This window comes from Acanthopagrus latus, chromosome 22, assembly GCF_904848185.1.
Source record: "Acanthopagrus latus isolate v.2019 chromosome 22, fAcaLat1.1, whole genome shotgun sequence".
NCBI classification, from domain to species: Eukaryota; Metazoa; Chordata; class Actinopteri; order Spariformes; family Sparidae; genus Acanthopagrus; species Acanthopagrus latus.
The window spans coordinates 2,617,742-2,761,920 of NC_051060.1; the positions used below are offsets into that span (position 1 = coordinate 2,617,742).

The 144,179-nt window shown below is 41.0% G+C and overlaps 5 protein-coding genes across 7 annotated transcripts; 4 read left to right on the forward strand and 1 right to left on the reverse strand.

The window, feature by feature from the left end:
* The first annotated feature begins 352 nt into the window (after window positions 1–352).
* On the forward strand, window positions 353–41,214 carry lama4 (laminin, alpha 4). The gene is made up of 40 exons (XM_037087091.1): window positions 353–760; window positions 7,730–7,831; window positions 7,957–8,084; window positions 8,176–8,256; window positions 9,519–9,733; window positions 13,012–13,112; window positions 13,846–14,026; window positions 14,411–14,494; window positions 14,608–14,759; window positions 15,483–15,593; window positions 15,957–16,068; window positions 16,332–16,496; window positions 17,680–17,873; window positions 21,872–21,988; window positions 22,407–22,555; window positions 24,509–24,650; window positions 24,731–24,824; window positions 24,910–25,026; window positions 25,846–26,031; window positions 26,216–26,355; window positions 27,484–27,648; window positions 28,385–28,530; window positions 29,225–29,387; window positions 29,488–29,621; window positions 30,279–30,450; window positions 32,683–32,814; window positions 32,916–33,058; window positions 34,208–34,337; window positions 35,284–35,421; window positions 35,649–35,782; window positions 36,359–36,523; window positions 36,780–36,924; window positions 37,048–37,241; window positions 37,371–37,560; window positions 37,636–37,791; window positions 38,800–38,959; window positions 39,426–39,553; window positions 39,669–39,762; window positions 40,428–40,547; window positions 40,634–41,214. The coding sequence occupies exons 1-40, from the start codon at window positions 653–655 to the stop codon at window positions 40,777–40,779; spliced, it is 5,634 nt and encodes a 1,877-aa protein (XP_036942986.1). The 5' UTR covers window positions 353–652; the 3' UTR covers window positions 40,780–41,214.
* Window positions 41,215–53,817: 12,603 nt separating this feature from the next.
* LOC119012133 lies at window positions 53,818–81,346 on the forward strand. Of its 2 annotated transcripts, none has more exons than XM_037085639.1 (23): window positions 53,818–54,150; window positions 55,562–55,648; window positions 57,639–57,762; window positions 57,856–57,958; window positions 61,105–61,218; window positions 61,300–61,416; window positions 65,061–65,221; window positions 65,385–65,531; window positions 66,876–66,978; window positions 67,255–67,383; window positions 67,602–67,784; window positions 69,166–69,419; window positions 69,736–70,653; window positions 71,205–71,295; window positions 71,432–71,539; window positions 73,288–74,721; window positions 75,663–75,785; window positions 75,867–75,995; window positions 77,464–77,656; window positions 77,879–78,003; window positions 78,443–78,633; window positions 79,168–79,301; window positions 79,405–81,346. In XM_037085639.1, exons 1-23 carry the CDS (start codon window positions 54,132–54,134, stop codon window positions 79,635–79,637), a joined length of 5,220 nt encoding a protein of 1,739 aa, XP_036941534.1. In that variant the 5' UTR covers window positions 53,818–54,131; the 3' UTR covers window positions 79,638–81,346. The 2 variants fall into 2 exon arrangements, with proteins under 2 accessions (XP_036941534.1, XP_036941533.1); XM_037085638.1 differs by having other exon boundaries at window positions 53,819–54,150; window positions 71,199–71,295.
* Window positions 81,347–84,421: 3,075 nt separating this feature from the next.
* cfap206 (cilia and flagella associated protein 206) lies at window positions 84,422–93,250 on the forward strand. The gene is made up of 12 exons (XM_037087546.1): window positions 84,422–84,529; window positions 84,752–84,835; window positions 85,291–85,381; window positions 85,813–86,001; window positions 86,384–86,551; window positions 87,530–87,744; window positions 87,910–88,029; window positions 90,553–90,751; window positions 90,837–90,977; window positions 92,159–92,352; window positions 92,677–92,817; window positions 92,960–93,250. The coding sequence occupies exons 1-12, from the start codon at window positions 84,422–84,424 to the stop codon at window positions 93,179–93,181; spliced, it is 1,872 nt and encodes a 623-aa protein (XP_036943441.1). The 3' UTR covers window positions 93,182–93,250.
* Window positions 93,251–93,802: 552 nt separating this feature from the next.
* On the forward strand, window positions 93,803–97,860 carry LOC119012978 (peptidase M20 domain-containing protein 2-like). The gene is made up of 3 exons (XM_037087260.1): window positions 93,803–94,449; window positions 95,800–95,948; window positions 97,761–97,860. The coding sequence occupies exons 1-3, from the start codon at window positions 93,958–93,960 to the stop codon at window positions 97,858–97,860; spliced, it is 741 nt and encodes a 246-aa protein (XP_036943155.1). The 5' UTR covers window positions 93,803–93,957.
* Window positions 97,861–124,455: 26,595 nt separating this feature from the next.
* LOC119012650 (G-protein coupled receptor family C group 6 member A) lies at window positions 124,456–139,060 on the reverse strand. Of its 2 annotated transcripts, XM_037086654.1 has the most exons (6): window positions 138,723–139,060; window positions 134,223–134,514; window positions 129,223–130,062; window positions 128,816–129,031; window positions 126,318–126,435; window positions 124,456–126,194 (listed from the first exon to the last, which is right to left on the reverse strand). In XM_037086654.1, the coding sequence occupies exons 1-6, from the start codon at window positions 138,929–138,931 to the stop codon at window positions 125,035–125,037; spliced, it is 2,835 nt and encodes a 944-aa protein (XP_036942549.1). In that variant the 5' UTR covers window positions 138,932–139,060; the 3' UTR covers window positions 124,456–125,034. The 2 variants fall into 2 exon arrangements, with proteins under 2 accessions (XP_036942549.1, XP_036942548.1); XM_037086653.1 differs by lacking the exons at window positions 134,223–134,514; window positions 138,723–139,060 and adding an exon at window positions 130,325–130,401.
* Window positions 139,061–144,179: the final 5,119 nt, after the last annotated feature.

The window sequence follows — 144,179 nt, forward strand, 5'->3', positions numbered from 1 at the left end:
GGAGCTCATGTATGGGACTGAGAGTTGCAGCTGTTTCTTTTCTGCCTGTGAGTTGCAGAGTGAGTGTTGAAGCTTAGACCCTCTACCCAGCCCGGCCAAAAAGATAGGGGAGGGGAGCGGGGACAGTAGCGTGAGGACTGAGCTCAAAGTGAAAGGGGGTCCTGGTCGTGCAAATTGAGATGGGGAGTTAACACTCAAGATGTGCAGTTTGGATGGTTGCGCTGTCGGCTACCAGCCTGCCTTCTGCTCAAGAGACAGAAGCCCTCTGTTGGTCATTTGCCTCTCTGCCTGTTGTTCTTTCTCTCTTTCTCTCCTTCTCTCTCCCACTCTCCCTCTTTTCATTCAGTTTCCAGCCTTCCCATCTGTATGTGATTTAGGCAGAGGCTCGGGGGAGAGGCAAGTCCGCTAGGGGAGTGGAATCAGAGCAGGGAGGGAGGGAGAGAAAGGGAGGAAGTCTGTTTGTTTTACAGGACTCAGCCTGGGCCGAGACGAGGTGTAGTGCCGCATCTGGAGGTCAAAGTAGTGGAACGGGGAAGCCAACGAGAGTGGCAGAGCAAGAGGAGTTGCCCAGATAGTTTCCTACAGCCAGGAGACACTGACGGAGACACTGACGGAGACACCGATCAGTGCTCCACAGTGCAAACACACAAACATGGCTGTTATATCTTTGTCCTGCCTCTGCCTTTTCTGCATCCTCTCAGGGATTGTCTATCCAGCTTCTGCCGCCAGACTTGGGGAACAGCAACAGTCAGTGCTGAAAGTAAGTATGATTTGCTTTAATCTCTTTATGGCTGGTAAACCGCAAGCCCTAGCAAAGCTAAGTTTACTTTATGACTTTTTCTGAGGCTGATTATCACGTATGCACGTTAAGGTGAAGGATTAGGCAGGTTTGTGAATATCTTGGGAGGGATTAGTTCTGGCTGTCTGGCTGGACTTCACGTTGGTCCTGATTTACATTCACATGTGTGTTTGTGTCATGAGAGGTACCCCAAGGCAAAAGCTCACATGGTCTCTGAGTTAGAGTCTACAGCACTGTCATGCCCCTCCTGCCCCTCCCTGACAGTTCCATAATGGAAACCAGCTGCCAAATGTTGAACAACAGTTGAGAAAAGGAGGAGAGACGGAGAGAGCACAATAAACAGTAGGGCATTAGAAGCCATGTAAGACCACTGGCAAATGTTCCCATGGCTCACTTAACCTCCGAAAGATCTAGGCTCAGAGGCAAAGTGTTCAACTGTGCACCAAGTTTTCAGCTAAAATGGTAATTATACCTCATCAGATTAGACCTACTGACGCTAAACTGTTAGTTTTTTTAAATATTTGCACCCCTTTTAAATTCTACTTAAGGTTGCAATTAACATCCATTTTATTTGGATTCTGTAATGATGCCTCCTAATATAGTAGTTGAATAGTTACTGGTAAATCCATCTTTTGCACATGATTAAAATTGAGCACTCACACAAAAGGATTCACAGGGATATTGATATCAGTATCACTGTGTCTTTTTTTCCTCTCAGCTCACTGTTGGTTAGTTTGCACTGTAAACAGATTGCCCAGCTGCTTTTTTTTGGTTGTATTTCAGAGCACAGCTTCTCAAGGCAAGTTTGTTGTGGTCAATGCAATTGTCATTTTGAAGGAATTCAAGATGAATTCAATTGCATTGTGCAATACAATATCAGTTTTCAGAAGAAGTAAGTTGTTTTCTCTTTCTTTTTTTTCACCATAGTTGCAATGCAATGTATTGCTACCATCAGTATCCACTGATATAGCAAAATCAACCAATACTCACATAGTGAAGGATGTAACTCTGGAGAGCCCCATTTCTGAGTCATCTACTATCCACCCTACTATTTTTATAATTTTTGTATTATGTATTATGTAATATGTAGATTGTGGATGATTCTTCACTTTTTGTTATTGTAAAATGAAGTGTGTCCTCAATGTAGCAATGGCAAAGTAAGGGTTACAGTGCTGCATAGGCATGTAGGATCTCATTCATGCAGGAGACTTGAGTTCATATTGTGTCAAAAAACTGCACTTGACATTTGATCTTTACATAGACTTAACCCCATAGGCATATTAGTCCCTAACCTTAGTCATTTTTTAACCGCTGACATTGGATGTGAAAAAAAATCTCATTGACTGTGATGTTGGGTTTTCCAGTCGACCAATATTGGTATTATTGTCTAGCAGTGTCAGTCTGAGCAAAACCATTCTAAATGCTCAAATTCAGACCATTTTGTTCTCCAGATGTTGCAATCTTGTAACGCTTGTATACAATGAATCTACCCAAAAATGTGTCCTGATTTCTTGCTTCAAAATAAAATATATCAGTTGACAACCTTTTCGTACATTTTTGATGTCATGTTAGTCATCAATACATGTGCTAGCTGTCTGGAGCTTCAAATAAGTGGAACACGATGTCAGGCCATAGTTAAACTACAACTTTACCCTTTTACATAAGTGTTTCAACATATTATTTGTGGACTGATGTGGAAAGCTATGACTTTTGGCAACAGAGATCTAAGTAACTATGCATTGCTTAGAGTCAATTCAGATGAAGAAACATCCTGGGAAAATGGGATAAATGGGATAGATGTCATAGAGAATGTGGAGGTTACCGATCCCCCAAACTGGCAATGCTAAATTTGTGCATTTCAAAGATCACTTCCTCATTTATTTTTTGTTACAGTTCTCAGTCTGAGTTCTTCTCTAGGGGTGTCCCTAGAGAAGAGGCCTCGCCACTGCGTCCAGACAGTCTGTTTTACAGTAATTGACTTACGATGAGATTCTCATGACCTAGGGTCTGTCGTGTCCTGAGGATGTTTGGAGGAGTTACTATGAGTACATCCAGTGTCTTAAGCTCTCTTCAAGGGCAGTATACACAGCAACCAGCTCCAGTTGGGAGGCAAACGGAAATGAGATTCAACCTTCAAGCTTTAACATTTAATCCACTTAAATTCTGGGAATCCTGTCAGCTAGCAGATGCGCTATATATACGAACACACAAGTACACAAGTGAAGGAGCAATCACATTTAAAAGTTATCTTTATAAAACTATATACCAGGGTTTTAACTCTCTGTCACAGAGCATTCTCACCCTGCCTGGAGAGGGCATGGCCACAGTTTTGGCACTGCATGATTAGAGAATGTGTTGACTTTAGACAGCACTCATCTAGAGAGCCCAATCCTGTTTTTGTGCTCAATACCAGCTCCATTTGTTTGCCTCTGTATTGTTGTAAGTGAACCTTATGGTCTGTCCTTTTAGCCAACAGTATATGCAGGATATACACTGATAAAAACTAACCAGCCGGAGCAGCATTAGAGGAGGGTGCTTTACAAGAAAACACAGAGAGAAGCTATATAACGTGATGAATGTAATCGTTCTCCACTGTATTGGGCGTAGCGTGAGAGCTGCAGAAAAAATTCTTACTAAGTATGCTCACAGATAGCAGAAAGCTTCAAATGTCAGTCGTTTTAATTCACATTAACATTTCTGATTTGTTTGCATCAACATCATGTCTAAAGAAAGAAAAATGTCTCGAACAATGATTAAAGAAGAAATTCACAGGGGTTCTTTTTCTTTAGCAGTGTAGAGTTTCAACAGTTATTCCAGTTTTTTCATTGTAACCTGGGGATTGTGAACCCAGGAAAAACAATGCCTCTTCCTGTTTTGCTTCCTTAGTGCTATAATTTGACCTTCATTTTTCAAGCCCATTGGCAGACTGAGAAGCATAGTAAAAGCAGTTGTATATAGGGAATCAACCAAATGCAGATGGTGTTGTTTTTCCACAGCCATTACACTGTGCAATTAGCATTCACTTCAGAATTAAAAGTGATGATAAGTTGATGATAAGTTAAAGCATGTTCAAAATACATTTATTTGCTGCGTTTCTGAAAATAAGATGAGAAGATTGATATCACCCATGAATCCATGGAAGTGCTGAGTCAGAGTAAACCTAGCTTAACAACTAAGGAGGAAACGAGTAACCTGGCTTTGTGCATAATAAAAGTAGACTATGACTACCATCGACTCCAAAGTTATTTACTGGTATTTGGTATCTTCTGAAACTGAAGTACCCAACAGGGTAAACTAATAGGCAGTGTTTACTAGTGTTAATAACATTTATATTAACAGAAAAAACTATGTTTAGCCTACATTTTTGACAGGGAGAAAACTTAAAATTATGTCTGTTGACATTTAAGCAATCAAGTTTGTAGTCAAGGTCAACTTTGTGTCTTTTTTGTGCAAAAGTCTGGTAATTTGAAAATGGTTTAATGCATTACATGCATTTTCATTTCACAAACTCATGTCATGCATAAGCATGCATAACATGTTCTGGACGTTGTCATGTATAAACAAACAACTTGACTCGCTTTCAGGTTATATTCTACATTGTAACAACACATTAAGACCTTATAAAGTTTGTATGGCATATTTGTTAACAAGAAGGTAGAGTGGCTATTCATTATTTCATATCCTTTAAGCTCTGCTTTTTAGTCTCTCTTATCAGCTTTTTTCAGCAATGTACTATAGCTGAAAAATAGTGGATGGATAAACCGCAATCTATCAAAAAGTTGTTTTAGCATCCCTAAAACCATAAGTTGTTCTTTTTACATTTAATTTTAAGCCCTGGTTGAACAAATTAGATACTTTTTGTTGAAATTAATCTGATGTGTTTTTAAAGATCATTTTTTCACTCACATAGATTATTTACTAACTTCGGGCCATGTCCTGAGTCTGTTTCCCTAAATGTTTAAGTGTCATCCAAACATGGGCTGAAAAAATGTTATTCCACAAGCCGTGGTTGTAAACTTGAGATACATTCCTTTGACTTAGAGGAGTATGAAGAGTCTATGTCCTTCCTCAACACCATATGCTACAGTTCCCTCTAACCCTCAACCCACTGTCCTGGACTCCCCTGTGTATACACACTGCAGCTGTTTGAACCATCACACCAGCTAAGGGGCCTGAGCCATGGCTTCACAAATGGTTACTAGCACAGAATCTAAGTGGTTTCCCATACATTTGTGGTTTAATAATCCTAATGGCTTGGACAATTTTGACCAAAACTCTTTTTATTTCTCTATGAGGACCAAACCAGCTTGATTTGCATTATTTTCAGGATTTGTTTACATGAAGGTGTGATACATTGACTGTTTATATGGTCGTGATGGATGGATCTGGTGTTGTGTGTGTATGTGCTCTGTTGGTCAGGGAAGCCACAAGAAAAGGGCTTGCAGGAAGAATGCTGCTGTTCACAGGATGTTTCACATTAGTAAGCTATGGCAGCATATCTTTGTCTCACAGCCCATCTGTGAATAAATCAAAGGAACATGTGAGTCATATTGTAAGTAAGCATAAAGTGCTGGGAGTCGATGGAATGTTCCATCTTCTGCCTGTTCTGGATGAACAGCATCAATGTTGTTGAGTTAACTGGGTGGAACAAGAAGGTCAAACTATTTGAGTTCGACTGCTACAATCAAAGCACCATTGTACGCCTCATTGAATGGTGCTGCTTCAGATGTTCAAGATGTTCAAAGGGCTGTTTGTGTGTGTGTGTGTGTGTGTGTGTGTGTGTGTGTGTGTGTGTGTGTGTGTGTGTGTGTGTGCGTGCATGTGCGCGTGGTGGGGGGAGTGTTTTCACCCAGACAGGATGCAGGTTTCTGTTAATGGGAGGGAACTGCTCCATGATGAATTTCCTCACAACTCAGTTGGTGCAGTTTAAAGTATACAGCTTATACTATCTTTTTCATACAAGAGTTACAGCAATCTAAAGTCAAATTTCAAACACTGAGTGGACATTTCTTCAAGGAAAGGTCCAAATCATCATAACGCCTAACTTGTGTTCTGATTTAGTGCTGATATATTTTTTTTCCTGTGCCCTCAGTTCAGATTTGAGCAGATATGTTTGCTAAAAACATCAAGTGACATCTGAGCTGTCGAGTGAAGCCTCACATTGCCACTTTAAATAAACACAATGGATTCAGATATGAGTTAGACTGATTTTCAACTGCCTGTGTTGTTTGTTTAGACTTCCGAACATATGAAGTACATTTTTGATTTAACAGATGATAGGTCAACAAGGTGGATGAGTTTTGGTCATTTTGTTAACAAGTGGGATGGCATCCCGCCTTGCATCTCCTAAAATCACATACTGTGTATAGCCTTGATAATATATTCACTTTGATAATGACCATAATTTCCTCTGGAAAATTTGATATTGTAGGTCTGTAAGACTGCTGGGACACTGTCTGTCAAGTTCAACAATACAAATAAACATGTAATTAACTAGATTTTTGTCTATATATATATATATATATATATATATATATATATAGTCTGCAGTCTAAATACACTGTTATGTCCAAGACCATTTTGCTAATTAAACGTTGGATAATCTGGACGCAAAGTGTGACTCTGAATTAGTCATGGGTGTGTTTTGGGCGGAACATAAATCCAACCAATGTCAGTTTTGTCTCCCATTCCCTTTAAGAGCCAGGTGTGGCCAGGGCCTGGCACTTATTAACCAAAGGCACTCGTCTTCAGTGAGGGACAGGGATGTGATCCTCAGCTGCTGGACCCTGAGCCTCCTATGCCCCGCCATTAGACAATCATCTGTCCCATAAACAACTCTGTTTGACTTCATATGAAAAGGATAAACTGAGGAGGGGGAGGAGTGCTGCTGCACTCCCTCTGTGTGTGTGTGGATCTCAGTCTATGGATCAGACAGGACAGCTGATCAAAAGTCATCCTTATCAGTAAGGGTGGGATGAGAGGGTGAAATACATCCTTAATGAAGTAAATATTACCTGACATTACCTGTATCAATCGTCAGCAACAGAAACAATATGGGTACTTCTATTTTTACATGTGCATTTGCACACAAGGAACAGCAGATCAACTTTATTAATTATTTAAAACTCCTGACTTGTTTCCATTGGAGAATTTCTAACTACAGCTTTTAATTCTGTTGATTAAGTGTGCCACAATATTTGTTATAGTGACATATTTAAGATAACTGAAAGCAGCCTCTGAAATCATAAAATCTGAGTTTATGAATAGTGTGAACCTGCCCATGTATTGCATCCTTTAAATAGCAGGAAACAGGCCAACTCTTTTGACTTTAGATCAGCTTTTTGTCTATGGTGCAGTTGCTTTCTGCAGCCTCAAGATAGCAATCAACCAGCAGTGTGCCTGACCACACCTCATTTAAAGACCAACACAGCTAGGGGCACACTGGTGGGCACAAGTACATTTGCTATTTACACAGAGGGGGCACTGGGTGTGAAAATGACAACTGTGTCATTCTGAAGCAATGACACTTGCGCTGTGTACTGCATTGCACCAAGTGTAAGACTTTGTTTTTTTAGCAAAACTGAAAACAGTTAATGCAAAATTGCTTTACAAAGAGGTACATGTAACCTGTATCTGCAACAAGATGAGATAAACCTCTAGGATATTGATAACCTGGAGATAAGAGTGAACCCAAGCCAGAAGATCTAGCTTTCATTGCAGTATTTTTGCTGGATGCCGGTCGTATCTAATGGTGATGATTAGTCAGTGGGGACTGCCATCGGGGAATGCCGCGCCATGGATGAGTCATGTGCCTTACATGGGTTCCCTGCAGAGCTTTGCATTGTGACAAGATGATCAATGTTAATCACACCACCTGTCAGTGGTTATAATGTTGTGGCTGATCGGTGTTTATTTCTTCATCCCCTGCAGGTGTGTCTGAAGGGATTTTTCCTGAGTGAGCAAAATATATGCTTACCCTGTAACTGCAAAGGCCATGCAGATTACTGTGATGACATCACTGGTGTCTGTAAAGTAAGTTTCCCAACATTAATTGCCATTTAGCGAAGTATTACATCAAGCAGGAAAATGTCATTTGCAATGGCAGATTTTTCAATTTTATCAAGTAAGCCACTCATTTGTGATATATCTCCTTCCAGAACTGCAGGGACCACAGTGCAGGGGATTTCTGTGAAATGTGTGAAGATGGTTATACGCTGACTTCCAGTCTGGACGGACGCCACACGTGCCGACCCTGTGCCTGCCCCCTCTCTGTCCCCACCAATAAGTAAGCCAGTACATTCCTGTTTCTGCAGCCACAAGACTGTTGGCAAGCAGTGGGTAATGTCTGAAATACTTTCCCCTGTGTGTCTGGACAGTTTTGCAGTGCACTGTGACAGAGGAGGTGCCATTCTGCGGTGCAAGTGCCAAGAGGGCTACGCTGGACATTTCTGTGAGAGGTTAGTGCTAAGACGGCTTTGAACAACCAGTCAAGAAGCTAAATAGTTCAGTGTAAGCTATGATCCTCTCTTGACACAGTCTATAAAAAGTCAAGATTACTGACTGATGTTGGGCAGAATTTCATGATGATACAACAAGCAGTTCAAAGTATCTTACAGTAGATCACAGCGCAAGCCACCATAGATTGCCTGCAACATGAATCTTTGCAGCAATTACTGTATCTTTCATTAGTGATTAAACTCAATTTTTCGAGAGGTTTTACAGAACTAAAACAGTAACAGGTGAATTGTAGCAACGACACTACCCAGGGATTAATATTACTTCTAACAGTAGCCTACCAACAACAGGGATTCAGGGTCATTTTATACAAAAAAGCAGGGGACTTGGTTCAGCTTAAAATGCATTAGTTTATTAATGAATAGCAAAAAGATTGAAAAGAACACCATTCACACACAGAATTATCAAGGCCTCTGTTAAATGCACCATCCTATAAAAACAGGTACAGTTATATTTACTGTTGTGGCTGTCTGCTTTGTGTTACTGAGTTAGCTGCTGAACAACAGTCTGTCCCCGCTGCTGTCACCCACTCTTTCTTTGGCAGTAGGGCTTTGCTGTGCGCTACTCTTAGCTAGCTGCTAAACACCTGGCTTAGGGCCTCTGCGCACTCTGTAGCACAGTTATTGCATTTTATGGTTGCAGCATTACCGAAGGCAGCCTTCACATATTCTCCCCTATACCTTAGTGTTTTTTGGGTGTTCTAGTCTTGAGATCTAGTTGAATGTCTCAGGTTGTTGGTTGAACAAAAAAAATCATCTCCATGGGAAGTTTACCAATTAGTACTTTATAGATAAAGAGTTGACTCTGTTGCTTTGTCCACTGACCCAAAGAGGGACAACTAACGGTTCTATACAGAGCACAGTTGTGTGTATGATAGATAGTATCCAGTGGCTTCAAGACTGAGACTGATGCATGAGAAAGTGTCTCCTTAGTCCAAAAATGGCAATATTATTGCCTGCAAAATCCTCTTTCTTTTGAGCGCAGTTTGTCAGAATATATTCCTATAAAGAAAATCAATTTTAGGTTAAAGTATGCTCATAATTTGAAATATGTGACCTAAAAGACAAATTTTGATTTAGCCAAGCACACCAAGTATGTGTACTGTTGAACATGTTAAATGTTAACATTGTTTACAGTAAACAGGTATACATTGAAGAGTTCAAAGTAATTTCATAGTAATTCATAGTAATTTTGTCCCATCCAGGTGTGCTCCAGGTTACTATGGCAACCCAATGGCTATTGGTAATTCCTGTAAGAGATGCGACTGCAACAGCAACTCTGACCCTAACCTGATCTTTAATGAATGCCACAACGTGACGGGCCATTGCCAGCACTGCTGGGGAAACACTGCCGGTGCCAAGTGTGAGAGGTGTGCCCCAGGTTTCTACGGTGATGCCATCAGTGCTAAGAACTGCAGAGGTGGGAGTTACTCTGGCATTCATTTAAGAAATGTTTGATCAATAATTCTCAGACTTCATTAAGAAGAACATCCATGTTCAAAGGTTATGTTTGAGTACAGATAGTATTACTTAATCTTCTGTGAAACCTGAACAATTCCACTTGTCCATCCTTAAGACAACAATCAAGTCAGAAAAAAACACCTTTTCATGGTGGAGTGTATGGGATGGATTCAGGAGTTTCAGCTATCTTTGCCAGACGTCGGGAGGGAGAACAAACTTTGGCTGTGGTGGGTGTTGTCTTTAAATATATGCAGCAAGAAATGCAGAGTTCATTAGGGGGCCGAGCCCGAGGGGCTGAGGGAACATGTATGCAAGCAGATGTGTTTCCTATGACCAGTAGTGCTAGAACCCTATTGTAATTGTAAAGTTTTTTTTCCTCCTGCTGAAAGTGGTGCTGCAGGCTAAACCGTGCGAGGGAGGGCAGTGCAATTTGGAGGGTTGGTCCAGACTCCTGCACGTACCTCAGACACAAAAAACTACATATATCCACCTGCAGGGGCACTACAACCTAAGCCAACGCATTTTTGCCTGTACCTCCCACACCGTCTGTTGCACATTCAAAGACATTGTATCCCCAGATTCCCCGAATGGAGCTGAATCAGTGTGGTATGCCCACGCCCACTTCCGCCCATAAGTTTTTTCGCAAATTGCAAAAACTGGAAAACCTACTTTTTCAAACTCCTCCTTGGGATTTTGTCCCATCTTGGCACATACTTGAAACTTGGCACGTACACTCTTCAACTGGACCTGATCTAAAGTTGTCAAAAGAATTTTGCTTGGTCAAAAAATTTGCAAATTATTAACAAACAAATTTCTGTAGCTAGCTATTAAAATGTAAACTGTTTGATATCTCGGTCAAACTAAATGCTATTAACACCAAATTTGAGATCCTTGGTTGCCATGACACTGGGAAGGGATGAGCTGAATTTGGCAAATTTTGGCCATTAGGGGGCACTAAAAATATGGGAAGTTTATATCTCTTGAACGGCTGCATAGATTTTTATGAAATTTGGTCGGTATGGTGTAGGGTCAATACTGACGCCATATCTTGAAGGTGGTCATGACTGGTAAATGTAGGCATGGCTTATTACAAAATAGGACACAGTTCTTCTATACCAAAAAATGCACATGTACTCCACTAGGCAGCGCTATAATGGATGTGTCTGATGAAAAGTTATCAAATAAATTTTGGCACTCCAAAAAATCTGCAAGTTACAACTAGGGATTTATACCAAGGACTAGTGCTTTTTGGTACCGGCTCCCAATTGGGTCGGTACCAGGGTACCGTTAAGATTGTGGACAAACGGTGTTATCGGTACTTCCCTGCCGCAGTGTAGCAGTCTTTAGCGTTAGCCGGGCTGCTAAATTTACTCGCTTTGTTAAAGCAATCAAACACACTGCACTCCTTTAGCTTCATACTATGTGTACGCTCCAAGTGTTTGGTGATGCTGCTTACCCAAAATTTCCACTGGCTACTGTCCGCTGCATTACACCTCCGATCCAGTTTTGTTCCACCGTCCGCCATCCGGTTACCCCCACCGGTTGTTTTTTGAGTCAGCCATGGTGTCGCGAGGCTGAGGAGTTTCCGCGATAATCACATAATCACTCACGACTGCAGTTATAGGTCTGTGTTATAAAAACAACAACACGAAGCGTTCCCGACCGAAGGATGAGCAGAAGAGCTCGTGTTTGTCTCTTTTTTGAGATTCGCTGGTGTCAACACGGGTGTTATGTTATTATTTCGGTGCTTGACTTCCTGCCTGCTCGGTGCTAAATTCAGCTGAATTGCTGTGTCGTGCTGCGGCATCTGCCAGATACAGAAGTAATGGTCATCTGTTCCGGAGTATTTGTAATTGCATAGCTTCTGTTCTGTTGAAGCTTTATTATTTTGGTATTACTTTTGGTAATTAGTCCCAGCACATATTTCAAGGCATCAAACATTTGATATCGGTGCCGTTTTTGTCGGATAAGATAAACAAAACTCACCTCTTCAGCTGCAGGCTCGTTGTGGGGAAGCCCTGTGAGTCGATTACCGAGTGCAGTAGAGTTCCGCAGCTCAGTGAATATCATTACTGCGGGACTCACAGGGCTTTCCCACAACAAAGAGGTTTCTCGGGTAGTGAGTTTTGTTTATCTTTTCCGACAAAGCCGGCAACGATATCAAATGTTTGATGCCTTGAAATATGTGCTGGGACCCTGTTTCTAATGTTGCTGAAATTTGGTGCTGTTCTGAGCATTATTTGTGGCTTTTTGATGGCGATTTATACTTGGATCCATTTACAACAGTGTATTGTTGTTGTGCAGTCGTTTCTGAGGATGCTAAAACTACGTAAGCTAGCGGTCCACAAACTTTATCTCTCGGGGGGTCGTACTTGGTGTCAAGGTGTCCTGAAGTCATCCAGAGGCTCTGTGCCAAATTGGCCTATAGGTGGCACTATGGTGGATGTAAATGCATTTTTGCCTTTAATTTCCACATTTTAAAGAACACATTCATAAAGATTTTCTGACATAGGCCCCGCCCCCTTCTGCTGCACTTTACCTTTGTTAAGTCACCACACACTAATCAACTTAAATGCATTTTACCTTGTCACTCTCATTTTTTGTTGCAATAATAGAAATGTAATGAAACAGTACTGATATGGGGTCACTCGTGAGGACAGCCATATAGTTAAGTAACGATTGGCCAAAGTGGGCATAATCGGCAAAATCGGCACACATTCAGCCTTTTGCACTTCCAGTGCACTTCCCGTTACAGTGAATACCACGGCTCAGACGTTGGCCTGTGTCTTCACTTTTGCCCTGAGCCCATCATCCTTTGGGGCCAACTTCCGTGGACTCTGCACGGGGTCTGAGTCACACCGGGGGCTTGGCCCCCGTTTATAACTGCTTGCAGTTCTGGTTTATCACTGTTATCATTTTTGTCAATCAATTTAAAACATTCAATAAAACAACATTCAAACATCAAAATACAAAGAAAGAAAAACATAGAATAAACAATGTTTCAAAACATCAGTGAACATACAGTGTGGAACAACAATAGAGGTAGGGCAGTGTAACAGTTAGGGGTGGAGTGAATAGGCAATTTTAAACAGGTGGGTTTTGAGTCTGGTTTTGAAAATGTGGAGGGAGTTGATTACCATATGCCTTCCGAGGCTGAGCTAGTCCTTTCTACCATGCTTGAGACATCATTTGAGTGCTAATGTTCTCATCAGTGAATGTGTCCTGTGTCTGTTGCAGAGTGTGAGTGCAATAAATGTGGCACCTCCTCATGCGACGACCGAACAGGAGTGTGTCACTGCAAGCCAGGCGTCACCGGGCAACTGTGCGACCAGTGTGAGGTGCGAGGAACCGTATGGACCCTGCTCAGTCCAGTTTCTACTAGAATGTCAGGATATTCACGTGAAGCAGCAATATAAGATTTTATAATGACATTTCTGTTTGTGATTCTCTAAGCTACATACACAGACTAATTTAGAAATGGTCACATATATGAAAATGTAATCAAAAAAACAAACTTTTCATGGTGGATGTGTTGAGGATGAATTTGGAGTCTCACAGCCTGAGGAAAGAAGCTGCCCTGTAGTCTGGTGGTATGGCAGTGGATACTGCATCTTTTCTCAGATGGGGGGTATTGTCAGGTATTGTCCGTTGTGCAGACATCTCACTTCCCTGATATCACTATTTAGTACTAATTGTACTCATAATGGTTCTGGTTGGTTTTAATCGACTGCTACAGAGCCTTCCTCTCCTGGGCCATGCCCAAGACCATTTTGGGTTGTTTTGAGAGAGTCTCTTTTGAATCCTTTAGATCCTCTGAAATTCTTACATTTCCTTCAGAAAGTAGAGGCTTTTTCTGGACTTTTTACCAGGGTAGTGACGGGCAATGACAATGTAACTGGTAATTACTTTAATGTGTTTGATTTTTTTGTAGCATAAACAACGTAAAACATTCAATTATAGCCACAGCTACCATAGTAATAGTATAGTAGTAGTAGGAATATTGCACAACAATGTGTTTCATAATGAACAGGATAAAAGGTTCTAACGGTGTTCTTCATTCATGTGATCTAGGAGGGCCACTCTGGTTTCTCCAGCTGTCAGGGCTGTCAGAGGTGTGAATGCGGACCAGCCTCTATCCGTTCCACCTGCCATCCTCTTACCCACAGCTGTCCGTGCCGCCCGGGGGCTGGAGGCCGTTACTGTGAGCGATGCCTCCCAGGCTACTGGGACTACAGCCCCTCCGGTTGCCAGAGTAAGTCCTCTGTCTGTCATATGACATGTTAGATGTTCCTGTTCTCACTCTCAGACCATTTGTGGAAACATTCAATGCAGATAATACTTTCCCAGAGGAAAAGGCTGTGCTGAGTATTCACGTTCCCACGCCCACGACCACAGTAGTGCACATGATGTCAGAGAAGCATCTGCTGGGAGCTGTGGCCCTGTGGCCTGAGACTCAAAGACTTGGGTGGAGAACTGAATGTCATCACCATGCAGCTTAAATCTATAAACACACAGCTGCTAAAGCCATAAGTCCCACGATAGAGAGGCTGACCTGTTTCCAGCTGATCAAGTATTTAAGATGATATGCAGAGCTTTCTGTCTCACACTGTGTGATGAATTGCATCTGCTTTTTTAGAGTGTGACTGTGAGAGTGGCCACTGTGATATGCATACAGGAGAGTGCCTTCTGGAGGCTGCAACAGTCAACCTGTGCAACATCAGTAAGTGAAATGACTGTAGCAGAGATTCTGCTACAGCAGAGTAAACTTTTTAGACATCGATTGTTTGAATTTATAACAGATGCTGTAATTGTCTACTCTTTTTTTGCATTTAGGTTGTGATGAGTGCATTTGGCATCTGATTGGGGACTTGCAGCTGTCGAATAAAACACTGGACCAGTTGAAAGTGGGAGTGTTGAATATCTCCACGGGTGCTGCTGCCAATGACAGGCTCAAATACTATAACTACACTGCTCAACGACTGCAGGTTCTGTACATACACACTAAATGAATATGTAAATGCAAGCTCAAATAGAAATACAACATATTCAATGAATGCTCAGTAGTCTTTTTTTTAACAGTGGCTCTGAGAACAATGTGTAACCTGAACGTTTTCAATTTCACTTGAAGAGAATTGTCACCCGACTGCAGTTCCCCTCACCTGTGAATGTATTTTTAGCCTTTTTTTTAGCTCATAGTTGTCGCACATGCAAAAACAGGACCCAAATGCATACACAGGAGCAGGCAGAAAGGCAAAACGCAAACTTTAATGAACACTGATAACCAGGACAAATCAGGACAAAACAAAAGGAAACAGGGAGACATAGTAAAGCCACTGAAAGACACAGGAACACAAACAAAACAAACATATACACACACACACACACACCAGACATACGTACATACGTATACATACGTATACATACGTACATGCAGTGTTATAAGCAGACCAGATGGCATGCAGCAGACAGTAAAAAGCTCATTACAACCACAGGATACTAAAGACTTGTAACCAAAGACTTGAAGTTTGACCTTGCAAAACATGACTTATGAGCATCTCTGGCGAGACTACAGTTTTACAGCACATTATAATTCTTGAAATGCAGTGAACATTTTTCCTTTACATGTTCCTTAACTGCACTGAGCTTTTAGCCAATTCTAATCCATTATAATATGGTCTAATAAATAAATGACTTTGCTTTGATCCCAGGCTCAGTTTCTAGGCTGGAGACAGAAGTCCTCTGTGATGAAGGCCCAGACTGGGGAGCTGGAGGAGGCCACAGAGGCTGTAGTGGTGGACATCAAACAGCTGAGAAAATTGGTCAGTTAAGCCATCATCATTCATTTTAAAGCACATTAACCATTTAAGAGATGGCTTTAAAAGTGTAAGCCAATGTTTTCCCCCATGCATGCACTTTTTTTTCTTAAATCGTGTGCATCCCAGCAATCAGACAGAAACCTCAACACCCGGAACTTGAGGAAAGTTTCTTCACACAGATATTGATGCTCTCCTTTACAGTATCTCTGTCAACTAAAATGTACAAACTGCAGAGACTTGATCACAAGGTTGGACCCAATATGTTCCAGTTACTTCAGAAAAAAAAAATCTGTAAAAGTATTTAAAAACAAGAGACTTTAGTCACAGATTGAAGTGTCATTAATCAATGGTGTGGTGGTTTTCCAGGAGAGCGTGGTGAAGACTTTGGGAAACAAGATGGATAATGACACACTAAAGACCTTTGCCCTGGCAGAGCAGCTCAGCACAAACCTCACTGATCTTAACCTGCGCGTTGAAGGTACCAAGCAGGTCTACTCAAGTGCAAATGACTCTTCTGTCCTATGAAGATCTGATGTGTTTGCTGCAATCATGGCTTTTTCCTGCTGGACAGATGCTTGAGAGTTTATTTCGCCGGCTGAATGCAGTCATTTAAAAAAAAAACACATGATATATACACACAGTATCGATAATATATTCAAGAGTGTTCAGCCATGTCAAACCATTTCACCTCTACACAATGTAACCTGAGTGACTTATGTGTTTTGTTTCCCATGTGCACAGAGATGATCCATGACTGGGAGCTGTACAGTGATCACCAGGATGTGGATCCAGAGGTGGTCAGACAGAACACTGAGATGGCCCAGGGAATAGTGACCTGGATGAGGAAACTAGATCTGTCACCACGAGAGCCTATCGCCACTGATGAGTCCACTGAAGCCCATGACTGTGAGGATACCTACAGCAATTCCCAAAACACAACAGTACAAATACAACAAAGTGCAGAAAATATTGTGGATATTTATTTATTTAACAGGTGGATCTGACTTTTGTTTATTTTTAAACCTTTATATGGAGACTGAAGATAACGCATCAGTGATCATCATATGCAAGATCTCATTTGTAAGCCACCAAAAAATTCCAAAACAGCAGCAATATTTTTCAAGTTTGAATGCAATAAAAAAAAAAAAAGAACAGAAACAGGTCTGGAAAAGGTCAATTTGTACGGTCATCTGTTTGAGTGAGGGAGACAAATAGTGGTCTGGTAGTGCTGAAATTACAGCACATCTGTCCCTATAAAGGCATTAGGCTAATGGACTACTATGAACAGCAACAGCAGCTGTACTTCGGCTTAGTGGTGCATTAAGCTAGGTGCTAAACACAACATTGCTAACTTTCTTATTGTTCACGACATAAATCTGACAAATGTGATGTTTAGCAGGCAGTATTTATCATGGTCACCATCTTAATTGATGTGTTAGCATGCCAAGATTTTTAATTAGCACTAAAAGATAAAGTAGTCTGTGGGAGAGGCTGATTGGAGTGTCATCATTTTTGCAGATATTTGGTCATCAATATTATTGGACAATTGATGGTAAGATGGTGTCGCCAAAAGACAGTGAGTGTTACGGTTAAATCTATGAGCAGTGAGAATGTGTGTATATTTAACACAATAATTCCTTTGCTAAAGCCAGAACTGAAGCCCCCCCTCAAAAGAAAAATAAAAAAAATAATAATAATTTACTGCCTGTCAGTTGAACAATCATTACTCTAAGTTCATGGTCTGCAAAATTACACTTCTTCTCCAGCTGCTTCCTCATTTCTAACATTTCTACTCAACACTAAACTAAATGATTGCCCTTTATATGCATACCAGGTCATTGGGGGCATGTTGAGAGCCATTTTTAGTAAATTATATGTATGTACGAATAATACACATAGATGAAGATGCAGTACATATTTAGATTGCATTGTAGCATCTGCAGGGATCCAATTTCCAACCGATATTTGACTTTGACTCAGCAATGGAGTATCAGATAAGGTGTCTACAGCAGAATGTCAAATCACTCAAATGTGACACAAATTATGATATTATGAAGTAATGGCTTGTGTTTCTGAATTGTTTTTCCAGTACTGCGGCGTGTTCGTCAGTTGGAGAAGAAGTTGATGACCACAGACGCCCGCCTTCCACCTGTCAGGGAGGACCTGTCCAGCTTTTTCACCAAGCTGTCTGACGCTCAGGAGTTTCTCCACAGCGCAGCCAGCACCATCCAGGAGACGGACAACAGGAACAGAGCCAACATCCTCAAATTCCAGAGGAATGAGGTGATTTCCCATGACCACCCCCCCCCCCCCCCCCCCCCCCCCACACACACACACACACACACACACACACACACACACACACACACAGAGTCCTGCTAAAGATCCTTCCTGCCTGTTGTGAGGGAGTGTGCTCATCCTCAGAGTGCTGTCTGCTGTAACTGCTTTAATATAACAATGTTCAGACAGGGTTGAGTTTTGCCTCTTTGCACTGGTGTCTGGCTTTAAAAGACACAAGAGCCTACTATGAGTATGCATTGTATAATTGCAGAAGGCTGCAGTGTGAGAGACATCCGGTTGCTGAGAACAGAAACAGAAAGCCATCTGTGAGAGTTTTGGATGATTACATTCAGAGGAGGATAACACTTGGAGGGGAGCAATGATGCAATACAGTTTTTTCCCTCACGATAATATCCAAAGCCTTCACACAGAAACCTTTATTTTCCCAGCCCACTGCTCAACACAGACTTATTAATGTACAAAACATGTTCATCTTAATTTCAAGAAGGAAACCCACTGGCAAGCATTTAGACTCCTTAAATCACTATTTAGTATGTTAGATAGAGAGCCTGAGGAAAGAGGCTGCTTTGTATCCTTGTATTAAAGACGTGGCGGGGTGGGCATTGTCTTTTAGTATTCTTTGGGCTCTGTAACCACAGATGCAACAGACCACAGACCTTGTTGTGCAGCAGTTCTGTGTGGGAACTACTTTCTTTCCATGTCGCTGTGCAGAAGGAATTGTCCATGGTCAAGACAATAGCTAACCAACACTGCTTTTCCACCAAAATTAGTGGCTCTAGACAGGTTTTTTAGACACAGGTACAAAGCTCAAAATTGACTATTGACCCCATTCCCACTTTCATGGGCAAAGCAGCCCGTGTGTGATTTTTATCTGAGGTGTTTGGTGTACATCAGTGATGTCATGTTTCATGTCACGAATGCACCAGATGCTTCTGTTCACTTGAGCCATTCAGGTCAATAATATTTACACAATTATACACAATTAAATCATTCTATCCCCCTTCAAGTGAGCCGGGTGAGAAAGTTAGCCAGCTTGGTCTGCAATCCAGGTATTTCACAGCCGGGAAATAAAGTTTTTGGCTTCTAAACGCCACTGACCAGCCTTCGTGGGAAGGACGACGAGGAGCGATTTCCCCCCCAGCTGACCTTGTGCCACTACACTATATATTTCTGGGGAGAACCCTGAGTGGACTGTCTGTCCTGTGTTGAAACTTGTTAAAACAAGGTAAGAATTCAAAACTGTGCTGTTTTAGTGCAACATGCACTTTCCGTGTACATTTATGGTCGGTGGCAGAGTGATCACCTGACATTATCTTAAAGACTGGCTTTGAATTTTGTACATTACACAAATGCTAGCTAAGGTCAGAAGCGGAAACATTAGCAACTACTACAGGTTTATCTATCACTGAAGAAATACAAGTATGGAATTTAATGAAATGCCACACAATAAACACGATGTAAGTACAACAGAAATAGTACTTACTTTTCTTTATTCACCTTACACTCAGAGTGTCACAGAGCATCCTTCCAAAGGAAAATATCTAAAGTCACAGGCGCAAACTATGAGTAACTGTCCGCTACAAGTTTACTACAGCTACTACAGAGAGAAAAAGTCTTTTGGTCTTCTGCTGTATGATTAAATCCCTTCCTGCTATACAAAGGGGAGATAGACTTGTGTGTGTACATACAGAGTAGCCTTTTATACAATAAATTTCTCTTTTGTCAGGTTGGTGAGAAGGAAGGATGACGCTGAAAGAGAGCTTCAACAGTGCACAGTGGCAGTGTTTGTCATCAGAGAGGAGGAGGATCCGCAGAGTGTGCAGTCTGAGTGTCAAGCTCTAAACATGGGGTTACTCAAAGAAAGACATGTGGATACAGCATGTTGATCTTGAGCTTGTGTTCAAATACATCCCAGGATAATGTTAGAAATGAAAGCCTGTTTTGAATCAAAGCTGTTTTTTCTCTTATTTGTAATGACCCCTGATATTCTCTCTTAACAGAATTTTTTGTGCTGTGTCGTGGCGCTGATACTAACATTGAAAATGTAAATGATGCTAAATTCAGAATGATCAGCAACGACACTAATAATGGTTCCTTTTTTTCTTGAACTGCCATTGTTCATAATTGCATCCATAGCAACTGTGTGTATCCTTGGTTTATTTTATTTTTTTGTCTTCCTTGCATTTATAATGGTTCAAAATAATGATATTCATACCTTTTTGTCAAAGGATAGCAAAGATTTGATGGACTGTTAGAAAGTCTGTTTTTATACTTAATGGCTGTTCCATTGCATCTCAAGCTTTGAAGAAAAGTACAACCAGTTATACATGTTAAGATGTGCATGTAAATGGATGTGTTTCATAAGGTTTAAAAAGTAACATGTTGAAAAGACCAAATTTTATTTTATTTTACACACAAATTTTATTTTTTCTGTGTAAAACACATACTTTCCTGGCTGCTGATTGCGAGTTTGAGGTGATGCCTATATCAAAGTCATCAAAAATAAATGGTCTTTTGAAGGAGAATTGTCCTGTTTTTTAAGTCCAGTTTTGGACGTGCCAGTGCTTCCGTCGACTCGGGAGGTGGGCCGTGTGGGTTAGCGGCTAGCAGCTAGCTACATCCACAGATTCAGATTCCACTTAGTTGTCCGCGTATCTCCAGATCTCCTCAGACCGGAACAGACTTGTCCGGACTCGTTAAGTCTCATTAATCCACAACAGTCAGTTTAGATGCACAGAACAGGACCGAACCGCCGTCAAAATCCCGGTCCAGCTCGCTGCTGCAGGTGAAAAATCTGCTTGTTTTTTAAGGTATGTCGAGGGCTTGAGCTCTGCAGTGGTTGGCTCTGGTGAGCATCAGTCTGATCCTGATCTGCAGAGATATTTTAGGCACACACACCGACAGACAGAGATTCCTTGCTTTTATAGAGAGATAATACTCTAGAGATGCTTGTGCTTCCTGACAGGTCGGGAAATGGTTTATTTGTTGATTTAAAATCATGTTTTTGTTTTTTATTTGGATCCGGTAAGTCATGATCTTGTCATCATGCCCTGGCTGACATAATGGCTCCGTTGTCCACTGGAACTGAATTCTGAATTTTGAATGTCAGTATTGTGTGAAAAAATGCTGCCAGGAATAGGGATTTCCATTATCAGGGTCTCTGCTGTAAATCAGTGCCAACCAAACACAGAGCCTCTCCTAATCTGGGGCTCTTACTAGCCTCAGTAGAGATTGGTCGACACTAGCTGCAGCCACAGTGTGCAAACTGCTGGGTTACTACAGTCAAATGAAATTTCATTACTGTGCCGTCCTCAGCCATGCAGTCAAATTATCAAAGCAGAGATATTTGGATATATGTCACAAATCACTACCACAAGGCCACAAGGCTGCCCCATTATTACAGTTTACCTTTATTCAGTTCCACCATGGTGTAACACAAGCTTGAACTGTATCCTACAATTCACCATGGACAGTTAAATACACACTAAAATTTAAATCTTACTAGAAGTCTTACTAGAAATAAAAATATGGCAAAAACACGAGTGTGCTCCCTTAAACTTACAGCAAGAGTCTCAAACTCAAATTATCTTGGGGCCACAGTTGGTATTGTCATCTCATGGGAGGGCCACTAGGGTTACTTGAGTACTACAGGAAACATTGCTTTGAGGACAACAATGTAAATATCTTGGCCAGAGAAGACAGATGGTTTGAAAGAGGAGTAAAAGAATCCACCTACGTCAAACTTGAAAACAAATGTGATCTGCAAACTTAACACACAGTCATGACAGTGGTATCGATCTCCTCATCAACTCAACATGTGTTGCCTAATAACTACGCTAAACGTGTGATGATGTGTTTGAATCCAGCTGGAGATCCATTTTCTTATTTCATATCTATCTCTACTGTATCCTTTCTAATAAATACAACAAATAGTAAAGTTGAATTGTGCATAACTTTGAGCTTGTTTCTGTGTGACCCAGGCTAAAAAGCAGAGGCTGGCAGATGACCATGATACTGTCAACAAAACATTGGATACAGCCAGAGGCTTCACTTCTGAAACAAAGAGGACCGTGGTTGAGGTGGATGCTATAGTGCAGGTGAGGCCAACATAACTGTGAGGAAACGATGGCTGTCAGGAAGACCCATGGTGGTTTCATAATCTTGGGTCAACAGTTAGAGCAGAGAAATCTCCCTGCTTCCCAATGATGCTTAGGTTTTCTTAGTAGTTTACTGAATGAAGAAGTATGTATCATGATATAAAAGACTGTGATATGGTTCTGCAATATCTCTGCATCCTGGGATCTCGAGATGCAGCTTATGTCAATCATTTATCTGATTTGGAAGCAATTTGTGGATTTCTTAAGATTGAATAAGCTGTGTTCTCAAACAGCTCTCCCTTTTTAGTCCTCCACTTTAGGCACAAGGATCCTGTGAATGGGAATGAAATGATAATCAGTAAACTGTCATTGCACATAGTATGTATATGGATCTGTGTGTTTGCATGTGACTGCTCAGAACGTGACCGAGTACCATGCAGCAATTGATGGCGCCAGCCAAAAGCTGACAGAGAAGACTGAGAGACTCTCCCTGGCTGACAGAGATCTGGTGCAGAGGGCTGATGAGCACGCTGAGGAACTGGAGAAACAGGCCAACCAACTGGAGGAGTGAGTACTAGGCCTATGAGTTACCAATAACCACAGTGATGAAAAAAAAAGCAAAAGCATCAATCATTTCTCCAAACGTTTCTATCCTGGCTATGGCACTGAGACCGAAGCCCACTGGAGCCTACCAAAGATATAAACCCTGAAAAAAATTAAATATTCCATCAGGTTTAATTTTGAAAAACAGCTCAATAACATTCTGAAATGGGACTGTCATTTGGAGAAAACTTTTCTGAAAGGAACATTATTTTTTTTAACCATAAAATAACATCTTCAAAATAGTCCTGGCACAGTGTTTTGTAATAGGGGTGAATGGTGTCTCTGTCACAGCCACAGCCACTCTGTTCCCCTGTCGCTTGTTCCTGCAGTATGCAACTTCTGTGAGAGGGTGCGTTCACAGCCTTACATAAATGTTTACCTCAAGAGACAAGTTTTCAACTATATTTTTACAGATGCTGGGTATATGTCAGTGGTGTTGCACTCAGAAAGTGTAGGCAGTGCCAAATTGCACAAAATGCCAATTTCTGCATGCTTCTTTAAACAGGAGTACTGTTTATACCACCATTTTCAGTCTCTGATCAATACAAATTTGGTGCACTAGCAACACTAGAATTTATTTGATTATCTTGTCATAATTCAATGTTCTGCTGGGAAATTGTGGGTCCTAGTATTCATGTGGATGCCACTTGACACACATCACCCACCCTCACACAGCATTGCAAAGCAAGTACACCTCTTGCTGGCAACAGCATTCCATAATGGCAATGCCCCACTAGCAGGGTAATGTGCCCTTAAACAACAAACACCTGAGGATTAAAAACCCTTTAACACTAACTCTTACCCTCGGTAGTTCAAACTCTAGCCCTATTCACGCTGGCCCTTGAGTCCAGGAATCATGCGCCCATTTTCTGCATCGTCCTCTCTGTGAAAGTTTCAGATGTGGAGAAGTGGGAAAGTTTCGCTGTGGCTCTGATGTGCCTCCGTTAGTATTAGAGCAATGACTGTACAAGCAATGTTACATGACCAAACAACAGTAACGTGGTAACTTGCAGTGTCTTTGGCAAACTAAATAAGGAAAAAAATACCATAGATATATACATTGCGAAGCCTCTGTCTGCGATCCTGTCTGTCCTACTGACACTTCGCCACATGTCTGCCTGATAAAACCATATGCCCCTGGCAGAAAACTTCTTCTACCACTATTGTTTTGCTGTAGTTACTGACTTCAATGAACTTTCCCCCAGAAACCAGTATTCCTCCCTGTGAGTGAGAGAGTCAGTCTCGTGTTTACTGCTGGCAATTATGTAATTTAGAGCAGAAACGTAAGTTAGTCACTTTTCAGGATGTATGGTGGATAACGATCTCAATCGTCAACACATTATGAATGCATCCAACAGCAGCAGCAGTCAGAAGGTACATTTTTAACAGGAGGACACTGGAGAAACCACACAGACATGAACATCATGACGTGTATCATCCAGCCTCTTTAGGATCTGCAGCACCACCGTGCTGTATAAATTGACACACTGGTGTGGCTTTCAGGCTGGAGCTGCTTGGTTCTGTGTGAACAAGCAAATGCGGAGAATTAGCGAGCCTTTGCTGCAGAGAGAATGTGTGAAAAGGGTTACTATCTCACTTAAGTCTAATGGTCATCTACTGACCAGCCCCCTGGCACAATGTATACACTGACACACACTCACACACACACACACACACACACACGTGCTTGTTTGATGCCAAGGTGACCTGAATACTCATATGATAAGTCTCTGTAGGTTTGTGACTATGAACAAACCTCTTAACATTACTGTAATGTGATCAGTTGTTGATATAAAAATAAAAGTGCAGCTTGAATTCAATATTGGTTCAATGTGCACTGGGGATTCTTGATGGTAGTATGCACAATATGGCCACACTTACATTAGACTGTAACATCCATCATTCTTTCTCCTCCAGGGATCTGAGAGAGAGTGATGCCAATGGCTTTGTGCAGAGAGCCATAAGTGCTGCCAACGTCTACAACAACATTGTGAAATACATCGATGATGCCAATATCACCTCGCTCACCACCCTCAACTTATCCCAAAGAGCTGAAGATGTATGTAAAATGTCTGAAATACACAGCATGCATACACTGTATTACAGGTCTATAGCTTTGTTATGTGCTCTGTGTTTTAGGCCATCACTGGAATCAATGTACAGCTTGGACATCTGCTGACACGGAGCAACAATGTTTTTAAAGAGTCTGTTTCATTGCGCTCAGAGCAAATTGGTATGGGGATTTCACTGAAAGACATATCTGTTAAATATATTATATTAGATGTCTCTTTGATGGTTACTGTATTTCTCTGTGTCAGAGATAGAAACTGAGGTGGTCGACAAGTTGAAATACATTGAGGAGACCAAGGAGACCATGGATAAAAACACCAACAAACTTGCTGAAATAGTGGAGAGCATTAATGGAATTCATACAGGTAAGACAATATGTAGTTAATTTAAAGTAACAGTGTATTATTTGCTGCCAAACCCAAAGACAGATGTGAATATCTGAAAAGAAATAATCACATCTGTGTGTTAGTACAGAGGGAGGTCGGCACCATGTTTAGCCTAGCTTAGTACAAAAAATAGAATTAGAATGAAACAGATAGCTAGATAGAGCTTGGTAGTAATTTCCTCTGTCAACAAGTGTATCCTGTCCTTTTAATGTTTACATCGAAGGATCTCCAAATTACAAAACCAACCACTTCACCAAATCATATTTTCTCACATACTTCTTGCTATGCTAATGTATTGCTTGCAGTTTCCCATTAACAAGCATAGTTCCAGACATGTCAGACTGCTCTTTTAAAATAACTAGTAAGATACGGCCAGAATTTTAACTTAAAGCTTTAAAAAAAGAAGAAGATTATCATTGTCATGGTCAATGGTCTGAATCCCTGGCTCACCAGCTGCGTGTTGAAGTATCCTTGAGCAAGATACTGAACCCCAACTTGCCTCTGATGAACAGGTTGGCACCTTGCATGGTGGCCTCTCCATTCAGTGTATGAAAGTGTAAGTGAATAGGTGAATGTGACAAGCGATGAAAAGCGCTTTGAGCAGTCAGTAGACTTGAAAAGTGTTATAGAATTTACTATCTATCACAGGAAACAACATTGTTGCCTTTATGTTAAAGACATCGATGAACTGTGCTGCAGACATGTCTACTGAAGTTAGCATGCTAACCAGCTAAACATTGCCCATCCTGTTTACAGCATCTGAATTTTCTCTTTCTCAACCTCTGCTCACAATTTTAGACAGCACACCACAGCGACTAGAGTTCACCCTAAAGGTGGCTGAGGGAACTCTAAACCGCTCTGCAGAGGTACTTCAAAACATCACACCCATCACCACAACGGTGGAGGAGTGGGCCAACAATATGAGAAACGATGAATACTCTACAGCTGCTTATGAACAGGCCATCTTGTCCGCTGGGGAAGCAGGTATGTTAACCACTGCAGTGTGTTCTGCAACACAGATGTGCATCTTGGATATGTTAAGTAGCTACCATATAACAAACATGTATTAAGCCTGTTATAAATGTCATGGATTTTCTCACTTTCCAGTTTCCTTGTGTATGTCATCCAGCATCAATTCTTATTTCCTCCTATTCAATGTAATTTACAGTTGACAACCTGAATGTGCTTGTTCCTGAGCTGTTGGATAAGCTGAAGGTAGTTGAGGAGAAGAAGCCTGTCAACAATGTGACTACCAACATCATGAGGATCAGAGAGCTCATAGCCCAGGCCAGGAGTGTGGCCAAAAAAGTTAGTTCATCCCTTTGAACCTGCTTACAATATGGCTGATTTCAGGATGTCAAATCTGGCTCCCTTTTAGACACGTTTGCCACTTACTGAACATCAAGAATTCATGCACAGACCAAGACCAAAACATTTGTTTTTTTCATTGCATTTCTTAAAGGTGCAATATGTAAGAAATCTAAAGCAACTGGCCGTAAAATCATCGTAATATGTCACAGAGACTCAGGAATAATGTTCATATAACATACTGAACGCACCAAAAACAGTGACAGCCAAAATATTTGCATTAAAAAAAATCTTTTGCAGACCGCAAATCATGTTGATGTTTTGAAATCATGTTTTGGCATGTGGCACCACCCACTGCCATCTACAAATCATTGCAGTCAGTAGAGTCTCAGCTGCCGAGCAACCACAGGTTGCCAGATACGAATGAGCTACAGTGGCGTAGGCAACAAAATCTACCTGGCACAGCTGTCCTCCCTGCATTATCTCCCCCTCTCCCTCCTCTCCCTGGTACAGGTCTCCTCCTCTGAGCCGGTCAAGTGGAAATAAACGGGAAATTATTATAGGCTATTATGTTATTTAGCTTTAGCTTAGCGTCATTTCGGGAGCGCTACACTTATGCCACAACCACTGTGTTGTTCAGTATCGACTAGAAAGTTTCTTTAGTAGGTCTCTCTGTAATTGATTAAATAATGATTAAATAAATGATTACTTAGCAAACAAATGATGAACTTACAGCGTAGGATTTGTCGGTTGCCATAGTCACTCTTCGCTCATTGCTGACAGAGGATACGCTAACCGCTCTGGCCACCTCGAGTCTGGAGGGGAGGGGGTGTAGTAACCGTTTTTAGCCACATTCTTACTTATGGCACCTTCAAAAATTCTAGCCATCCATCGACTCTGGCTAGCTAGTATTACACTTTGAGTTTCAATGAGTAATGAGATTCAAAAATCTACATTTATCTTTGGGGTTGTTGGACGCATCCCAATGCATCAGTTTTTGACAAGCCGGGAATCCCAGAGCATTGTTATTTCACAAGTTGGAAATGACACTCTAAAATGAACTTTTCTTACAAATGGTCATTCATACAGTCTTAAATACTAATCATTCTGGTTTGCTTTCTACCCCAGGTCCAAGTATCCATGAAGTTCAACGGTCAGTCCTCAGTGGAGGTTCACCCTCACAGCAACCTGGAGGAACTGAAGACAGTGACATCCATCAGCTTGTTCATGAGAGTGGACCCTGACAAGGATCCAATAGAGGATCGTTTCATCTTATACCTGGGAGATAGAAGTGTGAGAAATCTTTGGAAAACCAAATGTGTTGCTTTGACGTTTGGGTTATTGAGTTACTGTAAAACAAATGCCTACCAGGAAGAATTCAGAGTGAATACAGATGCAAGCCATTACATCAAGTAAAAAGCTTGTGCATCTGTTGATTATGTGAGTTCTACTTAGCGAGGAAGTTTTAGGGTAGGAATCAGATCTGCCGCTGAAACTTCACCAACCTCCATCAAGATGAAATGTAGCGAGCAGCTTGTTGACATGAATAGTTCGTGTGATCATGAAGGCAGGAATGACAGGCTTTGAAATCACACAGTTGCCCATTTTAAAAGGTCTCCAAGACAGGCCTGTGACATAGTGGATGTGTGGTCCTTCAAAGTTGGAGTTAATTTACATAAATAGTGTTTTTTCCTGCTCACTGGGAAACAGAAAAAGTGCAGCTACCCAATGTGAGGTCTCTTTGGTCTCTTTATTGACACTTCACCTGATGATTTCAGTGCCATTGTAATTAATGCAGTGGCATTTGCCTTTGTTTCTTATTGTCTAATAGCCTTAGCATGTGCACAATTAGATGTCAAAAATGATGGATGTTGGTGTCCTCGATCACATGAAATAATATCATCTCCCTGTTGATAATTTCTGCAGCAGTGGTGAAGCATTGTAAAATGATAGTAAAAAGGCCATGATGGGAAAATGAACAGGGTAGGAACTCACCATGATGAGGTTTTTCTGCTTTTTTTGCTTACAGGGTAGAAAAGACTACATTGGGCTGGCAATCAAGAATGACAACCTGGTGTACGTGTACAACCTCGGCGGTGAAGATGTTGAAATCGCCCTGAGTTCAAAGCCTGTCAGCCAATGGCCCGCAGTCTTCAACTACATTAAAGTAGAGAGGTAATTCAATTTAGAACTAATTCATTTAAACTTTAAGCTTATTCCAAGAATCACTGCTACCTGTCCTTCTGTGGTGTTAAATTCTTCTTCCTACTCTTTGGTAACATTACTGAGAACAAACTGTAATGAAATACATAGCTTTGGCAGCACTGATTATGGTAATGATTGTGTGAATTATCTGATCTCACAGTAGATGCAGATTGATGCGCCGGTTGTTGTTACATTGTTGTTTTTTGGGCTTTACTGTTGAAACATGTACAGCCTATGTCAGAAATAAACTCATCAGCATTGGAGAAGAAAGCACAAGTTTTGGATTAAAAGCAGAATTTGAGACAGTTACTGTCTATGGCATCTTTTGACTATACATCCAGCTTGCCAAAGGGAGGAAGAGAGTTGGGATAAGAGTAATTCTAATCCATCTTGGATTTTAAGGCTGTTCCTGGCCTCCCCTCTGGTGGCAGGGAAAAGAAATGGACAAGTGGCACGCTGGTCAGACAACAGGAAGTTAAAAACTGCTGGGCTCATATCGTCAAAGAGACCAGTCTCCACCACAGCATTCTGGATCAAGCTGTTACACTTGACAGATGGACAGTGCTCCGAGCTGACCGTTTAATGTGAAATAGCAGACCGTAGGATCGTCAAGATCTTGTTGCCACTGTTTAAAAAAAAAACCCTTTGTGCTCTTTGCTTGCAGACTGGGCAGACATGGAAAAGTCTTCCTGACCATCCCCAGTCAGAGCTCTACAGACGAGCAGAAGTTTATTCAGAAGGGAGAGGCTCTAGGCACTGACTCACTGTTTGACATCGACCCAAAGGACGTAGTGTTCTTCGTTGGTGGTGTCCCTCCAGATGTCAGGGTAATGGCTTTTCCAACTATTCCTTGATACAAATGAATAATTATAAAATCATCCTGTTCTTCCTAAATGATGACATGTTTTTCTTTGTTTAATTACACAGCTTCCACCTCCTCTGAGTCTTGCTCCTTTTGTGGGCTGCATCGAGTTGGGTTTGCTGAACAACGATGTTATCAGTCTGTACAATTTCAAACAGACTCACAAAATCGATGTCATTACATCAACGCCGTGCCCCAGGTACAGATTTGCATGGCCGAATTAACCCGTTAAAAGGCTTTAGGGCAAATAGTTCCTGTTGGGCTCCCATCTGTCACTTTCTGTGTGCTGTTTGCTACCTTCACATTCGTATTAAATGCCATGCACACAGCAGATCAGAGAGTTAGCTTCTGGTGATAGGAAATAATAAACTTTATTCAAAATGTGCAGAATGTGAGCACAATATAAATTATGTAATTATTAATACACCTTAAAATCTAGATTTTGATACTCAAAAATAACATTTTACAACCACCATTAATAACTTTAGTTAATAGTTATTTGACTGCTCACAGAAAATGTATGAACATCAACAATAACTATCTAAATAATGTTTAAAGATGAAATGCACAGTATTAAAGTATCAACCATTTGCAAAGTATTACAAACATCGGCTGCAGGATTACAATAAACAATTGCTTAATGAGTGGTTTCTAAACAAATATTCATTGTTAAACGGTCAAATCAAATGACTAAACCAACCCACTGATACTCAGTAACCCTGGCTAATTCAGCCCTCTCATTTTACTTTTTACTTTTGTGTTATGGTATAAGAGGTGTACACAGATGTATTATTTGAAAAACAGACAATTTCAGAATGTTTTAAGTGTGAAATGATGTTTCTTCCTCTGTCCTCAGGTACAAGTTGGCCTTTTCCCAGAGTCGTGTTGCTAGCTACCTGTTTGATGGAACAGGCTACGCACTCATCACTGACATTGAGAGGAGGGGCAGGTTTGGTGTCGTAACAAGATTTGATATTGCAGTGCGAACTGTCGCAAACAGCGGTGTCCTTTTCCTCATGGTCAATGCGGTAAGTCTAAAGACTACAAGAGACCTAAAGACACATTTTGAGCTGACATTTAAGAACGAGTCTGACAGCTCAAGTTGACTTTTCATACAGAGAAGAAAAGCGAATTGGTAGATGTAGTGTCACTGTGACCCACTTATTTGACAATATTTGACCTCAGTGTACTTAATTGAGATGATCTACACAGAAATGCCTACTGTCTTTTTTTAATATAGACAATATGAAGTTAACTTTTGAAAACACAAAAGCAGTAAAATTAGGAAAATATTCCTAAAAATAAGAAAAATTATCTACCAATAGAAAAGAAAATTAGATATATTCACTTACCATTGTTGCTTGTGTCCTAGCTAATGCATCATATGGTGGTTTTCATAATAATAATGTCTATCAAACAGCCTTATATTTTGTTACAAATCAAAAGATCCCATGAATTATGAGATGGATTGCCATGAAACTTTGTAAAGATATTTTTGGCCCGCAGAGGATGACACTCATGGACTTGGACGATCAACAGACTATTGCTTAGCGCCACCAGCAGGACTTGTGGTTCACATTCATGTTTCCCTCAGGATAAATTGTATTAACTTGGTGATCCGAGTATTTTTTTATCTATATAGTGCAAATACCAGGTCAAAACTTCGATCCATCTAATACATTGTTGTTGTTTTTTTTTACTTTTAAGCTAATGACATTCCCATCAGTCTTCATTTTATATTCAGTGCTGATAGTAAATGTCAGCATGCTAAAACAGAGTTTAATAATTATACCTATCAAACACTAGCATTGTCACTGTGAGCACGTTAGCCTCATTGATCCACTGGTATGGCTTTTTAATGGACATTGAGTAAAAATGATTTTTCATGACACATTTGACCAATAATAATAATCATCATTATCATTATCATTATAATCACTTGCATTTTTATGTGCCCAGTACACCTTTTTAATACTATGGATGTCTGATGATTGACATTGTGGTCATCATCAGTGAAGGGAGTTACTGTAGGTCTAATGATTATTATATAGACAATGGTGTTTAACTGAAACGAATGGGATGTAAGCCAACTGCTGCATCACTGATTTCAGTGGAGTGTAACAGAAGACTAAAAGAGTAGGCAAAAGTGGCTGTAGCTCAGCGGGTAGAGCAGGAAACTTGCTGGATCAAATCCCGCCTCCCTTTGGGGCGGAACTGAGCTGCATGTTGAAGTATCCTCGAGCAAGATACTGAACTCCAAAATTGCTCCTGATGTGCAGTTGGCACCTTGCGTGGCGACCTCTGCCATCAGTAAGGGCCCTGTGATGAGCTGGCGACTCGTCCAGGGTGTACCCTGCATTCGCCCAGAGCGATAACTGGCTCCAGTAACCCCCACAACCCCTTGAAAAATGGTGGATAAAGCGGTTACATCCCTGTGACCCTCACAGATTAAACGGTAGATAATGAGAGAGTGAGATGAAGTGACTCCATGCAAAATTTTGCCATATAGACTGAATAGGAGGCACATAAGCATAAGGTTGGTGGTTCAACTCTCACCATTGACTACTACTACAAGTATTACTACTTAAGGGAGTGCTGGTCTTAAAAATAGGTGTGGTCAGACGCACTGATGATGGATTGCTATCTTGAGGCAGCAGAATGTGACAGCGCCATAGACAGCCCATTTCCTGATATTTAAAGAAAGCATCATTCAAACAATTAGATGTGCCTACACTGGCAGTCATATACTGTAACAAATATTGTGGCACATTTATAAACAAAACTAAAAGCTGGAGTTATAAATTCTCCAAGGGAAACGAGTCAGGGTTTTCTAATTCATTAAATAAATGTATCATCTATTCCTCATGCGCAAATGTTGACAGATACACACATCCTTTCTGCCGCTGGAGGATCGCTGCAGGTAGTGTCATTAATATTTCCCTAAGTAAGGACGTATTTCACCCATCTCATCCCACCTGTTATTGAACAGGTTGTTCAAGTTGAGTATACAACTCAGGCCTATGCACTGAACTGCAAGATTACTGGTCTGAATGCTGAATTTGGTAAGGCAGTGTGAGGGAATTTATGCAATTCCAGTAATTGCATTTCCGCATTCACACTGTAGTTTTAGCAGGAAATGCAATGCAATTTCTAGTCACAACTGATGAAGTGTAGAAAGAAGCATATATTTATCTTTCTTTGCTCAGTTTAGTTCAAGTCTCATAGACAAATCTTAATGTATTTTGACCTCTTCTTTTCAGGATAAATATTTCCTTTTAGAGTTAAGGAATGGCTTCCTGCGCTTAATGTACGACTTTGGCTTCAGCAGTGGGCCTCAACTGTTGGAGAACAACTTACCAAAGCTGCAAATAAATGATGCACGATACCATGAGGTAGATTCTTTCTTCTGATTTAGTTTGTCAGACAATTTTCAACTTCACTTGTAAATGAGTTATGTGTTACTGTAACTGTTATTGTTGGGTTGTCTGCACAGGTATCAGTGATCTACCATCAGTCAAAGAAGGTTATCCTACTGGTGGACAAGAGCCATGTTAAATCGATGGAGAATCCAAAAACCACTTTACCTTTCTCAGATATCTACATAGGTGGGGCTCCCTCAAACATTCTTAAATCCAGGTGAGTTAATCTCCCCAGAAACCAGATGTATTACACTCAACACAATAGTAATCTGTTTTCCAGGAACATGTTTCTCATGTGTAGACCAAAACACTTAAAAGGTGAATTTGGGCCTCAGTCTTTGGATACCCCAAGTGGCAGCTACAGTAAGAACACATATGAGGATGAGTTCAGGAGTCTCACAACCTGAGGAAAGAAGCTGCTCTGTGGTCTGGTTGAATGGCAGTGGATACCTTTGTATCTTTTGCTGCAGGGTGAACACACTGTGGCTGGGGTGGGTGTTGTCAAGTCTGGCTCCTCAGCAGTTACAGAAAAAATTCAGTCATTATCTCGTCATCCACATGCTGATAGAAAGTCATCATCGTCATCATCATCATCATCTTCATCTTCTTCATCATCATCAAAAACAACTATTATTCAGGAAAAAAAAATGTTTTACAATAATTCCCTTAATTCGCTTTCATATGGTCGATAAAGAACAAACAAATGAAAAAAAGAGGAGTAAAACAGCCAGCCATAAAAACAATGGAATACAGAAAAATAAAAACAATAAATAACAGTAACAAAAAGGGTAAAGACATTACCCTCCTTTAAATTCATAAGGCATTTCTAGGTGTGCTGGATATCGAGATTGATAAATTAGCTTTCATTTTTTTCACATCAAACAAATGGAACAAAGTACTAAGAGAAGACCAGCCAACAAAGTTGATCAACCAAAGTCGCTAAGGTTTCATTGTCCACAGCACAACATTTTTAAGCTTCACAGCAAAACAGTGTTGTGGCATTGTTGTAAACAACTGAAGTAGATGGGGACTTGTTTTAACTGAAAAAGATCAAAAAATATAATATGGCTATATACAGCTAGTCAGGCATTATCCAAGGCTCTGGAAAACACAGAGATCCCAATATTGATCTGAAAAGACATTATTTACACTCTTTCAGAGCTCGTGCACCGGGTGCTAACACTTTTAGCTTAGCAGCTAAAGTAACATCTTATAACACCAATTTGGGATCCTCGAGTTTCGAGAGAGGGGGAATAAGCCAAACGAGCAACTCATTTCAACTCATTAGTTCATGTTTGGCAGTCGTAGTTCCTTTACTTGACAGTGACAATTTGAGAGTAATCTGACAGTATGTTTATCACCATAGGCCTGAGCTGGCTGCTGTCACAGGCCTGAAAGGTTGTGTGAAAGGTTTCCAGTTCCAGAAAAAAGACTTCAACTTGCTGGAGGAGCCTGGCACCATTGGCATTAGCAGCGGCTGCCCTGAGGAGTCCTTTGTAAGTACTTTAACTGCATATGTCGTCTGGGATCAGTGCCAAATATGAATGAAATGCAGATTGCACACATAGGGTTCTATGTGACACCGAAGTGGCACGAAGAGCAGCACAAGTGTCATTCAGGATGACACAGGTGTCATTTTCAGCACCCAGCGTTGTGTAAAATGCAAATGTACTTGTGCCCATCTGTGCACCACTGGGCATGTTGGTCTTAAAATTACGTGTGTTCAGACACACTGACTGTGCATTGCTTTCTTTAGGTAGCAGAAAGCAACTGTGCCATAGACTAACAAAAATCTGGTGCCAAAGGCACAGTGTGTTTCCTGCTGTTTAAAGGGAGTGTTATTCCGATAGTAAGATGCACGTACATAGACGGGTTCAAATTGTACATACAAGGATGATCAACAAGGCTGTTTTCAGTCATAAATGTTTCCATGTGTGCAGTAATGTCACTAAATGAAATATCATGGCACATTTAGGCAACAAAGAACCAGAATGATGTTTTTTCATGACCCGTCCTGTCTGATCCACAGACTGAGATTCACGCTCCTCATCTTTTATTAAACATCAGCATATTTTCTCATTTGGAGTCAAACTGAGTTGATGGGACGAATGACTGTGAAGTGGTGGAAGCAGGACCCGAGGGTCCGGCAGCTGAGACTTCCTCCTTGTCCCTCAGTGTAGACAAGTGTCACTGTTTATAAGCAATGTGCCATGCAGGTCCTGGTGCTCCTGGTTTTTCAAAGGAATGGGAGATGGGAGAACATGTAAATAGGGCCCAAGTTCTCACAACCATCCGCACACAAACTTTCATTCTCAACTGAGAGGAAATAATTGGCTGTTCTCAGCTTCCACATAAGTCAGTTGATATTCCCATTGGGGCTCAATGAACTGTAAGCTGATTGGAGAATGAAAGGCAATAGGTGATGTGTTTTTATTGTGACAGATGTCCCGTGAAGCCTATTTTACTGGAGAGAGCTACCTTGGTTCCACAGCGAAGATGTCACCCTTCGATAACTTTGAGGGAGGACTCAACTTTAGAACACTGCAGCCCAGTGGGCTGCTTTTCTATCACAGTGAAGGGGTAAGCATCAATCTATGTCTGGATGCTAATGGAAAACAGTCACATTTTACAAAGTGGTAAAATGCTGAATTTCAGATGGTTAAGTGGGAAGATTGGTTTTTGGTGCAGTCTTAATTTTTTTAAAGAATTTCGGAAAAAAACAAGAATTTACCATGGCTTAAAGAAATCTCTTATTGACTTTCCTGTGCTGCTAAGTAATAACTATGATCTTATTTTCTACTCTTCAGTCTGATGAGTTCAGCATTTCCGTCGAGAACGGAGCAGTTGTGCTGAACTGCAGAGGCACACGAGTTAAATCTCTCAAGAAGCAATACAATGATGGAAGGACACACTTCTTAATGGCCTCAGTGAACAATCAGAAGTAAGTTTTCACTCTCACAGCTGCAGGGTCCCTATGACATCTTTTGCGCTCACCTGTGTTGGGTTTTGATTTCAGCAATCTCTTCATTGTGTTTCCTCCTAACTGCAACACATCAGATAGACATCACTTCACTTTATACATAAAGAGAGAGCAGAATCACTGTTCAATAGAATAGTTATTATAGTTATCCCAGTGATTACATGTTAAGATTGTATAATTGCTCAACACTTATGTATATAAAAAGATTAAGAATATTGCGGGGCAAAAATGAAAAAAGTCAGAAATGCTTGCCCTATGTTCCTTTTCTGTTCCGCTGTTTGGTAGGTCTCGGTTGGGTTGGTCAAAATTGGCTGAAAAATAATTACATATGATTCTCCTTCTTGCAAAAAAAAAACAAAAAAAACAAGCCCACACAGGGTTGACCCATCCAAATATCTGTGTCCAACTGATACGCGAGAGACGTGTCTGATAGTGATGGTGATACTCTAGGCAGGTAGTTAGAAAAGAAGCTGACGAAGCACTGCTGAAAATAAATGTTAGAATAAAAGTGCTGACTGGTTCAACTTTTCCACTTAGGTATTCACTGTTAGTTGACGACAAAGACAAGCAGGAAAAGAAACGACCATCATCTGCTACGAGATCCTCATCAGGCTCTGCAGTAAAGAGATTTTACTATGGAGGTTCTCCAAGCAGCAGCTTCAAGAACTTCACAGGCTGCATCAGCTATGCCTACATCAACAGGTATGAGTGGTTGAAAACTTCTTCGTTCTACAGGTTACACCAGGCCAAATTGTCCCTTTCAAATCTCTTTAGACTGCAAGGGAGTTTACACTGAGAGCTCTCTGTCCCATCTCCCTCAATGTGGGGAAGAGACTTAAAATAAAGAAGTGAGTGGCTAGTTTAGGGACATGGAGTTTTTGCTATGGAGACATGTTGGTGTGTTAAAAGTGTAAAGTCAGCTCTCTGTCTGTCACTCCTTCTACCTGTATATCTGTAGACAGGACCGGGACATTGAACCAGAGGACTTTCAGCGGTACACAGAGAAGGTCCAGACCTCCCTGCAGGACTGTCCAGTCCAGCGCCCCCCTGCTGCTCTGCTGTCAAGGCACAGAGAGAATAACTTGAGAGCCAAATCACATAAGGTAAAATAAAAAGAATGCCTTTAGTGGACCCAGATAAACACTGGGTTTATTGGGATCTATCTTTTTTCTTTTGGTTGCATTGATCTTAGTCACCCTAACATCCAATAAAACACCTTTTTATAGGTGAGCAGGGAGAGGTCCAGCCTACCACTGGGCCTGATGGAACCAAAGAGTGATGAGCAGAAACCATCAGAGGGGAACACTGAGCCCTGCTACCTCTCTCCAAGTCCTAGAGCAACTCGCCAAGCATTCCACTATGGTGGCATTGCCAACAGCAGGCAGCACTACACCAACCTCCCAGACTCCCTTTCTGAGAGGTATGTAAAGTAAAAAACTTGTTTCAAGTAACCTCAAGGTCAAGTCTTCTTAAAAGCTTGCCCTGCATATGTACTTTCAAGGTTTCTTTCTGTCTGCAAATATGACAAAATGCACCTACCACCCACCAGGTCTCACTTCTCCTTGTCCCTGAAGACACACTCATCCTTTGGCCTCATCTTTTATGTATCTGATGTCCAAGAGCATAACTTCATGGCTCTCTTCCTGGCCCACGGGAAGCTTGTATACACCTTCAGTGAAGGAGACCAAAGAGTAAAAATCAAGAGCGAGGAGAAATACAATGACGGTGCATGGCACAATGTAAGTTCTCTCAATTTATATGCATGGATGGATACATGTTTAGCTATGTGTCAACAATTTCTCTTCTCCCTTAAGGTTATATTTATCCGTGATGGGAGCATGGGGCGGTTAATAATTGATGGGCTCACAGTGCTGGAAGACAGAGCTCAGGGAAGCAACGCCTCTTGGCATGTCAGCAGTCCCATCTATGTTGGAGGAGTTCCTCCAGGAAGAGCCCTAAAGAATGTTCAGGTATTGTTTCATTGAGGTTCATGCAAAAGAGATATAACATATAAGACAAAGCAGGATTGAAATGAAATGCATGAATATTCAATAAAGGTCTGTAGCTCTGAAATAAAAACAGTAAACTCTCTAATTTATAAACTTTTGGAATCTTCCAGAACATATATGTTCATACCAGTAGACGTCTAGCTCCACTGAGCTATGACTGCTCTTCCCACAGACAGCAGAAACTACAATATGACAATCCAAAAACTCAATAGAAAGACATTGTCTGATTTCCTTATAAAGAAATGGTATAAATTGTTTCATATTACAAATAGTACTTTGACCCATTGTTCAAGTTCCAATGAAATCAAAATCTATAAACCAGTTTCAGGCCCAACAATGACAAAAAAGTTCTTTTGTGGGTATTGACGACTCATCCTGCACTTAGGGATGGATATACATTTCTATGCTTAAAGTTTTTGTGGTGCTGTTATGTAAGAAAATAAGGATGCTGTCAGGATGGAGTTTTTTTTCTAGGAGCCAAAGAATCAAATAATACAGTACAGAAACACAACTTTACAAATGTATTCCCTGGAACTGGGTCATATTTTATGGAGAAAATATTTTCTGTATACCTCTGGCTGCTCTGCCTTAAATCTGGATAGATAGCTTTAGTTTGTTGCTAAAGTAACTGCTGACTTATGCTAACTAGCACACAACCACAACCTTGGTCCAGAGGTGATACTTTGGAGGTTCCAAGTAACACCTCCAGACCAGTGTTATATGCAGTGTCAGAGGATGATGGAGGCCAGTTATAGCACTGAGAGGCTCAGAGTTTCCCGAATGATCAGCACTGGGAGCTTTGTTGCTAAAGTAATGTAAATGCTGCTAGATGTGTTTGATGTTTATTAATTCAACCTCTTGTTAAAGAGACAATGCTTTATTTGTCTTTCATATTTTACACCACTTAAATATCTATTTCCCTGTGTCTTTTTTAAAAGTTTTAAACATCTGATGTTTGTGTCTATATAGAGAAACTCTGCATACAGCTTAACCGGCTGCTTAAAGAACCTACAGCTTGATGGGCAGTGGCTGTCCTCCATGGCAGGGAATTTTGGGGTCACTCCATGCTACGAGGGACTCTCTGAAGTGGGAACATACTTCTCAGAGGAAGGAGGATATGTTGTGCTGGGTACAATTCTACTAGTTGTTTTGTGAAAAAGAAAAGAGACAGGCTTGTTTTACACCAGCTTCTGACTAAAACTGTGGAATTGTAAAATTGTATGAAAGAAAAGTGTTCTTTTTGTGCAGTCTCTCTACCCAAATTTGACACCATGTGCATCTGTTGTATTTTATGGCTCATTTGGAAATCTCACAGGCCCCTCTTGTCTTTTACCATTTTTTGTGCATTGAGAGGATTTGATTGGGGGAAGTTGGGAGGGAACATGATGCCCTTAGTGCAGCTGTGGTGAAAGAGTGTTTCTGGGGGGGTGAAGGCCCCAAGGAACTTCAGTATTCAGCTGTAGCTGTTGTGTGAGATGAGTTGTGTCATATGTGCACACATGGCAGTGAAGCATGGTTGATTAATGTGACAAAAAGGTTAGGTCCAGAGAGGATCAAGTACCCAGAACTCACCTCGTCTCCCCTCTCGCTCTCAGATGAAACATTTGAGCTTGGGCTAAAGTTTGAGTTGGTGATGGAGGTGCGCCCCCGTGTGGCATCTGGCGTCTTACTGCATGTGCAGACAGCAGAGGGTTATTTCACTATCTACATTCATCAAGGGGAGGTAAGTCATTGGTACGCTTATCCAGAAAGATATACACTTCCAGGTCAAGTTATGATAATCAACCATGCATCTTCTGTTCAGGAAGTATTGATACAGTATTGGTGTGTGTTTTCAGGTCGTGGTTTTTGTGAACGATGGCTCTCATGAGTACTTCACAAAGGTTTCACCAAGACGTGGTGTGTGTGCGGGCAACTGGCACCGAATCACTGGTGAGCTTTCCTGATTTAAAACTGTGAAAAGAAACAATAAAAAAGAGTAACACTGAAAAGTTGAAAAAAGGTCAACAGTGGCTTGGATTTGTTTGTACACATTTGATGTTTTTGTTGGTAACTTAACCTCGCAATTTTAAATGTGTTCAGTACCTGTTTTCAGTCTGAACAGGTCACAGTGTTGAATGGATCTGCATATGCAAAACTGGCAGAATAAACTTTGGCAATGGTGGTCACTGCAAACCACTGATTTGTTAAAAGTTTACTTTTAAACTTTAATTCCTCATAATGCATTTCCTCAGGTTCACAAATATGTAATGTGAAGATGATATGACATGTTTTGTTGAAATTTCAATATGACACGTACAAATGAGAACACATCAGTGGTTTGCAGAAACGTTAATTGACAACATTTTATTTTGGCATCTGGGCTGTAATAGTTGAACCAGATGGAGACCTTTCACAGATCCTGGTCTAAAGCTTTGCAGGAGCATATTCTGCAAGGCCTGGAGTATGAAGTTGTCATTGCAATGCTTCATGGTTGTTGTTTTTTAAAGTTTATTTCACAGCTCTTATTTTTTTAAGAACTTGTAATTACAGCTTTATTAGAGATTCTGGAGACCTTTTTTGACTGATCTGATGCATTCTGTCCTGCTTGATGTCAGTGATCCGGGATGCCAATGTGGTCCAGTTGGATGTGGACTCTGAGGTCAACCATGTGGTGGGACCTCTGAACCCCAACTCCACATATACCAGGAAGCCAGTATTCGTTGGTGGAACTCCAGGTCAGCCAGGAGCACATTACTGTTGTTCTCCTGTTTTTCTAACCCGACACCTTTGTAGTCATGTGATGTACTCTTCTCTCGCTCAGATCTTTTCCTCCCAGAAAGCATCGCCGCCAGAAAGGCCTACGTGGGCTGTGTGAGAAACCTGACCATCAATAACATCCAAGTGAGCTTTAGCAAAGCTGCTCTGGTCAGTGGAGCAGTCAGCGTTGGAGCCTGTCCAGCAGCATAACACTTGTGTCCACACAGTCACCATCCCTGATCCAGTACTGACCAAACACAATAAAAACTCTCTTTCTGTAAGACATAACCATTGAGAGAATTACTGTCACCGCTCTTTTCATTCTGTTTCAATGATTGTGAACACTTTCATTATTTTACTGTAATTTGTGATTTCTTGTTCATTGTTTGACGTGAAAATGTCTCACACCAAGACCATGACCAAATCCCTAAGAAGTAAAGAGAATATAAACAGATTTCAGGTTTAGAACCATCCTAAAGAAACCAACAGTTTATCCAAGATTTAGACTCTAATTATTTCTTAAAGAAGAAGGCCTTTACTTTAATTCTTCACAACCTCAATGGCACATTTTTTTGTACACGCTCATGTTCAAAACTTTCCTTTTTACTTTTTTATTTCTGATGAATAAAAAAAAATAACACCAGTGTCATTTTTCTCGTGTACCTTCATATTACTAGTACTGTTATTAATATTATTATTATTATTATTGATTTTTAAATAAATGATAGGGGAAGTGTGTTGTTTTTTGCCTTACACAACTGTTTATGTGTCAGTGGTGCACATAAAGAAAGGTGTCGGCTTTATCGTTGATGCTGAATTTTGGTTACATAAACTACTGCCCAAAAAACTCACTTTAAGTCATCAAATTAATTCATAAATGAATAAAAAACATAGTCAAAATACTGGTGAGGCTAGAAATAATGATTTTAACTTAAATGAAACTTTTGTCCTTCAGACTTTGCATTTGTCATAGAATCCTCTATTTGCAGCAGCTACAGCCTTGCAGACCTTTGGCATTCCAGACATCAATTTGTTGAGGTTATCTGAACAAATGTCACTCCATGCTTCCTAAAGCAGCTCCCACAGGTTGGATTGGCTTGATAGGCAGTTTTACCATTGTCAAGATGCTCCCACAACAACTCAATAGAGTCGAGAATTGACTGGCCACTCCACTAAAGACCAAGCTGACTGCTTTTCTTTTGTTGGGGCACAAAGGTAGGCCAGGTTTGCTATTAATCCCTATGTTTCCAGGCTCTGCGTGGAGGCTGCATGTTGGGCTTTGGTTTACATGCCCCTTAATTGTTAGTGTGGTGAAGTTGCAACATCCCCACTGATCCAAAGAGTGAGAGGCTGTACACAGTCTTTGGAGCAACCTAAGGCTGAGCAGTCCATGTGGGTGGTAACCTTGGGGTTACACAAGTCCATATATCCTCTGAACAGGGAAGGGTTTCAAACAGGTCATGTTTATTCTTAAGAACACAGGGCCGGTTGAATAATCTGCATGTTCTTGAGAATAATAAAAGGGTTGTAGAAGTACATACAGAGAGAGGAGAGGATTGGAAGTAGTCAGTGGTATGGCTGTGGACTCTCCTTGTTATATTTAGTGTTGCTTAAAATATGATCTGAAACGATTTAGGCTGTTACCACTGTAAAAGGTTATTAGTTCATTGTTCCAGTCATCCATCTTTGATGTTATTGTGTCTGTTGCATTCATTTAAAATTTTCATTTAAATGTCTTCACAGTTTTTCTTGTGAAACATATTATAATATTTTTCTCACAAGTATATCTAAAGGGTACTAAATAAATGTGTAGTATAGAACACTACCCTAGATAAAACAACAGCTAAATAGCCTATGTAGTATCATAACAACAAAACCTATAAAGTTCATGTCACTTTATGTTCATCCCCTTCATTGGCAATAATATGGCTCTTATTTCAGATGCCTTTTTGTAAACAGGCCCCCCCAGAAACACCCACTTCTGCGTGCTGGGCAGGTTTAGGAGGTGGAGCACTGTACTTCCGGTTCCTTACAAAATAAAATGAGAAAGTGGGCTGCAATGTTTGGAGGACCATTTCTGCCGCGAGAATGTGTTAGGCATCATATAAAAAAATACTTTACTTGTATTTGTATTGTTTTGCATTGATTGATTGTTATTGACATTCATTATTATTACTAAGGAATGACTCAGTAGTGAGATATTGAGACTAAAATATCAGATGGTATGCCAAAATAATCAGTCTGATTAACTGAATCTAAGGCAGGCCTATTCACATTTACATTTACATGTAGGGCATTTAGCAGAAGCTTTTGTCCAAAGTGACTTACAATAAGTACATTTGTGACAAGAGAGAAACCACAATAAGTTTTAAAAATACCTACAAAATCAACAGTACATGCTACAGTTTTGAAACTGTCACCAAACTGTAGCCCCAATACTGCTGAAACTTTAGTCCACGTAAACTCATTACAAATTACGAAGTCCATCACTCCGTTTTTTTCAAAACCTGTAAAACTTATGAAAGTAAAAATCTCCTCCCACAATTTTTGCTCAATTGTCACCAAACTTGCTAGAGAGCATCTTCAGACCGTCCTCCACAAAACTTGTTTCTCGGGTTTTTGATTTATCAAAAATTAAGCTTCCAGCGCATCAAAATGTTTGACTGTAAACAGTACTGTAAACATATACTATCACATTCTTGCTAAATACATTTTCAATCTTCCTGAAAAAGAAAATGAGAATATTTTGGGGTCATGGTTGATGAAGTTTGGCAGATATTAGAATTTTATCTCAAAAACTTTTGAAATTTTTGAGAACATTTTGAATTCTGCTCTCATGGGAACAACTGGAGTCAGTGTAGGAGTGGCATTTTTAAACATCAGATTTTCTCTTATGAAGCAAAAACACTTAGAGTTAAAAACAAATCACCAACATTTCCATGCTGTCAAGATGCAATTTATGTATTATCAGATTTTTGTTCAGGTAACAGAATTTCTGACATTTTCACCATTTTTGAAATCTGCCTTGACAACAGCTGACCAGACAGTGACTCCCTGAGTCGACAAATGAAGCTACACAGCAGTTCTCACTTCCAGCCAATTAGCTCAGTGAGTTAGGAGCTGGTTCTTGGTATTAGGGGTTGTGGGTTTGAGACCCAGCAAGGATGATGATGATGATGGTAATGACAGATCAAAATGTCAGATGTCCTCAACATGAAACACCAGACAACTGTCCTGATGGTGGCATCACAGAAAGCCTCTAAATCAGATTAAAAACAAATAGCTTGGAGTGGACCATGGGTGAAAGCTAACCAAATTTTGCACAAAGGTCCAGTCCCATGCCAGATTACCTCAGCTGTAAACCCAAGCCAATATTCCTGATGGTGGCACTGCAGCAAGCATCTAAAGTTCAAAACATTGAAAATTCATAAAAAAAATCAACCCGCTAGAACTTCACACTTTCATCAAACTGTAGCCCCAATACTGAAGAAACTTTCGTACATTTAAACCTATTAAAAATTATGAAGTCCATCACTCTGTTTATTTTTTTGTTTAAACTGTAAAACTTATAAAAAACCTATCTCTTCCCACAGTTTTTGCCTACAGTGCATGAACATGTTTGACTGTGAACACTACTGTAATCATATACCTGCAAATTGATAAATAAATCTTCAATGTTCATGAAAAAAATTACCATTTTTAGAGTCATGGTAGATGATGTTTGACAAATATCAGAATTTTACCTAAATTTAAAAAAAAATAAATAAATGACCTTTTTGAGAACATTTTGAATTCTGCTCTCATGAATAACTGCAGTCAATGCAAGCAGCATTTTTAAACATCAGTTATTCACTTGTGGAGCAAATCAATCATTTTTAAAAACAAATTACCAACATCTCCATGCTGCAATATGCGTATTTTCAGATTTTTGTCTTGATAACTGAATTTTTTACAGTGGATTCAAATCTGCCTGCACAACAGTGAATGGCTTACTCAGTTTGTGAAGCCATTGTTGTATTGCCACTTGCCAATTAGCTCAGAGCAATAGATGACAGTCTTTGGTTCCAGAAGTTGTGAGTTCAAACCTGTAGTGGTCCAAAATGAACATTGTTGTCAACTGTCTTGTCTTCCTATTCTCCTGTTTGTTGCTCAGAATTGCCTAAATTCGCCAAAAATAGCCTGGACCCGACCCATCGCTGCGCAGCAGCTATAATTATCTTTACATTTATAGAGATAGTATGTCAGAGTTTTAAACCTAAAGTTTGAAATGTATTAGGCCATCTGCTCAATGTTATCTGTGTGGCACTCATACTGGTTATTTGATTCATTACGACTGCAGCAAAATAAAAAAAAAAGTGAATTAGTAAAGGCTAAATGTGGCTATTGTTTTCATATCCACTCGTGAGACCCTGTCTTATTAAAAGAACAGTCCACCCAAAAATGAATTATAAATCATTACTTCCTCCTCCCATGTTGCTGGAAAGTGAGGGGAAGTGTCGTAGTCCACAAAACATTTCTGGAGCTTCACAGTAAAGCAGAGTTGCAGCATTCTTCAAAACAACTGAAGTAGCTGGAGACTTGATTTAAAACAGAAAGACAACCAAAAAGCTGTGGCGGGTCATGACAGAATTCACATTAATGGGTGAGCTTTTCCTTGTGTCCCAATCTTTAATATAATACCTTTAATGTTGCAGAATGCAGATGATATTATGCTTACATGGTGAATAAACCAGCTCATATAAAGCAAAACATTTTTGTCTTGTTGCAGTATAATAAGTTTGCATGTAAACTCACTCCATAAAGTGTCTCAAAGTCAAAATGCATATTCCTTAATATACATCCTATATAGAACCTTAAGATGTATTGCTGAATCTGAGACTTGAACAGTAAAGAGAATAGGTTATCAGTGGACTCTTCCACAGCATATCAGATTTGTGTGAAGTCTGTTGAGCACCTTCATGCTGGCCTTTCCTTTAGTGCCACTCATAGGACAACAAGGACAAGTACACCCAATACATTATTTCCCTCCCACCCTCTTTTGATCTACTCTGGCTTTCACTTTCATCATCTTCAGTGTCTCAGAGTGGCGAATGAAAAATCCAGTTTTACTGTAGCAATACTTGACTGACCATTTTGTAAGTTAAAAACAAGAGTGGCCTTAATACTGACACTTGTGTCATGTTTAAGAAGTGAAGATTGTCACAGCTGGCTCAACGCCATGACAAACAATAGCAATGCACCTTTTCAAAGGAGTAACAAAAAAAATGTTTATTTAAATCAACAATAAAGATAAATCAGGTAATACAATAACACAAGGTGTGAGATTCAGTATAATCAGTGGTGTAGGATGTGCATGCATGGTGAATATGGTGTGTATGGATGTTGTGTGGTGCATAAAAGAAAACCAACAGATCTAAAGCTGAAGGCTGCCACGTCACCCAGGAGGCAGGCGTCTGTCTGCAAGGGAAAAAAGAGAGCAACACAATGAATGACTACTTGCTTATATCACCAGCCCAGGTGTCCTCAGTTACCAGATTGCCAGGCTGGCCCAGCCCCCTGCAAACCAGCAAACTACTCCAGACCCCACTGTCAAGCACCAACAGGGGTCGCCACAAGATGTGTTGACACACCAAATGATTCTGATCATCTCTGTGTGTGATTACACCAGACATTACAGTGTACATCCAGATAATCTGTGTTTTGTTACTCTGATGATGATCTAGTTATATCAGTTGGATCAAATAATTGATGGCATTCATCACCATATGAAGCAAAGGATAGTTATATGATTACATTTGGAAGTAACCTCACTACTTTGTTTTATGAAGTGAGATCAAACCAGTCTATTGGACGAGTTCTCTCAGCCTTGCAGTCTGAATAACACATTGACCTCATGAATCATAGTCAAGTTAGACAAGCTCAGAGTGACATCTTTCTCTTTAGTCTCTGAAAACAAACAGATAAAGTATTGATCTGACACATCAGGGCCAAAGTTGAACAGAGCTTCTGGGTTAGAATGTAGTCGGACCAGTCAAGGGCATTGACAGAGTTGTCTTGGCTGTCCCCACACAGGAAATACCTGCAGTGCAGGTGTACTCCAGACATTTTGTACTGCACTACGAAGAGGTTGTGAGAGATAGATTAATAAGGAATCGAAGCTGCAGCAGCTGAGATATCTTGACTTTAATACTGAGCATGGGTCAAATTCTAAAATACTGCATCTACAGTTACCAAAATGCAAATCACATCACTCACAGCTAGTGCTAGTGATATGACACTCTGTTGATTGAGGGAAAAATGGTGAGCCTTTGTGAAGCTTAGTTTGTTTAGAATCCTCCTAATATTTCCCTTTTTACACAAAACATGAATAAGTGTATCTACATGTAAATTAACCTCTTATTGAGTTATATATGTTCCAGTCTGGTTGATGCATTGTAACAAATCAGCTTTCTTTTAAGTTTATTTATTTTATGCACAAAAAAAGTGTCAGTTACAAAAAATATGTCATTAACTTCCAGAGAATGTAAAGCTGAGAGCTCAGGATCCCTTGTGTTATCTTCTGCTCACATGTATGGAGTTATAATTTGTCATAATATTTAAAAACTAAACTGCCACAAAAATGGTTGCTTGGGGTGTTGACCAAGGATGATATATTTTCATACATGATTAATTTTGTCTCCACACAAACCGATAAGAAACTTCACACAGACTTCTTCTGGTGATCATAGCCTTGTTTATTTTGTGCGCACAAAGATATAAGACTTTAATTTGTCAGTGTTCCTTAGTCCTGCCAGCAAAAATCAAGCAATGTATTCAGACTTCTGTGTGGACAGCTGAATATACAGACTCATCCAGGGAGAGCCCTGCGCCCATAGATAACTGGATTTGGCCCCAGTAACACCTGCAACCCCTTAGGGGGAAAAAGTGGTAACATCCCCGCGACTCTCACGGAAAAGCAGAAGAAAACGGAACAGAAAGTTTAATAAGGGGCTTAAATGTGGGATCTCACCATAAGTTTCAGTTTGTTCCACCAGCACACTCTCCAAGAGGCTGTTCAACGCCCTGCCTCAGTTTCCCATTTGAGTCACAGCTCACCTGTTTTTCTCCCATTTATGATAAATTATCATACCTTCCCCCTTTTAGTTATCACAACCTGTTTGCTGGGTGAAGTCCTCTGTTGCTGTTCATCCTTCTCAATGAGTGAGAGAAAAAGAAAAGAGAAAAAAAATACTGATGAAAATTTCAGATATCCTATTCTATTCTATTCTGGTGGGCTGAATCTGACCTGTGTTGCAGTACAGAAATGTACTGACCAGGTAGCCATGGCCCACCCTGGTCCAAAGCTCCTCCAGTGCTTCAAGCTCCCAGCCTGGATGTCAATTACGCAGCTAACTGAGCTAGCTATATAACAACAACTACAGTTAGCAGCAGTGAGCAGGTACTCTGTGGTCAACTGTTTCATGTTGCACCTTTAAAGGCAGGAACACACCGGCCCAACAGTTGGACGACTGAAGCGTTTGGAGAGTCTCGGACGAGGTCAGGAACAAATATGTTTGGTGTGTTCAGCTGCGTTTGAAGCTTTCAGAGCCGCTCGGACGTTGTCTGCTCCGACTGAACACTTGTTGGGAGAGCAGTGGCGGTACGGTGGTGAAAATGAGTGAACAAGGAAGTCAAGGAGTGATTTATGGGATTCCTTTTGCAGTTTAGATGAAGGAGCTGGTTAAAAACGTAATAGAAAAGTGTGATGCTGTTCCGAGTGCAAAACGCTTAACCAAGGGAGTTGAGAAGAAAGAAACTGAGTCAGTTTTGGTACAGCTCAGCACAAAAGAGTTGCCTGCAGAGCTATACTTTGGATCCATGAGATACAGGGTAAGAGAGTTCACTCATAAGCCAATAAGATGCTACAAGTGTCAGAAGTTTGGTCATGTAGCTAAACTATGTAAAGTGACTAAACGATGTGCAAAATGTGGTGGGGAACATGACTATGGGGAATGTGGAGGGGGGTAAGACCTAAATGCTATAATTGTGGAGGGGGACACAGTGTGGCCTACTGGGGGTGTGAAGTAATGAGAAGAGAGACTGAGACTCAGAGTGTGAAAAGGAAGGATAGAATTCCTTATGCCGAAGCAGTTGAAAGAGTGGAACAAACAAAGAGGGCAAATGAAGGAAATGTTAGAGGGCAAATACTGACAGGAAATGTATGGACGAGACACGAACATTTCAGAGAGAAGGAGAAAAAGGAGTTGGGGGGGAAATAGGAGCTTGGTTATCTTTATTGCAGGGGTAATCAATGCAACAGCTGAGGTCAAATCTAACACTGAAAGGATTCAAATTATTACAAAGACAGCAAGTCAACATTTGGGCATGGTAGACCTTAATGAACAATAGGAACTTAGTTTGTTTGAATGATGGTAGAAGGACTAGGGTTGATATTAGAACTGGTAAAGAGTCAGTATTAGACCTCACAATTCTGTCTAGTAGAATGGCTCCAAAGTGTGAGTGGGAAGTGCATGGAGAAGGCACTATTGGAAGTGATCACTACCAAATAATATGTAAACTGGATGTTGACGTAAGGTTGAGCTCAGTAGATATTCATGGAAGGTAGATTTTCAAAAAAGCAGAGTAGAAGAGATTTATGGAAACAAGTGATTTGTACTTTAGTTCAGTCCAAGAAACAAATGATGTTGAAAGAAATGAAAGTGAGTTGTGACACAGTATTTATATCGCTGCAATGGCTACGATGACGATATAACTTGCGCTAAATAAACAAATATTGAAGTTTGCATATTATTAACTATACAGTTAATGACGGCTAACGTTAGTTTTGAATTGTTCATGTAGGTCTTTATGGTTGTAGTGCAGATGGTACCTGTGTTTGTCACACGTCGACTCTCCTGAATGTAAAATAAGTCCATATAGCAGTGTGACAGAGCAGGGCAGCTCATATGCACACACGGCACATTTCTCTGTGGTGTTGCTGGCTGCAGGACACACACACACCACTGCCCGACACAGCTCGTTCATGTCGGAGTTAAAAACATCCTATAATTCCTACATACATACTCACACAATCAGCACACACTTACTGCTGTTTCTTTTCACCACAAGGTCTTCGTCATTTTCTTCATCGCTTCTCTCTTCTCCTTCAGCCATCATAACCTGGCAATCACCACCAAATAGTGATGGCTCGGTCGTGAACGAATCAGTTCGAAGGAACGATTCTTTAACGCGAACGAACTGAACTGATTCCCCCTATCACTTCCCCTTTCGTTCATTCTTTCATTCTCACAGACCAGTCGCTGTGTTGTTCACTGATAAGTTATCAGAGTGGTGAGGAGGACAGAGAGCCAGTCAATCGTATGCTAAGTCTAGGACACTGTCGTCAAATTTTTGCCAATGAGAAACAGGAAACCATAGCAAAAGTTTCCATGAAATAAACAAAACATTTAATTTTTCTTCGCCGTTCATTGTTCTCAGTCATTCACTGAGGCCTCTCCTGGCGTTCTCATTCAGTCAGTCACTTGTTCTTGGCCAGCCGGCTATAGCCGTTAGCTGTTAACTGTGGTGTTGTCTAAAAGTACACTTAATTATGAAGTTGCAGGCCATGAACTACAGTGTTATGTTGACTATTAGCACGATCATTTGAGAACAAGGAGCTGAGAACTGTGCATTACATGATTCACCACTCGTTCTCGTTCCTTTACTCTGATTTCTCTCCTGTCGTTCTCGTTCAGTCTATCACTTGTTCTTGGCTAGCTGGCTTTAGCTGCTAGCTGCTAACTGACGTGTTGTGTAGAAGTACACATAATCATTAAGTTGCAGCTATGTATTTGCCATGACCGATTTGCCAATCGTTTGAGAACAAGGAGCTGAGTACTGTGCGTTACGTGATTCACCGCTGAATGACGCTGTACCAGAAGCGCCACTGAGCAAACGAACGAACCAACGAACTACATGAATGAGTAATCCGGCCAAACTGACGTACCGGAACTGAATCTCGACATCGAACGATGAAATCCACCTCTACCACCTAACTGATGCTGTTAATTTTGTCAGGGAAGCTAAGGGCTGGCTGGGACTTCATCTGATTGGCCCTTGTATCCAGGGCTCCGTCTGATAGGCTAATTGTCGGCATGCTCATGGTGCATGCATGGCGCATGTAAACAAAAATGATTATTTTTATTCATCGCATGTCAGGCAGTCTTTTGCAATGTTTTTATCACACCTGTTCATATTGCGATGATGATGAAAATTCCATCTAATTGGAAGTACTATTAATATAAACGATGTATGGGGAATGATCAAGAAAAAGGAATGTAATATAAGTGAGTGGAATTATCCAATCCTTTCAGATGGAGAACAGTTGGCTATATCAAACCTAGAGAAAGCAGAAATGATGGTGAACACACTGAGTATCAAGTAATTTATCAGAAGAAGAAAGAAGTGGTAGGGAAGAAACAAGGAGTCTATATGCTGAGGTTATACAAATGAAAGACAAAATAGAGGATAAATATGATTTTCCATTCACATTGAGAGAGTTAAGAAATGCTTTGGATAAGTGTAAGAATTCAGCTCCTGGTAAAGATGAAATCTTGAAATCTGTTAAGACATTTAAGTGATAAGGGAACTCAGAAGTGAAATGGATTTATTAAAGTGTGGGAAGAAGAAAAGATTCCTGCAGGATGGAAGGAGGCAGTTATTGTTCCAATAAGAACACCAGGAAAAGATGCTAGTAATCCAGCAAATTATAGGCCAATAGCTCTAACTTCTGACTTAGATTAATGGAGCGGTTAATGAATGGAAGGATAATGCACTTTATTGAAGAAAGGGAGGTGATGGCTAGTTGTCAGAGTGGTTTTAGAAAGGGCAGTAGTACTATTGATTCAATCATATGTCTTGAGGATGAAATAAGTAAAAGCACAAGTAAAGAAAGAGACTGTGGAAATAAATGTGGAAAAAAGCATACGACATGTTATGGGTAGAGGGCCTTTTAATCAAAATGCATATGCTAGGAATTGGGGGAAATATGGGTGAAACACTTTTTGAATAATAGAAGTATTCAGGTGAAAATAGGGAAAGAAACATCTAGAAGGTGTTTGGTAGAAAATGGGACACCACAAGGAAGTGTGATTAGTCCATTATTGTTCAACATAATAATTAATGATGTTTTTGCTAATGTTCAGCCAGGAATTGGAAGATCACTATTTGCAGATGACATTAGCCTATGGAAAAGGAGGGAAAATGTGAAGTATACCCTGAAGAAGGTACAGGAAGCTCTAACCCCTAGTGGAGGACTGGGGAAGGAAATGGGATTTTAGATTCTCTATTGAGAAGACTAAGGTTGTGTTTTTTACTAGAAAGAAAATAGATGAAAGTATGAATCTGGAGCTGTATGGTAGGAATTTGGAGAGGGTTAAAAGTATTACATTTCTTGGTGTGATTTTTTACATAAGACTTACATGGAGGGATCATGTATCAAAAGTAGTAGATCAATGTAAAAGAGTAATGAATTTGATGAGATGTCTTGCTGGAACAGAATTGGGAGCAGATGTAGCTTCTTTGAAGCAAATTTATGTATATTTTATTAGAGCAAGAATTGAATATGGGTATTTGGTTTATGGATCTGCAGCCAAGTCTGTTTTAGCTGGATTAGATATAGTCCAAAATAAGGCACTCAGAATATGTAGAGGAGCTGTGTGATCCTCTCCAGTCTGTTCTATTGGTACAAATAGGAGAAATGCCACTCTGTCTAAGAAGAAAGCAGCTTCAGGCTAACTATTGGGTCAGCTTGATGGGTCACAGGGGTGATCACCCAGTTAAAATAACAATTCAGGCAAGCTGGAAGAGAGATGGCAAGTCTTCCAAGTTTTGGACTGACGGGGGAGGCAGTAGCACAGGAAATGTCAATACATGACAAGAACCTTTGTCCAGGAGTGCTGTGGCCATCAGTTCCTTTATGGCAATTGGAGGTCTAAAAGATTGATATAGAGGTACTAAATCAGATAATCCTGAGTCAAATTTGGTGCATCGGTTCCAGTGTCATATAATAGACCAATATCAGGATCACATATTATTTTTTATTGATGGTTCAAAGGATCGATTAACAGGTGCTGGAGCTGCTTTCGTTGTTCAGGGATGGAATGCCCGAGAGAAACTCAAATTTCCCAAGTGTGTTCACAGTGGAATTATATGCAATCCTGATGGCAGTGCAATGGACTGAACAGATTCAGAACAATAAAGTGTTGATATGTAGTGACCCTGTGTCAGCTATCAATAGTATTGGGAAAGGATCATCAAAGAGTAGACAAGACCTTTTTTTTTTTTTTATAAGTATTTTTTTTCTTAGCCTTTTCTGTCTTTATTGACAGTACAGCTTGAAGAGTGTGACAGGGAGCAAAGGGAGTGACATGCAGCAAAGGGACCTGAGCTGGGAGTCAAACCCGGGCCCGCTGCAGAGCCTCGGCACATGGTTCGCAAGCGCTACCAACCGAGCTAAGTGGCGCCCCTAACAAGACCTTTTATATGATATTCTTCTGGCAATTACAGATGTGAAAAGGAGAGAGGCAGAAATATCATTTGTATGGGTCCCAGCTCATGTACGTATTGCATCAAATGAAAAGGTTGATGAGCTGGCCAAGGAAGCTGCTGAAAAGGAAACCATAGATGTCAACATAAATCTATCAAAGGTGGAGGGTAAAAGTATTGTGTGGCAGGAAACAATTTTAAAATGGCAGCAGCTCTGGGAGCAAGAAAACAAAGGAAGGCACCTATTCTCAATATCTAGTAGGGTAAATGACTTAGTTAACATTTGTAAAAGAGGGTGGATTAGACGTAAGGAACAGGTTATTATTTCTAGAATTAGAATTGGTCACACGTTTCTCAACAACACTTTGTTTATTTTAGGAGAACACCAGAGTGGCTTGTGTTCCTGTCAGAAACAGTGCAGCATGTTCTGATGTCTTGCAGAAAATATGACTGCCAAAGACAAGAGCTTCTCAGAGAATTGCAAGAAATTGGATTAGAAGAAGTATCTCTCAAAAGTATTTTGGCTGTAGGGTCAAGCAGGAGGGGAATACACTGTTTTTTTTTTTTTTCAAATTCTTACAAGACACTGGTCTGTATAACAGGATATAGTGCACTAAGGTGCTAGTCCCATAGATGGCAGCAATGCAACTTTTAGATGCCCTTTTAGATGCCCTAAAACCGCAAAGAAGAAGAAGAATATGCGCCAGACCTCGTCACAGTGGGGCCGGGCCTTGTCTCCGGTCGCTGTCCGTCCCCCTCTATGGTGTCTCCGCCCACACTGCTTTATAAATGAGCTGAACAACAGTTAGCGTGTCAACGGACTGCGCTCACACAGCGATACAGAGTGGACACAACATGGCGGAGAGAGGCTGTGAGCAGCCGCGGTCCCCCCCGTCCTGCCCGTCTTCCCGGTCCAGGTCTCCAGCACCGCAGTAGACCTGTTTAACGTGGACTCAGGTCTGTGGGAACGGTGAGGCGACGCTCTGACGCCACAGAAGAAACCTGCTGTGAAACGAGCCGCTGGAGAAGAACTAGAGATGAGCCGACACGCAACAGGTAAGACAAGTGCAGCAGCGCCTCCATCTTTTATCCACAGACATTGATGTGGCGGGAAACAGGTTCAAATCAAACCACAGCTCCTGCTTCATAGTCTTCATCACTTCATCAGGTCACAGCTGTAGTCTTCATCACTTCATCAGGTCACAGCTGTAGTCTTCATCACTTCATCAGGTCACAACTGTAGTCTTCATCACTTCATCAGGTCACAGCTGTAGTCTTCATCACTTCATCAGGTCACAGCTGTAGTCTTCATCACTTCATCAGGTCACAACTGTAGTCTTCATCACTTCATCAGGTCACAGCTATAGTCTTCATCACTTCATCAGGTCACAGCTGTAGTCTTCATCACTTCATCAGGTCACAACTATAGTCTTCATCAGGTCACAGCTATAGTCTTCATCACTTCATCAGGTCACACCTATAGTCTTCATCACTTCATCAGGTCACAGCTACAGTCTTCATCACTTCATCAGGTCACAGCTACAGTCTTCATCACTTCATCAGGTCACAGCTATAGTCTTCATCACTTCATCAGGTCACAACTACAGTCTTCATCACTTCATCAGGTCACAGCTACAGTCTTCATCACTTCATCAGGTCACAGCTATAGTCTTCATCACTTCATCAGGTCACAACTATAGTCTTCATCACTTCATCAGGTCACACCTATAGTCTTCATCAGGTCACAGCTATAGTCTTCATCACTTCATCAGGTCACAGCTATAGTCTTCATCACTTCATCAGGTCACAACTATAGTCTTCATCACTTCATCAGGTCACACCTATAGTCTTCATCAGGTCACAACTACAGTCTTCATCACTTCATCAGGTCACAACTATAGTCTTCATCACTTCATCAGGTCACACCTATAGTCTTCATCAGGTCACAACTACAGTCTTCATCACTTCATCAGGTCACAGCTATAGTCTTCATCACTTCATCAGGTCACAACTATAGTCTTCATCACTTCATCAGGTCACACCTATAGTCTTCATCAGGTCACAGCTATAGTCTTCATCACTTCATCAGGTCACAGCTATAGTCTTCATCAGGTCACAGCTATAGTCTTCATCACTTCATCAGGTCACAGCTACAGTCTTCATCACTTCATCAGGTCACAGCTATAGTCTTCATCACTTCATCAGGTCACACCTATAGTCTTCATCAGGTCACAGCTATAGTCTTCATCACTTCATCAGGTCACAGCTATAGTCTTCATCAGGTCACAGCTATAGTCTTCATCACTTCATCAGGTCACAGCTATAGTCCTAATCACTTCATCAGTCCACTGTCCACACCGAGGAATCTACTGGACAAGTTCCTCCAGTGGCCACACTGTGACAAGTGGTGGAAATAGTTTTTGGGTGTGTTTTCAATCAAATTAATTGTTTCCCTCAAACCTCTCAGGCAACCTGGAGCCGGGGCAGGAGTGTGTTCCCTCCCTGCCGCTGCCTGCGGATCATGTGCTCACCTCTGGAGCTGTGCTCTTCCCTGGTAACTATTAATGCACACTGCCCTGCCTTGTCCACAGGCTTCATGTACAACAGTGGATTACATTACAGGCAGCTCAGGAGTGATCAGGAGTACGAGGTGTTAGTTGATGGAGAAGTTCACTCAAAAATGAAAGCTCCTACTACTCCTCTACTTGTCCACAGACACATCTGGAGCTTCACAGCAAAACGCTGCTGCAGCATTCTCCTAAGCATTCAAGCTCAGAATTTTAATATTTACAATATTAATGAGGTTATAATACAAACTCGTTTTCTATTAGTGAATAAACAAGCTGTTCTCATCTTTGAATCTTAATTTTTGGGGACCTGTTCCTTTCAGAGTTATTTGATGACAGCTGACGTCAGCCTTTAGTGTTGTAGTATTGAAGTGACAGATGGTGAGAACACTTCTTGATTAAAGTTTTTAGATGGTCCAAAACTATCAGAATGACAAGAACTGAATGCATGTGTGAGGCTAAAATGCTCTTAACTCTGTATGGATTCCAAAATTGTATATCTTGATATAGCTAATTTTATATCCTGATAGATAAAGATAAATATAAATAAGCCCATGCACTATAAATAGTATAAGTGTCTTTAAGTGGTAGAAAAGATTAGATGTGATCGAGTTGCTAGTAACAACTTGTTGGCAGCATGTTTAGCAGATTACCGTTGTCTGGTCGGTGTCTGATGCAAAATTATGGAATTCTATTTCCCCCTTTTCGGCACCAAAACTTCTTGGGGTTCTGCTTCTGTACCCGCATCTGATGTAACCTTACTAGTTACATTATTTTCATCTTCCATTGCGCTCTCCTTCGTCTCCGCCATGCTGCTTTGCCTCTATTAACTCTCGAACGACCAGTGCCATAAATGAGTCCTTGCAGGTGACGTAAAAATGCCACCACAAAACAGTAGCGTTGCTGCAGTTACATTCACCTTCATACAATAAACTTGTTTTGAACTCAAAATTTGGATATCCGACGGTCATTCCGACATTGAGTTGTGCTTTACATGGCGTATTGAATCTCAACCCTAGTGTACATTAATGGTAGTGTAGCAATAGTGCTAAACAAGTAGCCTACATGTTAAAATTACGATATAAACAACAGAGGGTTATATCCTCCAGTAGACATTTTTATATGGCACTGCGATATTAGGGCTGCCCCTAAATCGAATTTTCATCATCATCGCGATATGAACAGATGTGATAAACACATGGCAAAAGACTGCCTGACACACGATGAATAAGAAAAATCATTTTGTTTACATGCGCCATGCATGCACCATGAGCATGCCAACAATTAGCCTATCAGATGGAGCCCTGGGTACAAGGGCCAATCAGATTAAGCCCCAGCCAGCCATTAGCTTCCCTGACAAAATTAACAGCATCAGTTTGGTGGTGATTGCTAGGTTAGGATGGCTGAGGGAGTAGAGAGAAGTGATGAAATTGTGGCCGATGAAGATCTTGTGGTGAAAAGAAACAGCTGGGAGTGTGTGCTGTGTGAGTATGTATGTATCCACGAAATAGGACGAAGAAGTGTGCACCCTTGATCACGCTATTAAACAGGTAAGGCAGTAAATTACGGGATGTTTTTAACTCCAACGTGAACGGGTCAGAGAGCTGTAGGTGTGGATAGGTGCGTGCGTGCGTCCTGCAGCCAGCGACACCACGGAGAAATGTACCGTCTGTGTGCATATGCGCTGCCACAATTAGTGAGGGAGCTGCTATATGGACTTATTTTACATTCAGGAGAGTCGACGTGTGACAAACACAGGTAGGCTACCACCTGCAATACAACAATAAAGACCTACATGAACAATTCAAAAGTAATGTTAGCCATCATTAACTGTATAGTTAATAATATGCAGATCGCAGATTTTCCTCATATCGTGCAGGCCTATACGATATATATCGTAATATCGCATGGCTCTAATTCCAGAGAGTCCTGTGCATGTGACACGATTGTGTGATGATCATGATTCTGTCTGTACAGGTGCTTTTGATCAACATGGCTTCCCTCTGATCGTGTTCCCAGCGGATGGACAAGCCAAACTCTCCTCAGAACTCAGCAAAGCAGAAGTGGTGGACTTCATAAATTACTTTCTGTGTCTGCACAAGTATGTAGAGTGAGACTGCTCATTGTGTATGTGTATATGTGTGTGCACGGGAGTAGACTGTGTGCTGATGGTTGGATCATCTCTCTCTGACAGTAAGAAGCAGGAGAAGGACAGTCTTGTGTCAGTGGTGGCTGATCTGAGGCACGCCTCGCTCCAGACGACCAGGTTCATCTCTGAGACGCTGATTCTTCTCGAGGTACAGTTGTAGTGGAGGGCACCATGTGCTGCTGCTGGAGATGCTGCTTCTAGTGTGATTGAAATTTGTTCTCAAACCAGACATCCATCATAGATAGTTAAATATAGTTAATGTTGGGAAATATACTGTGTGTGTGTGTGTGTGTGTGTGTGTGTGTGTACATGTGTGGTCATGTGTGCATGCTTACAAATGAATATCTGACTGCATTTGTGTGTGTGTATTAAACTGACTCATTGGTAAATTTGGCTCTGTGTTGTCCCACTTGATCTCGGTTGCCACCGTGATGGTAACCGGGTTGGTCCTGGTAACAGACCGTGAGAGTTGATATAATAGTGATTCAGCTGAGGCTAACCTCACATTATCATGCTTCTCTCTGCAAAAGAAATGTACTATGTCACCATTTGAGTGACAGCAGTCAACTATGAGTCTTGTGAGCACTTTGGGAAGTTTTTGTGTGTTTGTGGTCAAAAATGTGTCTTGTGGAGCAGTTTGGAAAAGTGGATGCGTTTGCCTGCCTCCAGATATTTTTCCTCTCAGTTTAATGGGACTTAATGTGGCAGTTGGTCGGTGTTCCTGTCAGTTAAACACCTACCGAGCCAAAAGATTTTGTCCGATTGCCTCCAGATATCCACTGTAACACCAGCATGAGTGTACCTACAAGCTAGTGTTTTGGGTTTTTTTTTTCTGCTGGAGAGAAAATAGTGGAAGGGAGCGTGAGCTTTGAAAAAGTGTGAAAATTGAAGATTTTTGAAGATTCCGTAATCTGCTTGAATGGGGGAAAAAATGGCTGGAAAAACTTTTTTTTTTTCAATTCATTGGTTGTGAATGCCTCCTGCATTCACAACCAGTGAATTTCTTGAGAGCTATCGGGCCTTGCCTGCACAAGTCCAGGCGACCCCATCACACGTTCTGAGCCGTGCGCAAGACAGACATTGACATCGGTCACCAAGAGGCAACAGGTAAAGAGCACACAAATACTCCCTGGCCCCCAAAACATATTGAAACTAAAAGGATGATGAGAAAAAATGTTCATAATGTCAATAGGCTAGCCTTTCACACCTGCCATACTTCCCATTAGTGGGGGAGAAAAGTGGTCAAATGTCTAGAAGGTTTTAGACAGGCCAGGTGCTGATTAACATAAACCCTAATTACAAAACAGGAGTTGGGTTACAGTTGGGATTATTATTTATTTTTTTATTTATTTTTCCTTTTAAACTGGTCTGACTCGCATCTTTAACACAGTGTACTTGGGCCTATTAATTAGCTCATTCTCCTTTCTATTAGTTAGACTAATCAAAATATATGGGCACAAAATATTGTTCAGGATATAAGATAACATTTGTGTAGTTTCACTACATATACTGCCATTCACCCACTCCCTTCCTGTACACATAAAAAATGTATTTTAATCTCGGAGGTTGTGATGAGCCAAACAAGTGGTGGAGTGCTCAGAACAGAATTCATGACAGTCTTTCCACATCATTAGTGGATGATTGTGGGAACTGGAGCTTTATAAGTTTTATCCATCTGGTCTCTGATGCTTCACAGTGTGGTTAGTGATACAAAGACAGGGTTCTCCCCAGAAATTTTTAGTCTAGTGGCGCTGTTTTCAAATTTCACAGTCAGCGACACGCAACGCGCGGGGGGGAGCTCTAGCATGTTGACTGTTTTAAGTACCAATGGAGGCCATTTCCTGCAACTTCAGCCTTCTCTAAATATACCACTTACAGAGACATTCATCAAATGAAAATAGGAAATAAACCCCCTTAATTTGAAAATGATAGTGTGTGATAGACTGTGGAATAATGGCGCTGCACCACTGTACTGCTAGCTCAGCGCCGTTATTCCACAGTCTGGGGAGAACCCTGAAAGAGCTCTCTAAAGTGACATTTTCAGCAGCTGCTCAGTACAGAGACGGATACAGAGACAAACTCCCTCTTGTCTCTTGCAACCATTAAGCTTGCAGGCACTTTTGTTTTGATTGTATCACTGAAATACTCAGTTCTGATTAGGCTGTTGCCTCCTACTCTTTCTCACAGTAGTGGTGTATGAAAAGAGGTTAATAAATCATGTGATGTTTTTTTTTTTTATTTTTTTTATAATTATTAATGTTCTGACCAGAGAATTTAGAAGATGTTGATAGTGGCGATCAGCTTTTCCTCTGTGTTTAAAATTCTTCAGCGTAGTCGGGTGTTGTAGAAAATGACTGCAGTTGTTGGTTAGGACATTTGAACGATATTTCTCATTTTTTGCTGCTGGGTGCCTTTTGAGTCTTTCAGTGGAGTTGTTCAGCACCAGCATGTGTTGCTGAGGTTCACTTCACATCAGTAGCTTTTCAGTTTGTATGTGGAAACACACTGATGAGCTTGTGATTGTCCCTCTGCAGATATGATGACTGTAGCAACAAAGTGAACCAGTGAGACCTTTTTTCATGTTTTTTAAAGGTGTGTGTTTTTTTTGTTTTTTTTTTCCTCAGGAAAGTAGACAGCAGTAAGGGGGGAGAGAGATAAGCAGTCCCAGCTCAGTGACGCACTCAGCTTGTGATTGCCATCTTGACTTTCTTGCAGTATAAGGTCGTACAACATTTGTTTTGTTGATTCAGAGAGCTGTAGTCTGAGTTCAAGTACAATACCAAGTGTGTCACGTCTGTGGTCATAGTGGAATTCCTCCTGTGGCGGTGGGTGTCACATGCATAGCTGGTCACATGTCTGGTTATTTAATAGAAAAACCTCCAGGGAAATTACATTAAATGAGGGCAATTATGCTGCATTTTTCCATACAGATCAGCAGCTCCACATAGTTTCTGTGGTCTGGTTTGCTGGCCTGGTGTCAACATTTATTATTGAACAGTGACTGACAACATGATGTGCAGCTGCACCATATCAGTGAATTCATTTGGTAGCCGTGCTAGGTGTTGCGTTTTCTGAATGTCAGAGTGTTTTGGTTATTTAATTTACTTTTGAGGGAGTGGATCCATTGTTATTGATGTTTGACCTACCTTGCCCTGTGCTGTTTTGATCTGGACCCTTCTTTAATCCGTCTCAGTGAAATACTGAATTGTTGGAATGCTCCTTAAGTCTGATCGAGCAGCAAGAGCACCAAGTTGTTTGGTTCAGTGCTGATGTAAAGACAAGTTTCCCTTCTAGCTGCACAGGCGGACCGTCCACGGTGTGTACATCATTCAGCCCAAAAAGAAAGACACTGTGAAGCTGCTGCTGAAGCTCCTGGCTCCGTCCCGGTCTTACACTGCTGCTTTTAAGGTAAAGGAAACGAAACGCGCACGGTAGCCTCGGGTTTGTTTTAAGTCTGACCTCAGTAACACTCATCTCATCCCTCTGCAGAAAGTCCTTCTGAAAGAAATCTCCGAGCTCTCCAACTACATTGACAGAAGCCAGCTAACAGTGCCGCTGGGTGGCTACTTTATTTACTGTCACCGGAGTTGGGCTGCCTTCATTAAGGTACTATATCCAATAGCTGTACTTTTAACTGGCCTCCCACTGGGGGGAATCGTTCAGCAGTGCAGCAGAAGTTTTGAGTTGACTTATGTTACAGTTTTGAAGTTCTTCACAGGTGGTATTTCTGTGAATGAAGCCTTGGGCCTTTTATGTAGCCCTGATTATGCTAAAGATCACAATTCTTCCTGATGTGTGTCACCAACTACTTTGCAGATGTCGTTTCAGATAATCGCATTTAAAGGAGAACTTTGGTCGTTTTTAAACAGGCAGCTTCATTGCTCAAGCTACCCTTGACTTGCCAGTACCAAAGACGCAAACACATTTGGTCCAACCATTACAGGGCTCCTTGAACGGAGCGTTAGCACTGACAGCTAACAGCATAGGGTCAGAACTTTACGCTGTGTTTTAACTGTCTTAGCATGCTCCACATCTCACCCAAAAAGTCATGCAACATCAGCGGACACCTTACAACACAGCACTGTAGCGTGTATGACTCAAAATGAATAAAAAAGTAGTTAAAACAGTGTGTTTGTGCAAGGAGCTGCATACCGGTTTGTTGACATCCGTGTCTTCCGGATATACTTTATCATTTTATATGAAACATGACGTGTCTTTTTTCAGCCTTTACGTCGATTTCTATACTACATATGAACAAATGACACAAACTTGTGTTCTGCATCATGTTGATATAACCACGTGGAGCTGGTTGAAAAGACATGATGTTCAGATTGAATATCAAGCAGAAACTACTGTTGGAATCCCAGCTGTGCTCACTGGCTTAAACAAATAATTCCAAAATTTTTGTGCAGTTAAAACAACGTGAGGATTTAAAAAAAAAAGGTTGTTATGCCGTATAATTATTTGTCCAAAGAGATTGTTAGACTTCTGTAAATGTTTCCAATAAAAACTCAACCCTCTACAAGTCAGCCATTCTGAACAACAACTAGCCAAAGCTGTGAAGCTGTCTTATGATCAGTCCGAGGGATTCACACAGAGGAGCGTTGTGTGTTGCTTACGTGTTAGTGAGCACACAAAGATCAAGATTAAGTTGTCCAGAGGGAGATTTGTCTTGGACAAAAGGCTGTCACATAAAAATACTCATACAGTACATACATCACCAGACATAAGCACATAACGCAATACAGTGAGTGCCAAATACATTCCACCCCTCCCCCTCGTCATACCCCCACCATATGGCCTGAATTCAGGAGATTTGCAGATATAGGGATGAAATAAGTCTTTATATCTGTTTGAGGTATCTTCTCTTTTATTTAACTGGGACCCTGTAATGTTATTTAAAAGTAATTCTGGGACCGCATTTTTTCGTACTTCGTGTTGGTCTTAAATTTAGTTCAAAATGGTCTTAAATGGGTCTTAAAAAGTCTTAAATTTGACTTGTTCAAACCTGCAGAAACCCTGTATTTACATTGTAGATCTTCACTGCAGGCATCAAAACTATGAATGAACACATGGAATTATATAGTAAACAAAAAGTGTGAAATAACTCTGAATATGTTTCGTATTTTAGATTCCTCAAGTAGCTACCGTTTGCTTTTTTGACAGTGCTGCAAACCCTTGGCCTTCTCTCAATGAGCTTCATGATGTAGTCACCTGAAATGGTTTTCATTTAAAAGGTGTACCTTGTCAGGGTTCATTTGTGGATTTCTTGCCTTCTTAATGGGGTTGGGACCATCAGTAGTGTGGTGCAGAAGTCAGGTTGGTACACAGTTGACAGCCCTATTTGACAACTGTTAGCTGATTGGTTCTTGCCATAATATGGATTCTAAGTAAAGAGAAATGACAGTCCATCATTACTTTAAGAACTGAAGGTCCTTCCATCAAGCGCTATGACGAAACTGGCTCACATGAGGACCGCCCCATGAAAGGAAAACCAGGAGTCACCTCTGCTGCTGAGGATAAGTTCATCCGAGTCACCAGCTTCAGAAATCACAAGTTAACAACGCCTCAGATCAGAGCCCAGATGAATCCCACACAGAGTCCTAGTAGCAGACGCATCTCTACATCAACTCTTCAGAAGCCTTTATGTTTTTTTTTTTTGTTTTTTTTTTAATAGCAGCTAATGAAAAGCAACAAGCAGAAGAGATTTATTTGGCCCGAGAAACACAAGGAATGGACATTAAACCAGTGGAAATCTGTGCTTTGGTCTGATGAGTCCAAATTTTAGATCCTTGTCATGTCTTCGTGCGACACAGAAAAGGTGAACGGATCGTCTCTACATGCATGGTTCCCACTGTGGAGGAGGTGTGATGGTGTGGTTGCTGCCTTGCTGGTGAGACTGTTGGAGATTTATTCAAAATTGAAGGCACACTCAACCAGCATGGCTACCACAGCATCCTGCAGCAACATGCCATCTCATCTGGTTTGTGTTTAGTTGGATCATTTATTTTTCAACAGGACAATGGACCCCAAACACACCTCCAGGCTGTGTAAGGACTATTTGACCAAGAAGGAGAGTGATGGAGAGGTGCGCCAGATGACTTGGCATCCACAGTCACCTGATCTAAGCCCAGCTGAGATGGTTTGGGATGAGATGGACCGCAGAGTGAAGGCAACAAGTGCTCAGCTTCTCTGGGAACTCCTTCAAGACTGTTGGAAAACCATTTCAAGTGACTACCTCATGCAGCTCATCGAGAGAATACCAAGAGTGTGCAACGCAGTAATCAAAACAAAGGATGGCTACTTCTATCTTCTCTATCTTATCTATCTATCTAGTAAATAGTCATGAAATTAAAGAAAAAAACAGTAAATGAGAAGGGGTGTCCAAACTTTTGACTGGTGGTGTATATGATGGAGGCTGAGCTCTGCTCACTTGGTCAGGAGATGTTTTCATTTGTGAATCCATTCATGAGAACCGTCCAGGCAGCCTGCGTCTATTGTTTGTTACCTTGGTGAAGCTTGTGCAAATGCCTCGCGTAATCATCTGACCTTATTAGCAACTGAAAGGAGTACATTATACATTCACTTATGTTCAGCAGGGTACATGACAGTATTCATTAACCACTGCAGCTCTCTGCCTCAGATCTATTTAGGATACAACAATAGTCTCCACTAGAATTACACTAGAACTACATTTATTTAGCTTGGTGGGCTCATCACCTTGAACCATCATGAGAATGATATTAAGACTCTAAAAGGAAGTATGAACATAGTTAGAGCAGCCATGTTTTAAGCTTATCAAAAGTAAAAGATGTAAAATGGTAACCATAAAGGCAAAATATGAGCTATAACAACATAAATGGGTCATTCCATACCAACTCGCCTAGAATTTCCCAGTTCTTGTCCTGGATTTTCTCAAGGAAATCCCTGTTGGAACTTGTATTAATTCATAGGACCTTGTAAAATCCTACAGCTGTACTCCAAATACTTTCAAGTTATGAATGTCTTTAAGTTTGGCCCTCTGAGCTAAATTTGAGCATTTTTGTGATTCTCTGTATGTGTATTCAGCACCTTATTTTTCACTGGACTGGGTGACATTAGATCATGAACATCCCAGAGACCATCCATTAATTTAGATAGTTGTCAGATCAAGTTTTGGGTGAGTTGGCATGGCAAGACCCATTTTAAAAAAAAAAAAAAAAACCATGAACCATCCTGCTCTGACTATGACCCTCTGCTGCTCCTTGCAGGAAATTGATGCGTTTGTCCAGGAGTTCCTGTCTGTGGTCCAGCGGCTGCCCTCATGTATCTCCACACTGCATGCTCTGTCCAGGCTGCCGATGCCCTCCACCTTCAGTGAGCTCCAACACTTCTGCTCCACTAATGAAGCCAAGTTCCAGCAGCTCAGGAGGTCAGGCAGGCGTGCGTGCATGCGTGTGTGTGTGTGTGTGTGTATATACCTCAATGTTGATGGCTTCTGTCTTGTGATATCTCAAATGTGGCTTAGAAGTAAACTCTCAGCCCACTGAGATATGACAAACTATGAATATTTCTCTGTATGTGTTGGTGAGCAGGGAGCTGGGGCTGAATGAGCTGCTGAGGCACTGTGAGACTGTGGTGGAGAAGCTGCGTTACCCTGAGAAGGATCCATGCTACCAGGCAATGGCTGGCACCGCCCTCTTCACTTACACCGCCTTTGATATGCTGCAGAACCACAGCAGGTAGAGCAGGCAGTCGGCTCCTCCTGTGCTCAGTCAGAAAAAAGACCATTGAGCTCACATGCCTTCACCATAATCCTCTGTAATAACAGCTCCCACACATGCCATACAGCAATGTTGCAATGATCCTCTGTTGCGCAACTGCTACACAACATTGCCAACATTGAGTTTTAAGCTTTCAGTAGGCTGAAAAGTGTTAATCTACACAATTACAGCTGGTATTTATGCCATTCTAGTTTGAACATTGTTGGAAACATTTGGAATAATGCAAGTACACAACAAGGTTTAGTCGTTGTGAACCTTTTTAATACAGAATTCAGTTTTTGGGGGGGAAATGCTCAAATGAACAACATTCATTTTATGAGTGTAGGAGGTGGAGGGGGAGTCTGTAACCATAAACGTCGCTTCCATGTGATTCTTCACAACAGCAGTAAATCCATGAGTAGCAGCCACACATAGCTAACAGTTAAGAGCTGCTGAGCTTTTTTCTTGTTCTGTTGTTGTATGATGATTGGCACCCAGTCTAAAGGTGCATTAATTCTACCTACTGTGAGAAATAGAGCAGAAAGAAACAAACGATTTAAGAGGCATTGGGTTATTTATACAGTATTATTAACATGATATCAATATTTCATTTTTGGAATACCAGGGTCATATTGGCGCCACCCCTGACATTAATGAGAGAGAAGTTTATGCGTGGTAACGCTGTGTTTCATCTGGTGGCCTGTAACTATAACTCCCAAGAGGGAGTCAGAGTTAGGGAGGAATTCAGTCAATGAAACAAAACATAATAGGATAAAACTAAAACATTACCTTGTCTGTAAATATTTGGTCAGACATTTAGACAAATTTAACTCCTCTCTAATGTATATTCCCCCTCCAGCTCCAGTCAGGCAGTCAACATTACAGAACATAAAAACCCAGCAATGGAGGTCACCTCCACGGATCACTGCTGCAGTCACATTGATAAACTGGAAAAAAAATAAATCCACTTTTTAATCCTAAAAGTTAAAAAGTCACCTCTGAGTTCTCATTCCATCAGCAATAGGCCGTGGTTCAGAGCAGTATCTGATGAGGCTCTGGATCTGCACCAACTCCTTCAGAGCTGGAGGTTCTGATCAGCTGAGCAGCACCTCTGCTGGCTCTCGAATACTTTCACTGACCGAAATTGACTTGCTGTGGTTGTCTGTCAGTTTATACACTGTATGGAGAAACTGTTGGATACATCTCTGCATATGAGCTAGTTTCAGTTATCACAAGTCCATTATTCTTGGTATATTTGAAGTTGTTAAGGATGAGGGATGATGCCACCTGTAAGGAAAAGATGTTTTTGTGTGTCTATTTCAGGATAACTGCAGCTGTGGACAAAGTGGAGCTGTTGTGGCAGCAAGCCTTTTCAAAGGCCCGTCTCCAGCTGCAGGTGTTCCAGCTGCGAGAGGATGCGCTGCAGGTGAGTCAGTAGCCCAACCTGTTTGGTGAGCAGTATAAATGACCTTTGGTGTGTTGGTTCACTTGATTGTTCAACTCATCTTTTTTTTTTTTTTTTTTTTTTATTTAAAGAAGACTAGAAACTGAAAGCACAAACCAAATAAAAAAGCAGGTTGTTTGAATCTAATCAGTTATTTTCTCTACAAGGTACAAGTTACAAGGTATGAGGTGTTACCTCAGATGAGCAGTGTGTCAGAATGTCTCGCTGGGTCTGTGAACTGAATGTGTTTCCTTACAGATCACAGAGCAGATCCTAACTCTTCAAGAAGACAAACTCCAGCCCTACAAAATGGAGATTGCCAAGGATGCTGCAGGGGCAGTGACGTTGGTGTCTGAGTTTGAGGCTTCCATTCACACTCCTGCTATGGTACTGACGCATTCTGAACATCTATCAATTACTAATTCACTCTCACCAGTACTCGTGTCCTATTACTAGCACTGATGATAAACAAATATTCTGTCATGATCCCTATAATTTGATTAATTATTTTTTTTTTTAAGTACTGTGGCTCTCTCTCTCTCTCTCTCTCTCTCTCTCTAACTCTAACTCTAACTCTCTCTCTCTAACTCTCTCTCTCTCCCCAGGCACTGGTTCGGTGTGCTGAGGATGTGATCAACACGTTGGCTGAGATCCTGCCATGTGACGGTCAGACCAGGGAGCCCTGGGTTCTGGATCTGGAGAGGCTGAAGGAGAAAATGCACTCCACTGTGCACTTAATTCTTCAAACCCTCAGAGCCGTTTCCACCTACCATCGCAGCTACAGCAAGGCAAGTTGACGGTGTCTGAGGAAAATGACGAGAGCTCAGTGCTGTCATCTGAAATTGCCCTTCAGCTGCAGTGTCAGTTTAGTTATCATCATGATGAAAATTGTGTTCACTTACAAATTGAAGCACTTAAAGCAGTTGAAGTGTAAACACAGTCAACAAGGCTGAAACTTGAGACAGCCCAGCTGTTTACAAACAAGCTGTTCCCAGCTGGGCCTCGCATATTTCTTAACCAAATGATATACAGGCTCACGTATTGCACAAAGAAAATATTGTCAAATTATTTTGTAAAATTATGAGAATGATAAAGGAGTAGCATGACATCATTAAAGGAATATTCCGGCGTAAATTTAAAACAAAACTCACCACCCGAGGAGCCTCTTTGTTGTGGGGAAGCCCTGCGAGTCGATTACCAAATGCAGTAGAGTTCCGCAGCTCAGTGAATATCATTACTGCGGGACTCTACTGCACTCGGTAATCGACTCGCTGGGCTTCCCCACAACAAGGAGGCTTCTCGGGGGGCTGAGTTTTGTTTGTCTTTTCCGACAAAACCGGCAACGATGCTGGGACCCTGTTTCTAATGTTGCTGAAGTTTGGTGCTGTTCTGAGCATTATTTGCGGCTTTTTGATGGTGATTTATACTTGGACTCATTTACAGCAGTGTATTGTTGTTGTGCGGACGTTTCTGAGGATGCTAAAACTACGTAAGCTAGCGGTCTGCAAACTTTATTTCTCAAGGTGGGGTCGTACTCGGTGTCAAGGTGTGTTAGAACATGGATTAAACTTCACCGCAATATCCATTTAATATCTACATGCAATTAAGTATTTACAGTTGACTGTAAATTTTCCCAAGGCCAGTTATTTTAATTTTGTTGACAGTTTCTAACAGTCAGGAGTATGTTTCTCATTGAAAATATGCTGAACTAAATAACTTGTAAGAAGTGATAGAATTCCATTAATACTACACAAAAACAAACATAATGCTGTGTTTTTATGGGCCAAATTGCAAATGTATTTCATGAATAAATTAGTCAATGAAGAAAATCACAAAGAATATTATGAATCTTGCAGAAGGAACATGATCCATGATCTGTTTAGGTTTTTTCCCCCCGTGATCAATTATATTTTGATAAAATGGAAGGAGGGAAAGGCAAAAGAACAAAAAATCATTCTGTCCAGTGAGATCTGATTTCTGTTCATGAAGTGTCCTCTGGCTACAGGACAACTGTCAGAAGAACAATAGCATGGTTGGTGTAAGTGAAGTGTTTCAGAAGAAGTTATGATGTCTCTCCCATTTAAGTGAGAGTACAATAACAGTACAAATTGTGTGAATGTGTCAAAATAGTGTAACGCCTCCTGAAGCTGTGTCCTGCTACTCCTCCAGGCCAGGGGCTGGTACAGTCTGGTCCTTTGTGAGAACTTTCTCCAGGAAATGCTGTCAGGAGTTAACGGAGACGCTGCTCCCAGCCAGAGGCAGAGGAGGAGCTGGAGGACGATCCCTACGTGGAGGCTAAAACTCTCCTCTTTTCTTAAGAAGAATCCTCCTCCAGATGTGGAGCAGCTGGTTCATCTGGCTCACCTTTCCAACATCATCCAAGATGATGAGCTCCAGCAGGCGGGCAAGCAGATGTCTCAGCGGTGAGAGAGCAATGAGGTTATCAGGATGGGGCTTTGTTTTGCCATCTCAGTGTGTGAAATATTAGTGCATTTGATGGCTGCCTAATTTTCACATAATCTGTAGCAGCTCCTAAACAAACATGGTCCTGGCTGATACAGTGACTCCTCATACATGTTTGGTACCTGCTCAAATGGAGGAAAGCTTTAATTTCAAAAGAAAATTGACTATATACATGCATACATACTGTACCATGATATATGATCATCGTACATGTAACAGTATGTCACAGACATTGTTGAGGCTTTGTCAGACAAATGTCTGTTTTTCCTCCATCAGGTGCATGACTCTGAGGGAACTGCTGATTTCTTCAGGACCAGTGGCAGTCGCTCACCTCCAGTTGGCCTTGCAGTGGCAGTACGAGTTGTTGCGGAGCAGCCATGTAAACCATTCCTCTGCTGAGGGAGCTACAAACAGAGCAGATAAAGGTGTTACCAAGGAGGTGGCCCATCTTCTGGAAATATCTTCATCAACTGCAATTTCTGCGATGGTGTCAACAGAGGGCAAACCCCCATCCCTTAGCTCATTCGACTCGGGCTTCGATGGAGCAGCAAGCAACCGGCTAGAGGCCTGGGGAGGGAGGGAAGGAGCGGAAGGTCTGTCTAGATCAGCTGGGACCAGAGACTCTGCGGATCTGAAGCTGGCTCAACACTGCTCTCATGAAGAGAACTCATGCAGTGTTTCAGACTCTGAAGATCACAGACAAGAGTTTGATTATGGTTTTGTGGGACTCTCTTCCAGGGCCAGCGTCCAGATCATTCCCAGAGTGACCATAGAGTCACTCAACTTTGAGATCAAAGTGAAGCGCTCAGCTGCTCTACCCAGTAATCCTTGGCTCAGCCTGCCAGTAGATGATCTGGAGAACTCCTACACAGTCACCATTACACAGAACCCAACACCACAGAACAGAGACTTGCCAGTCCACCATCCCTCAGAGTCCCACTCTGCTGCCAACCAGACATGCAGGTGTCGAGATCAGCCCAAACAGACTAAGGGATTGTCTCTAGGGCCACAGAGCACAGACTGGACTCAATCACAAAGCACATTGGTGGATCCAGAGCTAAGTCCCATTCACAAGATCCTGTCCAGCACTATTACAGATGGAATAGACCAGTCCCTGTGCACCACAGACGGGGTCCCCACTCTTCTCTGGGATTCTTATGACCTCCATGACCAGGCTCAGCATTCTGCTGATAGGTAAACATGGATTTACGATGCTGTCACTTTCTCAAAAAATCCACTTCAGATGAATTTGAATGCAACCTGCACATTTACTTCTACCTTAACTGTGTTGATATGGTGCTTCCACTGTGACATTACAGTGATGCCGATAAGTGTTAGAGGTAACTTACAGGTTTTATACCGATCAAGACCAAGAAAATAAAGAAAAAGTTTTTCCGCTCCAGGCATGACGACGATGATTTGATTTATAAGACGTTTATACTCAAGGAGGTCACACAAATGACTCTTTCTTGTTGGCCTGCGTCTAATGATTTAATATATCAGTTGATGGTTGTGCCATGTATAAAGCACAGAGGAAATTAATACAACTTTCCAGGTGTCAATGGCCATGCACTAATCCTTGTGCTATGATTATGGAAAAAAAGAACAAGCTGCAGACGAGGCTGTTAGTCATTTGTTGAATGTATATGTCCCAATTATTGTGTTATAGAATTTGAATTGAATTTGTACTGGAAGATTGGTTTGGTTATCAAATGGCATTTGTCATGCGCTTTGTCCAGCCCAAGTGATGTGTCCCTGAAGGACTGGGATGTGAGGGAGCAGGAGGGATTGAGGGAAGTGGAGCAGATCCTGCACAGGGCTGATGACATACTGGAGGTAAGAAATACTGTTGTTGAGCAATTGCATGGTTGATGGCTACCATTTCGGACTGCAGCTGGTCTTAAAAGACTATGAAATGTCTGATGCCCATCACAAGTTACTTGAGCAGTCCAGTACCCGTGTTGCTTTGCAGAAAGAAGAACGTGTTCTGGCTCAGGAAGCAGTGCTAGATGCTCTGCTTAGGTGTGAGGAGCAGAGCAATCAGTGGCCACCATGGGACAGGGAGGACCAGCTCAGTGCGGTATGTCAAGAATCTGCAGATCAAATCAGGGATGTGACTGTATGGTGTTATCACTGACCTTAGGTTACTTATTACAAATGGAACTCCTCAGTTGCGATCAGCATCTTCCTTTTCCAAACCTCCAGGATGTTTTTCTGTAAATTATTTGCTCTACAGTTTTGCTACCTGAAGTGTTTTTTGTCTTGAATTTTGGGGTCATACCACTTATTACATTTTTCTTGAAATTCTTCCAAATGCAGAGTTAATTTCCCAGAGGCATTGAAGGGAAGGACTTCATAAAGTGGTCAAAAGTTCAGTTATTGACTCAGTACCCTGGCTGCTAGTAGTTGGCAGTTTAAGTTAATGATTTTCATTTTAATCGCACACTGTCGTCATTTGATGGTTTCCATATTCTTCTGGTCAGCAAAACTTGAAGACACTTTGTTCAGTTTTTGACAATGAAATATCCCTTTTTTCAATTTACATTTTTAAAATTAATGTATAAGCATTACAGATCTTTGTGTAAATTACCAATGATTCATGCTCTCATCTATCACAAGATCTCTTCTTTCACAGCAGAAAAGATCATATGTGCTAGTTTATAACAGGCTGTTGTACAACAGACTCACAGATGCTTTAACATTAATGTTGGCATGCAATGAATGGTTTCCTGGTTTGCCTTTAGCTGTCACTGCTCCCTTCTCCTTCTTCATTTGGTGATCTGTGCTGCGCCCTCTACTCTTTGTTGTTTATATAAGGTGTGATACTGTCCATAGATTTTAGTAGACGACAAATATGTAGAATAATCATTAAGGACACTGATGCAGTCCATATTCATGAAAATCAAAAGAAATTTTTTTTTGTAGTGAGGTCATATAAAGTCCATATCTATAGTGGATCTGTTCCCGACTGTAATCACTGATCAGCACAGCCTCAGTTTGGAGAAGCAGAGAGCCGCTCCAGCCCAGACGCTCAGCTTTGTACTGCAGTGAACAGAGTCCAGAGAAAAAGAGAAATTTAACCACTTAAAACAAGGCTGTCTGTTAAGTTTTGTTTTTATCAAAAGTAAACCTCTGGTCCAGCAGCTGGGCCTCGCTCTGTATTCCGCCGCTCGCAGATCAGCTGTTGCTCAGTTGCACTAATGTGTAGGGATACGGAGGTTCAACAGTTGAGAAAATGTAGTGCCAAAAGAAAGGCCGGTCTGACGCGATATAAAGCGGTGTGAAATTTCCCTATACAACGTCCACTTGAACTGTTATAGATTTTTTAAGGTGAGCCTTGTTTTAGGTGGTTTATTTCTCTTTTTCTCTGGACTCTGTTCACTGCAGTACAAAGCTGAGCGTCTGGGCTGGAGCGGCTCTCTGCTTCTCCAAACTGAGGCTGCACTGATCGGTGATTACAGTAGGGAACAGATCCACTATAGATATGTACTTTATATGACCCCACTTCAAAAAAACACAAACTATCCTTTTAAATGAGTAAGGTCAGTTCTGCTAAACAAAGGCAATTATGTTTAAATAAAACAAAAATGGCAGATTTTTAAAATTTTGATTATTAAATGGCTGACTTGGTAGGTGTTAGTCATAAGGTGATGGTAGGGCAGTCTGCATACAAACCAACAGCAGTCCTGATGTAAAAGTCTGTTTTTATTTGCGTCCCTGTGCAGCTCGTGCTTCATTCGTCAGTCATTGTGATAAATGTATAGTGTCCAGTACTCAGTGTAAACCTGCACTGTGTGTTTATGATGCTTTCTCTGCTCATTTTTAAAGCTGTCTTCTAATGAGCTGGCTGATGCCGGTGTTCTTGGCCTTGAGGATTACCTTATCCCTGTGGAGTCCTTCAGCTTCGGTGAACCCACATCAGCTGCACATTCAAGTGAAACTAAGACATCTGAAGATGACGGCTGGTGCACTGCAGCCGCCACAGGAGCACAAACGGTAGCATTTCACAGCACGCCTGACCTGCTGACAGAGCTGAGAAATGTCCACGCCCTGGATGAGCTGATCATGGAGGAGAAGCTGAAGATCCAAGAGCTCAGAAGCTGCAAAGAAAATGAGGACCCTTTTGGGAGAAAACCCTCAGATACAAGTGGGCTGTTGAGTATCAGCAAAGATGGGGAGACTTTCTTGTTACAACTGGATAAGGAGAAAAGAGAAGTGGATAAGCTTGAGAAGAGTTTGGGCAAAGAGTGTAAAGTGAAGAAGCACCAGGACAGAGCAGGAAAGGTTGTAAAAAATTCTATAATGGAGAAAGCTAGAAGTGAGACTATGGAAGACGGAGTGCTCAATGATGAGCTTCTATCAGGGAGCTTCAGCAGAACAAATTCAACATCTTTAGTCCACAGTGATTCTCCAGCTCAGGACACCAGGGAAACTGAACATATACAAGCTGAGGCTACACCAAAAGTCCTGGCTCAGTTTCCAGATCCTCACTGTGAGGATCATTGCTCTGAAGCTGAGACATCAATATTTCAGAGAAGTACCTTAATTATTACCTCTAATCTGAAGAAATTTTGTGGCGAGGAGGCAGTCCAACCTCAGGGATGTATCGATGGGAGAGACACTGACGGACGTGCTGAAAACTCTACAAAACACAAACCAGAAGCTTCTTTAACCCCTGAAATGAGGCTAGGTGATAGAGAGTTTGACCCGGGTGGAAGATCACACCTTCCTCCTGTGCCAAAACCAAGAAAGGCTCTACTTCCTGTGAATGGTGACCTTGAAGAACTCGTAACTCCTCATTCCGCAGAGCTGAATCCAGCTCTGTCCGCAGTCACTCAACATCCTGGTTTTGTGCAACTTGATCTACAAGATAAACCACTCAATGCACTGTTAGAGACTGTGAGTTCAGCCAGCAGTCACATCTTGTTTATTAATGCAAATGTGAAGGAACACTGCAACAACAATAATAATAACCATGCGCTTCAAGAGCAGTGCAAGGTGTCGGTAGAGCATCTGTCTGAGACGTCCACTGACAATGAAGAGGAAACGTTGGGGGCTCGTGAATGTTCTTTACAGACTGATTCACAGCCAGCAGATGAGATCCAGACTTTATCTCCACTTCCGCAATCGGCACCACAGCAGCCTCACCAGCAGCTGGAGTTTGACTCCCCTGGAAGAGATGAGCAGAATGATGGTGTTACGAGGAGACCAGGCTCTCGGTCGGCTGGGATTCAGGCCCAGCCTAACGTCAGCCTGAGAGAGGTACACAATCTACTGTAATATCTGTAGTGGAAGTTGTGTTCTAACTTTGAGAACCTTCAAACTCAGTAGATATTTCATCATAACTCGCATTCAAAAATAAAACCTCATCATTTCCTCCCCCCATGCTGATGGAGAGTCAGGTGAAATCTCGTAGACCACAAAACATTTCTGGAGAGTCACAGCAAAACCAGCGTTGCAGCATTCCCTTAAACAACTGAAGTCACTGGAGACTAGTTTGAAAACGGAAAAAAAACATCACATGGCTCCATACAGCTCACATACAAGACTCCACATACCCCAAGAAGCCAAACTGATCTGAAAAGATGTTATTTAAACCTTCAATGTGCAGGCAAGCTCATGCACCCATTTCACACTATACTGCAGTCCCAGCTAATTCAGTTGTGTGGGAGAATGCTGCAACACTGTGATGAAGACATAAAATTCAACATTTTTAGATGTATGCTTATTCACTTTTTGTCTGAGTAGCGAATGCAAAAATGCAGATGGTTGTCGTGTGTATGTTCAGCACAGTGTCAGGATGTTGTTAGCCTAGCATAGCATAAAGACTGAAAGCAGGGGAACTGCAAAGGACAGTCTAGGCTCTGTCCATAGTTTAAACATACACCTACCACAACCTCTAAAACTCATTCATGAACATGCATGTGTGTACACAACACAAATATACATACATTTTAGGGATTCCTTTATTAAAAATGGTTTTCCAACTGCTCAATACTTGTGTGCAGCATCTCTGGCCACAGTGGATGTTGTCAGATAGTCAGTCGTCAGCTGGTCTTGGTTTCCTTACAGAGAGACTGTCACCTATTTCATTTTTGTTTGTGTTGGAGATGATTTTAAAAAAAAAAAGTCTTTCCTCCAAAAAATGTAAAATTATTGCAAATGGATGTGTTGTTTTTGTTTTTTTCTTAATGTGACTGCAGCTGATTGATTTCAAGACACCCATAGTGTTGGACACAGGCTCTGGCTTGATGAAAGCAGGATTTGCAGACGAAGACCTTCCAAGCATTATATTCCCAACAATAATTGGGATGCCAAAATATGAGGTGAGCGCACATGGAAGCATTCTGATTGTGAGGTTTTCTAGTTCTAGCCAGTCTTACTGATTCTGGGTTTTGTCTTGACAGGAAATAATGAATGGTAATCTTGAAAGGGAGACCTACATTGGACATGAAGCTCAGCACATGAGAGGAGTCCTGACTCTAAAGCATCCCATAAAGAACGGAATCATACGTAACTGGGATGAAATGGAAAAGGTTAGTATGTTTTTAGAGCAACACCCATCTTAAATCAGGCACGCTTTTTACTGAGCGTGTCACCTGGGAACATCACCTTTAACACTCCCAGAAGTCCGGTATTTTCTCTAGTCAGCCAGCTGCCACACAAGATGAGATGTCTTAAACTCTTTGATGGTCATCACATATCTTTAAGATGTTTAGACATTCTTACCACTTTGGATCATGAATTCTTCAAATACTGTAAGGTCATGCTTTAAATGTATTCACCGATCAGGTATAACATTATGACCACTGATGGGTGAGGTGAAATTGCACTGATTTATATTTTCCTCATGGCACCTGTTAGCGAGTTTGACAAGGGTCAGATTGTGATGGCTAGATTACTGGGTTAGAGCATCCCAAGAACTGCAACTATTGTGGGGTGTTCCTGGTCTGCAGTGGTCAGTATTTATCAAAAGTGGTCCAAGGAAGGAACAGTGGTGAAGCGGCGACAGGGTGCTTGGCAGCCTGGCAGCCAAGGCTCACTGATGCGCGAGGGCAGCGAAAGATGGCCTGTGTGGTCTGATCCAACAGATACGCTGCTGTAGCTGAAGAAGTTAATGCTGGTTCTGACAGAAATGTGTTAGAATGCACAGTGCATCGCAAGTTATTGCATATGGGGCTACATAGCCGTCGACCGGTCAGAGTGCCCATGCTGACCCCTGTCCACCGCCGAAAGTGCCAGCAATGGGCACATGAGCATCAAAAGTGGACCACGGAGCCATGGAAGAAGGTGGCCTGGTCTAATGAATCACGTTTTCTTTTAGATGCCGGGTGCGTATGCGTCACTTACCTGGGAAACACATGGCACCAGGGTGCACTATGGTAAGAAGGCAAGCTGGCGGAGGCAGTTTGATGCTTTGGGCAATGTTCTGCTGGGAAACATTGGGTCCTGCCATCCATGTGGGTGTTACTTGGACACGTACCAACTACCTAAGCATTGTTATAGACTGTGTACACCCCTTCATAGAAACGCCATTCCCTGATGGCTGTGGCCTCTTTGAGCAGGATAATGAGCTTGGCCACGAAGCAAAAATGGTTCAGAAATAACGGCTTTCATCAGCATGTTGGTTGTTCAATGGTGTGTTACCCAATAGATAAGTCAGTTTTTTAAATTGATTTTATTTTGATATTTATTATATTTCTGAGTAAAGTTAGCACTCAGCAGAGAATCCCCTCCAGCTCCAGTCAGCAGTCATTACAGAACAGTTGACAATGGCGGTCACCTCCACCAAATTAAAATGCAAATACATAGAAATGGAATAAGCTGTTGTATTTACCTGCACATGAAGACAGAGGCTGAGACACTCAGTGAGCACAAGGATAAAAAACCAAGGATACGCCCCTCTCTGCTCACTGTACCTGCCAACATTTAAGAGAAGCTGAATAAATCTGTTTGTGTCTGTAAATGTGATGACTAACTTGTAACAGAGTGTTATGGTTTTAGATTTGGCATCACACATTCCAGCAGCTGCGCGTGGATCCCGAGGACCACCCTGTTCTGTTGACGGAGGCAGCCATGAACCCCTCACAGAACCGTCAGCATATGGTGGAGATCATGTTTGAGAATTTCAGTGTTCCCTTCACATACGTAGCCATGCAGGCAGTTCTGGCACTTTATGCAGCAGGGAGATCCACTGGTAATGTGACTATTTTATGAATTCTTTTCATTCATTGTGTTGAGAAGATGCTCACGGCTGAACACTTAATGAAGTCCTACATTGAAAATGTGCTTGTTCATTATAAGAACGTATTTCTCTTTCTGATCAGTCTAATCTTGGCGTGTTTGAACTGTAACATCACGGCCATATTCTCCTCCCTAGATCTTAACTAAACTGTTGCTTTTGTTTGTCTCCTTAAAGGTGTGGTGTTTGACTCTGGAGATGATGTGAGCCACAGCGTTCCTGTGTTTGAGGGATACTGTCTGCCTCATGCAGTTCAGCGCTTCCCTCTAGCTGGTGGAGATGTTACAATGCATCTTAAAAAGGTATTCACATCCTTTTTTTGTTGTTCACAGTTTTGGGCTGTGATGTTATTGGGCAACAAATCCAATCAGCAGTGTGGTTGAAGACATTTATTGTGAAAAATAACAAACAAACCTGACTCACCAACACAAGATGAATGTGAATGAAATATACGTTATGGAGCACCTGACCCATAAGATTAAGGACTCTCCACACATCAACGACTGGATAAGGACTATCAAACTGACATCATCACAGGAACAAACTGTAGAGACACAGCAATCCAACATGTTCATTTTCTGATGTTTTGTTTTGCTTTGGGGGGAAAGATCCAGACACACTGACTGTGAACTGTGGTGTCTGTTGCATACAGAGCATCATGTCCTGTTATGTGCTGTCAGTTCACCTGCAGGCTTACAATTTGTAGGTTGTACAATTTAATTGACCATTGTGCTCTCACAGCTGCTGCAGGAACAAGGCGTGTCCATGCGCACCACAGCAGAGACGGAGATCGTGAGGGAGATGAAGGAGAAGTGCTGCTGTGTGGCTCTCAACTATGAAGCTGAGCTGAGTGCAGGGGGGTCGTCCTACACGGAGATGCATTACACAATGCCAGACGGACAGATTGTCACTCTCAGCACGGAGAGGTTTAGGTAACTGCGCAATGTGTCCTGCTTCATTGGACACTCGATCCACTCTGTTTGGTCTTTAAGGAAATCAATATTAATAGTGGAAATGTCAGACCTGTTCAAATTTACTTTTTTTTAATTGGAAACTTTGAAAACTTTGGTTTCTGCAAATTAACAATGTCAAACTTCCATTTCTTTTGACATTTGTTTCATGCTCAGGATAAATTATCACTCAGATCCTCTTTTCATCCAGCACCATCATGGGATAATATTATGTGTACACATACCTGCAGAACTGCTCATTTTTGAGCAACAAGCAGCAACAGATTTGGCTGAAGCTGATCTTAATCAGTTGGAGCTCACCAGTGTAGGGTTAAATCATTACAGTGTCCTCCTGGCTTGAGTGTGGTTGAATAATCAAGCTGCTCCCACTGGTGCTGCACACATGTCAGACTGTGGAGACAGAGCAGCTGCCTCTTTGGAGTGCTCACCATCCAGACAGGACTCCTACCTTTTTTAGAACAGACTCCTCAAATACGTTTCCCTCTTGTTCATCAGGGCCCCTGAGATTCTCTTTAAACCTGAGCTGATTGGGCGGGACCATTGTGGGATGCACAAGAGCATCTTCAAGTCGATCCTTAGCTCAGATATTGACCTGCGGCGCTGCTTCCTGGGAAACATTGTCCTGTCAGGTACCAGTTGACTTTACGTTGAGGGTTCCACAATGTTCACCAGTACATTACACTATGCTTCATGGTTTGATTTTTTGTGATTTTTTTTTATCACTTCCTGAAGGTGGGAACACACTGCTGGCTGGACTGCCTGAGCGGCTACAGGCCGAAGTCAAAGGACTGGTTCCCAGTGACATGTGGGAGAGTGTATGTGTCACGAGCCCCAAAGACAGAGACTTCTCAGTGTGGCGCGGTGGAGCGGTGTTGGCCAGCCTCCCCACCTTCAGCTCCGCATGGATCAGTCAGGAGGAGTACGATGAGTATGGGCCGCAGATCGTCTACAGGAAGTGCTTCTGAGACAGACCACTGTAGGTGTGCACGCTGTAATGAAATAAATATTAAGTGCAGTATGCCTCCATCTGTGATACAGTGCCATTGACTGGTCCTTTTTAATTATTTGTCTGTCTTCTTTTATGTGTTGATGTTTTTTTTTTGTTTTTTTTTGTGGAGACTGTTTTGCCCTTGTCATCAGTTTAACAACAGCGGGGTTATGATGACCTGCTGCATTTTTCTACTGTGATCCAACACCATGGCAAAGATGAAACGTGTGTTACTGCAACAGTCCTGTCTGTCCATGTTATTGTCCCTCAGGAACATTTAGCTGTCTAAAGTGTCCCGCTGTGGGAATGTTTTACTGTGTCCTGAGGATTTAAGCACAAGGATATTAATGTTTGTGGTTTAGGGACTTGAATTAAAGCTGGCCTTTAATTGATGTCTGGTTTCCATAATAAGTAGATGTGGGACATAAAAAGAAAATCTTATCAACTAATCTCAAATTATTGTGTGTATTTATACAAAATTTAAAGTTAATTCAGTGAAACAAATAATGTAATCTATTGGACGAGGTGATAGTTGCATCCATGCAGAGCTTTGCAGTGTTCACTGCAAGACTTGTTAAAGCTGCATGAAATTAACTTCATGATGGATTATCTGGGCACTGTTGGCAAAGAAACTCTTAAATGTTGTATTCATGCAATTTGCCAGCTTTTTCTCACTCAAAATATTCTGCTTTTTTGTAACAATTTTTACCCTTTTCCCCATAATATCTTGAATTGCTGTCATATTTTGTAACTCGTAACTTTACAATTTCAAAAGTCCAGTTTTTCTGTAGTGTTTTTTTATTTTTTTTTAGTAATACGACCTAATACACTCTTCTCCCCCTCCAGCAGTGGCCTGAATAAAACATCACTGTACACGTTTGCTGCTGTTGCTGCAGTAATGTGAACTGTAGAGGATAAAAGTGGAGTTGTGGATTCTTAGAATTTGTGAGTTGAGCTACTAAAGGTTTTTTTTTTTTTGCCACATTGATTCTCCACCTGAGCAGTGTTTTGGATTAGTCGGTGTTAGCATTAGTTGGTTAATATTGAAGTCCATGCGAGTGGGAAATGTACAGTCCAGTTTTGGCCTGGTGATGCCTGTCATGAGTGGATGATGCTACTGCTGCAGGTGCAGTGTTTGTGTAGTGTGCCAAGTTGAAAATTGAACTTTATTTTATTTGAGTGCAGTGTCTTGCCACTAATGTTCTGTTTTCCAAGATATCCTCTGATTGTGTGGTAGTTTGTAACACTTGCACAGTAGTGTTGATGTGGTGGAAGGTGTCCAGTCAAACTGCTGCATTTATCTCATTGCCATCACTAGTGGAAACCCCCTGTCAGTCCTGTACACTGAGTGTACTTTCTAATGTTTTCTATGCTGCATGGTATTATTGTGTTGCATGACATTCAGTGTCACCTCTTCGCATGGACTCACCTGTCTGCATGTTTTTCTTTGTGTTTCTGTAAATTGCCTCTCAAAAGGCAGGGGGTTAATCATGTGACTGAATGCTCAGCTCAGGACAGAAATGAAGTGCTCAGTGTGATTTGTTTACTAGCTGCAGTTTGAAGAAAACAGATCCTGCTCCTCCTCCGAGTGTACTGTAACAGTCTGCACTGACTCCAGCGACTTTTCACCCGGACCATGCTATTTATTTATAGTCCTGTTTTTTAAAATAAATATTCTAATCATCATTTTGTGTCATTCCACTCTGTTCAGCACAACTTATGTATATGTACGTACAGTGGGGCAAATAAGTATTTAGTCAACCACCAATTGTGCAAGTTCTCCTACTTGAAAAGATTAGAGAGGCCTGTAATTGTCAACATGGGTAAACCTCAACCATGAGAGACAGAATGTGGAAAAAAAACAGAAAATCACATTGTTTGATTTTTAAAGAATTTATTTCCAAATTAGAGTGGAAAATAAGTATTTGGTCAGCTACAAAGAAGCAAGATTTCTGGCTGTCAAAGAGGTCTAACTTCTTCTAATGAGGTCTAACGAGGCTCCACTCGTTACCTGTATTAATGGCACCTGTTTTAACTCATTATCGGTATAAAAGACACCTGTCCACAACCTCAGTCAGTCACACTCCAAACTCCACTATGGCCAAGACCAAAGAGCTGTCGAAGGACACCAGAGACAAAATTGTAGACCTGCACCAAGCTGGGAAGACTGAATCTGCAATAGGTAAAACGCTTGGTGTAAAGAAATCAACTGTGGGAGCAATTATTAGAAAATGGAAGACATACAAGACCACTGATAATCTCCCTCGATCTGGGGCTCCATGCAAGATCTCACCCCGTGGCGTCAAAATGATAACAAGAACGGTGAGCAAAAATCCCAGAACCACACGGGGGGACCTAGTGAATGACCTACAGAGAGCTGGGACCACAGTAACAAAGGCTACTATCAGTAACACAATGCGCCGCCAGGGACTCAAATCCTGCACTGCCAGACGTGTCCCCCTGCTGAAGCCAGTACACGTCCAGGCCCGTCTGCGGTTCGCTAGAGAGCATTTGGATGATCCAGAAGAGGACTGGGAGAATGTGTTATGGTCAGATGAAACCAAAATAGAACTTTTTGGTAGAAACACAGGTTCTCGTGTTTGGAGGAGAAAGAATACTGAATTGCATCCGAAGAACACCATACCCACTGTGAAGCATGGGGGTGGAAACATCATGCTTTGGGGCTGTTTTTCTGCAAAGGGACCAGGACGACTGATCTGTGTAAAGGAAAGAATGAATGGGGCCATGTATCGTGAGATTTTGAGTGAAAATCTCCTTCCATCAGCAAGGGCATTGAAGATGAGACGTGGCTGGGTCTTTCAGCATGACAATGATCCCAAACACACAGCCAGGGCAACAAAGGAGTGGCTTCGTAAGAAGCATTTCAAGGTCCTGGAGTGGCCTAGCCAGTCTCCAGATCTCAACCCCATAGAAAATCTGTGGAGGGAGTTGAAAGTCCGTGTTGCCCAATGACAGCCCCAAAACATCACTGCTCTAGAGGAGATCTGCATGGAGGAATGGGCCAAAATACCAGCAACAGTGTGTGAAAAGCTTGCGAAGAGTTACAGAAAACGTTTGGCCTCCGTTATTGCCAACAAAGGGTACATAACAAAGTATTGAGATGAACTTTTGGTATTGACCAAATACTTATTTTCCACCATGATTTGCAAATAAATTCTTTAAAAATCAAACAATGTGATTTTCTGTTTTTTTTTTTTTTCCCCCACATTCTGTCTCTCATGGTTGAGGTTTACCCATGTTGACAATTACAGGCCTCTCTAATCTTTTCAAGTGGGAGAAATTGCACAATTAGTGGTTGACTAAATACTTATTTGCCCCACTGTACGTGTGTATGTCACTTTGGACAACAGTACCCTAAATGTAAATGGACATATGATGAATATGACCATATGTTTGTTCATTTAAAAGATAATTTTACAAGTCAAAGTCACATTGTTGTTATAATTTAACTAAAAAGTCTGGTTTAGTGTGAAAGCGCTCAGTGAACTACATCGTCTCACTCAACTTGCATCACCAAAACCAACATGGGGCCAACTGGGCGCAGAGAAGGTCGTAAAAAAAGTTGAAATCACAATAAATCTGCTCATATTGACAACTGCAGTTATGTGAAAGGAGAGTTTGTTCTGGTTCACTTCTGCTAATATACAGGAACAGCTCTACAATATTTAGGTTACGGGTTTAGTGAACATTAAACAAAATGATTGGCTGTGGAGTCTTTATAATTACAACCCCGAAAGAGCGTTCCACAGTTATGGATGCCATTCCATCTGTATTTTTATCTCTTCTTAAAGGAGCTAACACATCAGTATATTTAAAATCACTTGACCCCAGCTTGACCTCAGTGGGTAGTGTCTGTTAGTCCTTTACAGTAAGAAACAATAATCATAACGTGCTCATCAATTCAAAAATTGAAGTCACCACTGCTCCTTCTGTTGTGTCGCACTGGGACAGATTTGTTGGTAACTTGAATTGATATTCCATACAAATATATACCTACAAATATCTTTACTCGTAAATTAAGGGAAGTTATTTCAAAGTCATACATGGATGTTATCCTGTTCGCCACTATCATCTTAAGTTTGATAAAGACATCTGTGTTAACTGATGTTTCACTGCGTGGAGCTCATCCAGAAACAATGCTGCATCCGTTCTGGTTTGGGTCCCTATACAAGCACATTCTGGAGAGATGTATCTCGATATATTGTTGATAACACTGACAATGATGATACATAATTATATAATCAATATGTTAGTCATTTCAGGATTGTGTCATATCAATAAAGCCAAATATAGGCAACTAAAGCTCAAGCAGTACAGCAGAAACGACTGGAGACTTTTGATTTGAGACCTCCCTGGCTGTGATCTGAGTTTGATGCGTATCGATGACTGTTTGTTGTGCTCTTGTTAATAAAGAAAGGAGAAAAGTCTGAGTTCGAGACTTTGTCAGGTGGAAAAATAATCTTTTGAACTGACAAACATCGTAAGTGTGATTCATGACACTATTCAAACGGGATCAATAATTATTTGTCTCTTCATTCACTATAGCAACGTTTTTATGAAAAAAAAAAAAACAATATGGCCCACCGGAAAAGGGGCGTTGCTTCGGCTTGATGACGTCATTGGTTGACTGTTACTATAACAACCAGCGTTCTACGGGGCCGTTGTCGCTGTAGCTCCTCTGTTACATCGATACTTTTATCGTTCTACCCGTGGTTCAGGTGAGACTGTGAGTCCGCAGAGATGTCCAGAGCTCAGGCAGAGAGCGTCATCAAGAGGATCATCCGTGAAGTGGTGCAGCAGTGCGCACACAGAGGACAGCAGGTGTCCGACACTCTGGTGGCCTTCATGGTCAGTGAGCTCACCCACAGCTAACGTTACCTGCTGCCCGTCGAGCTAGTTGGCTAAGGCTTGTTATCGAGTTAGATAGACAGCAGCAGTTCAGCTGATACACGCATGTTGTAAATGTTATAAAAATGTTATATACAACAGAAGAGTTGAAGCACATGTTGTTAAAGCCTGCCACCGTGTGGATGGTTCTGAGCAGCCGCTCCTCTTCTGCATCATCCTCAGGTGAAAGCTGTGGTGCTGGACCCAAGAAACGGCTTTAATGATGATCGGACTCTGACCAAACAGGACATCCAGCGACTGGAGGAGGTGACTCACTGTATTTTTATTATTATTGTATGAACTCGGTGTAGTTTTTCCTGCAGCATCGGCCAACTTTAGGAAATTAACCCAAAATGTATTTTGGCATACTTTTAAACACGAAAGGCATTTCTGATGCTGGACTGGGCCACCCCACCAGAATACTATGATAAGACAGCACATAGAAAACCTATTAGAGATGTTAAATGAGCTCAGTTTTTCATGTTCTGTTTATTCTGTTAACTGTTAAAATGTACTTTAAATTATATCCTCCAACATAAAGATGTCTCTTAATCACACTGACAGGCATTTTTCATTTATTGTTAGTCTAGTAGTGGTCAGATTTAAACCAGTTGAGTGTTCAGTCAAGTGTTTTAGTCCATCTGGTTTATTAACTTCAAACATGTACGTGAAGCAATACTGTGAAAACTTGGCTGTCTTTCTAATCTCCATCTGTGATGCAGCTGTGTCTGGATAAATTGATGGAGAAATGCAGTCCGTCCCTCGACACCATCAAAATGCAAGTGTATTTTGACATGAATTACACGTCCAGACGTAAGTGTCACTGTATGAAAAGACATACTATTGTTGTTGGTTTCTGTGTCTGAAAATGATAAGAAATGGGTGTTAAAACCAGATGTGGTTTTTATCTTGCAGCATTAAACCAGTTTTTACCAGTTAAAGAAAGGCGCTGAACCTGTCACACATGTCTTCATTGGTTGTGTTTGGATGATTGCAATGCTGTGTTATGCCTGCCAACATTAAGAGGCCACAGTTATAGACAGACTACAGTGTGTTGAACTGTTTGCAGATACAGGAGTGGAATACACAGAATACACGTGTTAGCATTTTGTCGTGGAATGAATCAGATATGTTATGTTGTAACTTCTTAAAAAACTACATATTTACACACAAGTAGGCACAGGAGAGAGAGAAGTTCTGTTCTAACATACATTTCACAAAGCAGGTGCTGTGTGTTTGTGCAGGGGAGTTTCTGGAGGACATCCACCAGCTGGTGGAGTCCAACCTGAGCCTAGTGAGCAGAGAGATCACCGACAGCAGGGTGAAGACACGGGAGGAGTTAGACGCTTTGTACTGCAAGATGGTTTCATATATCCTGCTGCGTTCCGGCATGGGCTCACCTACAGATGCCAGCACTGTGCAAGAGGCTACAGGTTCACACTTGCTGTTTGATGATCATTAAAAGTACAGTGACAAAACAACACTCACTGTATTGCAGGGTTAAGAGCAGCGCCTCCCTTTTCAATAACTCACAAATGATGTTCCAGTTCTCCAGACAGCACGGCCCATATCTGTGAACTGTACCAACCTCCCCTCAAGTTTATTAATCAGTGAATTTGTATTCAGTAACTTGACTGAAAGATTAAAGTACATTTAAATGTGTTCACTTGGTAGAAAGGTGTTGGACCTCCCTAAAGCTGTTGGTTCTGAATGAGAGCAAACACCTGCGTATACTATAGCCATTCACTGTACAATGCCCTGATAATGATGATGATATCCCGACTGCTGTCTTCTCCTCCTCTGCTCTTGTCCCAGCTGTCCTGCAGAGTGTCTTCCCTCAGACTGAACTGGGATCCTTCATGGTACTCTTGAAGAAAGACAAGGAGCAGCAGCTCCGTGAGCTCACCATGATTGTCACAGGGATCCGTCTCTTCAACAGAGCCAACGACAAGAGACAAGAGAAGACTGACCTCTATAAACTAGGTACAGTGCACCAGCCTGCTGACTTAAGAAGCAGGTTGTTCGATGTTATTAAAAGTGCCTTACACACAGGAGTATTATAATTAGATGTGGTGAAACAATCAGCGAAATCTGCTATAGTCCTCTATCTTTTAAAAAGGGCACCAGAGCAGATTTGACAGAGAAGCAGCAAAATAATTCTTACCTGAAGGTACAAGGTGAATTTATTAATCATTTTTACAATACCAGGGTTTCAAAAACCACACTGGCTTTGAGTCATTTTATGCTACATTCACTGAAAAAAATAAAACAATCCATTTCATAAAGTGTGGTGTTGATGGGGAGGAATGAAGCTGCTCTGTAGTCTGGTGGTATGGCAGCAGATACTTCTGTATCTTCTGTCAGATGGCCGCAGGGTGTAAAGAGTAAGATTTACTTTTCTCTCTGGAGTAAAAAGCAGCTCCATATGTGATATAATTACTGTGAAAACATCAAAATATATGATACACAGGCGTGAAAATATGCATCATATGGGACCTTTATCACTCTGACAGAGTTTCTATGTAAAAACACAACCTCCTGAGTAGATCACATAGTGTTGCTAGCTGGGTTCAGAGAGAAACGTCTTACTGCACCCAACTGAGCAGGTTCAACCTCATTTCGCAGAAGTCACATTGGCAGCATTCAGTGTTTACTATCATAAGACATTTCCTGGGAAATTAGGTTTAAATCTGAGGCCCAAACAGTAACCTCTGCTTTGTAGATAAAGAAGTGTCCACATGCGGCTCCAGTGTTTTGATATACTCAGGACAAGGTTTAATCATAACAGAATCGAATAATAATAATAATATTTAAAGACCAAGTGAAAATATGTTTCTTCTTGTTTGACACTAGAAGGCTGTTTTCACATTCATTGCTTTTGTGTCTTCAGCTACATCATCACACTCGTGTTTTTCACTTATGATTAATACTGCGTGTGGTACCTTTACATTTTCTCCACAGTCCCTGCAGCTAGTAGCGAGGTTCTTCGAGTCACCAGTACAGGCTTAGAGGAGGAGCTGCGTCTCTCACAGAGTCTGGCGCAGAAATACACAGCTGTGCTGGAGAAGCTAACAGACCCTGACAGTCAGTGTGAAGAGTGTGACGTGCCCATCCTCCGGCTCAAACAGGCTCTCTACAATGTCAGGCAGCATGAGGCCTTCCTCAGCGTGTTACTGGTGAGGTCACAGTCACTGCTAATGCTTATGGTTTCTGCAAATGTCGACTTCTTACATCTGTTACTATTAGCATGTGAAATTATACACAACCCCAATTTAACAGCTTATTGATTAAAAGAAGGCAGGTAAACTCTGGATAAATGTATTATGTTTTCTGTTCACCAGGCTGATGCACATTTATGTGCCAAACACTTTGAGATTATGCAGTCTGAGTTCTCATCGCAGATGAAGCTGCTCAAAGAAACCATGCATTCAAAGACAGCTGTACCCACTGCAAAAGCTTTTGTAAGTGTCTTGGTCACCTATTTGGTTTCTACTGTTGTTATGTCTTGTTAAATGAGCTCTGAGAGAAATAGGTCTATGTGTTTTGGGAAATGCACATTCCTCTTCAATATAAGATAAGGAGATGTGATCGCACTTATGTCTGTGTGTTCAGTATGGAGTTGGATGTACTGTTGGTTGTCTTTAAACAGCAGGGCAACAGAAGTAGCCAAATGCTGGGACAAATGGACACCATGTATTATCCAAAGAAAGAACATAATGTGGAGCATCTGCCACATTTACAAGATGGCCCCAAAAATTAAGAAATTATCAGAGACAGCGTTTCACAAAGTTTTTAATGATAAACTTGTTAAACACTGTCTCTGATAGCACCTAACTGCTCAAAGAATGTGGTTACATGAGGCCCCGACCACTTCTGAAGGTGAATCTTGATTTACAGCCCTCACTAGTGATCGAAGAAACTAAGAGGCATGTTAATGTCAGATGTATACAGGGCCAGGATATAGTTTACCTCCATCCAAAGGTCAAGACTACCCTTAGTAAAAGTAGTATGCTAGAAGTTCATTTTATTAAGTATGCTTGAGTATAAGTATAGCAAGTACCGTATACTATGGACCATGTACTTGTAGCGTACTAGAAAGTATACTAATTGAATACCTCTTCAGACTAAATTGGAACATTTTAAGTTTATAAAAGTATACTTTAAGTATAATGTATGAGGTCATTTTAAGTTTACAGAAGTAGAGCAACACCCTGCGACCCCATGGAAAGGGATAAGCGGTTATGGACAATGACATGACATGACACTTTCAAGTATACAACAAGTAAACTCACCTATATACTACTAGTGTACTTCTAGTCCACATTTTAGTCTATTAACATGTAAGTGTATAACAGTGGTAATACCTCAATGCAAATGTGTGCAGAAAAAACATTTTTACTCTGTTAACTTAAATGTAAGCACAAGTCAATGGCTTGATCTTAATCTGCACTTTGATGAAGATGTACTAAGTATTAGTATTTGTAAATTGCTAATTCTAGCCAGAGATTTGCCAGTTTTTTCCACACACTCTAACAACTTAACAGATGGGAAGTCTCTCCCGGGAAACACCCCTTCACATCATTTTTATCATTTTTGTTAACTCGACACAATTTAACCACAGAGCAAGGATGTGAATTAACCCACAACCCATACTTTTCAGTATAAGTCAAGTATACTTCACTATACTTTTCTTAAGTATATAAAATATAGTATATAAAAAGTACACTTCAAGTATACTGCCTCAGTTTTAGTATAAAATAAGTATACTTGTAGTGTAAGGGTACACCTACCAACACATCTAAAGCTCACTGAACATCATGTTTCTCATCAGAAATGTCAGAATTCTAACTTGTGGTTTTTGGGGGGATAAATGTTCATGCTGGAACTGTTTCCAGTATGTAACTCACCCTATTACCACAAACCTCTATGTGTGTGGGTGTGTGTGCGTGACTCCTCAGTCTTAAAGGGATAGTTTGTGTTTTTTTGAAGTGGGGTCATATAAAGTACATATCTATAGTGGATCTGTTTCCTACTGTAATCACTGATCAGCACAGCCTCAGTTTGGAGAAGCAGAGAGCCGCTCCAGCCCAGACGCTCAGCTTTGTACTGCAGTGAACAGAGTCCAGAGAAAAAGAGAAATAAACCACCTAAAACAAGGCTCACCTTAAAAAATAACACTTCAAGTGTACGTTGTAAAATTCACACCGCTTTACCTCACCGTCAGACCGCCCTTTCTTTTGGTGCTACATTTTTTCAACTGTTGAACCTCTGTATCCCTACACATTAGTGCAGCTGGGCCTTGCACTGTATTTTGCTGCTTGCAGATAACCTGTTTGGGTCAGAGTTTCAGCATAGGGATCTGGAGGTTCTATGGTTGAGAAAATGTAGTGCTATAGATTTTTTAGGTGAGCCTTGTTTTAGGTGGTTAAAATTCGCTGGAATCCATTTACTGCAGTACAAAGCTGAGCGTCTGGGCTGGAGCGGCTCTCTGCTTCTCCAAACTGAGGCTGTGCTGATCGATGATTACTGTAGGGAACAGATCAACTATAGATATGTACTTTATATGACCCCACTTCAAAAAACACCAACTATTCCTTTAAAGCTGCTGGTGGGTGTAGTTCTTCACTTTATACTGAGCCAGACTTCCTGTTTCCCCCTGCAACCTCCAGAATCAACACACAGACATTATACCGATATCAGTCATCCCTTAGCACTCTCAGGAAGACAGCAAAGAAACGCATTTCTGATCATGTTGAACCATTCCTTTAAATTCATTTTTCCTTTGACATTTTCTTTATGTGCTTTTCATCAATTCAATCACATCTTTGATAAAAAAAAAAAAAGCTGCAGAATAAATTAAGAGGTGCATTACAAATACTATATAATATATTCAAAAAATCATGAATTGCTTGAGTTTTTACGAGTCTGGTTTTGACGTGTCTTTTTACCTCCTTGTTTCGATCATTCCTCATATTGTCTTTCAGCCAGCGTTTAAGGCCGTGTCACAGCTTTGGATTGGACTTCAGGACGAGGTGGAGCTGCTGAACATCCTCAATAACATCAGGCTCAATCTGCAGCCCTTCACTGCCTCTCAGGCCAAACTCTTCTCGGAAGCTTATTTGGATGGCCTGCTGGGGACATCAGAGGTGAAGACAGATGAACAGAGAATGATTGAGTCCTCAGGTATGGCTGATGTCACCAACACATGTGGGATGTCAGCGTGTAAAGCACTGAACTGCAGTTGTTTTATTCAATTGTTGTTTTTCAGATGAGTGTATTGTTCCAGCTGAGATGAAGACACAGGAATGGCTCCTGCCTGAAACAACAGCCAGTTTTAATGAGATCCCATTACAATATGATGGAGTGTGTGGCTATACACTTGTGAACAGAGATGGACTACTACTTCCAGGTGCTGATTTCCTTTTTTAAAAGAGTTTTTTAGGCATAGACACCTGTATTTAGACAGTGGATAGATTATGAAATGAGGGAGAGAGGGGGTGTGACATGCAGCAAAGGTCTGCTGGCCAGGATTAGAACCAGGGTCAGCTGTGTATGTGGCATGCACTCTAATCACTCGACTACCTGCGTGCCTCCAGGTGCTGTTTGCCTGATACACAATTACTGTTTGGATGGTCCTTCTTTGTCAAATTCAGGCATATGGCTAAATATCTCAGCATGCTACTGACAAACAAGGGGAAATAGTGTCATCTCACCACGTGTGAGGGCAAAAGTCTTCATATATCTCTTCTGAACAGCCACTCAGACTGTCCGTTTCCCCTGCCATGTCATTCTCCTCAAGTGTTCCCAGGCCAGCTATAATCCTACCAGCATCTTGTAGGTCTGTTAGAAGATCATTAGATTGAGTGGCTCAGATCCATGTTGTCTCTTACAGCCTGTGTTGCAGGTTTTTCCCTTCCATTAGAAGAGACTTAGAATTTGTGCACCACCAAATCAAAGTAAAATCAGAAGAGCATCAAAACCAACTCAATGACTCTACCCAGATCTAATGGTTGTAGGTACACCTCAGTAGACTTATTTAGTAACTTTTGTCATGAAGCCTTTTGTGAGTTTATATATGATAATAATGAGGGTCCAAAGTGGTCTGAAATTGCTTTATTTAATTACAAAAAACAACAAAAAAACAGTTTTTGCTCCTTAAGAATGTCAGGTATGTAGGGGAAGACTGAGGGCCAACAAAATCAGGAAAAACACTCCTGCACACTTGCAATTAAGTTTATTGACAGCAACGTTTTGGTACTCAGACCTTCATCAGGTTGGATTACAAGTCAATAGAGGAGGCTGTCTTTAGAAGGGTTGTGGACTCGTGTGGACCAAACAGGCCACACACCCCTCAAAATCCCATCAAACACACCAGGACATTTCATCTGACATTTACGCTACTTAAAGAAAACCAAATGTAAAATGTATGAAAATGTAATACAAACATAAGTTAATGTGTCTAAGGCACAAAGAATAAAAAAATAATGATATGAATATGCTGGTATGAACCAACAGGTCTTTTAAGTGTGTAAAGAAAATCAATAATCAACTCTGTTCATTAAATGTATAATCTTGACACTTCTTTTGCAGGTAATCCACATGTTGGAGTCCTCAAACACAAAGAGAAGCTCTATGTTTTCAGCTCCAAAGAAGCTGCCTTGAAATTTGCCTCCAGTCCAGACACCTTCATTGCAGAGGTGGCAGAGAAAGTCAAGTGCTCCCCTGAACTCATTCAGCTCCTCAAACTCTACCAACAGTTCCCCAGCCTCAGTCCTTACTCTGAGGTCAGCAGCTCCTCCACAAAAATATTCTTAAAACGTACCTTTCAGTTTTGGAGCCACAGGTATTCTTCATGACTTCCAAATTTTGGACACCCACAATAAATGTTCAGCTCACCAGCAACTCAGAGTATATTGATGAAAGTTGCATGTAGGATCTGAAAATGTATTACTTGTGTCACTATTATTTATATTTATTGAAAAGGTCTATAGCTCTATGTGATGGTAGTCTGGACAGTATTACCATGGCTGACAGGACTGCACACACTTTCATACTCTGACTTCACAGGGAATTTGATCCAAACTCAGCTGCTGCCTTGTGTTTTGCAGATGCAGCCAGGAGAGAGTTTACTGGTGAAGCCAATCAAGTGTGAGAGCGGCACACAGACTGACCTCCACCCAGTGGAGACAAACGTCGTCAAATCATATGAGTGGAATGAGTGGGAGCTGCGTAGAAAAGCTATCAGACAGGTGAATCACCGTTCATTCGATGCATTTCAGTGAGAAATTATATTGACTTAGTTACTGCATATATAGCAATCTGCTTGGGTTCTGACATAAAGAGTCTTGCTAACTTGATAAAATATACATTTTGTGTTTTTTGTCCCTGGAGACTGATGTCTGCACCAAAGTAACACACTCAGTGCAGACTGATCTGAGCCACATGAGACGGGAAAACGTCACTCAGACCTGGCTGCCAAAGAACGTCACCTGTCAAAGCAAGAGAGACGGTGAGAGCAACGTACCCAAACCTCAGACCTTCCTGGCAGGTCTGAGGGGACAAAGACATACAAATGTGATCAAAACCAACCTGACCAGATCCGTTGATGAATGATCAAGGTTACATTCAGGGTTATAAAAAAAACCGTTGTTGTGAAAAATAAAAGTCAATGTCAGCATGTCATATTGTGTTTTGTTTTTGTGTACTTGATGAGTACTGGAGTAGTAAGAAACACACTGTCTCTTGAATATTACTTTAATATTAACAATATTGTGATCAACAGCATCAAAAGCTCTTGATAAAGCCTGTTGATATGACAATGGAGTATTCATGTCAATCATCAGTCCTTTAGCGTTCACCTGCTCCTCTCTGAAACTTGACTGACATTGTCTGTTCATCATTTTGTCCATTTGGGCAATTTTAAAAAGATGCTGAAATCACTTTATCAGTCTCTCTGGTGACCACATAGTGTACAATCAAAACTAGTAAGTAACTAGTAAAAATCAGTCAATCAGTAAGTTATGGCCTTGTCTTGTCCATATGTTTTCATATAAGATTTGACACACCTGTGTTAGGTGAAACATTCTTGCGTAATTTAAACCAAAATAATACCAACATGGTTTTCAGTTGGTCTGTAAAGGATGAGAAGATGACACTTGTTTGAACTGAATGTAATTTTCTTCTAAAATCATCAGGGTTATATTGTCAGTGCTCAAAGTTCCTCCACAGCCACATTTTGGACAATAAACAGCTGTTTCCACAGTCTGACGCCTCATGAAGAGGAGACTGCAGGTGCCCCTTCAGTTGGCATTTGTCAGAGACTGTTGAAGCATTACACAGTGTTGTGTGTGTGGGCTGTTGTGAAAATAGGCCGTTCACTTAAAGCTCTCATGAGGTTATTTAGTTTAGATAGTTTGACTGCAGCACGCTGGCATCAGGAGGAGACAGTGTCCCAGAGCACCAGGGTTAATGACCACAGCATTTCCTCTAGGGAAATCAAGATGTCTGACAGAGCAGAGCTGCTGCTGGATGTGAAGAAGAGAGTCGGCTGCTGTATAGATGAAGCCGAGGCAAAGCTCCACGCACTCAGTCAGGACATATGGAGTTGTCCGGAGCTGGCTTATGAGGAAACCAAGGCTCATGACAGACTGGTCACGTATTTCAGTCAGGAGGAAGGCTGGACGGTCGACAGTCACTTCAAACTTGAGACTGCCTTTAGAGCCACCTGGGGAGCCACCGCAGGCAGCGACGTGGTCAGCGTGGGTTTCCTGTGTGAGTACGACGCCCTGCCTGGTATCGGACACGCGTGTGGACACAACCTGATCGCTGAGGTCGGAGCTGCTGCGGCTGTGCTGGAGAACACACAGGAGTTCCCTGCACAGGTGCAGATAGGCTGAGTACACAACTTGTTGAATAAAATGACTTTATTTATGAATTTTTGCAGTTTGGTCTGTTTCAACATGTATCAATCAATCAAACATTAACACTAAAAGTAAAGTAGTAAATTACAAAATTTGACCACTTGGAAATGTGCCAAATTGCAGTCTATTATCTTAAAAACTGGACTGCACTTGAATATGCTGACTTTCAGCTTGAGGCGGTTTCCATTTGGCAGTCTAGAGACTGCAGTGCAAGTGCCTTCATTTAGGGGAAATTAAGATGAACTGAAATGAAGTAACCATTTTTAATATGTGGTGTCAAATCTTTGCAGTCAGTGACTGAAGTCTGTGATTGGCAGACACTTAAGAGGTCATATTCCCTATTGGGCTTCGTACTTTTTGTTTTCAGTCTGGTTTCCAGGAAACTGACTGAACTCAGATGACTTATTTGGTTAAGTTAAGAATATTCCTGGTCATTTGGCTGCTTGTCTTCAGTTTTTGGCAAGAGTAATATATTACTTATTACACTGCTTTTGAGTTACTTTCAACAAAATGGCAAATAACCTTAATAGAAAAATTAAATAGCCTAGTTCTTTTTAAATAAAAGAAAGTCTCTGGAAACAGGGATGAGCAGGCAGACAAAGGATCCTAGTCTGATATATTATGAGATAGGAATAATTTTTGGTTGTAGGCCCAGTCATATGAAACACAACATAGCTTATATTGAAATGATGAAAGAAAAATCTCTCACAGAACAAGGAAAGCATGGTGTGATTCAAGAAAGTAAATTAAAGTGTGCTCCGGGGACTAGGTTTAAGAAGTACTCTCCGCAAGTTCACAGAACAAGGCATGGATATTTTTCAACAAAACAAATAAAAGTGCACTCAGCAGATAACTCTGCCATAGATTTTGGAACACTGGGTGTGGCCACACTGGTTCAGACACTGGCTTGAGATCTGTTTCTTGGAGGAAGACAGCCCAGAAACAACATCAGATTGAAACGCTCTACTTGACACAGTTGTGGTACTCTATTATTGAAATGTTATTATTCACATGTTGTATTACTTCATTACTACTAAAGAAGAATATTACTGTGACATGTTGCTTTTGGAATGCATTATGCGTTGGAATCCCAACAAAGGCTGTATTTATGTTGAAGCCCAAATACAAAATACATAATCAAACTATGGCCTCCAATGAGTCAGAAAAAAATCTGTGACTGAATGAGTGAAAGTCTCCATGGTGCAGTTAAAGATGTTTAAGTTTCTTCCTCTAAGTAAGCAGTTTGTGAGAAATGTTAATAGGCCACAGATTGTGCAGCTGTGATGCATAAAAGCGATGGTGTCTCCACAGGTAATGGTGCTGGGGACCCTAGCTGAGGAGGATGGTGGTGGTCCAACTGATATGATAAGGGACGGAGCCTTTGAGGGCCTGGATGTGGTGTTTATGGCCCACCCATCCAAAGAGGATGCCACGTGCCTGCCCTGTGTGGCCGAGCATGAGTATATATCACAATACAGATCTCCTGCAGTACTATTTTTCATTTTTATTATGTGTACTATACTTGGAAACTGGTAATGTGATGCACTGCATCATGTTTTACTCTATGTGACTGCTTAGTCATCAGGCAGCCCAGCTCCACAGTAAGATCCTCAGTCTCAATTTTTAATTGACACTAACTTGGTCATGGACTGGTTAGTACTATCCCTATCTTGTAGTGTTTCATTTATGAAACACTGCTAATCAGACATTAAGCAGCAGAAGCAGTAGTTCAAAAACATCTTTGATTCTGTCAACTGAAAGGGCAAGCATCATGTTAACATTCAGTGTTACTGTTTCCTCCTCCTCGTGAAACTTCTTGAAAATGACATTTTAACCATTTTTAATCCAAATGTGTTTACCTCCATGATTATGAGCTTGCTGTGTTCTGCCATGTCTTCACCAAGCAACCTATGAAGAAGGAAGGGGCATGACGTCGACATCGTTCCAACATTTCTGGTGCCAGCTCTATTGTAGTTGACAAGCAGACTAAAACCCAACATATCTACGTTGTATAAGCTTTGATGAAAAAATACCTCGACACATTTCACAGAACAGACTAATGATGGATTTCTCCAAATGGGCACATTAGTTTATTTGCTGTTGCTCGAAATAGTATCCAAACATGTTTGTATGCATAGTTCATGGGGATTTAATGACAACATTACAACAGACTAACCTATTCCTCCTCTCTTCCTTTTGATGTCCATCGCAGTCTTCTTTACGATGGTAGACAGGGAGAATATTATCTAATAATATCATCACATAACAAAATGAAACGTCTTCAAACTCTTTTGATTATTAATGGTGCTATAAACTTATGTTCAGCTATAAAACAACAAACTCAACCATCAGGACAGATTGCATTGTAATTAGGAATGAATCATATGGCTAATGCCTGATCACCAAATCAAAAACAACATTTCTCAGCAAACAGACTCAGATAGGGGTGTGATGACGCACACAGCTCACAAGACGATATGATCTGCTATTGCGTTCTAGAGAATAAGACTAGATGAGATTTAAAGACTATTTATTTAAAAGTCCAAAACCGATGAGCCTGTGTTAGACTGTCTTTAAATGTGTGTTCATTAAAAGAAATACAAAACAGGTAAATTCTATGTTTGTGTTCACATGTGGACAATAAGGCCGATTCTGAACACAAAGTTGAAGTGAAAAGAGCATTTGTCAGCATTGTTAGGGCTTTCAGGGTTTTCTTTACAGGTGCAGTTGATTTAGATAGATAGCTGTGGTGGTTCTGTAGGTGTCTTTGCATAGTGCCCTTGTTAGCTGCAGTGTATGCTACAATTTTCTTGCAATGCTCCACTGGTCTCACTATAAATCAACTCTCCAGTCTCAGCCTCAACATCTCGACCACCTTGCAGTCACCATGGACATCGACATCCCTCTCCCCACCCCAACAGAACAAATGCAAATATCCCACAGAAACCTCAAATCCATCTCCCCCTCAGCCCTTGCAGCCTCTACCAAAATCCGTTCCACCTATTACTCCCAACTCATTCAATCTACATTTTTAGTGTATTGTTTTTATTATTGTGCTTTTTAACCTGTAAAGAGTCTTTGTGTACCCTAAAACATCAATGTAATATTATTATTATTATCATTACCATTTCCTGTAGAACAGTATCACACGCTGGCAGGAACATGTACTTGTGTGCATGTTTTATCAGAGGTCTAAAACCTTTAGCTGCACTGGCTGTTTAGCTGCATACAGACTGAAAGTGTTGTTTGTCTCGGGTCTGCCAGTGTGACAGGTATCATGGTATGGCCTCACATGCTGCAGTCTACCCCTGGGAGGTAATCAATGCGCTGGATGCAGCTGTGCTCTGCTACAACAACCTGTCTGTGCTCTGACAGCAGATGAAGCCAGACTAGAGAGTTCATGGTGATCATTTGATGAACCTTTTGTAGTCGTGTGTTGCTATGGGGAGTTAACCTTGGAATGTTATGTTGTGCGGATATCATAAATCATGGTGATAGATAGATAGATACTTTATTGATCCCGGTGTTGTGAAACCAAACATCCCTGCCTACACTGAGCTGGATTACAATGTGATAAACAACAAACATTAATTTCACCCAAACTATTATGCTGAGAGCTTTAAATTTTTATTGGGTACCTATAGAATCGGACACAGTTCTTCCATACCAAAAATGGATGCAATCACATTTTTCCCTGTAACTTCCACATTTTAAATAACACATTCAAAAACTTTATATCCATATGTTACCTGAAAAGAGCTGGGTTTTCTGACATAGGACACGGCTACTTCTGCTGCACATTTTGTTCGCTAAATCACCACATATGCAAAACCTACTCTTTCAAACTCCTCCTACAATTTAAGCGCCATCTGCCTGAAAATTTGCACATAGAATCTCCAGATTTGTCTGATGAAAAGTTGTTAAAAGAATTTTGGCACTCCAAAAAATCTGCTAGTTACCAAATTATCTTTTTTGCTAGCTAAAAATTACATATTGTTTCATATGTCAAACTAAATGCTTTCAACATCAAACTTAAGTCAATTGTTCCTGAAGTCATCCAGAGGCTTTGTGTCAAATTTGGTGCAAATTTTGCCCATAGGTGGCACTATAATGGATGTAAATGCCCTTTTGCCTTTAACTTCCACATTTTAAAGATCACATTTATGAACATCATTTTCATGTATTTCTCAAATAGAGCTAGGCTTTCTGACATAGGCCCCGCCCACTTCTACTGCAGTTGTCCTTTGTTAAGTTACCACACACTAATCAACATAAATGCATTTTTCCTTGTCACTCTAATTTTTTGTTGCAATAATCAAAATGTAATGAAACAGTACTGATAGTTAAGTCAGGATTGCTCAAAGTGGGCATGATTTAGTACAACAAATCCAAATTGACACACATTCAGCCTTTTGCACTTCCAGTGCACTTCCTATTACAGCGAATATCACGACTCACACGTTGGCCTGTGTCTTCACTTTTGCCCCAAGCCCGTCATCCTATGGGGCAAACTTCCGTGGGCTCTGTGGTGCTCGGGTTCCGAGTCGGGTGGGGGGGCTTGGCCCCCATTCATAACTGCTTGCAGTTCTATTTTGTGAATGATTTTTTAGCTCAAGGCGCAGTAGGCATATATCATAGGCTAATTGTATTGTTTAATCACATAATTTGACTCTTCAAAAGCTGTAGATGATATTATATTTTAAGGATAATACTATTTGCAAAGTAATATCTCCAAGGGATTAGCCAAATTTAATGTTATTTGAATTCATGTGTTGACCTTTAGGTGGTCTGTCTAGGGCAGGGGTACTCAAATGCAAATCTTAAAAGGCCACAGAGTTGTTTTTCAATGACCCAAAGGTTATGTGTTGAGGTCGGTCAGGCCACATGCAATAATACTGTAATATTCAAAACAAAATGTCCTTTTCATTCAAAACAACAACAAAAATACGAACTAAAATACAATGTCATTTCCATTTTGACATACATTAAAATAAAAATTTGAATATTTCCTCTTTTTGTTTGCCTTCAAACATTGTGTCCATCACTTCAGTCATTCTTTTATTATTTCTGCATCTGAGAATGGCTTCTTGTGCTTACACAAAATCCACACCACTCTAAGTGAGCACTCTGTTGCTTTTTGTTGTGTCATAGATGTGAAAAGAATCCTGCTTGCAGCTTGATATGACTGTTTCAGTGCATTTATTTTTGTCGTTCTTACCTCTGAACTTTGAGGAAGTGTCTCTTCAAAATTCCTATGCTTCATCTAATTGGAAATCTTCATCACAGCTATATCACAGCTATAATAAGTAACTGTATCCTTGCTGATTTTTTCCTCACCTAGACCCCAGACTCAACTACTCAAAAAGCAACCTGGAGCAAAGAATGAGAGGACACAGTGAACTATTATATCAGACAGTAAACAATGATGTAAAACAAAAATTCAAGCAGCTCTGATGAAGAATATCAAGACAGTGATGCAGAGTCCAAGGTTGTCGAAGACCAAAGGTCTTTTAATTAATATCTGTTGACGTTTTCAGTAGCAGGCTAGATTATGCCTGTTGTCTGTGGAAATTAAGCTGCAGCTGTGTGGACTTACTCTGGTCAAAGACTGCCTCACTAGATGATCCAGCATATACTCGATGACATAATGCCTTCTCCCCAAGTGAAGGATTCAGTGTTTCTGGTAGCTGATGGGATGGACTGGGACTGTCTACTGCTCTCAGATAGCTCCTCCTCCCCTTTGCTGAGCACACCCAGATGCAACAGAGCAACACAGTGTCCTTATCCTTGGTGTTGCCCGCCCTCCTGGACCCGAGTGCTCACCAGTCTGAGTTCCCCCACGCCCAGGGTTCTAGCAATAGGGACCTAGCCTCCCTGGCACCGGAGATGAAGGCAGACATGGACCAATGCTTCAGGTGCTTCCTTGATCCCAGAGATTTGAAGTTTTTGCCCTTCATTACTGCTGCATGCCTCCTCAACCCGACAGTCTCAGCCAAAGCACTCATTGAAAATGACGGCAAGGAAAATGAAGCAGTGGGCACCACAGACAAAGTGACCCAGATTAAAGTGTATAAGGTGCTGCTGATGCCAGTGGGCTGGGGCAGCTGTGATGTGCAGGAGCCAGAGAGCCTGAGATAAAGTCTGCAGTTTTTTTGTGACAAGAGCAATCTTGGTTGATTAGTGTTTTTTCTTTGGTGTGAATAAAGTAGTTTTTGATTTACTATTACCTCCCGTTTCTTTTCCCTCCTTCATACCCAAGTGTATTTTAACTATGTTACTCCCTTCGTCCCCTGGCCTAGAGGGATGTAACATATTTGGGGACTCATCTGGGATTGTTAAAGGAGCCTGAGAAACTAGTGAAAGTTCTCCATCTATCGTAAGTACTGATTGTCCAGTTGGCCAGTGTTTGGCCGCTGCTATTGTTAAGTTACTACTCCTCAGGTAAGAATAGGGGAGTGTCCAGTTTGGTTGTTAATCAGCCTTTACATCGGGCACTCTTTTATCTTGCCTTTTTTATTTATGGGGTAATTCTGGGCGGGGATAATGTTCTCTGTCGGAGGCATGCGTTTTAGTGCCTCGGCCGCTGATGGTAGCCTTTCAAGTCACCTTGAGCCCAGCATGCTCCGGAAGATAAGCAGGTAAAGGTATGATAGATAGGATCTGAGGAGTTGGTTCACACATGGCTGGACAGATAATAATTGTGTGGCATCGGATGTCAGTTTTACTGCATTCGCTGCTGGTAGATGTGGTGATTGAGTTTTATTTTATTGATCAGCTATAGTTTGTTTGGCCCGAGTAGTATGCTGCTCTGAACTAGCCATCGGCTAGGTGTGTGATTTTTCTTTTTCTGCTGTTTAGTGAGTATGATGACTATTGTGTTGAATGAATTTATGGCTAATCCTAATCAATGGCGATTCTGAGGCCTGGGGTCAGGGCTACCCCTGAAATCTCATTGGCCAACCTTGTGGCCACCCCAGATCTGATAGGTAGTTAGTCAAGTTTGCCAACACAAGAAACAAGAGAAATGCTATCAATCAATGATGACAGCTGATCAGCTGATTTAGGGCCAGTTTTACATTTTTAACAAACGCAGTAATGGTAGTACTGAAGCTGTAAGAGCTGATTTCTGCTCAGCGGACATTTGGCCATGCAGGTCTGATAGGTGAGCCATGAGAGATGAGCACGCTGCACCTGCTGCTGCTGCTGGTCCAGTCGTCAATGAAACAGGAATACATTCACAGTGACAATGTCAACTGCTGGATAAAAACGCTGAAATCTGTCGATTGAGAGGTATGGTAATTTGAAGGAAAACTTTATCTAGCACAAAGTAGCAGCTAAAAGATGAACTACACTGCACTAGCTAGTTAGCAGCCTGCAAACAAAGTTAAGCATTCAATGTTAGTGTTTTGTATTTTTTTATTGTTATTTGGATACTGCCATGAAATATAAAATGCTGTTTTCTGGACTGAAGACTGAGGGTGTTTTTTGCAGATGTGTGTGTTCAATAGAGCTAATGTTATATTTTTGACCAACCAGTGTGTGAAATATAGTGTGACTAGATTTAAGTGTAGATTTAAGTTGCTATAACACAAGAATACGCAAATGCCACAAATGCTTGAGATGCAATATATGTTAATTGTGTTATTAAAAGTGAAAGAAGACGTTATGTAAAAATGAACCTTTGTAGATACTATAAATAGACATATTTATTATAATTAGCCACACTGTTGACACCTCCTTTCTTTTTGACATTTTAATGGAGTCAAAGCTGTTACTTAAGGGGTTTCAGAGTCCCATGAACAGCAACACATTGATTCTAACCCAATTTGACAATGACCCTGCTTGAATAGCTACTACTACTACTAGTGAATTGACTGACTGATTGAGTGACTGTGTGATTGAATTACATTTCCCTCTTAAGAGAATAGCTATTGAAGAGAAGCAGAGATATTCAGACATCACTACACAAGAACAATAGTTAAAACAGTTGTAAAAGACAGAAGAACAATAATAAAATGTGCATAATACATAAATACGTGTGTGTGTGTGTGTGTGTGTGTGTGTGTGTGTGTGTGTGTGTGTGTGTGTGTGTGTGTGTGTGTGTGTGGCAGAACCTCCAGCCAGATGTCTCAGATTTCTCAGATATCTGTGTATTCCCACAGCTGACCAGCCACACCCAGAGGAGGAGATAGTGAGTGACGCGTGTGATCCAGCAGTGTCTGGAGCTCCACCTGCATGGCAAGCATGGCATGTCAAGTTCTGTTATGTCCAGATGTGTCATTCATGAAAAGTTACCTGAGGTTGTCGTGTACTCTCACACTTGATTTAATTTTAAAAGGATCGTCCAATTTTGCCCAAAGTGTATGCGATACATTTGCTAACACACAGCAAACCCCACACTAACCCTAACTCTAAACATAGACAAGACAATATTCACACATTCTTTAAATCTCAATACAAAAAATTATGAAAAGACAAAGGAAAATGTATGACACTAATCTGTCCACATACAGTGTATGGGTGTAATATTTATTGTTTTTAATACTGCTACAACTATTGTTTTTTTCTTACTTCAGGTACTTCATCTAGTGAGCAAAGGACCAAGATGGGGTAACATGGAATAAGACAGACAGACAGACAGACAGCGTGACCGGGAAAATCATGGAACAAACTGATAAACACCTGAAGGAGAGCAAAGACTGTATACACAGGGACACTGGTGAAGGGATCAGGAACAGGTGAGGTGAGTGAGGAGAGAAAAGGACAGGTGAATTAATGAAGGGTCAAACACACATAAAAGCAAGAAGAGACATACAAGGGTATGGTTTCAAAATAAAACAGGAAACACAACAAGAAGACACTGAATTATAACAGTAATAGCCCAAAGAGTTGAACTACATGCTGACGGGTCCAGATCTTAAAGGTGTCCTATAGAGTGTACTTTTAAACAAACAACATGCCAGAGGGGGAAGCCACTCAATAAAGACTGCTCAGTAATGAGGAGCAGTATGAGGATGTGTTGAGACATGTGTTTGTGTTTTACAGTGACATAATTTTTTGACATGTTTTTTTGTAATAACTCAAAATAATGACGGTACTTCCAGCTACAAAAAACGCATTTCTCTCCTCCACGTGAGTGTGTGTCCTCGTGCAGAAAACGTGATTTCTCGAGCATGTGACGTCACTCCACGAGATGCAAGAAGAAAAGCTAAAATAAATATTTTCACTAAGGAAAATGACAAAAATAATAGTAACGCACAGTGTAAGTGCAACATGGAGTTTGAGAACGTCCGTTATAACAGCCCACGTATTTAAAAAAATGTTGGGTTTAAATCGGGCTCATAATTACAGTTAATTAGTCAGGCAGGCCAGCTCAGACGGGCTCACATGGGCTGGGCTCGGGTCAGGCTTGATCTTTTTGGGCCAGATCTAAGCTCCAAATGTAAGTGTGTGCATATGTATGTTATAAATATTGTACATTTGGGCAATTAAATGCATTTTGCTGAAGGTGCAAATCCTGAAAGTGATTTTACACCGTGCATCCTGTCATGCCCATGTAATGTTAGCAAATGATATTGCATTTAATCATGTCATGATTTGGCCTCATTCCCTGAGCGCAGTCCATCTGACAGCACAGTGATAATCCACAGGTGATATTTTATGTGCACCAATATAGCTATGACAAGGAATTATATGTAGACTGGGGTGTTACGTTTGTGTGTAATGTAAAACATGGACTGTGAGGAACGAGGCTGAGCACTATCAGTGTCTGACTCAGAGTCAGTTTCTGGCTCTGATGGCTCATACAGGTCAGGCTGGGTCCATCCGATGATGCTGCTAGCTGACATTGTTACTGTAGGTTACGTCCTTGTACAGTACACGGAGGCTCCCCTCCTGCGTGTGGGCGTGGCTCCAGCACCTCTGTCTGACATGCCCCCAGCGTTTCACAGCAGAGAGAAGTGCTTGTTTTTCCATGATTTTGAGACCTAATTTTATATACTTGGCAATATTTTAATCTTTCAAATTTGGCTCAGTGGTCAATGACACATGTTTCTGTGGTATGACAAACTCATAACACAAATTTATTTCTGCTTTACACAGACGATCAGCAGTTTATATGTCAGCATTAACGTAATGTATCGGTATATTTATTACCCCAAACTGTTAGCAAGCTAATAATAATAATAATAATAATAATAATAATAATAATAATAATAATAATAATAATAATAATAATAATAATAATGATAACATTACTGATGTTAGTGATTCACCATTTTCCGTCCATTTAACAGTCAGTAATACTCAACAAGTTAGTTTCTGTGTGTGCACACTAAATACTGCTCACCAATAACCTCTGGCTTATGTTTCTCAATCACTGTATGTTTTTCATTTGTACTTCCTCCAAACTGTTGTCTCCAAGCATCAAAGGCCTTGTAAATGAACCACCACTCCCATCCCCCCTTCATCATGATCACCCAGGGCCTGTTATTCATTATTCTCATTTTTGAATGTGTTCTTAAGAGCCTACTAAATGTCTCACCCAGGCCCCTTCTGTAGCCTTGAGTGAGCTGTGGCTGAACCTGTTGCTCATCTATTTCAACATTGTTATTATAAAGGGTGCATCAAACATTGGTCTTTTATCAGGCTCAGACTCAGTGTTAGAGCACAGCTGGGACAGCAAGGGGTATTCCCAAATCTATTTACATGCATGATCATGACCCAGTTTTCCTTTTTTTCCACTACAGTCCCCCCTTTGGTCCTTAAAAAAGGACCAACACTTCAAACTTCAACATCAAGGAATACAATCATCTTATCATTGTGACACAAACAATAGTATGAGTATATTGTAAATAAAACATAATATACAGGGTTTCAAATGATACAAATGCAACCCCAACCTATAAGACTGATAATGAGTATCAACCCATAGGGAAGTGCTTCAACTATCAAGAGGATAGTTGAGAGCTGGACCGGCCCTCAAACAGATGACCCAGTGATATTCACTGACAGATTTCTTTTCTGACCTGGCAACATGACGGGGCACTTCTTCTCCTTAACTGTTCTGGAGAGGTAACTTGCCCTGCCATGTGGCCCATCACTCAACACTGACCTGTCCTGTTGGTGCAACAAAGTAAGAATGAATATATCAAAATTAATGGCAAAACATTGTACACATAGTAATAAAAGTCACACCATTATTAACTTCTTTAAGGCATTTTGTGTGAATACAATACCTGTGAATCAAACCTCTATGAGTGACATCATTTACCTTCATTATTTGTCTTTGACATGCATAATTAGTAGCTTGTGCACTTGTGAATATACTATAGTGATTATAAGTAAAACAATATATGATGTCATAGACAAACACTCGATCTCATTATAGGTCTTAGAACATTGTCTTACAATCGTCTTAGGATCGTCATACAATTGCTGGAACTCCATTTATAAACCTGTCAACCTGTTTCTCTCCTTGTACAGTAGTCTCTGTGTTGATATCTCACCCTTCTTCCTGGAGGGTGCAGGTACTGACGGATACCTCTGTTCTGTTGTATACACTTGGATTGTTCCACTCCAGGAGTGGACAGCAACTTTAGCCAGGCTCGCAGCCTTGCTGGCACATTTGACCAGATTACATTTTGTCCTTCATCCATGATGTTGATGACTTCCTGGCTGCTGTGAAAAACCAGGGCATAGGACATAAGCTTTAGGCCAGGATATATGGTGAAAGGATTGTGGCTCTGATTGAAAATTCAGCCTTCCCACATCATGTACGACAAGCTCATCCTGTAGTCATGTTTGGGCTAATTGTTGAGCCCTCTTGCCTCATGGTGTGAGCCTGGTGGTCTCTATGTGACGGTGTCCTCTCTCTCCCTCGGCGTCCGGGCTCGCTGGGATGGATTCACACATTTTGATGGTGGTATATTGTATACACCTAGGTTTTTACTACAATTTTGTTACATGTTATGTTGAGTTACTGTTCGATTTATGTTAAGTTAACCTCTATTTTATTTTTATCTTACTCTTTTTTATTTTATTTATGTTATCTATACTTTCTCTATTTTCTTCTTCCCACTTTGTATTGTAACTGTTGCAAAGCAATTTCCCTCGGGATAAATAAAGCTTCTTGAATCTTGAAATAGCGAGAACCTTAGCTGGATCCCCTCGCTCTACAATGGGCCTAAACCTGATCTCCTCTCTGGCTTCTCTTTTTGAAATGATCAAAAATGAAGAGGGAGTGATCAGCGACCGAAAGGTGGCGGACCCACATGCATGCCCGTATCTCCTCCATCCACTCAGCTATCCCTATGCCTGTCTTCCCATTAAACACAGGGTATTTACAGTCCCTGGGGACCACAACCAGCCGCTCTGTGACAGTAGCAGCACTAGCAGATGGGGCATGGCTAACTGAATCGGAGGGACCTGCAACAGCTCCACCAGGCACGTCCAACATGGAAGTCTGGTTCTTGGGATGGATGCTGCTGTTCTGGCTCCACAATGACCACTAAACGCTAGGCTCCCCTGTCAACAAAGAAGAGAAAAAAATACAAGGAGAAATGCAACCAACAACAAACAAAAGAACAAAAAAAGTGAAACCACGCTTCAGTCCGTTAACACTGTGATCCTGCCGACAACGCCGAGAATGTGGCGAGGATGGGTGTGAGTGTGTGTTTGTGCGCGCGTGTGTATGTGTAATGTGTGTTGTCAACGACACCACCTGGGATTTTAACCCAGGAAATTGCCAGACAAGGCCAACACAGGTTTGTTGAATCACCAGAGGGCCAGAGAACGTGGTTTCAAAGAAATATACTTTTTATTCACAATGGCTTAAAATTACTTTAAAATAAATGAGGGTTGGCTGACCAGTGGGGAAGGATATGCCCAGATGGGGCCACCACACTGGCAAAAGAAACAAATAAAAAAGCACCCAACCAGGGCTGGGGCTTACCACGGCAGCAGGGAACTCAAAATGTCATGTTGCTGTGGGCTGATATAATATTTCAAAATAATGGCACTCGTCAAAAAAATCTTATTATTATTATTATTTCTATTTTTTTTCTTCCCCGGTTTTCGGCGCCCCCTGTGGATGACGGAGCTCCTAGCATTTGCCTATACTGCATATGCCCAGGGCTGGCTCTGAGACAGAGCAAACATTTGAGGGTGCAATAACATTTCCAAATTGAACATATAGTATGATATTTAGCCAATGCACAACAGTGAAATGTTCTTTAGCATGAATTTAAAGATAGATGCTTTTTGATATTGATTTGTCATCTCAAGTCTGTTTTACCTTCCTAAAATTAACGATATAAAGGAATCATTGCACTTAAAAAGGTACAGTATGCAGTAACTCTTCAACATTCAGTCTATCTGCAATTAACACATTAGGCCCAGTGACAAACTACCATGGAGAAATCAAGATTATTCAAATACAGCCACTATAAAGAAAAACTCTTTCATCTGCACACATAGAGCTGTTTAAATACTATAAGGGGATAAAAGGTATTCAATTTTCACTCCAGCTGCTTAAAGTGACAGACTGTACGGGAGAGGGCACTCAAATAAATGCAGCCCGTAGTTTAAAAATGAGGACATTAAACTATCTGGTCATAATTCACTGTTTTCTTATTTCGTGACAGTCGGTCAATGAGTCCATGTTTGACATGTACAACCTTGAGTAAATTTAGGTCATTTATCAGACAATCTTGTCTGAAGTGACTAACAGTAATTCATACACTGTTGGCGCCGGCTGCCATGCAAGGTGTTCGACATGCAGACCAGAGGAATCGAACCAGTGACCTTCCAATAACTAGAGCCACAGACTCCATTACTTAGTTTGTTTGACTTTTCAAATATTTTACTATACTCTTTGTGAATGTTTTTACTGTATGTGTGCAAGCTGCTCTGTGCTCAGCTCAGTTATGTGAATATATAGCTGAAGCATGATTGAAGTGCACCATCTAGAGGTCAAAAATGGATACATGGCGTGAAATAGTGAAATTAATCATATAATATTAAATAAATTCCTTCAAATAAAGCAAATGTACTGAGAGATGAAATTGGCTGAAAGCTGACACTGAGGAAGCAAGTTATTAACACAGATGTAATACAGTTAATACAATCACTTAGGTGTTTCCTTGTGCAAGTGCAAAACAGCAGATGGCAGCATTTCTCACCTCAGTTCAAGTCCTGTTTGTTGATATTTATCTGCTATAGTTTGATTGATTGTCATTGTTTTCCGACCCTGTTGAGCTCAAAACATTCTCTGAAACTTTAATCAACACGCAACCATAAAATAAATAGCCTCCTCTTTAGCAACTGAAGTTATAAGTTATGTTGTCCTCATTATACACATTTTGGGGATGTTGAGCAGTTATGGAACATAACTGTGTTCCAAGGTAGACCATCTGGAGTGTCCAGATTTTCCCAGAAGACCACTGTTTTTGCCTTGCTCCTTGTTTCCTCCTGCCATCACAAAGGTAGTTTATTTCTCCCAATTCATGACACATTTTCATGCCTTTTCCCCCCTTTTAGTTATCAAGTCATGTTTCTGGCAGTATAGAGCATGGATTCTGCTGTGCTGTTGAGCCTCTTCCTCCTATGTGAGTAAAAGGGTAGACAGAGGAATGGAGCAGAGAAAGTAATAAAGGATTAGGTAACTTTTTTTTTAAAGAAAATGGCCATTGGCCAATGGCTGACAGACACAGGGCAATAGCACATACAAACTATCTGAGTAGAAGGGGCAAAAAGGAAGGAATGAATGAATACAAACTGATGAATAGTTCATGCCAAAGGGACGATTTATGCTGCATTATATCATGAGAAATAAAAGGTAAATAAGAAGTATTTAACTTTAAAATGCTGTTGCAGTGTACTTTTTTGTCACCATAATGGAGGGAGCAAATCTCTTCAACTCAAATGTGGCAGGTACATTGTAACTACATGTATATTGTGACATAACTGTGTTTACATGCTAGCTCCACAGGGTAGCACTCACATATCAGTCAGTTTAAAAGCCATGCAGAGATCAGGTCAAGTCTTGGATTTCACTGGAGGAGCTTTGCTGAGGATGAGAAAATAACACTGGTGATGTCATCAAAGATATCTCAGTTATCCAATATTTTCTAATCTTAACAAACTAAAACTCATCAGATCATAAAAATCTGTCTATGCGAGCCTTTTGGAAAAAGCACAACAGAAACACTGGAGAACTGAAGCCCTCTTAAAACAAGCTGTGGGAATGAGTCCATGTCATGATGCACAGAACAGGTTAACAATCCTGGAACCGTTCTGCTTATTTTATTTATTCCATTTCTTTTATTTTGCCTACTTGATTTATTCCATCTCTATTATTTCATCTACTTTATTAATTTTTATCATTACCTCTGTTACATTAACCGTTTCATGCAATTTATTTTCATCATCCTTTGTATTTGTACATAGGATATTTAATCTTGCTTTGTTTTGTCAAAGCACCTTGTAAACCATGTTTTTAAAAGTGCCATACAAATAGTCATCATCATCATCATCATCATTATTATTGTTGTTGTTATTATTATTATTATTATTATTGTTGTTGTTGTTGTTGTTGTTGTTGTTGTTGTTATTTCCATTAACTAACATTTTGAAGAAAACACATAATTGATTTGGGCAGATTTTTTTCTTTTATTAAGACACTGTCAATGTAGAAAACACGGTTAACAAATAGAAAGCTAGTACAAACTGTCAAAACACAGAATAGAACTTATATAAAGCACTGGAGTACATCTGATGATTATGTCAGTTGAAGATGTCACATATCACATCCTCACATCACACATTTTCCTTCCTCTTCTGATGTTCAACATCCAGAGATTTTAGGGTGAGGATGGATTCTATAACAAAAATATGTGTATACATTTATAGGAAATTCAACTTAGATTTATTTTAGAATCAACACTCAGTATAGCTAAAGTATGCACTTCTAAAATTGATACAGTAAATTGCCGATAATGTCTTCAAAAGTCAATCACAGAAACATGTTCATCTAAACCCACTCCTGGAACAAACTCTTTAATCAGGAAAAGAAAACAGAAAGGGGCTAAACTTCAGAATCCTGCTAATACATAATCCCTTTCTATTCCCTTCCCACCCCGTATTTCTCTGTAGAAATCCTGGCCAATCACAGCTGGGCTCTAGGCTGTTGTCACAGCAGCACTTGGATCCAACTGGGCATGTCCTGTCATCAGCGGGCTTCCCGGCCTATAGGAGAGCAAGAGAGGGGGGTGAAAGGAGTTTTAGGATGAGTGGATTATGAAGGGTAGCAGGCTGAGGCGCTCACCTCACTGCAGGGTAGGAGGGCTAATCCAATCAGGATTAGGCCAGGTGGTTTCTAGAGGCATGAGGTGAGCTGGTTACATACAACTGGTAACTCTGACTGTACGTTTGAATTAGAGTTAAACTGTTTGAGAAAGCTTCAACTGCAGGTGTCCAAACCCTTTGTGATAAAAGTAGACTGACTAAATCCATACTACTTATCTCTTCAGTAGCAAAGCTCTGCAATAATATCAACCTTACATTTTGTAGCTGTTTCATCTTACATTTCATATTGTGTTAAATACAAAATAATAAAATGCTAAAGAAACTGCAGACTTGTAAGGGCAGGGATGGATCAAGAGGCAAGAGGCCCCAGATATATAAAATACTGTTGGGCCTTGACTTACACTCACCCCTCATCTCACCTACCTACTTTGACTAAACCCTTTTAACTTCAACTTCTCATTAAGGACAGAGATCATAGCACACTATTCATGGCAGCTTCATTGCAGGCCTAGATAGAGAAAACTGTTCACGTTAATAATAATTGATAATGATTGCTGGTGTAGTGTGTGTCACTTTTTTTTAGGGATAAACCAAGTGAACACTGTATTATTAAGTATTTTTATAAAACTGATTTTATCACAACACAGCTCTACAAAACTCAAAAATTTGAGAAGAGTATCTCACAGAATCTAATGAAAGGTGCTGTAAAGTTGCATTGTGGGAAGTGTAGGATCCACTGCTTTACCCTGATCTATTCTGAATTGATTGACTATGATTAATTGATTAATTATCAACAGCAGGGAGATTCTGTGTCTGTTTGTTGGTTGGTTTGTCAGCAGAAAAAAACTTTTCTTCATTTGAGTTCCATGAAACTAGGATGGGGAATTTAGTGCTTTTATAGTCTATAAATTCTACTTCCTGCTCCAACTTTCAGCAAGTGCAATAGCTGGAGCACCAGTATCAGTTGTACTATATGTTGTACTTTGCTGTTAATTATTCGCAAAAAAAAATGTCATAACTGTATATATGCATCTATAAATGTACATAGCTACCCATACTCAAGCTTTTCCACCTACCGTTCCCTACCCAACTCTATACTCCTGTCACCCGCAATACTATGTCTCATCCTTCCTGTTGTCCCAACTATTTACCTGTTCAACCTGTAGGGTAAAGCCACTTTTCACTGTGTAAAAACTGTAATAGCTTTTAAAATATGACACATTGGAATTTGACAGTACAGTTCTGTCTGTGCTTCTTATTGCCTTGATTAAGTTGGATTTTCTCACAACTTAATTTTATGGTATGAAACCAGGATCACATGATCCATGATTCAGTGACCAGATGCCTTATTGTTAACTCTGGGGGGGGGGGCAACTTTGGCCCCATTTTACAAATGAACCAGATTTGTGAGACGTCTGCATAGAATGCAGATGGTCAGACATGCTGATGTCATTCACTGATTGAGTTAGGAACCATCTGTGTGGAGGTCAAACTAACTACTTACTGGGTGCTTTAATTACACTAATTACACTCTAATCATGAGGCCTTCATCTATTTCCATTTTAAAATACTGACAAATTCTGTTGACAAATAGAGTAAGAGACTCTCAGAAGGCTAGTAGTCATAACCATGTTTTATATACAAAATGTACACAAATCTGGTACCAGAGTACCAAAAATGAGTCGCCCTTCCTGTGTTAGTGTCTTGTTGCTATTCTTAACAATTGAATGCAAGCTGCACTCAGGAGTGAACAATTTTCTGCTCTTACTGTCTCTTTCTATGTAACATTAATGTCAACAATGAGGAAATTCAGAAAGAACCAGTATGTCCGTACATAGCTAACTTCCACTTTAGAAAGAAACTGAATACAAAATACACGATCCCTTTCTTGAAGAGTGCCCCTGCCTGAGATCTGATACTTTCCTTGTGCATAAAAAGAACCAGGATGTCTGCCAGATGTGAAGCAACAATAGTAATTGATTAATTAATACATTTTAATTGTAATTTTGACCCTGTATATGTGACCTGCAATTGGTATTTTTTTGTCTGTCTGTTTTGATTGAATGCAGCTGATTATGCTAGCTAGAGCAGTAATTTTTTTAATGTATTTTAAACAGTATTTCATCACTTGATAGATAGTAACCTCTATTTATCTCCTATCTATTTTGATTCTTGCTGTAACCAGTGTCTAATATTTGAAATGTAAAAAATATTAAGATTGCCATCCATATAATTTCATTTGTTTCATAAATAGCAAAAAAACAGGAGAAAAGAAGTAAGGTGCCCACATGTGTACACATCTTTGTGGTATTGTTTACCTATTTGCAGCAGTAAGCTCACTCCCCTTTGCCTGGTTAGAGACTGAATTGCCATCTTTAGAGAATTCCACATGTGAAGTAAAACTAGGCCTTTGTTCTGACTGGGTGCGACGGGTAGAGCTGTCTGTTCCTCTCATGGGTTGCCTGCTGCGGGAGGCCTCTCCCCATGGTCTTGGAAGTACAGAGCTTCCAGAGGAGATGCAGTTTTGAGGGTTTTGCAACTCTTTCAGGCAGAAGACTGATCTGGCATCACGAAAGGACACAGATGGAATGATTTCTTCAATGTTATCTGTGGCACGTGTCACCGTTCTTGGAGAACCTGGGCGAGACGAGGGCCTGGAGGTGGTCATAGGTCTGAACACAGGAGGGCTTGGAAATCTGTGGCACACAGAGGGACAAGATGGCGGTAGGCGGACTCTAGATACAGGCGGTGCTGTCACAGGCAGACTGCAAGAGGACATCTCTCCCTCACAAAATTCATTGCTTTCACATCTCTGGCCCATTTTGCCTTGGGGGGATATAAGTACTCTACTGTGTATTTCTGCAATATTCCTCTTGTCAGGAGATTCTCCTGCATTGCGCAGGTGAATGATCTTATGTGCCTTGTTGTACAGACAACTAGCCTTCTCCACATTTGGATCCAAATCAGTCTCTGGTTGCGGTTCTGAATTTTGCCCGCCCATAAAAGCATCCTGCCTGACAGGAAGAGCCGGCAAGATGCTGATTGAACTTGGCCTCACACTGGTCCTGTTTGGCAGCACTTCCACGTTCTGCACAGATGCCTTCAGACGCTGTGAAACTCCCGTGTTTTGAATTATCACTGGGAGAGTCCGAACTGAACCCTCTTGAGACCTTCCCTCATTTCCTGTTATTCCATCAGTACTCTGGAAGGAATTGTCCATCAGAACCTCTGGGGGTGGAGGTGGTAGGTTGTCTACATCCAGATCATCCCTGCCGTCAGGCCAGCTGTTGTTGTTATTGTTGCCATTGACAACTAAACCCCCCTCATTACCATGTACTGTGTCAGAGAACAGAAGGATCCTACTTTTCCTGGGCCTCCTGATATGAGGGGGAATATTAGCAAGGATCTGTCCTGGTCTACCATCAACACCGTGGCTGAAGGTATTTATCAGCTTTCTGACAGAGTTGCGCTTCGGTGGTTGGGGTGCTAAAATTGGTAAGGTGCAATGTGACTGATTTGCTTTGAAGGGCTCATTTTGAGCACCTGCTGATCCACTTAGTGAATGCCGTCTTAGTCCAGCTCTATACAGGTTGTAATGAGGCCCTGCTAACCGTTTGTATCCTCTGATTTCAGTCATCTTTTTCATACTCTGATCTAAGTCCCTCTGGCTTTTTTGTAGCTCCATCATTATGTTCACACATCTGGTCGATGAAGAGTGCTCAGGTTTTATTGCAGCCGTCAAAGGTCGCTTGACTATGGTCTGCTGATCCTGCATGTAATTTGCACGCATATAGAAAAAAGTTTGACTGGGATCCGGTGGAGAAGAGTTTGACCTCTTCCTTTCAGGCGTATCACCTTCATCTTCATCATCCTCATACTCTTCCTCATCATCTTCCTCTTCCTCATCCTCCTCTTCATCATCTTCATTATGGCCTACCAGGTTGGATGAATTACTGGGCAAAGTATCAAATGCACAATGAATGTTGATTCCTGACCCACAACTTCCAGATCCAGCACTCCCTCGGTGGTGGCGATGCCTCTCAGACCCTGTCAAACTCTCGTTTTCTCCCCCATTTTCTCCCCCGATACCACTGTCCTCACTGTGCAGTGCTGAATCCTCTGGGTTGGATTTCCTCATGGCAGCCCCCTCTACTCGTGCCAAGACTTGGGTCAGTCTTCGTTCCACTGCCTGCTTGGTCTGCAGCTTCCCAGACAGTAGCTTAGAAAGAGAAGAAAAATACTCCACTGCTTCCTCAAGAGTTGTGTCTCCCAGTGCCTGGACTGAGCCCCCCACAAGCCTCATTTTCTCTGTTGAGTTCTGGAGCAGTTGCTGTAACAGATCTGGAGGTGGATCAGGGGGGCTGGCTGCAGTAGTGCTGGGTTTGGCTTGCATAACAGCTGGGCCCATCATCCCAGAAGGCAAGGCCATAAAGTCCCCATGCTCCTTCAACATCAGCTCTCCCTCCTCAGCCATCTCCTCCAGAGCCTGGTTGATCTCCTCAAAGCGCAACACCAAAGCAGACATCATGGGCTGAAGAGACACCTGCGTCTGGGCAGCCTGGTCCAGTAGCTCCAGCAGGGTCTCATATTTGGAGATGTTTGGGTTGAGAAAGGTGTAGGCTGCCTGGTGAGCCCTTACCATGTTTGGTGGGAAGTCCACCTTTGCCTGGAGAACAGATGACATCTGTTTCTCAGAAGACCTTCTCTTGCCTCTATTTTTCTTTTTTTTCTCTGTCTTTTTAATGTTAACTGTTTGAATGACATCGTTAAATATTTCTTGTGGCATCACATTCAGCTCTGTTTCTTCAGTTTCTCCTGAAGCAGCTGTTGTATCAGAGGCCACCAGACACACTACACTCTCTTTCACTGGATGTTCTTCTGTGGGAAGTGGAGGTTCATTTTCCTTCACATCAGTCTTCAAAAATGTGCACTCCTCCTCTACCGGTCTAGAAACATCACCATCATGTGGTACTTCAGCCAGAGCAGCCTTCTGAGGTCCAGGGCCCTCTGACTTTGAAAATAACTTCCCTTTGGATGGAGAGCAACCCATATTTGCATTCAAACTGGATTCAAGAAAAACATAAAAGTTAACTTCTGCTGAAGAAAAATTAGATCAGGAGAGGAAGATGAAACCGAAGTATAAATCCATACGTATAGCTCTCTGTTGTTGGTTAGACGTAGTCCTCTAGAATCCTCCAGCAATAGCTAAGGCAATCTTCAGCAATGCTTTCTCCTCAGAATTCTGTGGTTGAACACTGTCGGAAAGACACCTGTCGAGGGAACTGACTACCTACCAGGAACTGCAATGGTAAGGAGCTGAGGACATAAGAGGGATTGGGGGGTTTCTTCCCTCTGTCTCCTTCGGCACACGCAGATGGTCATGTTAAGTGCATCAGCACACGCACACACAAGCGCACACACACACACACACATAAGACTTTAAGCTCATCGGGTTAATCGGAGCCAAGTTTGTCAGGTGGTGTTTTTAGCCTCATTCACTGCACTGTCTAAATGTGCACCTGTTGGGTTTACATGTAAGATAAACAAGTCTCACAGAATCACACACACGTCACATATACATATATATACACACACACATATATATATATATATATATATATATATATATATATATATATATGTGTGTGTATATATATACACACACAAATATATATACATATATACATATATATACATATATATACATATATATATATATATATAGATCCCTTTCCGGATCACCAGATGGGAGAGACTCTTGAAGGACTGCAGGGAATCTTGGTAGGGACATGAGTGTGCCCAATGAGCACCCGCAGAAAGTAATGGAGCATCTAGAGTCAGCAGGCCTGAAGTTAAACACAGAGAAATGCATGCTGAGAAAGACTGAGTTACATATCTTGAGTCAAGTGATCAACAAAGAGGGTGTGCGACCTGACCCGGAGAAAGTGCAATAGCTAAGGAGAGCCCTTAGCATGATAAACTACCTGGGGAAATATATTCCCAATCTCACAACAGTGGGTCAACCACTGTGTGAACTGTTAAGATCTACATCAGTCTGTTTTTGGGGTCCTGTGCAGCAGGCGGCCTTCGACAAGAGCCTCTCACGTCACCTACCTTGATGTATTAAGATGCTAACAGGAACACAGTAGTCTCAGCTGATGCTAGCAGTTACGGAGTTGGTGGCGTCCTGTTACAGCTCCATGGTGAAGACTGGGGACCAGTGGTGTACGTATAGTAGAGCATATAGAGTATAACTAAAATAAACATGTTGTTCGAATAATAAGTCAAGTGCATCATCATTATCAGCAGCAGCAGCTGTCTGTCAGCTCCCTATGAAATAAAAATAGCCTATAATCCATATTTATTTCAGAATGATTTTCATGAGTTAAAAACAGTTCTGAAATAAAAAAGAGAATATGTATGTGTTATATATAATATAGTTCAAATTCAGCTATCACTAAAATAGAATGTTTGGTCAGTAGTTGGGGATTCTCACCTTCCTGCTTTGCAGTAGGAACAGAGGAGAACCTTTCTGGTGCATGCAGACTGTGTGACTCAGTATAACTCTTAATACAATCAGAGAAATGTGAGTTTACAGCTGTGGAGATAAATTAGACCTGTATGCAGGACTACAAGGGAGACAGTGAGCAGTAACCAAGTAACTGTCATGTTGTTCTTTTCATAAATATGGCAAATGATAGTCAAAAATATTATTAAAATGCATAGTTTTAAATAAAACAGCATCACATTTTTTCACCGGCCTATACAAGGGCCCAATAAGAATTCTTTTCAGATACTCCACATGCCAACCACTACTAATGCTCAGGTGACTTTAAAGCTGAAAGCTACTTTTGCCCGGTATGGAATACCAGAAGAGGTTGTCAGTGACATTGGGCCACAGTTCAGCAGTGACATTTTCAAAGACTTTGCCCGTGAGATGGCATGTGACCTCTAGCCCCGACAACCCACTGGGCAGTGGACATGCTGAACGTGCAGTGCAAACATCCAAAAGAATATTGAGACAAAAAGATACACTACTGGCTCTTATGATCTACAGATCCTCACAGCACAGTAGCACTGGTGTCAGTCCGGCGGAACTATTAATGGGCAGGAAAATCCAAACAACTTTACCTACTCTGGCTAAAGTCTGCAACCAAAATGGGCAGCAAGTCAGAGCTAAGGATGCTGTGGAGAAGAGAACAGAAGACAGCAGGCTTTCCACTACAATAAGCGACAGGTGTGAGACCACTTGCACCACTGCAGCCAGGAGGCCCTGTTCTCACTAGGCTGGACAATCAGAAGATTTGGTCCACACCTGCGGCAGCGGCAGGGGAGAGCACAGCAGAGAGATCAAATGTCATCATCACAGAGAAAGGAGCCCTGTGCAGGTGAAACCATCGCCACCTCCAAGCACTGCTTGATCCCCAGTCAAACCCTCTACAGAACCAAACCTTCCAGACACTCAGGCGAGCCCTGGATGTAGCTTTCCTGGTCCAAAGGTGACCCCTAATGGACTGCACCGAACCAGGTCTGGTAGAGTTGTTAAACCTGTTCAGAGACTGGATCTGTGAAGGACATTATGGTCACTTTGTTTGAAAAAAAAAAAAAAGAAAAAAAAAAAGCTTTATTGAGGTGATGCAAAGTTGTTTGTTAATAAGGCTCTTAATGGCTGGTTACTGATGGTTCTAAGAACTTAAGGGGAAGTTACTGTTATTTGCATTGCAGAATTTATGTTTTTATCGTTTAATAATGAAGCTGTAAAAAAATGGGGGATATGTTAGAGAATGTGTTTTGCAACATGCATTTTATGATACAGTAGATGTGTTGCAACACTTGGAGCCGTATGAGGGAGTCAAGGGTTTGTACGGCAGTCCATATTATACCTCAGGCGTGTGTTAAGAGAGCACTCCATCAATAAAAGACCATAGTTGAAACTGCAAGAACTCTCATGATTTTTAGAATAAGCTCATAAGTTTATAACAACAATAAACATAAAATTAGCATGGCTAAGCTACATTTATCAAGGCCTCTGAGAGCTAGATTTAAGGTAGCATACCTGTTTTAAGAGTCAAGAGAGGAGAGGGAGAGAGAGTGAAAACGCACAGGCTTTAAGCATGAGGACACCGAGCGATAAGTGAATTGAAGCAGCGAGGCGCATTACCTGCATGGGCAAACACCTCTGACCCAGAAGTGACACGTCATGGAGAGCACGGAGGAGGGCTGTACTTATGTACTGCTGCTCTAGTGGTCAGCTGTGCACAATTAACTGCAGCAAGACAGCCCTATTTTAAGGAAGCCAAGAACGGCCATGGATTTTTCTTCTTTTTTACTCATTGTTATATCGAGATAACTATTGAGACTTGAAACAAAGGTTATTTTCTCGAGATAATTAATTAATTAATTTTGTTAAATCCATGTAACAAAGATTATTAATTAATTCGTTATCATGAAAAAATAATGTGTTCGTCTTGATCTCAACCCACAAGAGCTGCCACTTCCATAGCCACTGACTGTAGTCTACCGGTAAGTTACACTTCATGTTAGTGAAGCCTGATAGTTAGTTTGTTTACCTGACTGGGTTTGTTTAGGGGCTACCAGTTGGCAGATGAGAGGCTGACAAACTCCCATCTATCTGCTGCTTCAGGTGAGGTAACATAAATGTAGGCTAACGTTAACTTAGCAATGTAATGTGAAACATAATTAACGTTTATTAATTAATTTAATAGTACGGAAGCCACTCGTGGCAACTCTTGTAGATTGATATCAAGATGAACACATTATTAATTAATTTGTTATCACGAGAAAACAATCTTTGTTATATCGAGATAGTGACATAATAAGTTGTTATCACGAGATAACAGTGCATAAAAAGAAGAAAAATCCATGGCCGTTCTTGGCTTCCGTACTATTTCTATGCTGTTACACAACACTTTAAAATCACAGCATTCAATGATCCCAGAATGCACAGGACCCAAGCTATCTGTCAGAGCATCTAGGTAATCCTTGCCACCCACACCCAGGCGTGTCACAGTAACACCAATTGGACAGCCTGTTGGCCGATACAGCAGAAGGAGCTTAAGCTGCTGGAGGTCTGACGTCTGCTTCATATGTTGTCTGTTAGATTAGACTTCATTAAATACTGTACAATTTTTGGGTCTTTCAAAAAAAAGTACTTTGCTTGGGTGTTTTGGATATATACTCCCCTCTACTTCACATATAATTCACATCACCAATCCTAAATTACGGAGGCTGAGAACAGCCATGGGTTTTTCTTTTTTTTATGCACTATTATCTCGTGATAATGACTTATTATCTGGTTAGCTCGATATAACAAAGGTTGTTTTCGTGTGATAACAAATTAATTTATTTCGTTATCTCCATATAACAAAGATTGTTTTCTTGTGATAAATTAATTAATGATGTGTTCCATAATATTAAATGAATTAATAAACGTTCACATTACATTGCTATATCAACATTAGCCTACATTTATGTTACCTTACCTGAAGGAGCCGGATAGATGGGAGTTTGTCAGCCTCTCATCTGCTAACTGGTAGCCCCTAAACAAACCCAGTCAGGTAAACAAACTAACATGAAGTGTAACTTACCGGTAGACTACAGCTACAGCCGGCTTTGGAAGCCTTTCGTGGTAGCTCCTGTAGGTTGAAATCAAGATGAACTCATTATTAATTAATTTGTTATTACAAGAAAACAATCTTTGCTATATGGAATGAAAATAAAAACGAATAATAAAATGAAATAAATGAATTTGTTATCACGAAAAAACAACCTTTGTTATATCGAGATAATAAGATAATAAGTCGTTATCACGACATAACAGTGCATAAAAAAGAAGAAAAATCCATGGCCACTCTCGGCTTCCATACTAAACCATACAGTACACATCAAAACATTTTATTTTGCGTTTTGAGATAAACTCATAGACTTGCATATACCCTCATGTAACTTTTTGTTGATGAAATGAACTGACTTTCTGTGTTAGTCTCAGTGGCTGCATGTTTGTTTCACCCATCATTGTTAAATTCACATCCTTGTAAAATATGTGCAACATTATTTACACAAATGGAAATATGCAGCTATTTTAATTTGAAGTGTTACAAGAAGAATAATGGAGAATTAAGTGAAGTCGTGTGTGTTCACTGTTATGCTGTTTTATCATCGATAAAAAAATAATTGAACATTACAACTGAACATACTTTGAACATGTGATGTTTAGCAATTTAGAATACATTTGATTTTAATATTGTTATGGGATGTAATGAAGGTCCTTTCATTACTACGCGGTGGAGCACAATATGTTAACAATTAACAGAATAAGACGCTAAAACCAAAATTGAATTGTTTTATTGAAATTGTTACAATTTGTTTTTTGCTGTTTAAATAGATTCATCCTCAGTGGTGAAAAGTTTTCCTGTAAGACAAACACATACATTCAGTTTGACTCAGTTAATTAAACATAATGAAAGTAATGGTATAAACATGCTTGATCTTGTACTTGCATGATCTGTGGCTGACAGTGTGAATGTTTAAATGCAAGGTCACTCACCTGTTGCGGGAGGGGTAGAGGTTAATGGCAGTGGCAGGCTATATAAGGCAGCCAGTTTCCAGCAGGCACTGCCACTGCCAGGACTCCATCTAGCTTGTTGTAATGTGCATTCTGATGTATGGTAAATGTTGGTGAAAATAAACACCTGCCTCAGACTCCTGCCTCAACTCTCCAGCCGTCACACGGCCATCCTAACATGGAATCTTGTGTTTTTCTGGTTTATAATCACTTCAAGAAAGATGTGAAAGACCATCTGCTGTCTTCTTAGTGGAAATTTTTTGAATCACTGCATAACTATGCACTTGCATGTACAATAAGGGCATAACATTTTCATGAGTTCATCTGTTTATAACCAAGAACACAGTTAAGTTGTTTCTCATTGACACACAGTTTCTTACACACCTAGATAAAGCAATGTAAAAATGTGATCTGATTGAGATCAGAAAAGCTTATGGCAAACTAGCTAACTCTTAAGTATCTGGTTCAGCCGTCCTACAGCAGAAATGAAACGATAACGCCTGGTAACAATAGCTGCATTGTCTTTGACTGTAAACATACAAAATTGGAAATCATGTGAGATGGAAAGATTACAAAGTTGACTTCCAGCCATTACCTTTACAAGAAAATGTTTCACTATTTCCTGTAAAACTGATAATACATCAGATATGGAGGGTGGGAAATATTTACTGGAGGAGATGCGGGCATAGTCAGAAAGAAAACGTTGTCAAGTACAAGACATCTGTTCGTGTTTGAGCATGGCCAGTGTTTCTGTGTGTTGGCAGGACAAGCAGCTTCAACACCTGAGTTGGATCAGTAGCGACTGGTTGACACTTGTGTAACAGACTCAGGTGGCTCTGCTGTGCTATTCTCAGAGATTCCTCCTCCAACATTTCTTCTCAGGCTTGCAAAACAAGAGTGTTGTACAACTCTGAAGCTGAGTCACCACTGAGGATACATATATCCTCAGTGGTGACTCAGCTTCAGATCTATAGATCATGTCAGGAATATCGGGAGCTATTTATTGGTGTGTGGTGGTAACTGTGTACAGAGATTATGTGGCTGAAGAATAGAGTACAGTCATAAATAATGTATGGCTCTTTTATGATTCAAAATTCTCTCTGCACATTCAGTGCCTCCTAAACAGCACGGGTCACCATACATGCGAAAACATGCTAGCTACTGCAAAACACAAGTGAGCTAAGTGTCCTGGTAAGCGGCTTCAATTGATATCAACAAAAGAAGGGATATGAAAAAATGCGCATTTGTCAAACTACCATCACTATTCCGAGAAGGGGGAACGTTGAGAGGCACTTTCGAACTGTTAAACAGTACGACATTGACACTGATCAGCTGTTAGCCTAGCAACACTAACTTTTAAACTGACGTACTCAATACTCTGTGGGCTGTCCATCGTTGCTCTGTTTGTCTTCCCTCCACCACAACCTCAGGGTTATTCACCGCCTTTTTATGTGCAATACCAAGGGTTAAATTACTCTCTATATATCAGCTATGCTCATGCTCCCGTAGTTCATGGTGGTCTCCGCCCTCCCTCTGTACTGACTTTACACAGAGAAACAAATGCAACAACATGACAGCAAGCCAAGAGTTGATTAACGAAAAGGCTCAGTCTCATCAGTAGTTCGGCTTTGTTGAATCAGACCTCGAACAAACCACAATCCACCGCAAAGTTTGTTTAAAGGCTGTTGCAACTAAAGGCAGCAGACCGTCCAATTTATTTCAGCATCTCAAACAGTCACATGCATCACAGTGTGACACTTGTTGTTCACTACAAGATGTACAGGAGTGCGGCAGCCCACAAAGACCCGCTATGATGCAGCCAACATTAGCGGAATCATTTACACATTGTGTCCTGCATGAGAAGAAAGCAGCCCGATGGACAGCTTTTACGGATGCAGTTACATTGCATATCGCTAAAGATACAGTGCAGTGGAAAAGCTGGAGGTTCATCCACATCAGTGCCGGCCCAAGCCTTTTGGGGGCCCTAAGCAGAATTTGATTTGGGGCCCCCCTCCCACTACTGCAGAGTCACCTGTGCAATTATTGACACAAATGAATTGACTTATTCATTCATTCATTCGGGGTCTGTCTCAAGCCAGAGGTAGGAGGAGACAGGCTTGTCTTCCTTGACAAAAGTGTGTAAAAAAAAAAAAAAAAAGACAGCAAGTACACACCTCATGTCTGCCAGCGTGTCATGTTTACTATGCAGTGCATGCAGATGTTTAATTTAGTTCACATATCTTCAGGGATACAAAATACTGTTCGCAAACAAATTGTACCTTTTGCAAAAAAGTATTTAATGAGTTATGTTAACACTTTATAACTCCCAATGGGGAAACTGATCTGTTTTTATAAAAACATGCACTCTGACATGTAAAATTTATGTTAATATAATCAATATATAATTGTAGTAGGTTTATATTTCACCAAATCCATTTTTCATGTTTGTTCATATTTTGTTGTTTTTCCTTTTATGTGTTCTCATCTAATTCGGTGTTTATTTTGGGGAGCTTTTATTTTGGTAATTTAATATAATATAATTTAATTTATCTTCGTAGATTTTATTCTGCTGTGTGACCTTTGACATTTCTTTGATTCCACTTCCTGTGGATTTGCACTGTTCTCCTCACTAGATTTCCAGACTCCATTAGGGGAGAAGTAAGAGTAACATGTGTTCCCACTTGCAGCATGTTAAAATGTTGAAAAAAAAAAACACTAAAAAGACATGCAAAGTTTACTTGGTAAATGTCACACATTTATTATAATTATTATTATTATTTTGGAGTGTGTAGTACGCTTGTTTTTAAAGGTGTGCTTAAGGAAGGCTGTAAAAGAAGTTGCTGTACACATTTTTAGGGACGTGCACATGATGATAGAGGGGCAGGGGCTCAAAGTCAGAAAAGGGCAGTATGTGCATGCGCATAGCAAGCACTACATTTCAGTTTCAGGCCTTAATAAAACAATGTGTAGATTAATTTAAAATTAATAAACACAGTACTTAGAAAGCTAACTACTAAGCTGTGTATCCTGTGTGTGTCCCATTTCTTTTGTGTCAACAAATTATCGTCAGCATGAGTTTATTCACATTATCATAATACTGAGGTTTAGGAGACATGCAATTCAGCTGCAATTCTTAAAAAGCAATGAGACACTGGTTTATTATTAAGCTATTTATTGGAAGGCAAGTGCAAACTAGAAATATATAATACACATCGAAAAAATAATTTAGATGCCATTGTGAATGTTAGTAGGAACAGCAATGTTCACGAGAGAGAGAGACAGACAGACAGACAGACACTCACTCACTCACTCACTCACTCGGTTTACGGACACCGTGAGGAGAGGTGTGCTTAAGGAAAGCTATGAAAGAAGTTGCTGTTGTCATTTTGATTTGTTTTTATCAAAAAGAGAGTCATTTTTTGTCGAGTGAGTTTGAAAGTGCATTGTTATGATGGCAGGGCAATTTTGTTTACAATAAAAGCATTAAAATGAAATAAAATAATTATTTCTTTGTCAATTGTTGTTTGTTTTTAAGAAGAAAAAAAAATCTATTAAAATCAGTAAATGAGTTTGGTGTAAAAGAAAAACGAGATTGAATTTTTAGGCCATGCCGCCCTGCCCTACTTTAAAAATTAAATAGCAGTACACATCAAGTTTTAGAATGATATACTCCGTCTCATTGTGACTTTTGTTCCTAAGCGGGTAAACGGAGGACAGGCATGAGTTTTTTCTTTGGACACAGGCACAATGACCAGCTCTGCATCAGCAGGGAGGACTCCACTCAGACTGCCTGAGCTCCCAAGTATGGTTGATGCACTTGATGTGGAAAACCTACTATTTATTTGTGAGGGTGTGTTCATTCCAGGGATACCTATATCTGTCTCTGTCTCTGAATGAGGACTTGGACTGGAGATGACTCGCCATCTCCCCAGAATCATATCCAGTGTATCAAACTTTGACCCAAAGAGTGCTTCGTAACATTTGGGTAAAAAATGGCAGAAGATGATGCCGTAGCTGGATACTAGAATGGCTGAAGCCTGCACAGGAGTGCCACCTTCATGGTTGGTGATGTACACCGGGACAAAACACACCCATACAAACAAATACATCAGCATGCTGAAAATGATGTAACCTGTTTCACTGAACTCCTGAGGAACCTTCCTGCTTTTGAAGGCCAAGAGGAAGCCAACCAATGCTAGCAGAGCTATGTAGCTCAACATAATGCCAAAGCCTATGTGTGTGGCACCTTCATGACACTGTATTATTTTCTTCATGCTTTGTGGGGATGGAGGAGTGTTATCAACATCAGGAGAATCGAAGATCAGCCAGAGAAGACAGATTATTCCCTGGAGAGTAGTTACTATGATGACAATCACAGGGGGCTTGTAAAGTCTGTGTAGCTGCCTATTTGTCATCTGACCGAAGGGAAGGAAAGCCAGGAAGGTACGATAGGCCTTGACTAGGATGCAGGACACACATAGGGTGAAGCCCATTGCATACATTAGCTGGCGGGCCCGGCAGAGGTGTACACTAGGCTTGCCCATGAAGCATATCACACTTGTGAAGCTCACTGCCAGACCAGTCATCATCACACAGGACAACCTCACCTCAGCCCTTTTCATTGGTGAGGAATCTTTGTACACCAAAAAGATAGTGAAGATAACCAACAACAGCAGGATGCCAAAGGCTGCGGCTGCCATCATGCTGATTGGATGAGCATCATTCCATCGCAGGTATGACTCTTGTCTTGGCTTACATCGATCCCAACCCCTGAGAGACCAAGTTCCATTGGGACACTTTTTGCACTCATGAAGATCTGAGGAAATAATAGACAGCAGAGAGAAGAGTAAAATGAATGTAACTTTATAAAGAGGCCTGTCAGGTCCCCAGTGTGTGTTAGTTAAGTTGAATATAAAATCAGGATGTTAATGAGGCATACCCCAGGCATCTGAATACGTCCCCTCCATACATGGGATGCAGTTGTAACAGCAGGATACGTTCAAGATCTTCTTTACTAAGCCAGGTGTGCAGCGCTCTGAACATCTGGACTGAGGAGTCTGAGAGAACACGATAAGAGAACCAGTAACTCATCAGTCTGTAGAGGGATGGCCTGTAGATGTTCTAAAGTGCTGAAACATACTAGTCCTACTCAGGGATAGAGGGGTACAAATAACCATGCAAAATTCATCTTAAACATGTGTCAAGGACACTCAAGCACAAAGTGGTGAATGTCAATGTGGTAATGTAAACATCATTAGAGCTGTTTGAATGCGAGAAGGGAGAATTAAAGAGTCCTCCAGGTAACAAACGAGAGCAAAGTCTCTAAACCGCTGAAAAAAAACAAAAAAAAAAACCAAAACGTTTGATCATAATAGATACATTAGAATACAGCTCTACAGAATGAGCCCAGAAACACTGCAGATGCAACAGTGGTCAGGGGTGTTTACCTGTGGGGCAACTATGGATCACAATCCACTACATCACAAACCAACAGCAGAAAATGTGAAGCGCAACCATTTAACACCATGAAACCACGTATTGTGAGGGAATGCAATACATACTCTGTGATACATCCGGTAATGTTCCTAAAAGTAGTCCTAAAGAAATCTTGCCATGACAAGTGGTCTCAAATATGAGATGCATTCCTCCACATGACCAAAAGATGCAAACTGTTCCAGGGACCGTCCAAGTTGCTGGTTTAAAGGCATAGTTATGGCATAATGGTGTGTATATTGAGATACTAGGGACTACTAGGGATTTTTAATTTGAGTGAGAATGTTCAGTGAATTTCTGACAGCAGGATTATCACTTGCTAATTCAGTGAGCTAGCAGATGAATAAAAAGTAAGAAGGGAAGTGAAACTTGTTTTGTTCCTTTATCCCCTTCTGTTGAAAAGCAGGGCCTGGATGGAGGCTAGCACTGATTAACCTTGATCAAGCGCCTGTTTGATACTGTCCTAAAGAGAAATTGTGTTTTTTTTCTACAATTACTTTATCTACCATTATTATTGTTATTATCATTTACAATTATAATATAATGATCATCACCCTTGCATAAACATGCATTTTATGTTGCTGAAATTTTCAGTTGTGGGACTTTACTAATGTTGCAATAACTGTTAAGTAATGTTTGTTCACGGCATATTCCATAAATGAGTATGCCATAATTACCCTGCAACACTAGTATTGTCAACTTGTAACACACACAATGCCTCTTGTCATTTAGCCTGCTAATTCACCAGCTAGCAGTTGGGATAGACAAATTTGCATTAACATGTATACACCAGACCACCATCCAGTGTTAGCCTAAATAAATGCTTTTGTGGTTGTCTATGCTTTTTATAACCCCAAATAAAATGTAAAATGACAATCGTATTTAGCTGCTTAAGAAAAAAGAGACTAGATTACTGGCAAATGTTTAAAGAGATAAAGGAAAATTGGTACCATCTAAATTTTTTGATTGAAGGGATATTCCGGTGTAAGTTTAAGCCATGGTCTAACACACCTTGACACCGAGTACGACCCCCCTTCGAGAGACAAAGTTTGTGGACCGCTAGCTTACGTAGTTTTAGCATCCTCAGAAACGACCGCACAACAACAATACACTGCAGTAAATGGGTCCAAGTATAAATTGCCATCAAAAAGCCACAAATAATGCTCAGAACAGCACCAAACTTCAGCAACATTAGAAACAGGGTCCCAGCACATATTTCAAGGCATCAAACATTTGATATCGTTGCCGGCTTTGTCAGAAAAGATAAACAAAACTCACTACCCGAGAAGCCTCCTTGTTGTAGGGAAGCCCTGCGAGTTGATTACCAAGTGCAGTAGAGTCCCGCAGTAATGATATTCACTGAGCTGTGAAATGTAATGTAATGCCGAGATGGTAGGGCATGCCAGGGATTCAAAAACTCCCGGTGACGAAGAAAACCTTGATCCTCTACCACAGAGATGAGCTGGTTATCCAGAGTGATTAATTTAATTACCCTCTCTGTATTACTTGTGGCCATGTCACTGTCTCGAAGACAGTTCTCTGTCCTTTTGAAAGTATCCGTGAGTGTTTGTTGCTTCAGTGTCTTTGCCTGTGTTGCTTGAGTGAACTCATTGTATTCTTTGAGTGTCTGTTTTTGATTTGCCATATCAAATGTGTAGTATTAATGCAGCTGTTTTGTTACCCTGATTTCCGATCACATGATCAGATCGGGACATCCCTAAATTTTAACATGTCACATTTTCACTAGCGCAAACACAGTACTATGGTGAGAGATGCATATGAAATATATATATAAAAATATAATAGTTTCTTTTGATTATTCCACCATTCCACCAGGTGTGTCCCATGGTAAAGAATCACAATGTCACTGTTCTCGGTGACCACCTGACACCTTGCCACACAGTGATCACACAATGCAACGATCATTGTACGGTGTTCTCTTACCGTGGTATTGGCTGTTGAAAGCCAGGTGAAATTTTTCACATTGACCTGTACATCTGCACTGATGACATGGTATTTCCCAATCTTTTGAAATGTTCGGTGGTGTCCATCTCTTTTCCACACGATCAGATCGTAGCCACTTACAAAATCACCATTTTCATCAAAGGAGTAATTCTGATCGTCATGCCTGAAATTTACCTTCCTCAATTCTTCAAGAAGCTGTAAAGCAAGGGACAGGATGTCAGTTACATTTCTCCTTTTTCTGAGATTGGCTATAGCAGATAATTCCAGAAAGTATTATTCATGAGTATTCTAAGGGAAAGAAACACACATTACATTCTAATTCCTAAAATATTATCAAAATACACATTCAGATTTGAATCTCATCTGGAGAAGAGATTAATTCTCACCTTCCATGGTGGGAAGTTTATTTCTCCCAAGCATGACGAACTGCTGCACTTCAGTAGATTTTGGAGAGCATGTGCTACAGCCCACACTGCTACTCTGTTAGGGAGGGCTTTACTTGTGTCCAGCACCTTTAGAAGATAATCATCATTTTGTTCTTGGGGATCTGTAATATTACATGCATTGTCAGCTTTAACTTTCAGCAGGTTGGGTGAGGGGCAATAGGAGGGGGGTTTGTCTGAGAAACATTCTGAGGAGCAGTTGAATCTCAGGTTCTTGTATTCTTCAATGAAGTGGTTGTAGCCTCCTGGGTTTGCTGTAAGATTCTTGAGATACTTATCAAATGATTCACTCTTGCCTGAAACAAAGGTAAAGCCCAAGATGTCCCCAACGTGGTTAATGCCTTCCATTTGGGCAAGGGACCGGCTGTTTGACCAGGCATCACTGGCAATCCATGTCCTTGAAGTGTTGGTCCTGATCATTTCCTTAAAGAGGACCTGCACCAGCTCGGCCTTGAGGATTAGCAGTACTACCTGAGCATTGGACGAGCGGATCTGCTCGACAACCTGCTTGATGTTTTGCATACTGAGTGAATTATCAAGGTGAGGCATCACCTTTTGGTAGGCCAAGCAGACATTATTTGCCTCAGCATCCGAGAGAAAGCTCTGGAAAGCTGCTCTGCCATAATCGTCATCCCCATACACAACACCAACCCAGTTCCAGCCATAATGATGCATTATTTTGGCCACTGCTTTGGTCTGATGCTCGTCACTTGGAATATTGCGCATGAAGGATGGGTAGCGCAGTTTATTACTTAGTTCTTTTGAGGATGATGTGCTGCTCAGCTAAAAGGGAGATACAATTGTGAAGAATATTAAACACAGAAATAATGTAAACATAAATTGCATTGCAACTTCAGATTTATAGACTGTGACGGAACACTCCAAGGATTTGCTAGCAAAATATGTTTGAAATGAAACAGGGCTCAACGGAAAGATTGTTCCATGATGTGCTTAACCTAGTTTAGCACAAAGACAGGAAGTAGGGGCAAACAGCAAGCCTCTGCCAAAAGACTGACAATATGACCTCACAATACATCAAAATTACCTGCATTTTGAAGAAAACTGCAATTTCATCATTACTAATGTTGTTTCGTCAAAAGATTGAGGTTAGGAGGTTCTTGAAGACATCTTTGGTGGAGCTAGCTGTTTCCGTCTGCTTCTATTGTGTGTGCTAATCAGAGATAAGCATGTCTTGAGCATGTCGCGGGCTAATTTCTTTAACAAATGCAGCTTACACGTTAAGCTTCACAAAACTATTAAATCACTTAGTGTCCACAATTAAAGTTCCCATGAAAAAGAAATACTGATCAGTGTTTATGCTCTCCAGTAGCCCTGAATGTGCTGCCATCCCATCTACTGACTCTCCAGACAACAAGAAATCGATACTGAAGTAGTTATTTTGCAAGGGTTTGGCCACTTGGCACCCTTGGGCTGGGTCACCAAATAGGACCACAAGTTGCACAGCTAACTGAGTTACAGCAGCTACAATCCTGTTTTACTTTATACTCTGTTTGACAACAGTGTGCTCAGCGATGGCAGCGTGAACTAAACTAAAGATGTGTAACCACATATTTGTTCAGTCAGCAGTGCATATACCGAATTCTAAATCCTCTCTGGTCCACGTCTTGGTTACATTGTATGAGTGAACTATAGATAACTGGATACTCAGAGCTGCCAAAATTTCACCAAAAGTTTGAAGTGAAACTTTGGGGGAAGGGACTTTTGGTTGCTAGTGAAAATGTTGGGGCCATTTGAATCTAGCTTTAGAGATGCATCTAATTTTCAATTAGCATTTGGATTACACTGCTGTGATGTCATTGTGTGGTTTAAACCATCAATATTTCTCATTTTCTCACTGACCATGCCAGCTACTCTCCCTGCCCTGTTGGCCTCTGCCTGCTCTCTGCCTCTCTGTCTTTACTCTGAATATACCTGAGTAAAGACAAAAGTATTACACACAGTAATATTATTAGTAAAGCAATGACTAGAAAGATGTTTGTACACATGGTGTGTTGTGAAGGAATGACCCACACAGTCTCAAAAACTAGGTTCTGTCCTGTAAAAAACCCTTAGCTCATAGTACCAATGAGCTCAAAAGCAAATGAATGATTTCTAATTTAAAACCAGTCTCACACTCTAATGAAAAATAATTAACCATTTACTTGAGGTATTATTACTTTGTTTCAGAATGTACTGGTTTGGAATGACAAGCTGAATTTGTATGTTAGTGGTTTTGAAATCCAACCAATAACACTTTAATCTACTTTTCATTCAAGTCAGAAGACATCTTGTTTTTACATTCATTAACAATGTCTATAATTTCTTTCTCTTACACTGCTGTAACACACAGATTCACATGTATTCATTTTCTGCCACTTTAGTTCTCTGTCTTATGAAAATGTTGTATAGTGTATTTTTCTTCTCAGAGGCATTTTGTAATCCCCTGGTGATGGATGATCTCTGTATTTATGTTCTCTGCAGTATTGATTGTCACTAATGATCTTAATATTCTTAAGAATGTTTCACAAGCACTGTCAATATCATTTGCCTTTTATAATAGTTCCCAATTTTTTGCCAAAAAATTGTGTTATAGTGTGTTCATTAATTCCTCCATCCTCAGTTGTCTGTATACTGGTTTCTTGTCTGGGTGATCTTTTTTGTGTTTAATGTCATAGACTGTAAAAACTGGTAGACGATCACTGATATTGTTGGTCAATAGTCCTAGTCATCAGTGAATATGTCATCTGTTAAATTGGCACAGTGGGATGTTAGGGTTTGCTCGTTTTTGGAAATAGTATCATACTGTACATAGGGTTGCTTAATTCTTCAGTCATTGCGTGTTTATTTGAATTCAAAATATCAGTTATAAGTCAAATATGAGTTTTCAAATCCCCACAAATGAAAAATAATTTCCGACTTATTTTTGAAAACATTTCCTCAATCCAGTCCCTGAAAGATTCAATTGACCCTGAGGCTATGCAGGAAGTGATGTTTTTATCCTGAGATGTAACAGCATGACCCACCCTACTCTGCCTCTGATTGGTTGTACTCTTTGCCTTTCCTTGGGTTGGTTAGATTAAAGCATGAGGATAGATGATTAGTTTGGTAAATATCTGGGTAAGCCAGTCAGAGGCAGAACAGGGCTGCAAGAAGGGCAAGCTGCAAGTGAGGAAATATATCAGAGGGAAAAAATAAAAAAGGGCAATTTTGATTCTCATCATGTGACATATGAGGATTAGCATGTAACCGTGTGAAGATGCTCAATTGTGTGAGACTCATGATGAAGGTGTGAAACTTGGCATCTCTGGCATACTTGTGGATGAAACCTTCACTACTGCTAATGTAATTCCTCAGGAATGTAAGCTGTTATTTTTATAATTTTGACAAACTAACCCATGACAACACATTAGTTAATGTTGTAATGGATATGGCTGTTGGTAGCTGTTGTTGATTCTGTTAAGTTATGCCAAATTGTAGTTTTATAGGTTACTGTTAGTGCAGAAGCAGGCTACATTGTAAATACAGATAGGATCCCCAGTGTTCAGCACCTGGAAGACCTGTTAGACAATGGTCCATTAAGTTAACAAAAAGGTCCAGGGTAATGCAAATTAGGTATGTGGTCACAGTAGCCCTCCGAGCCCAGCCCTGCTGCTGCTGTCTGCTACAGACACACAGAATGTGAAGAAATAAAACATGTAATTTTATTTGACTGTGTATTGAGAGGAAAATCCCTCTACCCCACTTACTACATTTCACAAGCTCAAACAAAATTCTTTGTTTTAGTTCATTTTTTTTTAAGGACATTGAAATCTTGAAAAAGTTTACATTGTAAGAGATGCTCTATTTAATTAGAGCAGGAGGAGCACTGCAGTGCATCTCTGTGTGCATAATGTGGTGCACAGATCTTAGTCCTCTGAATGACAGTACAGGTCATAGGAACTATCATTCTGATTAATGGGGAATGTAGTGTGGGTTTGAGAAATGATTAATCTTTGATGAGGAACATGATAATAATATAAGCTGCGATGGACTCCCACAGCAGAAAAAAGTAAGTATGTCTTAAGAGAGATGGTGTGCGCGTTTACACACAAGACAGTATAGTTAAACTTAATTGATTATTGAAATTTCCCGACATCTGAGCTTCATCACTGCTGATATCTCTGGAGAGTATCCCCTGTGCTGTCCTGTTTATAACTACAGATTTAGTTTTGCTGCTTTAATGAGCCATGATGTTTGCTACAGTGACATTACTACATGCATGGAATGGAAACCTTTAAATGACTGAAAGCAGCCTCTCTAATAATTAAAGCACAGTGTACAGGTATTGTGAATCTACCTATGAAGGTGCATCTTACTATATGAATGCTGAGCCCTCTCTGTTGCAGGTCAAACACCATAACACTGAATTTAGATCAAGGGCCCACTGACATTTATTCCTGTACATGCTTCCTGCTGCTTTGAGATCAGCCAGCAAGGCACCTGATCACAGCTCATTTTAAGATCTTCTATCTAAAACACTTGTGCTACACTATGTGCCACTTCAGCCGGCAAAATGATGGGCCCTGATGCTGGAGGATTGTTGCAGGTTATGTTATTTATATGTTCCTCATTAAAGAAAATACCCACCCAGTCACAGTCTTTTCACCCTGCTGCCATCCGACAAAAGTATCTGCTGCTGTACCATCAGACTACAGAGAGGCTTCTTTTCATTTTTGTACAATAATCTGTGAGGCCTGGTCCCCAGAAACACTCCTCACTCTTTATAATCATCCATGGCAGCATCATAAAATGAGTATATATCCTCATGGGAACTCTAAGTGTAGTGACCAGGAGCACCCTCAGAAATTAGACAGCTTAATTAATGACCATTAATGAGAATACAAACCCACTAAAGACATGTCAATAGGAGTGTGTGTGCTGATCAGACAGAATTTATGACTTACTAGGGGGACCATGTAGATGTTCAGCAATCTGGCCACAGCGATGGATACCTCAGAGTACAACGCTCCTAAAATAATCTTGACTCTGGGTCGGAAGTTGGTGTAGTCACACTTCACTCTCAGAGACCCATTAACTGCGAGCATGTGCCCCACACTCTGCAATGCTTTGCTAGCATATGAGCATGTGTCACACATCAAATATCCAAGACGCACTCCAGGGAGGAAATTAGCTCCATTTATCTCCTCAATTTCATGGATTGCAGCCAAGGACATCATAAATGACTCCAGAGCAAAACTGAAAAGGGACAGTGAAACAGCAAAAACACATATAGATATGAATATTTGAAGAGATTACAAAAGAATCACATTCAAACGCAGGGCATACAATACAGGGAAACCTTGAGATGAATTTACTGAGAAGAAGAAATATTTATTTAAATCTTCAGAGTCAACCATCTTGTATATTGTATCTTGTATATCTCTTACTTTTTTTTTTTTTATCTATTTCTCATACTTGTTCATATTTGATATACACTATATTACCAAAAGTATTCGCTCACCCATTCAAATGATCAGAATCAGGTGTTCTAATCACTTGGCCTGGCCCCAGGTGTATAAATTCAAGCACTCAGGCATGCAGACTGTGAAACAAGACATTTGTGAAAGAATGGGCCGCTCTCAGGAGCTCAGTGAATTCCAGCGTGGAACTGTCATAGGATGCCACTTGTGCAACAAATCCAGTCGTGAAATTTCCTCGCTCCTAAATATTCCACAGTCAACTGTCAGCTCTATTATAACAAAATGGAAGCGTTTGGGAACAACAGCAACTCAGCCACGAAGTGGTAGGCCACGTAAAGTGACGGAGAGGGGTCAGCGGATGCTGAAGCGCATAGTGCAAAGAGGTCGCCGACTTTCTGCACAGTCAATTGCTAGAGAGCTACAAACTTCATGTGACCTTCAGATTAGCCCAAGTACAGTACGCAGAGAGCTTCATGGAATGGGTTTCCATGGCCGAGCAGCTGCAGCCAAGCCACACATCACCAAGTGCAATGCAAGGCGTCGGATGCAATGGTGTAAAGCACGCCGTCACTGGCCTCTAGAGCAGTGGAGACGCGTTCTCTGGAGTGATGAATCACGCTTTTCCATCTGGCAATCTGATGGACGAGTCTGGGTTTGGAGGTTGCCAGGAGAACGGTACATTTCAGATTGCATTGTGCCAACTGTGAAATTTGGTGGAGGAGGAATTATGGTATGGGGTTGTTTTTCAGGAGCTGGGCTTGGCCCCTTAGTTCCAGTGAAAGGAACATTGAATGCTTCAGGATACCAAAACATTTTGGACAATTCCATGCTCCCAACCTTGTGGGAACAGTTTGGAGCGGGCCCCTTCCTCTTCCAACATGACTGTGCACCAGTGCACAAAGCAAGGTCCATAAAGACGTGGATGACAGAGTCTGGTGTGGATGAACTTGACTGGCCTGCACAGAGTCCTGACCTGAACCCGATAGAACACCTTTGGGATGAATTAGAGCGGAGACTGAGAGCCAGGCCTTCTCGACCAACATCAGTGTGTGACCTCACCAATGCGCTTTTGGAAGAATGGTCAAAAATTCCTATAAACACTCTCCTCAACCTTGTGGACAGTCTTCCCAGAAGAGTTGAAGCTGTAATAGCTGCAAAAGGTGGACCGACATCATATTGAATTCTATGAGTTAGGAATGGGATGGCACTTCAGTTCATAGAATGAGTAAAGGCAGGTGAGCGAATACTTTTGGTAATATAGTGTATATTTGTCAAACAAAGACCTGCTATCTGTGTCGTTGTTTTTGAAACAGTGACAGTAAACATCTATTCTATTCTATTCTATTCTATTCTATTCTATTCTATTCTATTCTAAAGAGAGACAGAGTTGACACAGTTGAAGACTAACTGAGCTGATAAAGTACAGTTATAAACATAGTGATGTGATCTGTGGCTGATAGAAGAATAGACTGATACTGAATGAAAAGAGGTTACAAATCAGCTTTCCTTTTCTTTTTAAATTATATATTCCTGTTTCTTATGTAACAAATGGATGACTTGTTGTAAGAGGCCACAGATGAAGGCACAGTATCTGTAATTTAGGATGTGCAGTTCTCATTTACTGTGGATTATTCTGAAAAGAATAATGACAAAAACTGTGAATGCCAAGTGCTTTCTTAGACTTAAAATGATAATAATTATGATTATACCAATTAAAGCTGCACTCAGCGACAAACGGCTATGCATGTCGGGCTGTGGCACCATCGAAAGGGCGCACTCACCTGTTATTTGCATGTCATGTTGTAGTGTATGATGTGGAGAAAACATCCAGCAAATGTCATATAAATCAGATGATGTTTGTCTGACTCCCCGTGTCTGACTCCCTGTGTCCAGTGGGTGGCGCTATGGATATGACACAGTATTGTGCGACACCCTCTACATGTGTGAGCAATTTGGTGTAGATGGGAATTTGTATGTTTAAGTTATAAGGACTTCCTGCTTCATGGCAAAGCATCGAATTGGACCGCACCACCACGCCCATCAGCTATAACATAGGCAAAAGCTCTTGATAACTTTTAATCTTCAAGGTCTGGGATGATAGTGACTGAATATGAAGTCTACTGTGTAAAATCTGTAGGATAAGTTTGTTAAAGTACGAGGCATTGAAATGTTTCAAAATGGCGGCAGAAATGAAAATGGCCGACTTAGTATTGATACCTAGACATATACAGGGTGACACCCTGTACATGTGTGAGCAATTTGGTGTAGATGGGAACTTGTATGTTGAAGAGATAAGGACTTGATGCTTCATCACGCAGTATCAAAATGAACCGGACCACCATGCCAACCAGGTATAACGAAGGTGATAGCTTTTGATTACTTTTCATCTTCATCTGAGGACTGACTGAATTTGAAGTCTGTGTTGTTAAATCTGTAGGAGGACTTCATTAAAGCAGGAGACATGGAAAAAGTGTCAAAATGGCATCTAAAATAAAAAATCGGCGACTTCCTGTTGGACGGAGGGTATGGGTCCAAGAGGATGTTTTGTGCGGCTGGTCATGATACATATGCATACTGAATTGTATATATGTATGTGCATGTAGGAGGTGGGGCGTTTGAGCAGGGGGCACTATAGAGTCCCCTGGCCACACCTACACCCAATGAAGTTGAAGTATTGAAATTTTCGCCCCATGTGACATATATTCCAAGTTTGGTGAATTTTGAGGTATGTTCAGGCCTCTAAAACTGCCCTTAAATTGGGGGAATAGAAAGAAAAATTAAAGCTGCAAGCAGTGATGAATGGGCCCTTGCACTCCATGTGTGTCAGGGTGCGGTGCCGTCAGATTGCACACGCACCTGTTACTTGCCTGTCATGTTGTAGTGCATGATGTGGAGAAAACAAGCAAAAATGTCATGTAAATCAGATGATGTTTGTCTGATTTCCTGTGTCCAGTGGGTGGAGCTATGGATATGACACAGTATTGATCCATTCACATATTCAGGGAAACAACTTGATAGACAGATGTGTGAATAATTTGGGGGAGATGGGAAATGGTATGTTGAAGTTTTAAGGACTTGATGCTTTATGGTGAAGGATCGAAATGGAACCCACCACCACACCAAGCAGGTATGACATACTCAAAAGCTTTTGATAACTTCAAGGTCTGATGATGATACTGAGTGAATGTGAAGACAGTGGTGTTCTGTAGGAGGAGTTTGTTAAAGTACGAGACATAAATATGTAAAAATGGCGATGAACATCAAAATAGCCAACTTCCTGTTGGTCTGAGGGTATGAGTCCAAGAGGCTTTTTTGTGCATCTGCTCATGATAAATATGCATATCGAATATCGTTCATGTATGTGCATGTAGGAGGCGTGGAATTACAGTGGGGGGGGCGCTATAGAGTCCCCAGGCCACACCCACACCCAACAACATGGAATTGTCACATTTTTTGCCAGATGTGACGTATATTTAAAATGTGGTGACAATGTTCAGGCCTCCAAAACTGCACTTAAAGTGCAGAATAATAATAAGAAAGAATCCCTGCAGATACAATGGGTCTGTGCACTGGTCAGTGCTCTGGCCCTAATAATCCTAGCAAATCCAATAAGGCCTTAAATTGGCCAGTGCTTGAGTCTTAATAATAATGGATGGAGTAAAAATGAGATCATAGCAATAACTGAAAAGACTTTAACTACCCTTTTACAATACAAGAATGCTAAAGTTAAAGCTTCTACTTAAGCAAAATGTATATACACATACATCTGCCATCTTTGTTTATTCATTTATTTATATAAACATTATTTACCCCAACCATTTACATTCACACCGTCAAAAGTGCTGGATAGATAGATGGTTTTTCTATTGAAGAAGGATAGCTCAGTGCACCTCATTTACAAAGAAAACGAACAAAACAAAACAAAACAGAAGAACACATACATGTAGCATCTGATGCAGCAAATACATCTGTTGTTATACTCACTCTGAGCAAAGAAAGCCTTCAGGTCTGATCCGTTCATGGAGAGATTTCACTTTATGATGACATGGCAAAAGTATACCTATCACGACGTCCCCGGGTGCCCAGGCCCCGCATGCTTGCTGAGCAGAGTTACACACATCTATATCAGCTTTAATGCTGCTCAGCATTATGAGAGCTGAAAGGAGGCTGAACAGCAGGCAACACCTGTGCATCCTGAACAGCGAAGGTGGAAAAAACACTTCAGGGTTTCTGCAGAGGCATTTTGTACTCTCTCAGGTCATGTCTGGGAGGTGCTAGATACAGTTCAGGCAAGAAACCTGTTTTAAGGCGGAACTGACATGACTTTGTCATGCATCAGTGTCATCCTCCAGGTGTTTCCCACTCTGACAGGTGCTGGCATGAGGAAGTAAAGCATCAAAGATATCAATCAACACAATGGTTGGATAGAATAATGAAGAATACTGAATACTGTTCTGGAACCATCAGAGGTCCTTGAGAATGTGTCTTGAACTGATCAATCAAGAAATGCTGGTTTTACACAATAGAATTGTTCCTGAATGACTCTGTTTATTGAACTGGTCTGCTCTGTGGTTGCTGTGACAGCCCAGTCTCAAGTGTTTTTGTTGGTATCTGCTTCAGTGTTGTTTGACCAGAAGTCAAAATCAAGCAGGACAAGAAAGTGTACAGGATAAAGACAGTATTCCACTGAGTGCTGTGGAAGTACTGTTTTAATCAATAATTAATATACTATTCATTTCACCACAAAATACTACTACTAAATAATACTAAATGTACTATTAAATGCTATTTTGTTATTCAAATGTATCCAGTTTAACTGAATACTTACAGATCAGAGAGAAGGCAATTTCTGCAGAGAGGAAACTATTTTGTGTTGTTTTTGAAAGGCAGTAAACACTAGATGCTTATGAGCCCTCCTCCCACTGCACACAGACACATCCAAAAGACACTCATCTTATCCTTCCTGACTGATTCTTATCTAGTGTTCTGCTGGTGTCCTTTTCAGTACTGGTAGCTTTAGGTAGTACCTGCAGCCCAGTCAGGTTGCACAGGTAGTCCAGCTCCTCCAGGATGGTGCATCCATACATGCGGTTGCCAGAAGGTTTGCTGTGTCTCCCAGCACAATCTCAAGAGAACAGAAGAGACACCAGGAGAAGACCGGCCATTACATGAGGGATGTAAATGTAAATATTTGTAAAATATTAAGAATTAAAGTTGTAGTCTGTAACAGTTTTTTGTTGTATTTGCTAAAACTGTCTCTATGATCTGACAGTTGAATAAGATACAGGTCAGCTGTGTAAAAATCCACTGTCTGTGGGTCCACCCAGTGGCTGTAATTTGATTTGCAAGAACTGACCATTTGCATCGAAGAGAAGTGTCTGAGAGGTGTCAGTCATGCTCGTGCATACACTGCTGGCAGCCCCCCTCCCTTGTGTGTAATGGGCAGTACCCCTCCCCAATGCCTTAGGATCAGGCCTCCCTCAGCTCCCTCCAGCTCAATGAAGAGCTGCACTGCCTGCGCCACATTCAGCATCTCCTCGTTGTTTTGACTTACAAAACATAAAAACGACTCCACTACACACTAAACACACTGCACCAAACACTACATAACACACTAACTATACACTCCAAACACGCTAAATATCACAAATGTCTCAACTCTCAAAACTCGCTATCACTATTGTTGTCTCTATTGCCATCAGTGTCGCTGTCACTCTTTCGCCGCTGTCCCTCCCTCAACTTCCACCTGTTCCTCAGCAACCAAATCACACGGTTTGCTATATAATTTTGGGATTGGTTGGTATGGTGCCTTTTTCCACCAATAGGAAAGGGAGTAGCACAGGTTAATTTGCTTGCAAACACTCCCTGCTTGTGGACACTTTTGTGAGAGAAGCCCGTTTTGACCATTTCTTCCTGCACCAAATGCGCAGCAAACATGACATCAATGTTAGCGAAAAAGCGTGGCGGACATCATTTATTATAAGTCCGGTTTTACTTGGCCTATCAACATGATTTAAAAAGTGGTATATATTTTAAAACCTGCACCAACACCACGACTCACAGAGGCGGCGTCTTGCTGCTATGTCATCTTAAATTGGTCACGTGATTTGGAAGCACCAGTGCATCCGTCGACTCAGGAGGTGGGGCGTGGGGTTGGGCTCTGCAGTGATTGGCTCTGGTGCGCATGTGGCTATGGTGGCTATTTTTGGCAATGCTAGCGGAATTCATAATCATTTATGAAATAATTTATTAATGGTATCATTGTACTCCAAACAAATCCGACGTTGCACGCCCTTGAACCACACAGCAGCCATGTTGAAAATCTCAGGTCAGTCTGGTCCTGATCTGCAGAGATGTGCCTGTGGAGGTTATTTGTAGAGTCTGCTCCATATGTGATTTTAACCTTGCATACTCTACATTCAGTTTTACTGCGTTTCCTGCCGTCACTCATTTTCTCACCTCTCCAGCATGTTGTCTCTGACTAGTGATGTGTCGGTCACGAACGAAAGAACTCTTAGAGCCAGATCTTTGAACAAGTGAACAAGCAGACACTACAGATACGTTCAAGCTCTAACACAAACAGCGGAGAAGCAACAGAGCGTGTAAAACAAAGAATTGGACCGAGCCAGAGAGAAAACTACAATAAATATCACAGCATCGTTTCAGAGGTGGAGGGAGCTGCTGGATTTGCAAGGATTTTTCTGCTGGACAAGTAAGGAGCCCTGCTTAAGATATGTTTATTTCTGTTTTTAACCACAAAGCTAAGAGAGCGGTGGTTACAGTAATACTCACAATAGTGCATATCACCTTACGATGTTGCAGTCAATCTACGTAGCTTGTTGGTAAATCAGACTTGTTAGCTTGTATGCTAACTCCAATGTTTAGCATTGTGTTTATGGCAACTGGTGAGCAAAAATGTCTTTCATGTGACTGGGCAGTTATAATGTTAGTTTGTGTTCAGTACGCTCTGAAATGGTTGAATTAGTTTACAAAAATAATGTTACTCATGCTTCAGAAAGGCAGCATGGCAAAAATATTGCACTGAGTAATGATTACCTGGTAACTCTCTCTAGAGATGTGAGGAATAGGGCTTGATACTCAGGATATCTATAGTGACTCGCCATGACACACTTGTCACTGTAATTTAGTTGTTTTGATCAGAAATGGAACAATCAGGGCTTACTTTGTTGCCAGTGCCCTACCAAAACAATGAGCGTTCAACCCAATGTGATTGCGCCATCTGGTGTCCTCTGTTACTATGGTTAGTACTATGGTTAGTAACAGAGGATGGTTAGTACAGAGGAGCCTGCTGTGCAGCAGCAGGCTCCTCTGTGGGAGGGGCTTTGAAGGCAGGGCTGTAGCGCAGCAGAGAGGAAGAAGGAGGGACCCAGGAGCTTTGCTCATTTTAATTTTCTGGCCAAGTCCACTTTTTCCTCATAACTCCAGACTGCAGGGTTAAAGGAAAAGTGAAGATAATGAATCTGAGCACTGACCATCACAACCAGCAGGCACCACAAAACATATGCACAAAATAATCAATATAATCCATCATTCAAGTACAGCAGCTAAACCATGAATTTAAAACACAAAGACAAACTTAACAAGCATGCAGTGTGTCTGTGTGTGTTAGTGGGTGTGTAACACTGTGTCACAATGTTTCATAATTGTCACTGAAGCAGGTTAATGAAACTGAGCTGCACTCTTTACAATACAATTCTGATCTTACATAAAGTTAACCTAAGTCACAGGTGAAATTTGTCTGTGGATCTAGTACTTTTACTTTTGATGCTTTGAATGCATTTAGCTTCTATTACTCTTGACCTTTTACTCATGTTGGACTACAGTACTTTGACTTGTAGTAACTACATCAATGAATCGTTACTTTTTTTAAGAAAAGGATTACCCTTACTCTCTCTGGTGTTCATCATATTCCTTTACAGTCAGCCTGATGAGATTGTAGTCAGTCATGTGGACAAATGGAAATGAGGTTGTTTGACAGTGCCCTCCAAAATGAATGTGACAGTTCCTTAAAAGACTTATGTGAGCAGCTGACACATAGTAAGTGTAATTCAAAATCCAAAAAGCCATCAGTGGATTGGAGAGGTTAATGTTGGTACTCAAGTTATAGTGGAGAGCTTTGTATGCTGGAAGGTCAAAACGAGCCTGAGGGACTTGTGTGATAAATGTTCAACAATGCTGCTCTCTGGTGGAGAATCACAGTAAAATATGTTGCTACAAAACGCAAGACGATTATTCCAGTTGTCAGCAGGAGTGTGTGCTTGATGCTGCAACTCTTTTCTATTTACTTATTTATTATATTATATTTATTTCCAGGTCTGAATCGTTAGAGCAGAGCAGTCTGGCAGTGCTGACATGTACACTAGAGGTGTACACAAAAACAAAGACTAACAGACAAGTACATCCTTGGCAGTCAGCTTGTGTGTTGTTCATCTAAATTTCATGGCCTTGGGTCAGGAAGTTCTTGCACAACAGATGAGCTGAGAGTATGAGAATACATGGGGACAGGATAGTTATATTCAGTTTGTGATAGAAGTCTCACCATTCTGAGCAGGTCAACATTTATTCATGTCAAGGCCATCAAATATCAAAGGAGGGAGAGGACAGAAGACACCAATCTCATGGGGACGGGTTACTCAACAGTAAAAACAAATTCAGAATATGCATGTTGCTAATGAATTAACATACAAAAACTCATCTCTTTTCAGGTTTCAGGTTCCCCAGCACAGTCTGATCCTGGAACATCATTGTTATTGACCGATCATTTTTCTGTGAAAGAGATGGACGGGGAGAAGTTATCTTTCAAACACGTGTTTAACAATGGCGGATGGGTGGGGTGGCAGGGGGCGGCCGTGGCCACCTCACGCTGAATTCTGGCCACCCTATTGGCCACCCTGGCCTGACCCCAACCACCCATGCAACCACCGTATCGCAACTGTCACTACTGCCAGCGTGCGGAACCTTTCCTCCACTGCGGCACAACCAGACAAAAAGATGCGCTCACATCCTGTCTGGCGCACAGTACAGCAGCCAGGGTGAGACTGGCTGCGCTGGGAGTTTACAGTCTCCGAAAGAGCGGGGTGTCAGACATGGGCTACCTGCCTCCACAGCTGCGACGGCAACGACAACGGTTTCCACGGCGTATCACCCTCCAAACAGAGGCGGGCGAGGCGCTTCCAGCTGCTGGAGGCGGGGACCGAGAAGCGTCCAGCGAGGGATAGTGGGTGGTTGGGGGGCGCTGCTTGCCTGAATCGATTCGAAGCAGTGTTTCCCATACATTGATGAGACTGTGGTGGCCCGCCATAGTCTAATTTGCCCCACCATGGTCTAAATATGTGGAATGTGAAAAAATATTTCTGCCTTTCCAATGCATACCGACCTTTCAGTCAGTCTTGTTTGTTTGCATTACCTTTAATGACTTCA

Bases quoted from the DNA above. Each gene is read 5' to 3' on its own strand.
- LOC119012133 (XM_037085638.1), top strand. The intron at 55,649-57,638 runs GTAACTATTAAT...CTGTCTGTACAG, and splicing joins TGGAGCTGTGCTCTTCCCTG to GTGCTTTTGATCAACATGGC. The intron at 75,786-75,866 runs GTGAGCGCACAT...TTGTCTTGACAG, and splicing joins TTGGGATGCCAAAATATGAG to GAAATAATGAATGGTAATCT.
- LOC119012978 (XM_037087260.1), top strand. From the start codon at position 93,958: ATGAGGTTATTTAGTTTAGATAGTTTGACTGCAGCACGCTGGCATCAG. The intron at 94,450-95,799 runs GTGCAGATAGGC...GTGTCTCCACAG, and splicing joins CACAGGAGTTCCCTGCACAG to GTAATGGTGCTGGGGACCCT. The intron at 95,949-97,760 runs GTATATATCACA...CCAGTGTGACAG, and splicing joins CCCTGTGTGGCCGAGCATGA to GTATCATGGTATGGCCTCAC.
- lama4 (XM_037087091.1), top strand. From the start codon at position 653: ATGGCTGTTATATCTTTGTCCTGCCTCTGCCTTTTCTGCATCCTCTCA. The intron at 13,113-13,845 runs GTGCGAGGAACC...CATGTGATCTAG, and splicing joins AACTGTGCGACCAGTGTGAG to GAGGGCCACTCTGGTTTCTC. The intron at 16,069-16,331 runs GTACCAAGCAGG...CCATGTGCACAG, and splicing joins TCTTAACCTGCGCGTTGAAG to AGATGATCCATGACTGGGAG.
- LOC119012650 (XM_037086654.1), bottom strand. From the start codon at position 138,931: ATGCACAGGTGTTGCCTGCTGTTCAGCCTCCTTTCAGCTCTCATAATG. The intron at 134,515-138,722 runs GTGAGTATAACA...GTCCCTTTTCAG, and splicing joins GAAGGCTTTCTTTGCTCAGA to TTTTGCTCTGGAGTCATTTA. The intron at 126,195-126,317 runs GTATGCCTCATT...TTATTTCCTCAG, and splicing joins GACGTATTCAGATGCCTGGG to ATCTTCATGAGTGCAAAAAG.
- cfap206 (XM_037087546.1), top strand. From the start codon at position 84,422: ATGTCCAGAGCTCAGGCAGAGAGCGTCATCAAGAGGATCATCCGTGAA. The intron at 86,552-87,529 runs GTACAGTGCACC...TTTTCTCCACAG, and splicing joins GACTGACCTCTATAAACTAG to TCCCTGCAGCTAGTAGCGAG. The intron at 90,978-92,158 runs GTGCTGATTTCC...CTTCTTTTGCAG, and splicing joins AGATGGACTACTACTTCCAG to GTAATCCACATGTTGGAGTC.